General features: G+C 39.7%; 3 protein-coding genes across 10 annotated transcripts; all 3 read right to left on the minus strand.

Annotated features, from left to right (window-relative positions):
• Positions 1-34784: 34784 nt before the first annotated feature.
• LOC136101213 (coagulation factor XI-like) lies at positions 34785-56167 on the minus strand. 4 transcript variants are annotated; one of them, XM_071807588.1, is made up of 15 exons: positions 56116-56167; positions 55511-55569; positions 52492-52654; positions 51705-51811; positions 49994-50153; positions 49323-49432; positions 46502-46661; positions 45636-45745; positions 45388-45547; positions 45162-45277; positions 44715-44889; positions 42627-42802; positions 42224-42319; positions 40330-40469; positions 34785-37439 (listed from the first exon to the last, which is right to left on the minus strand). In XM_071807588.1, the coding sequence occupies exons 1-15, from the start codon at positions 56121-56123 to the stop codon at positions 37416-37418; spliced, it is 1764 nt and encodes a 587-aa protein (XP_071663689.1). In that variant the 5' UTR covers positions 56124-56167; the 3' UTR covers positions 34785-37415. The 4 variants fall into 4 exon arrangements, with proteins under 4 accessions (XP_071663689.1, XP_065693218.2, XP_071663688.1 ...); XM_065837146.2 differs by lacking the exon at positions 34785-37439 and adding an exon at positions 38566-38911; XM_071807587.1 differs by lacking the exons at positions 34785-37439; positions 42224-42319 and adding an exon at positions 38566-38911.
• A 4475-nt stretch (positions 56168-60642) lies between these two features.
• CYP4V2 (cytochrome P450 family 4 subfamily V member 2) lies at positions 60643-80692 on the minus strand. 2 transcript variants are annotated; one of them, XM_065837854.2, is made up of 11 exons: positions 80304-80692; positions 77355-77467; positions 76402-76487; positions 72005-72195; positions 71520-71589; positions 70532-70658; positions 68531-68722; positions 66063-66165; positions 65579-65716; positions 65228-65407; positions 60643-63589 (listed from the first exon to the last, which is right to left on the minus strand). In XM_065837854.2, the coding sequence occupies exons 1-11, from the start codon at positions 80518-80520 to the stop codon at positions 63414-63416; spliced, it is 1593 nt and encodes a 530-aa protein (XP_065693926.1). In that variant the 5' UTR covers positions 80521-80692; the 3' UTR covers positions 60643-63413. The 2 variants fall into 2 exon arrangements, with proteins under 2 accessions (XP_065693926.1, XP_065693927.1); XM_065837855.2 differs by having other exon boundaries at positions 80387-80500.
• Positions 80693-87681: 6989 nt separating this feature from the next.
• FAM149A (family with sequence similarity 149 member A) lies at positions 87682-105053 on the minus strand. Of its 4 annotated transcripts, none has more exons than XM_071807591.1 (14): positions 104898-105053; positions 102347-102457; positions 101222-101345; positions 99636-99778; positions 97237-97359; positions 96907-97083; positions 94900-95090; positions 93294-93448; positions 92011-92114; positions 91621-91848; positions 91195-91315; positions 90449-90577; positions 89971-90049; positions 87682-89094 (listed from the first exon to the last, which is right to left on the minus strand). In XM_071807591.1, exons 4-14 carry the CDS (start codon positions 99719-99721, stop codon positions 89021-89023), a joined length of 1467 nt encoding a protein of 488 aa, XP_071663692.1. In that variant the 5' UTR covers positions 99722-99778; positions 101222-101345; positions 102347-102457; positions 104898-105053; the 3' UTR covers positions 87682-89020. The 4 variants fall into 4 exon arrangements, with proteins under 4 accessions (XP_071663692.1, XP_071663691.1, XP_065693453.2 ...); XM_071807590.1 differs by having other exon boundaries at positions 90437-90577; XM_065837381.2 differs by having other exon boundaries at positions 90437-90577; positions 94900-95093.
• Positions 105054-121294: the final 16241 nt, after the last annotated feature.

The raw sequence follows: 121294 nt of genomic DNA on the forward strand, positions 1-121294 counted from the left end.
TTACACTGTATCACCCTATGTTGTGAGATTACATCTCACACATGAGGTCCCCTTCTAAGGTAAAAAATCAGCAGTATCATTCAGTTGAAGTCATGGATGTAGAATATTATGTAGAACAGTAGTTTCATTATCCTGACCATCTTAATTTACTTTACAAATGTACCACTGCATTTTTAATTTAACACATATAGCAACAATCCAGCCTTCAGACAATGAAAGCAGAGACAATATGAGCAGGAGTTAGCCTGAGGAACAGAAGCATCACCAAACGACTATATTTAATTTGGTCCAACATTAAAGATATCATAGTCTCACAGATGTTTGATTTCAGGGTATAGGAGACAGAGCTAATCACTCTAATAATCAGTTTCCGTTGTGCCTCACTCTGTACCCAGATTTTAAAAAATCTATAGTAACGATAGAACTCAGCTTCTAATACAGGACTTAGTTTTGCTTATTAGCCAGGAAATTCTGTTATGACACTAATTTAAAAAACCCTAAACATTGAAAATTTGAAGCTGATCAAGCTGTCTCTTTATATTGCAAAAATACTGACAAATAGTACCATCCCTATCTGTTTTGTTATTTTTTTTCACTAATAAATATTGTCAGAACACACCTGAAATGCAGTCAGTTTAAAAATGTCATGAATTTTATTAAAAAAAAAAAAATAAACAGATTGAGAAAGCAGTCTTGGAACATGCTTAAATTATTTTTCCTGCACCTGATTCTCAACCATGTGAAATATGTTTTTTTTTAAACTGAAGGTCATCCAGTGAACACCAGTGAACTGCTTTTCCCATAGAGCAATATGAGAAGTACTTCGTCCTTTCAGAAATGGAAGATGTTTAATTTATCACTTTTCCCCTTCTACGAATAAACCAGCTTGGCTCATTTACATCAGCATGTTAAGCCTTTGCCAGCAAGAAGAAAAACACTGATGTTCCAATTTAATAATGCTTGTTGCCACCTCATGTAGCTGAGAGTAACTAAGAAGTAGGACTGTGTTCTGGATATCGAAGGGCTCCTCAGAAGTTTAAAAAAACATCCACTAAGCACATTTTTCCAGGTATAAAAACATGTCACATACAGTAACAATCAGCTCTTGTACAATTTTGGCTTGCATTCCTGGAAATAAAGAGCTCAAAACAATAACAAAGTTCTGAGCCTTGTAGAAGTAGAAATATGGGAGTGACATAACATTGTGAACATGTGGATCTGTACAAGCATTCTTATCTCCTGTGAAATAATGATTGCCTTGGTTTAGAAAGAGAGGTCAGTTGCCAACTTTGTACAACTTCAAAACGACTGCCATAGTCTCTGGGGAAATTCCACAGATGCAGGACAAGTAAGGGCTGAGAGAACAGGGTGAAATCCTTCCATCTCAAGGCAAACCCACAGGGACAGGTTTGTGGAAGCCCATACATTCAACAGACTCTCACTAGAGGAATTTTAAGGCAATGGTTGGGGAAGTACTGGCAGATCTTCCAGAACTGCAGAATGAAATTGAAGGGGGGAAAGAATATGAAAGAATATGAAAGAATATGGAAAATAAAATCTATCAATATTCTAAGCTCCAGATCTCATCACCAGGTGTGCAACTACTACACTGTCCTTTTCCTGTCTGCCTTCACTCTCCTGCTCTGCAGGGATTTGCAGCCTATTCACCCGATCAACCCATTGCACGACTTTTGCTTTCATTTAAGAAGAGTGCAGCCCTCTTGCCTTGCATCCCTCTCAGCGCATCTCTGCTTTTCATCCCTGCCTTGGGCAGTCTACCAAAGCTGTAGGAAATCGTGTTATTCCCCTAGGGCATAGAGCTGACAAGTGACGCTTCCTGAGGGATGAAAGAGGGGGAGAGCCCGTTGGTGCAGTCAGGGCCCAGACTGAGCCTTCAGAACCCTAAAACTCATTGGCTGGCATCCTGTCTCCATTTCATGGTCTCACATAGGAATAACATCAGCAGTAAGTGGTACCTGACCTTGCTGGCAGTGCAAACCGTGGAGGTAGCAGCTGAAACACCTGTTGATTGGTCTGTTGAGGTAGACACAAAAGCTCCCTGGAAGAGGAAAATATACTTCAGTGTAAAACCATATTTCTGAGGTTAGTTGTGACGTTTCAGAAAACTCTTTCATGAAAACAAAGTGAAAAAAGGAAGATGTAGCATTATGCACAATTCACTCTGTGTCAACAGGGACAAAACTGCTATTGAAATCTGTCACAAGGGTGTTAGTAAGCTCTACCAAGTGGTAAGCACTTTTGTGTCAAATGCACAATTTGAAACTTTCAGGGTGAAATAGTGTCCTGGAAGATGTGCATAAAAAGGTCCCCAAAGCAAGGAGTAAACTAAATAGTCTCTGACCAGTTACTTGTCACATGGCTTGAACAGCTGCAACTACCTTGTTTCCTTAAGGGTTACCTTGAGAGTTTTTAGGTATCCTAGCTATAATGCTTAGCAGAACAGGATTTTATTTTCTTAGTGATTTTTTGTTGTTGTTGTTCAAAATATAGGCATAATCAGAGATTAAATAAGCATTTAAAGATGTTACAGAACGTTTCCCACCTTGTAAGCCAGAAATACATCATTTTCTTTTCAAGACACTCCATTCATATTTCTGAGTTCAGTTCATATGACACAAGGACAGCAAACCAAATACCATGGCTATATCCTTTGTTGTAAGGGTTTTTAAGGTTGCGTTAGAGGTGGTAAGAGACACGGTGAAGAAGAGAAATAAAATAGTCTGTGTTGTAAAATAAACTGAGAAGGGTCACAGAGCAATAAATGGCACAAAAAGCAATATATCAAAAGGAGGAGGTAAAAAGAAATGCCAACAGAAGCACACCTACACTAAATGTCCCCATAGCACAGAGAAAAAGCTGAACTTGGTAAGGCTGAAAATAAATTTGACAGCCTCGAAGAAGAAATGTAAGACAACCTTGGCTACATTGATTTGAGTAAGCTGGTGCAGACAGATGGTCAAAATAAAAAAATCTGTGTACTTTCAAGTATAAAATATTTCTGGGACGGTAGAGACAGTGTTGCCATTTGTGAATGAGGTCTGAAGAGTCAAACTAGATGTTGCAGTGTAATAAAATGCCAAATATTATCTTCAGAAAACAATTTAAGGTGTCTTAACACAAAAATACTTGTCACTGAGTAGAAGATATTCAACCATAATAACTGAAATTCAGAGAAAAGAAAAAGTAATAGAGCCATTGTAATTAAAATGCTTGGTTAACCTTTGTGCAATAGTAAAGAGGATATATTGAATGACAGTGGAAATTTTATCATATATTATCTTTTCTGCAATTAAATTAATGCAGAAATGTCACATAGTAGCATTTGAATTCATTTTATATTAATTTTTAATAAAAATATTTATTCTAAATAAAGCAGAATAATTGTCTGCAATTTACAGTGGAGGATGCCACTCCTGGAGCTGTGTTCTAGGTGTCCTCAGCTATGAGGTACAAAAAGTGTTTTGTCTAACCCCTCCACGAAATCTCCTTACACCCAGACTTGCAGCGATTTCACTGGGCAGTTTTCTTAAGCATCAACATAAGCCATGTTTTCTTCTGAAACAGAAGGTATATGGTTCTGTTTGTTCTATGTGTGTGTCTCTGCTACACCAGTAACAAACTCATCACCTAGTCTTTGGATTTTAGAGACCTCTGGTGACAAAGACTTTCATGTTCCTCAGGTTGTCAGCATATAGATCAGCCTCAAGACAAATAGGGGTACATCACATTGCCCAGAGGTACATAGACTTCAAACAAAATTGAAATCTTGACTTCTATTTTTCTCCTGTCTGGCAAGAACTGCAAAGGGCTCTCTGTGCTGGAGAAATATTTGATTTACAGCTTTCATTTATTAATTAGAAATCTGCAAAAATAAGAGGATCATTTTTGACATTTGGTTTGCTTAATTTTCCTCCATAGTAGTAAGCCCTCATGTTTAATTATTCATTACACTTCCCTCATTCAGAGTCTGTGGATGGTATGCCATTATAGTTAAGTTTTTTTCCTCAAGAGTGACTCGCATTACTAGCAATGTGCAAAAGAAAAAAAAAAAAACAAACATGTGGTGCTTGCTCTTTTGGAGAAAAGAACAGCAGAAGTTGCATACTGTGCAAGTATTTTAAACTTAATGAAAGCTCATCAGCATATCAGAAATAATTATGCTTTTTCTTTGATTAAAAAAAAAAAAAAACAAAAAAACAAAAAAACAGAATTTGGTTTGAGTCCCTATGAAGATAATTGAAGTACTTTTCAGCACTAGAGATAACTGACTTTTTAGGTCAACTCCCTTAGATTCACTTGTAAGGCAACATTGCATCATTGACATGTATCAAATGTATCATCAGTTTAAGCTCTTGGCTACTGTATTAGAGTTCTCTTGTTTTATTTGTTCAGTTCTGAATGAAAACTACTTCCAATATGTTTTCCATTTAAAAAGCTATTTGTAGTGGTCTACAGGAATTTTCAATTTTATTTTACATTATCATTATAAAACTATACTCTAATCTTAGATGAAATTACAATCGTCAACTATAGCTTTCTGCCTATGAGTGCTGAAATTCGGAGTGCTGTGAAAATCCATACCTGGCAGATGACTGAAAGAAAATAATTTATTCATATCTCAAACTGCTGAAGGGTTCTGGACAACCTTCTCCACACCTCTACCAGATGGTATGTTTCAGTTTCTATTAAAAAATAACTCCATCAAGCACATTAAAGCACCTGGATAGGGATTAAAAGAATGTATAATAGCAATGGTAAAATGGTAACTGGCCCATACTTTTCTAATAACTGATGAGGCTGTCGCAGAGGAACACATGCATGCCTGCATGAGCAAATGGTTTGGATAAGGGCAAGTTCAAACATGAACAAGAATGAGAAGTGCAGATAAATACCAATCACAGAGCCTATTCAAAAAATGAATTAAGTTAACAAAAAAAATCCCACAATTTGCTGTGGGTTTGACGTCTGACTCTGGCAGCAAGATGCATGGTGGTATAATATAACCATTCCGACCAGGGTTTCTGTCTCATTTTTATTTCCAGGAAGATGAGGAAGAGAGGAAAATGGAGGATGGGAGGGGAAGAGGAGGTGAGGAGGACGAGGAGGAGACAGCTACAATTTCAGCTCCATGTCTGGAACATTAAAGCATAAAGTACATTGTTGTGAACATAACATTTTCATTCTGAGAGGAAAAGTATCAGAGATAGAAGTCAGAAAACAGAATGCAACATATCCGTAAGTCATATTGGATTTTGCTATCCATAAATTATTAATATGTATCTTGTAAGTATGTTCAGAACAAAAAATAAAAATCATATGTTGTTCTGGCAAACTCTCTGCCTACTAAGAGCAAAGGCTGTGGCAGTTGGCAGATGGGTGTCCCTATAATTCTTAACAGAAAATATATAGATGTATATCTTAGGTCCAAGAGCTCTCTCCAAAACTCTATTTGCTATACATTTTACAAGTTTCTAAATGTGTCTGTATTACAAACGAAATATTCTAGCAATTATTTCAGTGTTTCTTTTTATTTGTACCATCCAGGGGCAGAATTTCCAAGTAAACCTACTCGTGCTTTGAATTCACAGATTAGAGTCTTGGTAATGCTCATTTTTAATCTCTGTTGCTATTAATGTATTTGAAATTGCTTCTGTTTTCCTACAGAGCAAAAGCCCAAAGAAATTTGCAAGTAAGTTATTTTGGCTGTAACAATCGCCTATTCAGCTGTCATTCTCACTCTCCTGTATTTTTGTCAGCAAACCGAGACCAAAATACATCCAACATTAGCAATTTCTCAAAACATGTAGCTGTTTCATAGTGGCATTTGAACATAAAAGTTGATTGCTGTAGCAAATGGTATGATAGTACAGTGAAACATCCAAATGGTCTGTGACTCACATTTCTGATGGCTGGGCCAATTTCCCTGTGTTGAGAGCTCTGAGCAGTTACTGTCTGTTACACATTTTCCCTTTAAGAGAAAAAAAATATTTTTCTTGTATTCCATAAACTAGATTTTGAAAGCACGAAACTTAACTTGGCCACACTTTGGTGTAAGGTCCGCTGTTAGACTTGGATATGTCAGATGGTTTGGTGTGGCTAGAAAATTTTTAAAAAATTAATAATAATTTTTTAAAAATCTGTGTTCCGGTTTCAACTGGGATGGAGTTATTTTCTTTCTAGTAGCTGTGTTTTGGATTTAGTGTGAGAAGAATATTGATACTATACTGATGTTTTGGTTATTGTCAGGTAGTCAAGTACTTTTTTGGCGTCCCATGCTCTACCAGGTGCACAAGAAGCTGGGAGGCAGCAAAGCCAGGACATCTGGCTGAAGCTGGCCAAATGTGTATTCCTTGTCATATGACGTCATGCTCAGTATATAAATTGGAGTTGACTGGGGAGCAAATACCACTGCTCAGGAACAAACGAGTTATTGGTTCCACAGACAGTGAGCAATTCCATTGTGCATTATTTGTTTTGTATATTCTATTATTATCATCAGCATCATCATCAACATTATTATCATCGTAATCATCGTGATTATTGTTGTTATTATTGTTTTCTCTTTCGTTGCTGTCTTCTTAAACTGTTCTTATCTCAACCCATGAGGTTGGGTGGGGTTTTTTCCCCATTCCCTCCCCCATCCCTTTTTTGGGGAAGTGAGTGAGTGGCTACATGGTCTTAGTTGCTGGCTGGTGTTAAACCATGGCAATCTGCTAAAAACAAATACTGTTAACTAATACGAGCCATTACTCTTCAGGGCATGCTCCAACCAAGTTGTTTTGAAAAGGAATACATTTTCACTATTGGGTTTCTGTTTCCTTCAGCTAAAAATCCAGATCCTGCTCTTTGCTCGAGACAGTGTCTCAAATGGAGACATCCCATGTAAAATACTTGACTCTTAAGCAAACTTATCTCTTTGCTTTATGTTAACTTCCTTTTAGCTCAGTTGATTAAAAGAATTCCAAAGTGTAATCAACTTGTGTAATTAATTTGTGTAATTATTTAAATTGTCACTTTTTTATTTAATTAATCTTTTCTGAGATTTTTTAATGAGAATAAAAAGACTAGAGTCACCTGATTTATCTTCTTTGTACAATCCATGCCTTTGTAACAATTCAGATCTAAATTAGAAAACTACAGCTATGCATTACTTTTTTACCTAATACATCAATGAAAAAAGTGAAAAATCATGTTTTTCTGCCCATGTTAATTCTGTTCTCTGTGCTACAGCCTGGAAGAGATAGTATACCTCATCTCCTTGCTCTCACGGGGCCACTTGTACCTAAATGAATCCTCCTTTGATCTGCTTGAGAGGAGAAATTGAACACTCCATGTAGTTAATAATATATAAATCTCCTAGATAAAATAATACAAAGCATTACATAAAAACATGCATAAAAATCCAAACAATACCTATATTTATTTACATATACCTGCATGTAGGCATGCCTCAAAACATGTTACATGAAGTTTTACAAATACTTAGGAAGCAATAAGGATTTGCTTATTGCTCAAAGTCAATTAATACTTTTTTCTTTAAAAGTCATAGTAAGCAAGTAAATGGTGCATGCCTTAAAACTGTATCCATTAAGAATATTCAGAATTTTGGGTTACAACTGCAGTAATTCCCACAATGTACAATATCTCCTCCAAAAGCACTCAAAAGGCTCTAATGACAGAATTGCCTGCCTAACAACTTTTTCAGATAGATACACAATGAAGCAAACCACCTTGTCATACTGGAAAATATGTGGCAATTAAGACCTATGCTAATCATGTGCAAGAAAACTGGCTGATTAACACTCACACAGAGCTCTTACATGGATATATATATATGCTGCTCTCCATAATTTTCACCTGAGGAAACAGAACTATTGAAAAGCTCCATTTTGTATTGGATATTTCCAACTCAAAATGGAGGGTTTGTGTGAGGAATTTTGTTGGCTCCATTGGCACCATTGGACACTTTGTAATCTCCTGTTTGTCAAGGTTTTGCTTATTTTGCAAACCTCTGAACTGATCCAAATATGACATTTACTTGAAATCTAAGTGACTCTTCAATGAGCCATTCTGCAATTGGCTTTGTTTCAGTCTCTCTAGGATAACCCAGTCCAACGTTCCAGAAGGGAAATGGAATAATCAACCGCATCTCCCAACATTATGATGTTGACTTTCATTGCACTTCCACACAAAGGTCTCACTCTGTGATTGCAACTCTGTTTTACTGAGTATTTACCCAGCATAATACACTAAAATGTAGTTCCTCTCACTTTTCTCGTAAGAAATTAGTCCTTTTTTTTCGTTGCAAAGCTATTTAATATTCAGTTGCCTTCAGCATTTAATGCAAAAACAAAGAGAAAATAAACAACACAGTGCTATCAAGGACTGAATTGTCTCCATCCACTCGGAAATACAGTGGATGTACTCTATAGTCATTCTTTGCCTTGCAAGACATAACTTCATTTATTCATTCAACATGATTAAAGATTATTAATCTCTTCTTTGTATTATCTGTATCTTACTGCATAAAAATATTACACTGCTCACAGAATGAAATTTTCCTTTTGTGGTCAGAGCTATGGAATTGTATATATGTAATGTCTAAATCCTTACAGTAATTTCTAATTCCCCAGAAAATATAACAGGAAAAACATCTCTAGCATTAGTATCTGTTATCCACCTTCAAAAAAATCCTCATAGGTTATGTCCATTCAAGCACTGACTGCAAATTGTAGTGAGTTTTATCTGTAAAAAACAAACAAACAAACAAACAAACAAAATCTCAACAGATATTTAAAGAAGTTTGAAGAAGTATTTTCTCTTGGAATCTTTTGCAAAGTACCTTTCTATTTCCAAATAACCACTTACAAAACTCACCCCACCCCCCATCTGTCTCCCTTCACTCTTTTTATATTAGTCTCTTCGTCTTCCCAGTCCTTTCGCTTTTGCTTTGTCTTCTCTCTTTCAGGATAAATTTCACTGATCAGGTTCTGCCCTGATTTAAACTTCGGGTGGCTCTGCCACTTTTTAATCAGGATGCAGAGCGTGAGTATCACAATTCCAGAAAACCTGCAGGGTGCAGCCTCCACTGCAAAGTGACTTGGACAGAATAAAATTAAGATGCTGTGGAAGAGGAGGGAGTGCAAAAATAGCCCCTTTTTTCTTCCTGCAGTAAAGGTTACTTCCTTAGATTCTACATTGAAGATCAGCATCAAATACCTCCATACGTCCTTTGGTCTGTATTCAGCAAATGTTTAGACAACTGATTAGCCTTAAGCACACTGTTATTCAATAGAGTGCTTTACTTAAATTGATTCCTCACTGTCCTAATCTTGAATAAATATTCTTAATTACTTGAGATGAATTGAAAGTGCACGTATCAGTACTGTCTGTGATTTACTGTTTTGGGAACTGTGATTTCTTATCAAAATAAATGTAATAGAAAATTACAAAATGAAACAACTTTTCATTTTACATTGTAGCTTATGAATTATTAAATTTTAATTACAGATGCTTTAGGTTTTTTAATCGTTCAAGTCAACACTTACTGTCTGAAGGGTTACATATATTTTGGTTATTTAATCTATCAATGGTTCAAATTAGCACTCAGACAAAGTCTTCCCTGGCATTTTATGAATTTTAGAGCACTCATACCAGAAATGACCTCAAGAGCTAAATTTCTCTTGTTAAATCCTTCGTGCACTGTGCTTATAACTGAGAAAGCAGCATGATGCTTCTTCATGGAGGAGGTTTCGGACAATTTTCACATAGGGAAAAGAGGTAGTAATGTAAAATTTTCCATTACTTTTCTCTGCAAAGCAGAGACAGAAAAAGTCCTGGCTAGAAAGTTATGCCTTCTGCCATCTTTTATCAAAGTTGGATTATATACTGAATATGCTTTGATCTTCACAGAAAAATGTCACCTTTGCTTTCTTCCCTACTATCCAGCAAGTAGCACTCTGGCCACCAGGGATCAAGCCAAGAAGCTTTTTTTTTTCCAGTGAAGTCAACTAAAGCTGGTTTTAGACCATGCAAAGCTTAAAAATAGTCAGATACAACTAGAATTTCAAAGCCTCAGGCTTAAGGTTTCACTTGATCGTGGCTTTGTGTCAGCTTTATCTGCTAGAGCCTGTCTATCTTTATTGCAAATGCTTCCATTTCCTTTGATCCTCGCTTGTCTCTACACAACTGGAAGTCAGAGGGTCACTTGACCTGGTGTTAGAGAGAGTGAGACACAACAGTGAACTCTTTTTCACCAAGTAATGTCCTGAGTCAAATTCTGGCTCCAGGAGAAGGTAGGATTTCACCTCTAGTATGACTGTCTTCTTCTTTGTCACAGAGGAAATTCTGTAAATATCAACAGTTTGGTATCTGTAAACCAATGAACTTCACAGCTTAAGTATTATACTTCCTAATACTTAAAACTGTGAACACAGATACTTCCTTTACTACTTTTTTCATAATATTATTTCCAGTCAGTGACCAGCAGTCCAGACACACCCAATATGCAGTTTTGCAATTTTCAAAATCCAGAGCCTTGGAGAGGACATGAGAAGGAGCATTTAATACAACAACGAAAAGTTCAGAGATCTTTGTGCTGAAGCTATGCTGTTTAAAATGGTCTAAGCTACATTCCATTTGAAACTCAACTGTGTGGTCAGTCCTGACAGCAACTGGACTAAAAAGTGTGAGATTAGTACAGACAATTTTACATTTGCTGCACTGAGCAACTGATAGTCTTAGAATCTGCTTTTTCTAAAATCTCCAGGCCATGGTTCCTCAAGGCTGCTAAAGCAAAAGTTCTGAGTTTCACTTTCTCCTTCTCTCATGCTCTGTTGCAAGAAAAAATAAAAGATACAATATGACACAGAATTGGGAACTCCATCTAAAATCCAAAAAAATGAGTCAATACAGGATTTTTACATTCACCCATCCTCCACAAAAAAAAATCTCAACCGTAAAACTAGTATTAAAAGCCTTTCCAGGCTGATTCTCAAAAATTGAGAATTATTATCTGAACTACTGCAGTTGCTTGAGAGAATGTGTTACTTTCTCAGTCTCAACACGAACAGTGCAAGTGGCAGCCACTTCACATCCCTGGTACAGCAGTTGAGACATGCTGAGCCAAATTGAATAAGATGGTAGCTCCTCTGGTCTTAACACTTCAGCTTTGCCTGTGAAGTATGAAATAGGTCTTAGGCTGTTTCACCAGACTATGAACTGAAACAGCATTTCCAGGATTAACAGGACATTAGATTTTTTTCCATAAAGCAAGTGAAAATTCTTATTACAAAATTCAATGCATTCTTTTTGTCCAAATATTAACCAAATACTTCACAAATCACAAAACTTGATATAACACTGAATGCATGATTACCAGGGAACTGAAATCAGTCATACAATAGATTTGAAGAAGATTACACTGTTTAAGCTGAATGCATCTATAACCATTACATGCTTGTGAAAAATAACACTGTACTTCTCTCACTTCAGGAAAAAATTGGGGCCGGGAAACAGTAGGGTGGGAAGTTTTCCTTGGTTTCAGTAGAAGAAACTACAAATTTCACAGATTTAGGGGCTTAAATGCTTGTAGAAATGCTTAAAACTATATTAAAACTGAATTAAAAAGTGAGCAGGAACAGCATAAGCCAAAAATGCCGTAAGAAAGAAAAACTCTTCTTCTAAGCTCCTCCCCTACTTACATTCAATATCTCTCTAAGCTTCATTCACTAGAATAGGATGCCTGCACAAAAGTCAATTGGGGATAATTATGTCACAAGATGTGAGTGCAGTGTTATTATCTATTCAAACTCAGAGATAAGAACATAAAAAACATAACAGGCCACGCCACAGTCAAGAGACTTACACAGGTTTTTTAACTCTTCCCCACAATGTTCTTATTTATGTCATGTAACATACGCCAGAGGTGCCAGAGACAGCCCTAGTCTGATGATGCTAAGTGATACGGGAGCCCTTCCAAGAAGGTCAGGTCTGTGCTATTCCCTGTTCTGTGAAAGCTCGGCAGCTTTCCTAAGTGACTTATTCCTTTGGATCCAACTGGCTTTTCTCCATATCTGGTTAAAAATGATAGCAAGAAAATGAAACATATTTGATTTTCCAAATAAACTTGATGAATTTGCACTGAAATATGACCCAAGTAATCTTTAAAGTTTGGTTCATCTGCCAAGGGATAAAACCAATTATTAATACAGCTTTACACAAAGGAGTTATGTTGTCACTACAATGCATTATTAACTTTCCAAACATAAAAAGAATATATTTCTCTCCTCAGTTCCAAAGTCCTGACATAACCCCCACATTTCATGAGAAACATGCACGTCGATGATTCCTGAGTGATTCCCAGGATAATAAATACATCTGTTTTACACAGTGGCTAGCTACTATAAATAGCAGAGAGTTTCAGACCAGTGAAGCAACCAAAGTAACAGCCAGATACCAGAAGAACAATCTTCAGACAATAATTGCACCGCCTCTGACCTCTCAGATCTCAGTTCCCAATTACACAAGCCTGAACCCACTCAGACACTCTTTTTTTTTCCCTCCGCCTCTGTTTTCTTGTTTTCATCTCAGCACTATCCTTTGGCACCACTCACAACACAGCCTCCATCACAGAGATGGGACTGTGCAACCAGAACAAGACTTCAAATCAGAGCCTCAGAACAGGACTTTCACAGATGTTTACCAGAATTTTTTAAAGGGAAGCCTCGGAGTAAAAATTTCTACCTAAAAAGCATGAGCTAGAAGGAAAACCATGTTTTATGCCCATGACATTTTCTACTAATCCACCCCATTCTCTCCTGATCCCAAGTTCTTCCTCCAATTTGGTTATAACCAGGACACTTTGACCTACTTAGCCTGGTATTTGGTCTCTCTGTATCAGATTTGACAACGGGCTTACTTATCTGGCAGTCTGTCCAGAGTTCTCAGGTACATCTGTTCATCCAAAAACATCTATCTGATCATCTTACAAATATTGTTTCTTTTCATAGAGTCATAGAATGGTTTGGGTTGGAAGGGACCTTAAAAAGATCCAACTCCCCTACTGTGTCCAGGGATACCTTATGTTAGACCAGGTTGCTCAATGCCCTGTCCAGCCTGGCCTTGAGCACTTCCAGGGATGGGGCATACACAGTTTCTCCAGGCAGCCTGTTCCAGTGTCTTACAGTAAAGAATTTCTTCCTAATATCTAATCTAAATCTACCCTCTTTCAGTTTAAAACTGCTACAGAATCACAGAATGTTAGGGGTTGGAAGGGACCTCGAATGATCATCTAGTCCAATCCTCCTGCCAGAGCAGGAACATCTAGATGAGGTTGCACAGGCAGGCATCCAGGTGGGTTTTGAGTGTCTCCAGAGAAGGAGACTCCACAACCTCCCTGGGTAGCCTGTTCCAGTGTTCTGTCACCCTCACTGTGAAGAAGTTTCTTCTCAGATTTAAGTGGAACCTCCTGTGTTGCAGTTTATACCCATTGCCCCTTGTCTTATCATTGGTTGTCACCAAGAAGAGCCTGGCTCCATCCTCATGACACTCACCCTTTACATATTTATAAACATTAGTGAGGTCACCCCTCAGTCTCCTCTTCTCCAAGCTAAAGAGACCTTCCCCTTTCCTCATAAGGGAAATGCTCCACTCCCTTAATCATCTTTGTGGCTCTGCACTGGACCCTCTCCAGCAGTTCCCTGTCCTTCTTGAACTGAGGGGCCCAGAACTGGACACAATATTCCAGATGCCATCTCACCAGAGCAGAGTAGAGGGGAAGGAGAACCTCTCTTGACCTACTCACCACTCCGCTTCTGATACACCCCAGGACGCCATTGGCCTTCTTGGCAACAAGGGCACAGTGCTGGCTCATGGCCATCCTGCTGTCCACCAGAACCCCCAGGTCCCTTTTCCCTACACTGCTTTCTAATAGGTCATTCCCCACATCATCATCCTGTTGTTACACTCCTTGATAAAGACTCTCTCCCCATCTTTCCTGTAGTCCTTTGAAACCTGCTGTAAGGTCTCTTCAGAGCCTTCTCTTCTCTAGGCTAAACAACATTAATTCTCTCAGCCTGTCCTCATAGGAGAGGTGCTCCAGCTCCCTGATCATCTTTGAGGCTCTCTGGACCCACTCAAGCAGGTCCATGCCTTTCTTGTGCTGGGAGGCCCCAGCACTTGACACAGTATTCCAGGTGCTTGTCATTATCTTGTCATTGTGTACGATGCATAAACAAGAGATAGGCAGCAGCCAAAAAATTCTTTCTGCCTCCCAACTGGGCTAGGGAGAGAAACTTCTCATCTCTTCTCCTTCATACTCTTAGCTTTGTAATGACCAGCTGCAATGAGGAGCTTTTGATACAAGTTCCTCATGCCAATGTGAGTCTTGGCTCATGGGCCTAGACTTTCTGTTAAACCTAATCCTAGCTGAAGGTTCCTCAGCTTCAATCAGGACAGAGAGTCTGTTTTTGCTTATTAAGACACTAATAAAGGGGAAATAGGTTACATCCATCCCCGTGTATGGATGTAATGGGCAGTATTCTTGTACATGCAAAGTCTCATGTTCTGAACTCCTCAGTGCAGTGTTAAATGAAAGAGAAAAATATTCTGTAAAGAATTTTACTGGTGCTCAGAATTTCAATTAATTGATAACAGTCTTTGCAACACATCGACCTCTTTCACAAACACTCCAGTGACATTTTTATTGTGCTAAACAATAGGGAAGTTTTGTTTCTCAGTGAACAATTGCAAAAAAATATATGTCTTTCCTATGCCTGTCATACTTTCAAGAAGCTATTTCTTGATCAGGGCAACAAAGGTGAATTGATTAAGGGGTTTAGATCAGTACCACTTAACTGAGACACTAAGTTCCAGCCAGAGAAATAAAATCCAACTGAATTCGAGACTGCAGAATCGGTGCTTGGCTTGTCAGGATCATTTATAGAAGTTGTAATCTTAATTTCGTCTAGATAGCTATCTATTAAGAAGTGCACAAGATGCATCCCACCACAATTGTGCTATACTATTGGCAGTTCTCAGAGCCTAAATCAGAGGTGTCTTAGTATTTAGTGTTCCTCTGAAAGGCCAAGTCCCGCTGTGAGAACTGCTTCCATAAAAACAATGCACAAGTACTGCCTAGCATTTACAGTTACTAGCTAATCATATAAGAATGAATATTAAAAAAAAAAAAAATGTGCAAACTAACAAAGTTTAAAATTAAGAAATCAATAGTATTTGGTTTGAAAACCAACCTCAGTATTTTGGTGTTATTTTTCTCTTGTGCTAAGAAATGAAGGGATTGTTTGACTTATTTTCAGCCTTCCCTAATCTGCTATTCTATAAGACTACAAAAAAGAACAGCACTTTAAGTGGTAGCCTTGAAAACTGTGCTTATCCAAGCTTAAATTTTCTGCCCTAGGTTCTAATAGTCAAGGACTTCCTATGTCCCCAAGAACCTCTTCAGGAAATTCAGTGCTTTCGAGCTAAAACAGGCTCCAGAAACATCAAAGAAATTGAAACAGACTGAAAAAGGCAGTTCTTCATATATTTGATTCCTATAATTGCCAATTCAGATTTGATTAAGAAAGGAATAAACAATTCTGATATTTTAAATTTTTAACTGTCTGTTTCCTCCACTACCAACAAAAGAAACCTGGGAACTGAGGGAGCGATAGTAAAAAAGAAAGTCTGTGTTTTCCTCTATGTATATGTAAATAGATAGCTGGATTAATACAACTACTCCTTTCTAAGTAAACATGCTCAATTGTAATTAAGATATTCATTAGTGAAAGGATAGCTTTTTCTGCTGTGTAGCTGGGGAAGATATAAATCAACTGATCGCACAGTCTGTAATTCCTGGGAATTTGTAAGGGAAACATACCTAAATAGTGAGCACTGAATTATCATTATCACACTAATAATTGCCATCTGGGTTCCCATCTCATGTAATGAGAAAGGCTTTGGGAAAAAAAAAAAAAAAGAAAGCAAGCAGGCTGCTTAAGTCATGGTTGACAGATGCAAGTCCTTTGACTTCATTTACAAAAACAAACACTCACATGAGCAAACACAAAACCAAAACCCCATATCCATGTAGAACGCCTTTTTCAGTACTTCTTATACTTGCTTTTTGTCCATGTGACAGCAACAGCCAGTATATACATACAATCCATTGCTTGGTCCGAAAAGCTCTAGGTTCAGATTTTATGTATTTTTTGGTACTGTACTGTTTTTGGCTAGGAGAGAGTTTTACTTTGCTTGCACGTGTGGCTTTTGCTTTACTTATTAAACTGTCTTTATCTCAGCTGGATTTAAACCATGACAGGTACATGCAGATTTGTGTAAAGATAATGAAGCAGACCGAATACATCTTTTGGATTGACTTTAATTTCCTGTACTGCCATCTAATAGCTTTTGTTTTAACATTCATATCTCTTATTATCATGTTGATGCTCGAGAAGGGAAGGTAACTCAGTGCTGACACTTCTGGCTCCTGTATTCCTGTCCAAATGTCACCAGGATGTCAAATACACTGCAAGCCACAAGATTGTGCAGAGAAGGAAGGAAAATCAGGAGAGAGAGGTGCCAATTTTCCCTCCCCCCCTCCTCCCCCCAATGTTCATGCGATTGTCTCTACATTCTTCTGGGACAGAAGGCAGTCAAAAGGATTTAATTTTTTTTTTTTTTTTTTTTTAGAGCTACAGCAACTGAGCTTTCTTAAAAAATAAAACTCTCTTTGGAAGACTGAGAAAAGATGGGGACTTTTTTTGACAAAAAGCACAAGTTTTGTTTAAAATGATGAAGTAATTTCCAAAGCTGAAATGTGCAGACAGAACTGGTTGGTTTCTGGAGAGGATGGGGGGGATAAATGAGACAGAGATGAGGATAAGTGATGTTAAGTGTGTGACTCTGATAAAAAAGAGGGGGAGAAGTACTTTCACTGAGAAAACTAGATATCTGTTAAGATGTAGCATACTTGAAGTTACGATTTGTAACATCACATCTGACATAACAGGTCTGTTGCTATATTTTCTCAAGTATGTACAATCATTTGCTGTGAAAAGTAATAAGGGTCCCCAAAAGCTTCAAAAAGCCTTTGAAAAACTCTCAAAAAGTAAACAGGCATAAATAAGCCATCCGAAATTTGTAGGTATTTAAAATTCAGTCTCATATTCATGTGTTTAAGAAAGGTCCCCTGATTCAAGTAGTTTAGAGACCAACAATTTATACTTCAGTTCTTTTTTACTGAAACTGTTATTTTCAAGCCATCTATTAAAAAAAAAAAGTAGACAAAAAAACATAAACAACAAAAAATTTTAAACAAGATATTACAGCTGTGTTACAAATGGTAGTAAAAATATAGTTTTAAAGAATACAGAATGAGAACACCTGTGTGTTGAGTTTTTTCAGACTGTCACTGTTGCAGAGAAGTTTAAAAAATAACCACCTGATAACTCACATAGTCTTGTAACCAAATAAATCTCCAGGATTCCTTTCTAATACTATCATTTCTGAATTTTCTTATTATCTTTAAGCATGCTTAGTGAAACAAATTCACCAAAAAACCCTTAAAAGCATCCATGTTTCACAATCTCATGTTCTAAAACTGATTTCAGTACTGCTAAATCTCATAAAATTATCATAAGTCGTGTGTTTTTTGTTTCTTTCTTTCTTTCTCTTTAGCACACTGTTGTAGTTTAACTCGAGCTAGCAATACAACCATGATAGCCACTCACTCACTCACTCCTTCACCCCCCAAATAGGGGAGAGAATCAAAAGGGAAGGGAGAAACTTGGACTGAGATAAACACAGTATGATAAAATAACAAAATCTAATACAATACTAGTAAAAATAAATATATATAATAGAAATATAATATTTAAAAAAAAAAAAAGTTACTTAATGCAATTCTTCATGAACGCCATCCACACTGAGCAGCCAGTCCCAGGAAGCAGGACCTGGTCCCCAATAGTCAACCTCAGAGAGAGAGGAAAGAAAAAAGGCACAAAGGCCCAGAGGCCTCTACAAAACAGCAGGATGGTGAAAGGCCAAACTAAAGAAAGTCCCACACAGAACTCCCCTGAACACGCCTCCACCCCAGCTCCAACTAAGAGAGAGAAGAAAACCAGAAGATTCTGACTCTCCTTAAATATGAAGCCTGACACTAATGGGATGGAATACTCTCATTGATCAGTCTGGATGTCAGTCAAGCTCTGACCCATCTATGCCCCCTTTTTACCAGCCAATTCAAACCTGTGGGCAAAGCTCAGAACCGTCATTGGGTCTCAGACCAGAGCAATTACAAACATTAACTCGGTCCTGCGGTGTTTTCTTCCTGTTCTCGTATTAAATTCAAATGACTGTGCTAGCTACAAAAAAAAAAAAAAAAAAAAAAAAAAGGCTTCTAACTGCATGAAGAAAATTGATTTGTTTTCAATCAAACCAGCACGCACATAAACTTCTTTTGGCATAAGAGTAGGTAAATGCTAAGCCTATGAAGTAAATACTACATCAGATCCAAGGGACCCAAAAGCACTTCCCACATTTAGGAAGTACAGTCCAGGTTCAATCTTTATCAGAGTGAAACCTGAGGAACAACCATTCCCCTCCCATCTACTCAAGACCTGGTCCTAGTCTCAAGTCCAAAGACTCTGCTTCTCTTATGCAATGTTTCTTCATGCTTTTGAGGATGAGTTAGTCTTGACATATGCATCATTACTTTCAAAGATGCATTAAACCTCAGAAAACTTTTTAACAGTCATCTCATGCACAAAGGAAAATCTCTAAAGTTAGGTTTTCAGAGAAAATGGCTGTCCTAGGTCAGATATATAAAATACCTTGGGAAGATGTGGAGACTTCGAGTTAATGCCCATTTGATAAAAGTTATACCATATATAGTGAAGTGTTTACTCTAGCACAGACTTTTAAAGCTTATTTTAGGATATTATTAATGTATCCTGGTGAAACAGAGCTAGCTCCTCTGTAGCCAGGTACTTGGCCATTGATATAAATTTCTTATTTTTCAAAGACAAGTTAGGCTATCAAAACCAGAAGATATTAAAAACGTGTATCTGAGGACATATGCTATATCACCCAGCAACAGATTTAATCCATGCCTTTCGGAATGCTTCAAAATGTTTCTTGCATTGAAATGTACTGTAACAGCTAACAAATGCTCATTCAGCTAAATGAACATCCAATATCCTCAGCCAACACAGACAAGGTCAGATGAAAGACAGAAGCTCTGCTGAATAATGATGAAAGTTCTTGTGTTGAAAAAGACAACAGATGACACCACTGAGGAAAACACAGTGGAGAGACACCAAGAACACCTCCTGGTTACTTATGTAGGCAGTGGGGAAGGTTCTGTATTGTAAGCATTCCCATATAATGCAATTTAGCATCGTGTATAAGTACTCAAGTCCTGAACAAGCACCAAAACAAAACAAAAAGAGCAAGAGCTCTTTTGCTTTAAGACTATTCTGGATCCAGACTAAATTAGCCTTGCTATTCAGCAGAGCTAAGTTACTCTGGAAGAGCACTAAATTGCTTCTGGACCCCACGGGGCCTTTGCAGTATGTTGGACAGGCCATGACACCACCTGGACATGGCAGCACACACAAACCTGGCTCAGGGATCACTTACAGGAACACAGCCCACAGCTCTCTCCTGTGATACAGCAGAGCTTTTACAAGTCATTTTGTTGACACTACTTTGCAGCTCTGAAGGTACAGCATAGAGATGATACAGGATAATATCCTGCAGAGAGAAGCTCTGGCCTTGCTAAAGAGAGAGGTAAACTACTCACCAACTTGAATAGGGCCAGAATTTACCTTTCCTTGTAATGAGTCCCAAGGTGTTCAACTCAGCATCAGCTGAGTCATAAATCATAAGCCTTTATCTCTGAGTTCACTCTGGCTGGAATTTTTTGCTGAATGTGTATTGATCATGTCAAACATGTCTGAAATGTTCTGACCCTCAGGGTCAAGAGACCACGACAGCCATTTCATTCTTGAAATATCTCAAGGCTGGTTTTCAGACAGGAAATAAAAGCCAAATTCTTCAGAAGAAACTGCAAGTAAAAGGTAGATGAAGAGAATGCAAATATTGCCCTGTCTAAAATATAGCTGGAGTGGTTCAAGTTGGCATGTGTATACTTCAGAAAAGTGCAAGAGTAATCGCAAATGCCAGTGCTCCTGATTGTGCTTCCTTGAACTTTGAACATCCATGAGCAAAGTATAATTTGTATCACCTCTCTTCCATTTTCTCTCTGTATTATATATTTATATATATTACCTTATAGTGCTGATGGAGAGAATCAGGTCTTTGTGTCTCCTCTCTTTTTAAAGTATTGCCTTTTCTCATGCTTATGGAATAGTTAAAAGCCCAAAAGTCAGCAGTACTTCGTTTTCTCGTCTTGCTTGCCTTATTATACGTTTGCATGCTTCAACCGCCAAAGTATATTTAGCTCTCCCAGGCTATCCCCATTCTTTTTTCTCATCAGTATATTTTTTGTGTGTGTGTGTAAGGTCTTTCATCAATCTTCCTTTGAGCCATGAATTTTAATCTTTTCTACACTTAAAAATTGCACTGCAAAGGCCAATCTTTGTACATGTACAGCTTAGCACCAACACGCCCTCCAGTTTATTCTAACACCTTCCCTGATGTCAGGTGCCACTGACCTTCCATTTCATCCTTAACAAATAATTCTTCCAGCAGATACTTATTTAATAATTTCACACAAAGATTTTTGCTATGCTGTTTACTGTCTCTGTAAACTCATACGGTGGGGAGAAAGCAACTTAGGCTTTTTGGTGAAAAGAACATTTCTGGTAACACAAAAAATGATCTTTGAGATGAAGGTGCTGGTACCAGGAGAAAATGTGGTGATAAATAAAAACACAGAAGATTGAAAGGCTATTTAATGTGGTTATCTAGGCTTGCGATCTTACATCTGCATGTGATATAGAGTGAAGGAGGAGTTTATCAGACACCACGATAGCTTAAGAATCCTATTTACCAGATTAAAACTATGTAGTGAAAGATGACACCTGACAGACACATTAAGAATCTGACTTTCCACACCCATCACCCAAGTGTGGTTTTTGTTTTTCCTTTTGCCAGAAGTCAGCTGTCAATAGCATCTACGCCATCCATGCCTCTGTTGAGAGTTGTTCTCAAGCAAGCTGAGATAATCCACCAGCAAGAACGAATTAATTAATTAATTCCTGTTTATTTTTACTGAGAATATTAGTACATGTAAAACTGCATTTAATCATGAGAGATGATTAAATGCCATCAAAATTGTCAAAAATAATTTAGTCAAAAAATATTATGTTTTTTTCAATGGTTTGATTTGTCCAGTGCCCTGAAAAAATTGAATCTTCTTAAAACAGAGTTCAAATATTAAGAAAACCAACTTCATTACCAAATGAACACTTTCCTAATATACTTCATGAAAATGTCATAATCTTCATTAGAAATGTTTGCAGTCAAAAAATAAAGGACATCCAAAAGTTCACTTTGTTTTATGTTTGTTTACTCTCTGCCTTAGTAGCATAACTGCATAACACAACAGCAAAACCTCTTACAATGCCCTATCTGGAAGAGTTATCAGGTACAATAATTTGTCTAACATCCATATGGGTACTTAGTCTTTACTTACAGATTTTTTTTCATCATGCTTCTCGTGTGCTTAGAAATCTAATAGGTAGTCTCTCAAAGCAAAATTGGTCCATAGCTGTTATAAAGCTGTCTGGGCTATGCATTCATACTAAAAAATGCCATAACCCCTTTTGCTGTCTCTATTATGCTTAGAAAAGACTTAAATTCATGAGGAATGTCTCATACGCTAAACATTAATTAAATGGAAAAGAATGATCGCAGTCAGTCAAAAATGTCTGTTGACTGTACATTACAAAGAAGATTGCACAAGCAACATTGAACAAAACAAGACCTGTTATTTACAAAACTAATCATAGCATCTGAAACACAAATCCACTATCCATCTCAGCGTTATACTTCAGTAAAGTGTCAGCATCTGATTTTAGTATTGATAGTTTACTGCAGATTCTTATTAAGAAAAAAAAAAGCAATAATTATTTTTCTGAAAAAGAAACCAACACGTGCACATGAAAAAGTTGTTCATTTATCCTCTACATTCATCACTTCCCTCTCATCTACATACAAATAATTTATTTCACTATAGAATCATCTATTTTATGATGATCTAGAAAATTTACTTGTTTCTTTTGTTCCCGCAATCTGTGTTAAGGAAATATAACTGCAACTCTATTTCAAACATCATTTTTACCTCATCAAAAGCCCTTCACTGCCCATCCAGCTAGTCGTAAAGCATTTTGCAATGCTGTAACTAGAGATGAACAAAACAATAATAAAAGTGATAAGAGTTAGTGAAATGAGCTCTACTCTACCTCACGGGGTACACAAGTCAGGTCCAGATACAGATTTCTTCAGCTATGGGGAATGTCCCCCATATGAGGTCAAGTCAGGCAGTTAAGCTTAGCCCATTCATAATGACTGGTTATCCTGCAACACTTAGTACTACGGAGAAGTTATATTCTTATTGGCATACTAAATCCTTTCCAATTAAGTTCATAGCGTAAAATCTAGATTTTCGGTGGAATAAATCAAACATTCTGTGTTAGATGTGTTATAAAGCAACCTTTTGCACTGCATCAAAACATACACCAAAAATTAGGTTGCTTGATGCCATATGAAACTGCAAGTGTTATAATAAGGTTCTGAAAGCAATTCATTGAAAAATAAATGTCTCACTTACCAGGCAGGCATGAGTCATTTTGCTGTGGGTATCCCTTGTGATTCAGATAATGCATTTAGGAAACATGAGTTATCTCTCTATAATCTTGTCTGCCCTAAAATGTTGTAGATGCTCATCAGAGCATTGTAAGTGCACCCCTGGAACATTGCAATTGGGAGTCTCTCCATCAATCAAAGCACAGAAACAGAAGCTGAAAATTTTGCTATACTTTCCTAATGATAAAACAGTATTATTATTTACTTTGGAGACTTCCCCTAGCCAGGCCAGATTAAAGACGTATAGGGAGGCATCAGAAGTTATAGTCTTCAAACAAAGAAAGAATAAGTGACACGCTGTAAATAATCATCTCTTTCAAATCCCAGTTTTAACTGCAAGATTACCCCACCCATCTCTTTTCCAAGTGTGCTTCTACAGGGCAATTTTATCTATGACTGTAAGTCTGAATAGTGTTGATACAGAGAGTTTGCTTCTGGAATGGAAAAGTAACACCAAGTCCTGGTGAATCATCTGTGACCTGTCTACCAAGGCTGCTCTCAGGTCTGGAGTATTTCAGCTGTGCACACTGACCCTTGAGGAACCAATGTTAGTGGCTGTAGACAAAAGGGAATGCAAGAAGTTCAGGTCAGATTTTGCTGAATTTAAGCTCTGGTGGAACATTTGGCCTACATTTTTAGTTCAGGAGGTTTACTCTTACTCTTGTCTGACGGTTTACGTAGTATTGTCAGTGCCACAAACGTGACAGCTGTGAGTGAGATCTCTGAAAATAATGACAAAAGCTTTAATACGAGGAGGATTTTTGTTCAGAAAAACTGATTACAAATACTAATGGTGGCTTATAAGCCTCTAGAATGGCCATAGCTGATGTTTTTCAGCTTTTTTCCCTGTAACCACAAGAGACAGAAATGTACTTTTAATTAATAAAGGTGACCTTCCTACCCAGTCCTATGATTCTAGCAGCTGCAGCTTTAAGAGGCATATCAAATACATGACATTCTGTAGAAACTTTAAAAATAATCAATACTAACTGTGTACAAAATCTTCATATGTCAATATCAAGAGCATTTATGAGGATGCTATGAGTTATTTATTTGCCAATGTTCCTTTTCATTACATAGCACCTGGAGGCTAACTTAGGTGAATTTCCATTGTATTATGCAGAGTAATTTAAAAATTCAGAAACAACAGAAGAAGTTACAAAAAATGTGATTTTCTTGTTTTTCACTCAATGGACAACAATATTCCAAACTTAAATTCTGGTGCTGCCTTGAGAGAGATTTCTAGTTTTCCTTCTGTGCTTCCATAACCCAAGGTAGATCTCCATTTATTTTGTGTCACACTGAAAAAGTCTTCTTGTGGGCAAAAGGGAATGCACCACACATGCACATTCAAAATGGATTGCCGGTATAGCTAATGTTTTAATAACTTAATAATCTGTGTTGTCCAATTAACACAGAAAAGCTTCATTAATGATACAGGAAAAATTGCTATAGAAAGAAAACTTTTCCTAGTGTGTACCCCTTGTCTCTGATGTGTGCTGCCCCTTCCCATGTCCCATGTGTCCCAAGGTAAATGATTTCAGGCTTCCTTGGGAGGCTTATGGCCAGGTGGGGAGGGTGGGGTGCAGGGCTGTTGTGTACACAGCAACCACCAGCATCCTCAGTCCTTCACTGGGAGGACTATGATGGTAATAGCAGGGATCCCAAAGATCAACTTGAAATTATCTTTTTACACTTTTTATCACAGTCCACCTCTCTCTCATTGCTTGCCAGTGGAAGTTTGAAAGATGACCTCCAAACCCTGTTACCCCCAGGGGGCTGTTGTTTGTTGCAGGTTGCTTTGCTGGGGCTCTGGAATTTACCACATACAGTTTCCCATTGTTCAAGCTATACCAGGTCAAGCAGCAGTCACTGGCCACTGCACAACTGTTAAACCAAGTTACAGCCAAGCTCAGGCTGAGGCACAGACAAGTGCATGGTCCCTTGACAGCTAAGTCGGTGCAGAGCCTGGTGCTTCCCCCTGGTAATGACAAAAATCACATTTACTGGGCTAGCACAACTCATGTCTTTATATGGGTCATGTTTAGGCCTACATTATTTCCCCATTTTTCTTTATTCCTTTTACTTTAATATATACTTTACTTTAATATATACTTTACTTTAATATATATTTAACATGATTTTAAATGAACTTTCTAAACAAACAAAATTTCAGGGCAGGAAAATAGGTCTACAATAAAAAATTTTGTTGTTTGCAGGAGAATGAAAGGACTGAACCAGCTAAAGAATGGGTAAGAAAAGCAAACAAATATTCTTCTGATGATAGTGCAAGAAAAAAGAAAATTATTCTGTATTTCTATTAGTGATTACAGGCAGCAGCTGGAAGGAAAATTGTCCAGTCCACCTCCTCGGTGCAAGGCAAGGCCAGTTACACTGTGGTGTAACCTCACCCTAAATGCTCCCAGTGATGGAAGTTCCACAATATCCTCAACTGCCCTCTATCCACTACTTCACTCTCTTTATCCAAGACAGCTCTTCTCAGCATTCTTCTTGCTGTAACTTAAGACCATTAGTTGCTCTTCAATCCACAAATACCTCTTTTGTTCACTGATGCACATAGAGAACTTCTCTCTCCTCCTGCCTTACTGGTGCAAGTTTTACTAAGGTCAATGACCACACTGACATGATAGAGTTGTAGTAGAACAGCAAGATATTATTTACCCTTCTGTTTCTCGAGACCTGTAGTACCTGGGATATTGTTCTGCATGATTCCCCTTCAATTGTGTCCAGAGCAAATACTGGAGACTGACAATTCAGATTTTAATCTCTGCCCAATCCTGAACAATTTATCTGTTTCAGAAAATCTCCCTATAGATTTTTCCAGCCATGAAAATCTGACAATGGGATTCTTAACAGCTAGATATATTTTTGGTGGTAAGAACCAGTCATACATTATTAAAGTACAGCCTCCATTTGCTCTAAGGTTATGTCCTGGTTTTGTTAAAAACAAGTTTCTTTTTTAGTGAATTTGCCTGTCAGCTAAAGCCTTCATGTTAGCTGCATTTTCCTGGAGAACCCAACACATGTTTTGCTTAAACCTAGCAATGGAATGCAAACTTATTGATAAGCACGGATGGACATCTCGCGAGAGGGGCAACGAGAAAACTGATGACCGAGAGACTGACCAACGGTGTATAACATTCCATTCATGTGAATACTTCATATAAAAGTGGGAGATCACGAGGATCTCGTCCCTTTGCCCTTTTCCCTTTTTTCCTCATGGCTGACATTAGGAGAGGACCTTGCTGGTCGTCCCTGTGAACTGAGGCCTAGCGAGAGACTGAATCCAGCTCCGGTTGGCTACAGAGTCTAATCCAGGACTTTGGGTGCTGGCTCTGCAGTTGCTGAGACTTACAAGATTGGTTTTGTATATTTTGTATTATTTTCTCTATTCTTATTAGTAGCATTAGTAAAACATCTTTAACTTTTCCAACTCTCTTCTCTCTGTCCTTCTTTCCCTCCCAATTGCCTGTCCTGAGTGGGAAGGGGGGAGAGGGAGGGGCAAAAGGGGGAAGTGGGGGGGAGAGGAGGTTAACAATACATCTGCCAGGGTTTAATTGTCACCCCGCAATCTTAACCCTCGACAGATAATTGGCGCCCAACGTGGGGCCAGAGAAAGGGGTAAATTTGGAGATTTTTGGCTTTTCTACTGCTCTGACGTACCTTTCAATTTTCTTGGCACGGTGCCAACTCATAGAGTTGTGATACTCGCGCGTCTGTTTGCTTCGGATATTATTTAGCGGTATTAAGGCAAAGTGAATTACATTGATTTAAAGATGTTATGGCAAAAGTTGTATCAGTTATTTTCTACATTGTGCTCGCTGATCCTATATCTGTGTTGGTGTTTCTTTCTGAATCGAAGTATTCATTATATAACAACAAGAAACTGGACAGCGGTCATGATGATTCTGTGTGGTATGGCACTGGTTTATTTCATTATACTGCAGCCGCTAATGAATTTCTACTCGCTTCTGCTTTACCTTGAAAAACCTCCAGGAGAGATTAAAGAGCAGAATGGCTCTATATTTGCTAATTGGTCAAGCGAATCTTTAGAAAGGCTGACTAACAATACTTTTGTGTTTTCGCTAGGACAGTTTGCAAATGTTTTAGAGAACTTTGAATATCCTTGGAGCTTTGATAGAACTGTGATGGTGTTATCTGGTTTGCTGAATGTGTGTCAGTTTGTGTTACTGTTAAGAGAAATGAGGTTCAATAGGAGGTTTGCGTCTCTTTTTAGTCCTGAGATTTGCGGTGCGTCTTCGGAAGCTTTAGCAAAAACCACTCCTAGCCGCTCGAGAAAAGGCAAAACAGCCAAAGCTGCTGCTGCAGCCACTGCCCCCTCAACCGCGGCTTCACAGGCTGAAGCTACAGCTCCTCTGCAGAGCTCCTCTGCCAAGGTCGCTGCAGATAACGTTACTTCCCCAGCCTCAAAGGCTAACAAGGCAGCCCCCCCGTCTTCACACACTGGGCACTGTTGCTGCTGTAACCACAGCAATCACTGTGACAGTCATTCAGACTCTGGAAATGAATCAAATGATGGTGAACCCATATCAGCATCAGTTGCTGGTTGTAAGAAAGTCACTAGAAAGACTACCCGTGCAGCAGGTGATGGCACAGGGCCAACATCAACCCAAGAGACATCATCAGGACAGGGTGGAGATGAAGTGACCACCACTCGGTCCTTTTCTCCAGGTGAGCTGAGAGATCTGCGAAAAGACTTTAGTCGTCGTGAAGGCGAGAATATTTTAACCTGGCTGCTGCGATGCTGGGACAATGGGGCAGAAACAATTGAATTGGAAGGTGGTGAAGCCAGGCAGCTGGGATCTCTGTCAAAAGATTCCAGCATTGATAGGGCAATTTCAAGAGAGTCTAATGCTGCTACTCTCTGGACCCGACTCCTGGCAGCTATGAAAGTCAGATTTCCCTACAAGGAAGATTGTATATCCACGTTAGGGAAATGGAATACTATGGAGAGAGGTATCCAGTTCCTGAGAGAATTAGCTGTGCGAGAGATCATCTATCTAGGACCAAACAGCCAAGAGGGGACAGACCCAGATAGAATCAATTGTACAAAATCTATGTGGCGCAGATTTGTACAAAGTGCACCACCTGCATATGCTAAGTCATTGGCAGGAATGGTCTGGTCGGCTAGAGGTGCACAAGAAATTAATGAAGTGATTGAGCAGCTCCGGTAATTTGAGGACAGCCTTGCTGGTTCTCTACGGGCTTGTGTCTCTGCTGTGGAGAAACTGTGTGAAAAATCTGATGACCGGTTTGAAAAGCTGTTGCAAGAAATCAAAGAGCTCAGAGAAGACTCGTACCGTTCACGACCTGCACAAACCTATGTTTCAGCTGTTAGGAGAAGGCGTTTCCAATCTCGAGAGAGAGGGCAGAGACAGCCCACAAAAAGAGGTTCACTGTGGTTCTTCCTACATGAGCAGGGAGAAAACATGAATAAGTGGCATGGAAGGCCTACCTCAGAACTTCAGGAACGAGTACGTGAGATAAAAGGAAAAACTCCTAGGAAGGTGGCTGCTCCAGTTTATAAAAGGAGCAGAAGAGATTCTGATGCTCTTGAAGGAACCTCTAATTCACACCCAGAGACTGTGCAAAACAGGAATTAGAGGTGCCCTGCCTCCAACCAGGTGGAGGAAAGGGATAACAGAGTCTATTGGACTGTACAAATACTATGGCCTGGTACAACACAACCCCAGGAGTACAAAGCTTTAGTGGACACTGGTGCTCAGTGCACAATAATTCCTTCTAATTATAAAGGAACGCAATCCATCAGTATTGTTGGAGTGACTGGGGGATCCCAGGAGCTGACTGTTGTAGAGGCTGAAATGAGCCTAACTGGAAAAAACTGGCAAAAGCATCCCATTGTGACTGGTCCAGATGCTCCGTGCATCCTTGGTATAGACTACCTCAGGAGAGGGTATTTTAAGGACCCAAAAGGGTATAGGTGGGCATTTGGTATAGCAGCTGTGGACACTGAGAAAATTGAACAGCTGTCTGATTTGCCTGGTCTTTCAGATGACCCTTCTGTTGTAGGACTGCTGATGGTTGATGATCAGCAGGTGCCAATTGCTACCACGACGGTGCATCGCCGGCAATATCGCACCAATCGAGACTCTTTGATTCCTATCCAGAAGCTGATCCGTCAATTGGAAAGCCAGGGTGTGATCAGTAAGACTCGCTCACCTTTTAACAGCCCAATCTGGCCAGTGCGTAAGTCTAGTGACGAGTGGAGACTAACTGTAGACTATCGTGGCCTGAATGAAGTTACACCACCACTCAGTGCTGCTGTGCCTGACATGCTAGAACTGCAATTTGAACTGGAGTCAAAGGCAGCCAAGTGGTATGCTACAATTGACATTGCTAATGCATTTTTCTCTATTCCTGTAGCAGCAGAGTGCAGGCCGCAGTTTGCTTTCACCTGGAGGGGCATCCAGTATACATGGAATTGCTTGCCCCAGGGGTGGAAACACAGTCCTACCATCTGTGGACTGATCCAGACCACGCTGGAGCAAGGTGAAGCTCCAGAGCACTTGCAATATATTGATGACATCATCGTATGGGGCGACACAGCAAAAGAAGTCTTCGAGAAAGGTGAGAGAATAATTCACATTCTTTTGGATGCTGGTTTTGCCATAAAACGAAGCAAGGTCAAGGGACCTGCACGAGAGATCCAGTTTTTAGGAATAAAATGGCAAGATGGCCGTCGTCAGATCCCAATGGATGTGATCAACAAAATTGCAGGAATGTCTCCACCTACTAATAAAAAGGAGACACAGACTTTCTTGGGCGTTGTAGGTTTTTGGAGAATGCATATTCCTGACTACAGCCACATTGTGAGCCCTCTCTATCGAGTGACTCGTAAAAAGAACCAATTTGAGTGGGGCCCTGAACAACGAGAAGCCTTTGAACAAATTACGCGTGAGATAACTCATGCGGTGGTCCTTGGACCCGTCCGAACTGGACTAGATGTTAAAAATGTGCTCTACACCGCAGCCGGAGATAATGGACTTACCTGGAGCCTCTGGCAGAAAGCACCAGGAGAAACCCGAGGTCAACCCTTAGGTTTTTGGAGTCGAGGATACAAAGGATCTGAGGCCAACTATACTCCAACTGAAAAGGAGATACTAGCAGCATATGAAGGAGTTCGAGCTGCTTCAGAAGTGATCGGCACTGAAGCACAGCTCCTCCTGGCACCTCGACTGCCGGTGCTGAGCTGGATGTTCAAAGGGACGGTTCCCTCTCCACATCATGCAACCGAAGTTACATGGAGTAAATGGATTGCACTGATCACGCAACGAGCTCGAATTGGAAGTCCCAACCGTCCAGGGATATTAGAAGTTATTACAGACTGGCCAGAAAGCAAAGACTGGGATGTCTCCAGATGAGGAGGAAGTAAAACATGCTGAAGAAGCACCACCATATAATACGCTTTCAGAGACTGATAAGCAGTATGCACTGTTCACAGATGGATCCTGTCGTCTTGTAGGAAAACATCGAAGGTGGAAAGCTGCTGTGTGGAGTCCCACACGACAAGTTACAGAAGCCACTGAAGGGCAAGGTGAATCCAGTCAGTTTGCAGAAGTGAAAGCCATCCAGCTGGCTTTGGACATTGCTGAACGAGAGAAGTGGCCAATACTTTATCTCTATACTGACTCATGGATGGTAGCAAATGCCTTGTGGGGGTGGCTACAGCAATGGAAGAAAAGCAACTGGCAGCGCAGAGGTAAACCCATTTGGGCTGCCACACTGTGGCAAGACATTGCTGCTCGGCTAGAGAGCCTGCCTGTGAAAGTTCGTCATGTAGATGCTCATGTGCCTAAAAGTCGAGCCACCGAGGAACATCTAAACAACCAACAAGCGGATCAAGCTGCTAAGATTAAAGTAGCTGAGGTGGGCTTGGACTGGCAACATAAAGGTGAACTTTTCCTAGCTCGGTGGCCCCATGATGCTTCAGGGCATCAAGGTAGAGATGCAACATACAAATGGGCTCGTGATCGAGGGGTGGATTTAACTATGGACATTATTTCACAGGTTATTCATGAATGTGAAACTTGCGCCGAAATCAAACAAGCAAAACGGTTAAAACCTGTATGGTATGGGGGGCGATGGTTAAAGTATAAGTATGGAGAAGCTTGGCAGATTGATTATATTACACTTCCACAAACACGTCAAGGTAAGCGTTATGTACTTACAATGGTGGAAGCAACCACTGGATGGTTGGAAACATATGCCGTACCTCACGCTACAGCCCGAAATACTATCTTGGGCCTTGAGAAGCAAGTCCTCTGGCGGCACGGTACGCCAGAAAGAATTGAATCAGACAATGGTACTCATTTCAAAAACAGTGATATAGACAATTGGGCCAAAGAACATGGTATTGAGTGGGTATATCATATTCCATATCATGCACCAGCCTCTGGGAAAATTGAAAGGTACAATGGTTTGTTAAAAACTACACTAAAGGCACTTGGTGGTGGAACCTTTAAAAACTGGGATTCACATTTAGCAAAAGCCACTTGGTTGGTCAACACTAGGGGATCAACCAATTGAGCCGGGCCTGCCCAATCAGAAATTCTACGGACTGTAGAAGGAGATAAAGTCCCTGTAGTACACATGAAAAATATCTTAGGAAAGGCAGTCTGGGTTACTCCTGCCTCAGGCAAAGGCAAACCTATTCATGGGATTGTTTTTGCCCAGGGACCTGGCAGCACCTGGTGGGTGATGCTTAAGGATGGAGAAGTTCGGTGTGTACCTCAAGGGGATTTGATTTTAGGTGAAAATACGCAATGCTGAACTGTATGATGTGAATTGCCGCACTAACAATGTTTAATAAGTGTCTTTCAGATCAAGACAATGGTGATGAAACTAGAGCTAGCTTCTTCGAGTGGCGCCTGACACCTTCTTCAAAGTTGGTGTCCTTAACCCACAAACAGTGGTCATGAGATGCACTTGTACCATTTTTCCTGCCCTGGGAGACTGTTGTGACAAAATGAACTTAATGAACTTTTCAAAGGATGGTCCACTGATTAATTACTCCTGTGTATATATGTACATATGTATATATATATATAGTAGTAGTGATTAATTAGATTGTATTGATAGATTGTATTGATAAGGTTTAAGTATTCAGTGAATGTCATATTATAAGGGGTGGAATGTCCTGGTTTTGTTAAAAACAAGTTTCTTTTTTAGTGAATTTGCCTGTCAGCTAAAGCCTTCATGTTAGCTGCATTTTCCTGGAGAACCCAACACATGTTTTGCTTAAACCTAGCAATGGAATGCAAACTTATTGATAAGCACGGATGGACATCTCGCGAGAGGGGCAACGAGAAAACTGATGACCGAGAGACTGACCAATGGTGTATAACATTCCATTCACGTGAATACTTCATATAAAAGTGGGAGATCACGAGGATCTCGTCCCTTTGCCCTTTTCCCTTTTTTCCTCATGGCTGACATTAGGAGAGGACCTTGCTGGTCGTCCCTGTGAACTGAGGCCTAGCGAGAGACTGAATCCAGCTCCGGTTGGCTACAGAGTCTAATCCAGGACTTTGGGTGCTGGCTCTACAGTTGCTGAGACTTACAAGATTGGTTTTGTATATTTTGTATTATTTTCTCTATTCTTATTAGTAGCATTAGTAAAACATCTTTAACTTTTCCAACTCTCTTCTCTCTGTCCTTCTTTCCCTCCCGATCGCCTGTCCTGAGTGGGAAGGGGGGAGAGGGAGGGGCAAAAGGGGGAAGTGGGGGGGGGAGGAGGTTAACAATACATCTGCCAGGGTTTGATTGTCACCCCGCAATCTTAACCCTCGACAGGTTATAACGTGTAGTAGTAGTGTGTGAAGGCCAGGCGCACACATAGCTCCCCAAGCTGAGGTTTCCTCCAACTCTATCTCCTCCAGCTCCCTGATTCAGGGCCAAACAACTGTGCTGTGCCCCAGCTGGCCTGGAGCCAAGGCCCCCAGGGTCAGCTGATGTGCTCGGGTCCTTGACTGTGGTTTTCAACAGTTTTCATGCCTGTTTATTGAAATGTGAAATACTATGAGGTTCCATAGAGAACAAATAGCATTTGCTTAGCTTTTGTAAACCTACCTGTCGTCTTGTCTCTTAATATCCTGGTGCCATGCAGAAAAGTGGAGCTAAACATATCCATTGTCTTTGAACTCTCAGAGTTCTACAAATGAATATGCTAATTTAATTATTTACTTTTATTTATCAGCTACAGGAACAAAAATATCCTTTTTAGATCTACTGATCATATTTATTAATCCAAGATATGCCAGAACAAGTTCGCCTTCTCACCATAGCTCCTAAACACAAGCCAAATTAAAGCAAAAGTGCCATCTAGTGACAAAACTACTGAAAGTTATTTTATAATAGAATACATGACAACACTTCTCTTTTTCCTTGAAATTTTATCTGAACATGTAATGAATGTTAAATAAATCAGAAGCTGAGAGTCATAAAAACCTTTCTGTAGCTAAGCAGAATACCTTTACTGGTAAAAAATATACAACCTCTTCATTCCATTTTTCATGTTTATAATTATTTTAATGCTCTTACCAGGCCATTCTGCACATCTTAAATTTTGAACTCTTTGAAGTCCTAAGTTTTGGATTATGTGGCTTCATCAAACATGAATCATACAAATGTTTCACTAACTCTTCACCACAAGTTCTTCCAACAAAAGAGTTCAGAGAATTAACGCATTCAGTTAAGTTTATGGCACCAATTCATCTGTCAAAACAGTGAAATACAGGAAGCCCAGAAGAGACAATCAGCTCTAAAGCTGACATACCTGTGCCTTTCCCCTCCTACACCTGCCCCAATCCCTCATGAGATGTGACTGCTCCTCTCTCTTTCCCCAGTCATACTGGGTGATCTGTTGAGTACATCTTGTTCCCAACTCAATGTGTTGGGCACAAGTTCAAAACCAAAATGCTTATCCTTAGAGCTCTCAAATGGTAAGCCATGCGTGAGAATCACTCACAGCACAGAAACACAGAGGATTCAGTAGCACTATAGATGGTGTTTCCATAAGTAGCACTTTTCCATCAGCAGCACTCAGCCAACAGAAATGACTGAAAAAGTAATACTGTACTATGGACATATAATGCAATAAACCTCAGGGAAACTACATTACCCATTAGTACCCCAGGATAGTGATTTATCCAGATTTCCTATGATTAAAATCATAGCATTCTTCACATCACTGTACATGACCTTTGGGGGCAAAAATGAGGTTGACAATTTGGACTGCTCCATCCATGCAGAGAAGTAAATCATGGCAGAGGTGTGTGGTAAGAAGCTCAGGTCTGAGCACAGCACAGTCATGTTAGGGCAACACTGCACTTCAGACAAGTCTACAACTTCCTAACATATAAAGAGCCAATAAGTCCATTTCTGCACTATACGTCATTAACCTTCAGGTCTTGGGGTATGGTTACACAGACCTGGAAGGGATGTCTATGTGCTCCATCATGTTTTCAGTTTCAGATGCCCGGGTGAGTACCTACTATTTGGGCAGGACTTCCTTTAACTTGCACTAATTCTTGTTTTATTTGTTCCAACTCCTCTCTCAATAACTTCAGCTTTAGTTCTTATCAGCTCTTTTTAATGTCTTCTTGCATACCCTGTGCATATAGGCGTATTCCTTCAGTGTCATCATCCATCTTTCCTGGTCTTTACAAACAAACCACATAGCAAACAAACAAACACCAAACAAACACACACACACAAAAACAAAACAAAACAAAACAAAACAAAAACACAAAACACCACCTTCCCCTCTCTCCATTTGCACATTTGCATGACACATAGCACAAGAAGTCCTGAAACATAACTGCAGCAAAGCTTATTTTATTCAGTGACAAGGAAAAACTAGTGCACTTATCTCTGAAGACTGTCTCCAGATCTCTTTTCTAGGACCTTATCAAAACAAACAAACATTGAGATGCAAAACAACTGTTTTACACCTCCATTGAATGACCCAGGAAAAAAAAAAAATTATTGTAACAACAACACTCCATAGTAACTCTAATACATCTATAAATATCTATAACATGATTTACAACACAAAGACCACAGGAAAAAACAATTAATTTACTATTCCAGGAAATGTTGGACTATAAATATGTACAATTTCATAACAGTTATTATTGTTCAAAGAGGCAAATTAATGTTACCCTTTATTTGAAGTGGAAATGCATTTTATAATATATTATAGTGCAGATATCTCATAAACAAAATGAGCTACCAATAGCTTTCCAAATAATCCTCCATAGATACTGGAAATCAGACAGAGAACAAGAATCCACATTTTAACCGAGTTCTCCTGCTGCGAAGACTACAACCATCAATTATTTTTATTCCATCCAGTTTCATATTTTTCAGCATCTGAGATGCATTTTTGATCACAGCAGAATAATAATTTTTCACAGAACAGATAAAACGTATACTGAAAGCTTATCCAATTTATTCACTTCCCCTCTTCATGACAAGCAGAGGAAATGGGCATACTTGGTGATCTCTTCACATTTTCACTCTAAGAATTTTTAATTCTCCCAGGCAGAAGAAATAAGAGGCCTTGTGTCATCTGATTTCCAGCTCAGGTCACTTTCAAGAAGACATACTTCAGTCTCAGACATTAGGCAAAGCATCAGCAGTGATAGAAAATGCAATGCAAAAGTGGTTTAATGGGAAGCTGGTTTTGTTTGGTTTGTGATTCTATTAGAATGACTACAGAGAAGACTATTAGAAGTTGAAGAGTCCACTTGAACAGCAGCACAGTATGCCTTACTTTATGACAAACTAATTGTTCTTCAGACTATCACAGCACACATAAAGTGTTTCATCTCTGCCTAAACAGCACTGTAAATTTCTGGGATCAGGGACCTTAATCTGTATGAAAACTCAGGGCAGCCTAATGTTGCCATTCAAAATATCGACAGCGGTGTTTGCCCCTTGCAAGATTTCTGTTCATCCAGTATAAGTAAAATTAGGAGCTTTATTGATTTTCAGTGTAACTAAAGAGCTGAATATAAGACACTGCCAAAGACACTTGCCATTAATCAAAAAAACAACTAAAGCACCGGTGATTATGCTCTGTACAAACATAAATAGAGGCAGATTTAAAGTCCAGGCTTTTATTTAATGAGATTGAGATAAGTTTTGTGGTTGTTAGTTTGGGAGATAGAGGTGAAAGGAGAATAAATAAAGGTCATAAACTGCCTCTCATTTAGTGCAAGCTACATATTGACACCAGAAAGCCTAAGCAACATAGCACTTGAGAACACCAATGCGTTTCTATCTGTGAGTCTAAAAGTCTCAATGAATTACATATTATGCTGATACATTTCACAGAAGGTCAGATGTCCCTCATGTAGTTGTTCTTAAACGAAATCATCAGGACTTTGTATAGCTACCCGAAACTCCTGCGTTCTCCACATAATATCTATCCCTCTTACTCACTTTTTAGCTATCAGGAATTTGTTATCGATGAATAGACAACCAGTGCAAAACTTCACTGAAAAATATCTGCTCCAGGTGAAAATACATTGAAATAAGTTCTTTTATCTAGTCAACACCTGCTGATGAAAAATGTTTGCAGTCACCAAAATCCCTTATGCTTTCCACAGGAACGACTAAGTTTCCTTAGGCATATTGCTGTCACCAGAAACAAAACATGAAGCTTCAGAGGTCTACTGAGCTGTCATTCCTCTTCATTACACCAATAGACACAACCCAGAGAGTCTCATAGCAAAGAACAAAACAAAAAATAAAGCATAGCCATACATTTTGTGTCCATTTGAAAAAGAAGCTGATGACAACACTATTATGAGGAAGCATTACGGTTACCACTTCAACATTGCATGTGCTCCTTAGCAAATACACAGTTTCAGTATTGGCAGATGAGTATTTCAAATGGTCTCTTGACGATTCTTCAGAGAGTTTCAGTCTCTGTTTTCGTATTGAAGTAATTCCTTTGTTTCTTCAGCAGCTCTTTTCCAGCTGTCTTCATTCCTGCCCCATGGGGACAGAACCACATTTGAATGCCAGTAATCTTTTTTTTTTTTTTTCCCTGCTGTTTTTTGCTACTCTTCTCAGTCTCTTATTTAAGTCTCTAGGTTTTTGATGGCAGGTTTGCTGATGAGGTTTGCTGATATTTTAAACCAGTTGTGGATCAAAGCAAGCATGAAAGGGACATCAGCCTCCACCTTTATCTCCTATTCTGCTTCTGCAGTGTTGATAAAAAGTCCCAGTACAGTGATATGCCTTCCCTCTCCCCCTTGATCCAGTTCCCTCAACCACATGCCAGACTTTGCCTGTTGGCTCTCTGAACATCTGCAACCTCCATGGGGATTCCCAAAGCTGGAGACCTTCAATTCTGTGCACCACCTGCAATGCAATGCCCTGTGCCCCAGAGCCCACTGCAGGTGGGAGGGCAGGCAGCAGCCTTCTTTCCCAAGATGTGACTGCAGCAGCACCATTTCCTCTTCCCTCCTGTTATATTTGGACTGTTTTCAGCATTGCTTGAGATTTTGGTTCTTTAAGAAACAAACAAACAAAACAAAACCCCTCAGCCCTTGAATACGGCTTTGGACTTTCAGATTCATTAACTGCAGTCAGCACCGCATACCATGAGAAACACCCTGACCCCAGGAGCTCTTTGGACACTCAGGCACAGATACAACACTTTGTAAACTTGTGGTTGTGGATTTACATTTTTCCTGAGTGTTAGCTGCAAATAAGGCATCAAAAAATTAAATACAAAAATTATTTTCAGTTTTCTTCCATTAATTTGATGTGTTTAATTTCTGATCTTCACGACCTCATTTATTTGTGAAGCTACTCCTGCTGTTTGCCTCCACAAGATATACAGTGTGGGTGTGCGGCAATTATGAGTAGCACTCTAGAACATCTTTTCAGTAATTAATGTTGATGATTAGGAAACAAGCTTATGAAGTCTGGCAAAGACAAATGTTAAGTCCTGTGCCTTCCTTTCTGATTCAGTGTGAAATGCTTCCTCTTACTACGGGAAAATAATAAATTTTTTACTGCTGTTTCTTATAAACATATGTGTTAATTTTGGCCAAAAAACGTATTTGCCTCCTGACACAAAATAAGGAGAAAGCATAAAAGGAAAGAAGGAGAAAAAAGAAAATGAGAAATCTTTAATGAAGAGAGGCCAGAGATCTAGTTAATAAAACTATATTGTGCTGAAGACCAATGACATATGATGTCTCTAAAGGGGATTATTCTTCAATTGACTTTCTGGATATTCTGTTTCAAGGGAAGTAGATCCACAGAAATTAGAATAATGTAAGTGAAAGACAGCACTGGTACCATACTTGCAAAACTGTTACCTCAGAACTTTGCCAAGGCCTCTGTTTTTGTTTTCTCTGCTAGTGCTGGCTGTCACTTTTTTTTCTCTCTGCCTCAGTTTCCCTTACCCAAGCTCCTTAGTAAGTTTGTAACTGGTCGGCCCATTTCAAGCCAATTGGACAAGGGAGTGAAATCTCCATTGCTGTGTCCAAACTTCAGAAGTCAGGAGCAGCTCCCACCTCCATACATGCCCTGTAACCTCATCACTCTTATTTTATGCTAGCAAGGACAGAAGAAATCAATGGTTCAGACATATTCTTTTTTTCTGCCGAATCAGTGACCACAGACTTCATTTTTATTACTGTTTTTTATTTAGTAATGGTAAAGTTCATTCATTCCTGCTTTTCTGCTTTCTTAATCACCTTTTACATTCCAAGCTAACAAGAAACACCATTTAAAAATGCTAATGCACTTTATCACATTGTTCCTAGGGTTATTATTTCATGACATCGCTTTGAATCATTAGGTAAGTCTCATGCTACGTAGTTTTTTCTATAATCCAGTCTGAATACTCGGCAACTTTTGTGTAGACACCCGGCTGCCTGGGGCGAGCACACCCTTCGCCCCAGCTGGTGATGCCCACCAGGTACCAAACCTCCTCATGCTTGCAGGAGAGAGGCCCTCCTGAATCCCCCTGTGTCACAACAGAAAAAGACAGAGCACGCAAGGAACAGCTCATGTCAGTATTTCTCTCTCAAAGAAAATCTTGATTAAAAGCAGCATCACGCAATGTTAACATCAGCATAACTGCCTAGATTTCAATTACTTTCGCCTAAGGCTAATTAACAGGATACTGAAGCAGGTTTTCTGTTTTTCTAGTAAATCGACTTCTAAATACTTTCCAGTCATTGCAAAAAAATTCCACTTTGCATTAAGGTTCAAAACTATTATGTTTTAGTTTGGTTGTTTGTTTTGTTTTGTTAATTTATCTACATACACTGATTTAAAATCCAGTGAAGACTACATGTGGTGGCGAGAAAAATAGGAAAAATGCCAGCATTTTCTCTTATGACCTTGGTTTTAGTACACAAACCTCAGTTGTCTATATGGCTTATCTTGTTTGAGTGATTCTGTCCTCGTCAGGATAAAACACCTCTCTGTTTTCTTTTCCTATTCCTAACTTATCTTTCTGAACATAGGGTTCTATAGTGTAGCTGTTCTGAGTTGGTGAGACAATAACAAGCGTGTTATTTTTATAGAACAGCATCTCCATGTTCTGGTACACTGTATCAGATAAAGAAAGCATAATTGGCATAGATGAAAACTTCCCACCTCTGGGTATTTTTATTCCTAATTACTCAATTCTGATCATAATAACAGTAACATTTTAATATAAAAATGTTAACTGTTAAATGCTTGAAGTGAGAATATTGTATTTGGTAGAAATTTAATCATACTGATCAGACTATTTTCTTCTTGCGTAAATTAACTCAGAATATTTAAGTTAATGGAAGTGCATGAGTTTACGGTTGAACAGAGAATTTGGATCACTGAACTCATGTTGTTGCGACATTTTCAGTTCTAATAAGGAACAAACCAATCTGCTCAGCTTGTTTTTAGCCTTCCTTTCCCCACGCATTTTAATGGCATTGCTAGCACCTTCCCTTCTGGTTTGTACACAGTGGATGCTTTAAAATAAGCTTTCATGTACTGTATTTCACGTCAAGAAATAAAAACATCACATAGGAAATCTGCTCCTGTTGGAGAAATGCTTTAAGATGCTATGCTTGCTCTCTTTGGATTTCTGATGCTCCAAAGGAGTACTGTTTTATTCCCTAAATGGATGAGATAGACATATATATACATATATATTTCACACACTCAGAGTTTCTTATCGTTGGAATCTATCCCTAATGATTTCAATGTCACATAAGAAATATTTTGCATATACTTTGATTTTTAGTGCTTCTGACATGCAAAAGCAACAAGCTAATCAACAGCTCTATTGGTAATCATATTTTTCTAATGGCAATTAAAATTACTTACTGTATTCAATTATATGTTAGAACAAATGGTTGGAATATATGATGACATACTACTTCATTTCATTACCTTACAAGCATCCCTTCCACCTTCATCATAGCCAGCACAGATCACTTTGTCACCTATTCTGCGCTTCCGGTACCTTGCCTGGCATTCCTCTCTTGACATGAGGGGCACCGTAGCCTTCTGAAGAATGTCCTCTACACGGCCTGTGTAACAGATGGTATGAACAGAGAGACATTTGGTCCTGGCAAAATAAAAGCTAAAACTCTAGAAATCCACATACAGTAAAATCACAAAGTTGGAGGCCTCTGCTTTTAGATGTTCATTACAGTGTTCTTCCTTTTTTTTGTATTAGTAAACCATGTAGTTTGCCTGCTAATTTGAACGTTTTTATAGTGACACTTTTTGTCTCATGCCTGGGCAAGTTCCAAAATTCCCCTGTGATTTGCAATGAATCCTTGTATGAGTACAGCTTTCAGGACATTGGCATTTGGAACCTGTCTTCCTGCTGAGACCATTGCTTTGTATTATTAACAATTATTTCTTAATAATGTGTTTTGATAGAATTGGAACATCTCAACCACCAAATCTGTGCTGCTCCACACCCTAGTCGATTACAGAGAGTAAATACGAGTAATTGAGAAGCAGGCTTTTCTTCAAAATTAACAGCAAAAATTAGCCTATACAATATCTGCCTTCAAATAGAAAGGTGTATAAAGTAAAGTACATTGTTTAAGTAAGGTTTTTAAATATACATAAAATATATATATATGTATATATTATACATAAATAAATGTAAAACCAGACCCAGCTAATTGACAGCTACTTGGCCTATTTTCATATAAAATCAAAGGAGTTCAAATACCATCTACTATCAAAACACAAAGGTCATTGGCACTGTTTATAATCAGCCTTCAGAATCGTAAAAGCAACATTCTTCAATGTCTAATTTCTGAAGTCGTATGAACATAATCACATTAAAAAAAAAAAAAAAAAAAAAGGCATGTGTTATTCAAAACCCCACAGAGTTCAGTGATAAGTCTGTTGGCTTTTTTTCAGCTGGGAGCACAGAGAGGAGTGTGCGTCCAGATATACACTATTTTTTGTCCGCTTATTGAGCTGGAATCTAAGGAAATGTATTTGAGTATTGTATAGCATATATTTAAGGTTACATTCTTATATATTTCAAAGTGCTGATTCAAACAATTCATTAATATTTGTTAGGATCTGTTTCAATTTTTGTGTTGGAGCACAGAGTTATTTAGTGGTAATTCTATATATATTTCATATATGTTTTAAGATGTCTTAATAGAAGAAGATTATAATTAACAATTATATTACATTGTTGGCTGAATAAAAATAATCGTAGCCAAGCGCATAGTAGAATTTTCTTAAAAAACCCCACAGCAAAACAAAACCTGGCCTAACTGTAATCAAATGTTCATCAGTATAATGCAGGAAAATGACTAATGAAACCAAACAAGTTATGCAATTACTACCGGAATAACTGACATCAAGAGTCACACATTCAGATCATCAGCTCAGGCCTTTTTTGGCAACTTCTGTTCAGATCATGAGCTCAGACCTTTTTTTGGCAACTTCTTCTTTGCCTTAGAAATTTTTGGTACTTTATTTAACCTGCAACTCAATGTTTCTTAGTAAAAATGAAAAAGTAATAATGAAGTATTTTCCTTGCACACATATTATAAGCTGAAATCAAAAGGTCTTGCTGTATCTGATATCCTTAAATTTCCTCAGTTAAGACACTCCGTCTCTCTCTTTACTCTGTCATGGTACCTGAGCTGCATTAAGTCACTGGACTAACTTAAGAACTCCCAAAAGTGATCAACATTTGTAAAAGATCAGACTACACATTTGTACTAAAGAACATTAATAAGATCTGGAATAGGTAATCTACAGCTTCACAGCTTCTCATCATTGTTTAAATATTTATCTGTACCTTTTTCTTTCCTGTAACCCCATCCAATTACCCAACAGTCAGTATAAAGTATGTTAGCATCTTCTTTTGATGGCAGGCAAATAGGCAGTTGAAGATCTAAAATATGATTAAAAATATTAGTTTGACTGGCAGAAACAACTGCAACATTAAGGTTTTGTGGGTACCTACATGACCCTTGATGACAGTCTCTGTGTTATGCTTTGTCCCTTACACAATATATCATTCCAGTTGCATGAATAAAAGCCACCCATTTTCTTTTCAAAGCAAACAGAATGAGATTCTCCTCAAGCCCCAGTAACTGCATGTCAAAGGAAGCCAGCCCAGGTGTCCTGTACTGCCATACCAATACCAGCCCTGTGTCATCCTGCACATATTCAGAATTCCTCTGAAATACATTACCTACCAGTGAAATTCATGGGCTTATCAAGTTTCATTAAAGCAATGTCATATCCAGTCTGGGCATATTTATACTGAGGGTGAACAATAATCTCTTCCACTTTGAAGAAGGGCGTATCCTCATTTATTTCTGATTGTTTTAAAATACCAGCATAAACATGCCAAATGTTGGGATTCGCAAGACTGAGGAAAAAAGACAAACAGTCATTCTATGGCAAAATATTTGCTCTGATTTAGAGTTTGTATGCAGATGTCAGCATCTTCCATTAGTCCTGAGTGTACAGTGAAGAGCATTGAGGTCATTCTTTCCATTTTTTATTTTCACACTTTCAGAACTAAAAAACATTTCATTTTGTCCATTCTCTCCACTTCTGCTTCTTTCTGTTCCTCTCTCTATTCATGTATTCATCCCCACATCAGTTTTCTCTCTATGCTCAGACTCTCATTGTCCTGATCCTTCTTCATCCTCTTTCGCTGCCTTTTAAAATTTTCTATTCTCCTATTTAAATATATATATATATATATTTTTTTTTTTTTTTTCAGGGGTCTAATGCAAACACTGAAGCCCTGAAGTAGTAAATGAGATTCTTTCCATTCATTCCAACACAGCAGATTTTCTCACAATAAAAAAGGGTTGGGAATAGAAATTCAAGTATATTGTGACATTTGTTTTTTAGGAAAATGACACTGGCCATGTAAATATAGATTAGAAAGTGTAATATCATAGATACATATTAAATGTTCCAGTTAATCTTTATGATTTCAACTTTCAGTAAGTTTAAGGGACATTTCATTGTGGCATTCTACTGTTATGGCAACCTAGAAATTTTGGTATATGCAATAAAAAAAGATGCAAAATTCTCTTAAAAATATATGTATATTTTTAAGATTTTATATAAGAATTCATAAATGCCAGTTAGGCTTAATAATTTCCAGTTAACATATTCTATTTTTTTATTTATTTTGAGGGCATATCTTCTCCCTTTGTCTTTTATTATATTGGTAACTTCTACACTGGATAGAAGGTAGAGAATGATACTTTTTATATAGGGTTTTTTTAGAGAGTTTGACTGTTTTTATAATGCTTGCCACTAGAGGCAAAATATTGGCAATACTATTGCACGTGAAAACAATAATGCGTAACATAATACACTGCATAAGTAAAAATGTCTGATTTTGGACCACGTTGCTAGGTCAACACATTTTCTTTGAAGCACTTTATCTGTTACCTGTCCTTTTCCTGCCAGACTGCATTATAGTCTTATGCTTTCCACTCTCTAAATGACAGGATAACCTGGTTTACAGGTGGACAGGTAATTTAATGACCCAAATCTGATGGTAATTTGATTAACACTACAGACTGTATGCATCAATATGAATTAACAATGGCTTGGATATTGCTCACTTTAATTTTTATTCTTACAACTGAAATCTGCATTAAAAATAGGGAATTAATTGACCGACAGAGAGAATTAAAAAAAAAAAAAAAAAAAAACCTAAACAAAAAAAAAAAAACTGTTGAAGGAAAACCAGGACAACTGCGATGTGGATTTTTCATATAAGGCAGAGATAGGTAGCTCAGGTATGAGAAGCAGCCTAATAGGACTCCCACAGAGATCAAATAAGTTAACTAGCTGAGCTATCTGCTGCTGAAGCTATCAGATAGCATCACCTTCCTAAGTGCCATGCAGAAATCTCTGAGATAAGTAATTCAAAGTTTATAAAATATAATAACCTAACAACAGATTTTCCTTGATAAATGAAATGATGTTACTGTAAGAAAAAGCTAATATCGCATGAGAATATCTAAGTTTCTGTAGGTATCTGGTGTCTGCTTTAGAATTTAATCTTCTAGATGCATTAAAATAATTCCACATCAGTAGCACAATACTATGTTACAAAGGGACAAAGTATGGACTTCTAGTTATGTTAAGAATATGAATTTTCTACCTTAGAAGTTCACCTTTTGGTTACATTAGATCAGTTTATTTTATTCTAGTTCTCATTTTTATTTTTCTGAAAGGTGGGTCTCAACTTATCTCACACTTCAGACGAAATTTTTGGTTCTATTTGTACATTTACATCTAGGCCTCACCTCATGACGCAGTGAGCAGCTGTAAGAATCCACTGGTTGCTGATGATGGAGCCCCCGCAGACATGTCTCCGACGAGACAACTTGACGTGCAAGCTGACCTGCCATGGCCACTCACCAGGGGCAGAGTCTGTCCCTCCAACGATCCTAATAGTTCTTGCAGAATGCTGCATACACACTACAGAAACAATTCAAACCTGTGCTTAAAGATAATTTACACTCACCGGTGAAAAACGAAGATGGAGACCACTGCTGATCCCTGAATAGGGACCAATCTATTGCAAAGAAGGTGATACATGATACATGATACATTCTAATCCCATTAAGATTTATGATCATAAAATCTGTTCAAACCAAGTTCACAGTGCTACTCTTGGTGTTTACAATGTGAAAACCTGGCCTGAAATCAGTTAAACCCTGTCTCTTTTACACAAAAGAAGTTTTACTCACCAGTGCTGGCTTTTTTTTTACATAATCTTAGTGAGTATCCAGAGATCCTTCCTGGCCCATGTACTATTTTCACTGGAGATCCATTCGAGGACATTCTTAGGTGACACTCACACTTCCTGCCAATGAATTAATGCAAAGATTATTATGATAATATATATCATCCTCCCATCAAGCCTGCAGAATGATTATTTTGGCAATCTTTGAACATTTAAAAAAGATATCTCACCCTTCCTCATTGCATGAATCTTGGAGGGAAAAGTAGGTAAAAAACTGGCAGCGGATCACCTCTGTGCAAACCTGCTGACAGGCTCTGTGTCCTTTAGTATAAGTGACATTCAGTTCATCTCCCAGAAAATTCATATGCATGTAAGTGCGAGAATTGCAGGCTGTAAGAATGAGCGCATTCCAAGCATCAAGAATTCTATCAATTTGATTAATTCAAAGTTACTGTTTTAATTGTAATTTATTGTTTACCAGGAAAGGATCTTCTGCAATTTAGGAGACCAAAGCCTGATACAGCATTTTCTCGTGATGTAAGTGCCTCTGGTATCCCACTTGTGGATGTCTTGAGAAGGCATAGATTTCTAAAATGAACAATTTTTTACAATTACTGAAGTTGTTCTGACATCCTAAAATTGATTGTTTGGGTAGTGGAAAGAGAAGGTTCTTTCTTAAATATGTTTTTTCTTTCAAGTTTCTATCTGTAAACGTATTTCATATGAAAATGCATTCACTGAGTTCACGAGTTCACACTAAACTTCTGTAATTTTGTGAAATGTCATATGACTGTATTACTAAAGGTGGTATAGTATGTATATATATGTACAAAGGGTGACTTTAGATGACACATGCCCTCTCAGCTTTGTTTCTCCCTGAAATTCTTTGAAACTTTGTTCTTAAGTTCCATATGGAATATAAATTTTTAACCATTCTCACTAATAAGTGTGAAAGATCAATAGAAACATTTTTTAACCTGGTAACTTTATTGAAGATCTTTTCAAGTAAATAACTTAATACTGCTAGGAAACCGGATGACTCTTTTGATAATTTCATAAAATTCAGCTTTAAGTCATTAAACCAATCTGGAAACTTGCTGTCTCTTTGATGTGTATAACTCTTTTCTGTGAAACAAAACCCCTGATCACACTGGAGAACAGAAGAAATGCCCACAGGGAATTATAAACTTATGAATATAGAACATTAAAAGCTGTGCTTCACTGAGAATATCCTTTTAACAAAAATTTTCATAAGTATAAGAAAATAGTTGTTAAAAAATACTGTGTGTTTTAAAAAAAAAAAAAAAATCTACTTAGAGAATTAAAGTTAGTTGTCATATTCACCTTTGGGATTCTATTTGCCATTCCCTGGTAAAGAATGTGAAGAACAAGCACTTCGGAAAATATGTACAAATAGTTTGGCAGACAGAGATATCAGGAGTGAAAAAACTTGTAATATTAATTCCTGAAAATTCTTGATCTTCAAAAATGTCCATTTGACAATCTGTATAAAACAAGAAGAGAATATAAAAAATGTCATTAGAATAGTAAGGTTTACATATTATAGGTTTCTATCCCTATTCACATTTTCCTTCTTTTGTTACTGATAAGCTGGAAAGATAAAACCACATTTTAACCAAAAACTATTTCTTCAACAACATTTTTGAGTGTGCAAACTCATGGAGAGGACTAGTGAGAACAGATAAGGTTCATATAGAGAAAAAGAGAAATTACATGTTAGAATACAGATTTGCTAATCTAATAGGAAAGTCTTTCAATTAGGAACAGTGGAGATCAATGTACAAATCCACAGTTAGGAATAAATCATGGTAATCTAGGCAAAGGCTAAAATAATTAAGGTAATCAGTATGTCTAAGAGGATCATGGGAAGACTAGAAGAAAAATAATGAGATAATCCTCTTAACACTTTATTAAATGCTATTTACAAAGTAGGCAGGATAAGCAGGAGTAATGTACAGTCTGCCCTCTGACATGATCAAAATAACATAACAGAGGCTCAGCAGGATAATTCACACAACCAGACTACAGATATAAGAGTTACAGGAAGTGCCAACATGTTTAGAAAGAGAAGAATGAGTTCCAATCTCCAAAGATATACTTGAAGACCTAGTTAAAATCCCAGTGCAACAATAAAAAGGAGGAAAAAAGGAAGTACCATATGGAGGATGTTTATTGAAACTATCAAGCTGTAAAGACAGTAAAAACAGGGAAATGATCCAGAACATAAGATGTAGTGGCAGCAGAGAACTTCAGCTGTTGAGAAAGTACAACAGCCAAGTCAACACTACTCAATGATTTATGGAAACATACTGGGAACGCCTTACTACAGAAAGGGAAAAGCACTAAGAGAAGTAGAACTTCATGTGGCTCCTGTTAATTTGATACAGTTGATGACAATAATACCGAACAGAAATTACACAATAAGAATGGGGGGGAGCAGTGAGGGGAACACAGGAGACTAAGAAATAAGGGTCAATTAATTCTGACAATTAGTAGGTAAGATGACATGTTAAGGGGAAATAGAGTTCAGGACAATTGATAGTTTCTAAGGAAAATTATATTTAAAGCACAAATGTGGATCTGGAACTCCAGGGAAGCTAACCCATGACCTCGATGATCATGTTCAGTGGTCATTCATTCAATAGTCAATGGCCTCAAGGAAGTTACTTTGCAAAGGGCAGAAATACAGACAAATTACTGTGGATGTGTAATAGCATAAGGACAAAATCAGAAAGGCAAAGGCACAAAATGAAAGGCCAAATAAGAAAGAGCAAACTCTTGAAAGAAAAATACGCAGTACTATTCAATTAGCATTAAGAAAGCAGCTCAGGTTCTGCTCAGAGGAGCAGGAAAGCTAATGGCAAAGGACACAACAAAGGCTGAAGAACTATGTGGGTTGGTTTTTTTTCCTCTCTTCTTCATGAAGACAAACTGCAGTTAGATGATCAACAACATTAGCATTACTGAGCAGAGGGAAGAGGGGATGGCAGAATAGGAAGTAGAGAAATCCCACAATATTTATTATTACAGTGGTCTTAGAATCTGACTGAACAATTTAGCTTTTTGATGTTCATAGAGGTTTGCTGTGATTCCAAAAGCTTTGAAGGGAAACATCTATTTTTGAAATTATGATCGTAGCTGCCATGTCATAACTATCACAACCATGAATATGTGTCTTTCTAGTGTATCTTAATGCTAGAGTTTGGAAAAAAATATCTTCCCTCCATTCTCTCCCATTCAGATAGTGAAGGAACAGCTAAATTGTTTTCTTCTCTTTACAAAATTTTTTCTTCGTTTTTCTTCCTCATAAAATTCTTCACACTTGATTTTTAAGTGGCTTCATTTTTAAGATCTGAACAGAACTACTTTTTTAATGGTTTCTGAAGATTATTCCTACAGTAGCACTAGCAGAGGCTGAAGAAAACATATCAATACAGAAAAAAAGATGCAGAGCCTCTACAAAATGTGATTTCTACAGGAGCACCAGTTGTGAGCTAAAATAAGGGTATGTGGAAGCAGAAGAACATCACCATCATTAAGAAGGGAAAATACCACACAATAAGTCAAGGTGGAGGTAGACTGAAAAAAAAAAAAAAAGAAAAAAAAATTTAAAGATGTTTCAGTTGAGAATAAGACACACTGCACTCCCGAGTTTTGCCTGAGCAATGATGACAGGAGCAAGTACAGACACTGCTTTCAACACAAATCACCCACAAGACACAGAATACATCCCTTCATCTTAGCCAGTTTTATTAGAAAGCAACAGGTCTTCATTAAAAGTTTCTAAATGTATAGACACTATACAAACAGAATTTAGAAAGCTTTATATTCTTCCTGATCTTTGATTTTGATGGGATTTTATCTTTCATTTTTGTATTCACAGTACAGTGATAACATGCAATTTCATTAAGCTAATCTTATGATCTTCAAAACAGGTAACTGTTTTTGTAAGAAGAATGTAAAACCAGAAAATTTTAAAAGATCTGAATCTCCTTTTTGCCTGAGAGTACTAACTATATTGGTAAAATAAGTTTATATTAAAATTATATTACATAATGAAACATTTCTACATGTCAGAGATAGACTGCACCTCATCATCCACAGCCCTTAAAACCAAACTGAATCAGAGATTTTAAATAGTTACCCATTTCAGAAAGCTGGCATGTCTTCAAAGAGAATCCAGACACAACCTCATCAAGCATCTTTATGCTGGTTGGAGTTCCTACACTGGCTTGTTTCAAGAGGCATTTTTTACTGAGTGACAAAGAATAAAGAAAGTAGTAAGACAAAAGACCATCTTTCTTGGTCTATGCCATCCACCTGACCCCATAATTCCTACCATGGTGCATGTTCTGGCCATGGGCGAGAGCAATCTCCAAATAAGTAACAAAGCTAGCTGAACAATGCTTAACTTGTAAAATTGAGTAGATTAGCAGCTCAAAAATAGGCCTGATAAAAATGAAAGAATTTCCCTGGCTGCTCTGATGATGCTGTTTTCAGAGCAATAAGCAAAGCAAGATTTAACAAAGCAATAATGCTGCACACCTACCAATATAATTTGCATTTCAATATCTCCAGAGGATTTAAATTTTTTTCAGTGCTATGATAATCAAGTTTGGTTTTCTCATTGATGAGCAAATGGAAGCTAATTTACCACAGACATTTTCCTATCTGTGACTTTGAATAAACATTGCAAGGATGACAAGTCAAGGAAAAATTATTTCCTTGAATAAATTCTCACACCCTAGGCTGCTCTGAGATTTACTCTACTAAAGCACAGCACTGTCCAATGAGAGGGATCAAACCTGTATTTACCGAAAGCTTGCATTGTGAAATGTTTCTGAGGCATATGTAAAAAAATGACAACGATTGTCATTGGTACATCTTTTTTGACATTGTTGATAGCTGTCAGCCACAGTATCATCATAAATTTTCCCTTCCATATCCAGTCCTATGTGGACATCTGGACTGCAAGCTGCGAAAAAAAAAGAGACCAAGTTCTGAAATTGTGCTTTTATTCTTTTCCACACCCTGCACCCCAAAGTGTCCAAAAGATAGCAGCTTATATGACACAGCCCTCATAATCCAGATGCCACATCCCATGCTCACTTCAGTTACATCGTACTTCACATATAATTCTAGTAACAAAATGAGAAGTGTAGGTACAATATAGGGCTGCACAGCAGAGGAAAAATCTAGCAGACTTTGGGAGTGCTGCTGCCTCCATGAGAGTGGAGCTCTAATAGCTACAGCTGAGACCTTGATGACATTAATCAAATCCAGAAGTCAGGATTAATTCTGAAACATTCTTTCCCATTTCCAAACTAATAGAGCAGTTTAAAAGGTAAATTCTGTCCTCATAAGAAACAGCCTTCTCCCCTTTGAGTCAGAAGAATCCATTTACACTCCACAGAGGGAGAATTGGGACTGTGGGGTTTGAAATAGCTTTTCCCCACACACACAGTGCAGGTTTTGCCTCATGATCAGTGGGGTCTCTTCACAGAACATGAGTCAGCCAATCCTTGCTAGGGGCTTTAAGCATATATGGGTAGATTTTCATTTTAGTGATATTAGTTTGATTCTAGAGTAACTCCAGTTATATTAATTAGTCTATATAGCATAAAGAATTACATCCCACTGAAATCTATTTTGCTGGGCCAAAGCTACTCAGAAATACAAACGTGACAGGATGTTGGCAGGGAAGGTCTTCTGGAAGTCCTGACTGCGCTGAAAGGCAAGTGGCAAGCAAAAGCAAGCACAACTGTTTGTCAATAGCTGAAATGGAGAACTTGTGTAAATATCCATTTAACACTGGCTTATTGAGGTGCCATACCAATAAAACTACAGAATTAACCTGAAATACACAAGACACTAGTTTGCCTCGAGGTCAGGAAGTGAATAAATACATTCTTCCTTATGTTGTTTTTCTGCAGTGCCATGGTATGCTTAGAGCTGTTATACTCTCAATGAAATCATTATGATGATACAAGTTTAAAACATATTTAAAACAACACATTTAATAGACTTGAAATATGCCTGCTGATAACTCCCAGGTATGGCATGTTGACACTAAGACTCTGTGCATAGCACGCATATACTAAAAGATGGAGCAACATCACTGTGAATATGCACTTCTGTTTTGATGGGTATCTACTCTATAAAAGTTACAAAGCAGGGTGACACACGCCTTGTGAACAGCTTGCCGGAGGGGAATTGTAGTAGCAAACGAACCTTTAGAACTGCAGCTATCAGTTAAAGCATGTGCTCCTGTTTGCCCTTAGCAAATGAAATAGTGACTGCAGGAGCATAATTTCCACGTTACCTTCTCTAGGGAGCCTTGGTCGTGGATAGTTGGAGCTGAAGTGGAAGATTTTGCACACTGTATGAAAGAAATCTGGCAAAGAATATACCAATCACTGCTTGGCTGCTTCCCTAATTGTATTCCTGGTTTTGAAATGCTAATTTTCTAACATCTGCTACATGATATAGAGCATAAAATTCATACATGTCAATAACCGTATCTTACCACTAATTTGGATGTTACACTGTTTTAAGGAATGTCCAGAGATAGCTCCTTCCATATCCACTTTTGGCAGCATTTCTGTATCACTGTCTTTTAAGTAGCAGGAAAACCTGTGTTTTAAAATGTAGCAGTTTACAGCTTTTACAGCACAGTCCTTCCTAACGGTTTCTCAGGTGAAATGCAGGCTGCCCAATATCCCTGACCATTAAAATTTAGACAACAAGTGCAATTTGGAGAAAGACATGGTAGAGCTCCATCTGCTTTGTTGGCAATGGCATATTTGGTGACAGATGAGAATATACGGTGTTTGTAGGAGCTCCAAAAGGTCTCATTAAAGTGAGAAGCACAGCCCAGGGTCTAGAGGACAGAAATGTACTGGACATAGAGAGGGAGGACAGCCTCATCCTCTCATGCTGCTGATGTCCTTAATTGTGAGAAAAATATGCTAAAGAGAGGGTTGAGGAGTGCAGTAGAGGGGACCATTGGAGATGTGAAATTGCTCACATTGTCCCTCAGCAATAAATACGTGGTATGGAGGAAGGAGTGCACAGTCAGTTCTGTTCTCTTGGAAGGGTGGGTATTTGACCATGAAAGACTGGGCATTTCCAAATTTAATCTTTCAAATTTAAGTAAACACTCTTTTGGAAAACCAGTTTTAAAGATAGATGACATTGTTTTCCACTACAACCCTGAAGTCTCCCCGGTGTGCCTGTGTTCTGTCAAAACATTACTGAGTTCCTAAAATTACCCCAGGAGATAAGCAAAAGCCACATGAACACGAACATTTTACCTTTTTGCAGGATCTTTAGTCCATGTCGCAGGCAAATAGGTGAAGAGCAGACAGGTGGGATGGTAAGTACACACTACTTGGCAGTAATTGGCACTTGGTGTAAAAACCGTGGTGAGGTCACCTCCCTGGAAGTATGTGTTTTCATAGGTCTGAGTCACACATTCTGATATGGAATAATAAAATGCATAAATTATTAGAGATGCACACAGTTCACCAGGACAGGGTGAAACCACTGCTTCTCTTTGTCATTAATCTTGCTTTTTAGAGAGTCCTTGGGCAAGAGAAGAGGGTGAGGGAGGTGAGTAGCACAGTTCCTCTAAGAGTCTTGCCTTTGCTCTCCAGTAGAAATAAAACTCTCTACGGTGTGTCCCCCATTCCCTGCCTTGTCCCCAACGCTGGAGAAAGGCAGTTTGAGCTGAGAGAGAAGCTCGAGCAGCAGAATGGGCCACAAGGCAGATCTGCACAGCAGAGAGGGAAGGGACCTTCTCATGCTGATCTCAGGAGCTGCAAAAGCATCTTCTGAAAGAGACCAGTACAGGGCACCATTAAGAGGAAAACCAGAAGGACGTCCAGAGACCAAATAGAGTTAGTTGTACAGGAAGACAGTCCTATTTTGTTTAGGGATGCTCAGAGGCCAGAGTCACAGACGGTGCCACAGTGCACAGCTTCAGTTGCTCCCAGCATTTTATAAAACCTCTGCTCTCCACACTCCACCTTGAACCGCCTCTGCTTTACAATGAAGAAAATACTGTCACAGGAGTAGTGTCTCAGGAGCCATCCAGAATAAAAATGAGCTCAACTGTGGCCTCACATCTGCAAGCATTCATCACCAATCCCATCTTGAACTCTGTAATTAAACCCACTCACACTGCAATGAAGATACCCAAGCAGCATGAATCTGTTTCCATCTTTCAAAATGAAGAAGCCTGTAAGATCTCTTTGTTAAAACACACAAGAGGGGTAGCTTTGCAGAGGAACTTGCTCTCCCCTTGTATTTTGCTCTCTAAATGTGTAGCAAATCGGCAAATGTGCTGATTTTTATTCCTGTACAAAAGTGCTCTTTCTTAGCTAAAAGATAAAGATAAAATACTGTATTTTTATAGAATGGGAGGAAATCGAACTGAAAACATCTTATGTAGCTGGTTAATCTGTTATAACAGAGCTATCATACTGTATCAAAAGCTGTTTAAAATGAAAACAAATGGAAATATCATATTGAATTTTATAGTTTTAAAAGGTTATAAGTCAATTTCAATTTGTTAATGTGATTATCAACTATACTTAGGTAACTCTGTTTTCTACACAGGGGTAAGATAGATAATTTACACACACAATCCCCCCCTCCCCCCCCCAAAAAAAATATAAATTATTAGATATATGTGACGTATGTGCAAGATATGCTAATATCTTTTAAAGGTTAATTACTTGTTAACACTAAATTTGTACCTTATAAACATCCACATTTTCTGGTATATATGCTTTCAATATCTTTCTCTAAAAATCAGTATTTATTATTCTCAGTAGGGGTTCTTCACACAGATTTGTCATTAATCGAAAAGCATTTTATTTTCTATTAGAACACTGTACATGAATTCTAAAGTCAAAAGAAAAAAATATTGCAATTATATGCTGTATCAGTCATTTTGGATCTTATTTACCTTCTACTGTACAAATAAGACACAAAAAAAAAAATTATGCTGTAAAACTATGAAACTCTGAGTTCTGAACATTTTAATAAAAATGTTTCCTAGGTCTCAGAAATGTTTCAAGATTTTAGTTTTGCTGAGATTTCAATCCATGTAAAAATAAGTCCTTAAATAATACTACCTCTGTCAAACGGATTTTTCTAAAATCTGAGTTACCTAATTGTGTTCTGAGAAAACAGTTGATGCATTACTGACGATAAACCTGTGTTAGGTCTTAGTTGTAACTTATCAGAACAGGGAACTTCAGGGAAATGCAGTGCAATTTTTGTAGTTTGACTTTTGTTAACTGAACAAGGTAAATCATTAACACAGATTGACATTGAAAAAAATACACAATCACTAATTTTCCAGCATATCAAGAGAATTCTAAAAAATAATTTACAATAAAACAAGTGGTTCTGGAGTTATTCACACTTATTACAATAGTCTTTCAAGCATGAAGGTGTCACACAGACAATTTTTAAATCCATAATTTCATGCAAAGGCAATGTGTGAATAGGACCAAAGGTCAGTGAGGTTTGTTTCTTTAAAAAAAAATGGAAAAGGATGTTGGCTCTGAAGCTCAGTTGTTGTGCCCCAGTGAAGCTGCTGGGCTGAGTGGCTCCTGCACTGTGGCTGAATTAAAACACTGATTTATTAATAGACATGTTTTCTCATAACCAGATGCTCCTTGTTTGGCAGAATGCCCTGTTGACATTGAAGACCCCACTAACCTGTCCTAGTAGGAACTTACTACATTTTAGACTCCAGCTCTGTAGTTTAGAGAAGACTTTAATGCTGGCTCCAAGGACAGTGTCTGGGAAAGGGCTGCGGCTCCTCTGCAGCCAGGAAGAGGCGCCAGCTCACCTCAGCACCCATTACTGCAAACTTTAGAGACCTAGAATTTATTCGGGGGTGGGAACCAGGTTAGAGCACAGCCAGCTGAGAAGCACAGGGCTCCACTCAACCTCCTGGAACCCCAATTGACTCTTCCTAAGCTGCTGCTATAGCTGCTAACCTTGCTGTTGGGTGTAGTACACTGAGCATCACAGCAATATGCCAGATACAAGTTGGATGCAGCCTCGGTCCGACAGATAAAACTGCCCGTAGCATTGTCCCGTGTGCGCTGTGGGAGGTGACAGCATAGAAGGGTGGCAGGACCATGTCAGTAAAGCCCCATGTGAGTTATGTGAGTTACCCAAACTTAACCGAGAGCAACCCAGCAGGAATGAAGACAACTCTCTCGGGAACAGACTGCAGTTACTAACCATCTCCCCTACTAGAAGAGTTGTGTTACTCTGTGTGCCTATCTTAGAAATTATATATTCACTTACCACTGTAAACGGAAGCAAGTAAGAAAATGAAATAAAAAGTCTGATAAATCCAAATCATCCTAAAAAAAAAACGCAAAATCATTCTTTAGGATATGTTTATTAAAGGTGTATAATTAGTTTTGTAAAGTATCGCAAGGTACATCACCAATTTAGACTTGTACTGTTACACCATTAATTCAAAATGGCATTGAGAATTACAAATTACAGCTGTGATACGCAGTTATGGTATATATAAAGTAGCATATGAGAGCAACAAAGGTTTGTCCTTTACTTACGGTTGCAAGAAGCAACAAAGCTTACAACCACTCAGAGAATTTGTGCTTTGTTTTACAGTAGAATATTTATTCTTGCTTAGACTGGGAACAATATTCCATCAAAATGTTATTATTAATCCTGACTGTCCTGGTAGCTAAGTGGATAATACTATCAAGGGAGCAAACAAATGACTTGCACTTACTACTTTCGGTATATGTTATATGAATTTAAATCTTTTTTTTTTCCCCACATGCTATGACTTAAGCTGTGAAAGAAGCAATTAAATTAGCCACCAACACAATCCATAAATAGATCAACTTACACTGGCTTGTTATGAAATGATCACATACCTGAACATACAGCAGATCTGGATAAATGGATAAGGTCTACGCTCTGCTAAAAAAAAAAAAAAAAAAAAAGTCAACAGTTTGTGTTAAATATTACTGCGCCTGCAATGCTAACTTATGTTAATATTTACTTTGAACAGGTACTCTTTCTGTCAATGTTGTTACTGACCTTAGGTCACATTTTCAGAGCCTACATCATTCAGACTTTACTGAAATTAATGCCTGGGTTTTACAGCAGCTGAGCATCTGCATCTTGATGATATTTTAAAATAAAAGGTGAATCCCTGGTTCAGAACAGCCAGAGTATTTGGTACTAACAGAAGAACCTGTATAAACCGGGAATGAGATTCATCTCAAGAGTAAATTCTGAGCTGTGGCAGGGGGAAATCCACACAGTCAGTAAGGCTAGTGACTCAGACCCAAGCAAATGACACCATGATGAAACTACTGTAACTGAGGACAGAATCACCACCTATGGTTTTTTACTATTACACCATTTTCTTGAGGCATTCCCTTGGCAGATAGAGACAGATTTACTCTTCAACTATGTATTCTGTGCTCTGTTTTCTTTAGCATCAGTTCAAATTCTTATTCCTCCTTTTCAATACTCCGCAGAAATTATCTTGTCTTCATCTTCCAAGTAGTTTCACTGTGGTCCTTTCTACAATCCTGTTTCATTCTTAGATTAAATTAAGACCATCTTTAGTTTGCTGGAAGCCATTAAAAACAAAGCAAAACAAAAACCTGCTCACCGATATAAAATCTTGCAACAACAATAAGTCCAACTTAGTTTATAGCTGATCTGAATCACTTGTTTTTATTTCTACAACTCTTTTTAACATGAATAACCAAAGCAAAATCAATTGCAAACAAAATATTCTTCCAAATGTTAAAAAGGTATTTTGTTTCATAGTGAAGTTGCCAAAGGGACAACTCTTCCCTCCTTCTCACTCTTTTTCCTCTTTTCCTTTAGACTGAATATGCTGAAAAAACTGATAAATATGCTGTACTCAAAAAATATCTAGATCAAAAGATTTCACCCAACTGTGACCCTTTCAAGCATCCTGATGATTGAAATGACTTCTCCATGACTTATGGGCCAGCAAGGTTTCCAGTGCTTTCGTACAGAGGACGAACTGTCTCAAAGAAGGTCTTCATAGTCTCCTGTGTATCAATGTGCTTTACCCTGACATGCTTGTAGAAGGGGACTAAAATGTTCTCAGTTTCACAGCTTCCATTTTTATGTGCTCTCTTTTGTTTTAAGTGTGCAACAGTGACAAGGGAGAGCACAAGAAGGCTTTATTGCAAAATACAATGATAGTTCATCCCTGTAACATGAAGTGTTTTGAGACTAAGATGCCCGTGCAGCTCTGACCTTCAGCTCAGAAGATGAGATTTTCGATCAGCAATGGAGTATCATGGGAGTACAGCTCTGGGAAAGTATACCATGCCAGCTCCAGCCAACACCACTGAAGCCTTTCTCTACAACCACAGGTATGTCACTTAGTCTCTCTTTTCTCATCTCTAAAATAACGATAATCTTCCACACATCTGGAAAAATTATTACCTTTAAATTATAGAATTTTCATAATCCTGAAAGCAATCACAACACCTACCATCTATCTGAAAATTTATACACAAAACAAACTGAACTCACAAGTTTTTGCGCTGCTTGACCTGCACTAGTATTCAATTAAAAATTTATAATTTAAAAGTTTACACCACTGCACTGTTGCTCAAATCAGAGTTGTACTCCTCTACAGTGAAAATAATGTGTTATGAACTCTATGTTCTTGAATAAATAATTTCTTATTACATTATAGGACCTATTTATTGGAGGATAAATTATACACTATGCTGAGACATTCTCAGCTAGTATCAGTTTACTGAGTGTCACTGAAATCCAAGGAGATTACATTATTTAAATTAGAAGAGCTAGAAATTCAAAGTGCATAGAACATCAAAACCATCTAACACTCCTTATGTTCAAAAAGGCTCCACACATAAGGTTGCTGTTGTCTGAATTTCCTCTTATTCATTCAGTTATCAATAATATTCTGGCAACTAAATCAGGATATTATAGTTAAGATCTAGTAATCCACATGGAAGGGTTAAAAAAAGAGCTCATCAAAACATTTTGATAAAATGGAAACATTTTTTGATGATTCAAGTACAAAATTTAGATGAATCATCTGGAAAAAAAAGTGCGTTTTTGCTTCTGTTTTGACAGTTTCATTTTGACTTGATATTTAGAAAAATATAAAACCTATTCAGCCTAAGCCATCAGCAAGTTCTTTCTCCTTAGAGGTGTGATTGTCTAGTAGTTTGATCCTACTTTCTGTTGACTTCTACTGTGATTTATGCGAAATCTCATTCATCTGCAATGGTGTCAGGAATTACTGAATTGTTTCACCCTCGGAAATGAATGACTTTAGTCATTCACTTACTTTAGTCTAATTTAGGTCTAATTCTGCCTGACAAAACAAAATCCCACATTTCTTATGGCAATTGTATTCAAAAAGCAGGCTCAACATGGCAGAGGATTTACTCTTTGTGATGAGACACCCACCAGTCATGACATAGAAACAAAAGGAAGAATATCTCAGAGGGAAGGAGAAAAGGAAGGTAGCAGTAAGACAGGAACAACATAGGTTCTCATTTCAATATGGCTTTGTTGACCTCCTTCCATTTGAATGAAGATGCTATAACAAAATTATGAACCTGACTCTGAATGTTCCAGTAGGAAAAAAAGAAAAAAAAAAATCTGAATTATTCTCTTGTGTATCTTCAATTCTGCATGGTTTTCATTTGATAGATGACAGAGTGAAATACGAAATGTGGCTAAAACAAGTTCTGAAAATCAAATCTTGATCTTCCCTTCTTCCAGTGAACAATCTGGAGCCTTTTCATCTGAGTTCAGATGACATTACTCGAGTGAAAAGTCCACTCTCTCACTAGGCAAAAGTCTTCTCGTGTTTGACTTGATTCCACCTAAAATAGTCGCCAAAAAATGGCTAGCATAACTCATTTGCTGATTTGTGGAAAGTGCTGGGTTGCATACTGTAGCAAAATACAAGCAGTATCGGAGTTCAATATCCTGCAATTACATGTCGACAGTAGCCTTCCTAGAAATACAGCCCAGAAATAACCGCACATCAGATGTTAAATAAGAAATCAATGCAGACAAAATTGAGGATCTAGGAAAAAAAATAAGATAGTCACAAATATTAAACAACAAATCACTACTGAGTTTATTATGTAAGAGGGCTTCTTCGATTTTTATTTCTTATCAATAGATGTGATTTTTGTTATAAATGGAGAATCACATCATTGCCCAAGGTCTTGCTTCTTGCAGCTAAAACACCTGATGCTTGTTATTGTTAGACGTTAGAGAAGACAGAGAATTTCAATGTACTGAAGGGTTCCAGTGTCTTGACCAGGCCCTGTAAATGGTGAAACCGTAACTCTTTACCAAGTTATGTGTGTCCCTGAATTACTAGCCTGGAGTGAGGTCTGGAGATTTGGCCATACCATTTTTTGCTGACTGCCTCTCTTTGCTCAAAATAATTTGCTTTTTCAACGAACACTTCCCATCTCCACAAGCTACACTCCTTGGATCAGAAAAGCCCATTTGTTGAGCTAAAGACTGAGCGGAGAACTCCCATTTTCCAAAGAACCTCAGATTTTTTTGTTTTGTTTGGGTTTTTGTTTGGGTTTTTGTTTGTTTGTGGTTGGTTGGGTTTGTTTTTGTTTGGTTTGGGTTTGTTGGGGTTTTGGGGTTGGTTTTTTGTTTGTTTGTTTGGGGGTTGTGGGTTTTTTTAGAAAGTGAGTTCATTTAGTTTTTAATCCCTGCAAACTATGAAGATCATCTTTTAAATATGGTAGGATTCACCAAAGGCTCTTTGAGTCTTTCACCTGCTGAAGAGGAGTATCAGTGAAATGGCAGGTTGCATCACACATGGCAAGAGGATCTGTAGGCAGAAGTGTTCTAACATCTCTACATGACTGTTTGTCCTTTGCAGTATGAATATTACATTCAGGAAGCCAGGCAGATGTCTAGTAAGCACCACTAGTACACCTCCTGCATGTGTCCCAAACATGCAGCTTTCTGAGCCCAAAAAGCAGTTTGTTATCAAGGTGGTTGGAAACTTCTAGTTCTCCTGAGGCAGTCCTGGATGCACTTTCAAGCAGCACCACCCAAGAGATCACACAGAGGGTTTGTTGTCCGTTTTCTTCATAACAGCTGTAAAGCATGATCCATAAACATTCACACGCTCTATTTCTGTCATCCCAGTAGAAAATTGTGTCCTTTCTGTCACCATACAAAAGAGATCTTTATATGATAAAAGGATATCAACTTCTCACAGCAAGATGGTCATATTTCACAGATCCAGCTCCACCCCACAACTAGCATAATTGGTATTACCCTATATGAACCATTATTCAGAAGTAATATTTGGGTTTATTGTTCAGCCACCACCTTCATACTATCAGCAGATACCTACCCATTAGGACAAAAATCACAAACAGTTACTATGCACATGTAGTTTTTATTAAACAGTATTTTACTGTCCCATTACTTTATCAGGAAACCATTCCTAAGTCCTACAGAGTTAAAAACAAAAAATAAACAAAACAAACAAAAAACCCTAAAGGGTTGTTGTGGACTACAACTGACTGACTACACACACCACTTGACTCAGGTTAATAAAAGCACACACTCTACACAATACAAGGTATCTAACATCTGCTCTACAGGCAGAAAGTTCCTGTTCTTTCAGTATTGATTTCCTAAATATTTATTTCCTTAGTGGCCTCAGATTGCTTCAGAACCAGTTTTTGCAACAAAAGACAAAGGTGACCGCCTTTTCGGAACAGCTCTGAACACAAAGACTACAGGATTACATCAAAGCTTACTTGGCAAAGATACTATGTGCATCACTAAACAGGGGTTTTCCACTTTGGTAACCTTGTGCCAGTATTTGAGGTAATGCACTTTTAATAATGAGTTTCTTATTACAGTTTTATCCAGTTGTTGTCTCAATTATTTTTCTCATTCCCATCAGAGATGACAAAGAAACCACAATTTGAGATCCTATTAAATGAGAAGTCCATGGTACAAAAACAAAGCACAAGCAAAAGTATTAGTCCTTGTAGACAGATGTCACAAAAATTATCTCCTTATGGAGAGAATTTTTATAGTTTGGTCAGTTTTTAAAACCATTCCCACAACACAGATCCCACAGAAGAAAAATCATTAATATTAGTTTTCATTTGTTTTGAAAGTCCTCAGTTTAAGGACATACCTTAACAAAACACATGAGGTATGTCTCCAGGTTTCAACTACATACCGAATGCCCTGAGAAAAGATTCTGGGTCCAAAACCTGTATACCTGCAGAGTTCACATTACCAAGTACTCAAAAGTGTTAAACAATTCCTTAACTTAGAGTCTCTTTGGAAGACATTCCCTTTGTTTTATGTCTACTAATGTAGGAAGGTAGGCTCATTATAAAGAAATTAATGTTTATAATCACCCCTGTAAACTTCAATTCTTGTTATTATCTAGCAATGAAACTTGTCTTTGAAAATGAAGGCTGAAGAATGTAGCCATATTATTGTTACATTACTTTTGTTTTCTTAACAGCAAAAGAAATGTAGGAACTTCAAATAACTGTCAAGGTCTATGATTTCATTCATGTAAACTAAGCAGTTAAATCTTTTTTTTTTTTTTTTTTTTTTTAAAAAGAAGATCCTCAGAAAATGGTAAAAGCTAGATTTATCAACATGCAAAGAATTTTGCAAGTTCAAGGAAAACACAGGAATTCTTTTCTCTTTTTTCTGATGTTCTACGAAGCACAGCAGGATCTCGGGTATTAAGCCACTAAGTTGTTAATCGGGCAAAAGGAAAACAACAACATAAAATAATCTGTAAAGGTCAACAAAACCAATAAAGACAGATTACTCCTCTCTTACTGTGCAACACATTAATCATTACAGGTGAACCAGTCCGTATTAGCTGTACCAGCTCTGACTTTCAGTTTCTCATCCAATTCCCCTCTGTAGGTACCCACAGCCTCAGAACAACCTAAAGGTGATACACACCTAAAAGCCCCACCCTCCACCATGGTGGAAAGAGCAACTGCTGCTCCAGCAGGTAAAGACAGGGGTGTGGTTACTGGTGTGCACCCTTCTTTGTACAATGCCAGGGGTCACACTGGGGTAACACACACCAGCTGAAAGATGTGCCAAAGCACAGGGCAGACCAGTTAGAGGACCTCAGCTTGGTCTAGCACCGGCTTTTCTTCTGTGCTTCCAAAAGCCATGAAGCATTCGTTCTCCAGCTTTGTGGCTTGTTAAAGATTTTGACCTGTTCTGAAGATACAGTCAGAAACTTTCACTTTAATTCTTCTTTAACAGCAATTAGCAAGAAATTACCTACATTGCCTTCAGGACCCTGTAAGGAAAGAGCAGACTGGCTCATTGTTTCAGCTTTGACTAACACAATAAAATCTGGTCAACTGATCACTCCAGAGGAACTGATGGTAAATAAGTACCCATCAGTAATCTACCTGCACCTAGGCATGTAATTTTTACAGATATAATTTCATTCCATATTGAAGTACAGTAGAAATTTATTCTCAAAACTTTTAATAATGAAATCCATTATGAAATCCTGTGTGTAATTTGCACACAATCTAGTTCATGGTAAAATTATACAGATTAATGCTTATGGTACACTTTGCTAATAATTCAGAGCACTCACTACTTAAGAACTACTGTACATTCTTACAAAGGAAGTGAAATTAGAGATTTTTGCTTTGTCTTCATAGATGTAGTCATCAGCAAAACAGAAAAAAATTACAAAATCAAACTGTGCCAAGTGGAAGAACTGATCACTTGTACCTTTCAGAACCAAAGAAACCTAAAACCCATACAAAGATTTGAGACTGTAATTTACCTCCCAAATGCTATGGTATATAACCAGATCACTCCATCACAGGCATTACTGTTGTTCCTCCCATTTTTTTTTTTTGTTTGCACTGTTGCAATAGAATAGTTTAATCCATGGCACTAAAATTTGATGTTTGAAAACTTGCACTTCAGAGATTAACACGAAGTTCATATGCACTAGAAAAGTAGAGCAATTTAGGATTGTTACAGCATCTTCTTTGATGAAACAATCAGTAATTACTTTAGTTGCAACAAATCACTGTGCTGTCATCAAAATATCTGATTTAAAAACACACCACAGCCTAAATAGCTTGGAAGTTTTCTGAAAAATAAAATCTTGAATTTCCTTTCATACTGATCGAGTGTTTGGCCTTCGCTTCAGCTTAATCCAGATGCCATTATTCGGACGAAGAATCAGTTCTCCAGTTATACCAAGGTCTTCTGGTTTTTGACATGAGTCCACCCAAAAGCGCCGCAGGATAAGGGCTAGAAGAGCTTTCTCCTCCATTTGTGCAAAGCGCTGACCTAGGAGTTACAGGGCAGAAAAAAAAAAATGTTACTGTCAGGCTGCATCATCAGTTGCTGCATTTGCATGCTCACAGTGATAGCCCTATCACACACAAGACAGCAAGGTCTGTCCATCTGCCTTGAGAACAGAACAGTCTTTAGGCCAAAATCAAGGTCAGGGGGACACCACTGGAACCAGCACTTCTCTCAGCATGACAACTCCGGCCTTTCTGGGACAATCCACAGCATGTCCTCCTTCCCATAGCACACAGAACTCAAACAGCAAAGAGGAAACAGTCAACACTTCACACAGAACCAATACAAAACACAGCCTTTTCATGTCTCTTGGGTGGACTAGGCAGGAGGGAATGGTTGACAGACCAGAGCAGGAGAAGGTGCAGCACAGGGACTGTGAGGAGATGAATCCCACTCTTCCCTATATGCAGAGAGAAGGCAAAGGAGGTACAACTGCAAGAGAACTACAGGTAGACGTTCCTTCAATGAACACTAGGCATCACACACACTGATGATTTGCTAGCACAGAGTGTAAAGTTCAATTTACATCTCAGAGGAAGGTGAAGGAGGAAAGGGAAGAACAGAGATATACGAGGGAAACCAAACCAACTGTTACAATCCACACATTTCACTCAAACTAAATGAAAAATGGGAATAGAACACAAAATCCAGTGCTCAAAACTTCTTCTTTTCTCCCCTCTATATAATATGCACAGATGGATGTTTGCACACACGTGCACAGTGATGCATTCCTGCAATGATATTGATGAGCCAACTCTCCTGCACATGTTCCTGTACACTCAGGAACTAGCTAGACATATAACATTAAATCAGATTCCAATTTGGAACACGGAAAGACCCACTCTGCTGTTTTTATGGGAAGGGCACCTATTCCCCATGAAACAAATTAAAACCAAACAAAAAACCAACCCCCAAAAGAAAACAAACAAAATGAAAAACCCAGAAGTTGTATTTTCTGTTCTTGTAAATGGCATAATTGCTGAATTTTCAACATCTGCACCTAAGATCAGCGCAGGGAACAGTCTTTTTATGTGTTCTACAATATAAACAACAATGCCTCTACTTTGAGCAAAGATAAATGCCAAATGTCTCAGCAGCCCCTGAAGAGTTAACAAGTTCTGGGACTACAGTGAAAACACCAGAGCAAAAATTATGTCAGAAAGAGGGAAAGAATACATCAGTTGCAGACTGTATGTTTGGGACACCTAGCTGAGATCATGAGACGGAGAGATGAGATGTTTCCAGAGTAAAACAAGCACAGGACATTTGCCTTTTCTCGCTGTCTTGTTGACACTGCGGATCAGAAATTTGGAAACAATCTTGTCCTAGCACGGGAGCCCATTAACATGCTCCCAGGCTGCACAGGCAGTGAGAAGGAAACAGCAGTATGACAGACATTGGACCCTGGGAAGAAAGAAAACCCTTGGGAAGAAATAAAATGTGGCAGCTGAAGCACCAGGCTTGCAGGGGAGACAGTGTCCAGAATTTGGGAGCTTGGAGGACAGGACACAACTGGCAGGCACATCAAGACTTAAATTTCTGTTATGCTCGCTGCTGCCACAATTACCACACCAGGAGCAACACTGTCACACTACAAGGGCTTCCTCTTCAGCTACGTACCAATGCAGTTCCTGGGACCGGCAGAGAAGGGCACGTAAGCATACGGATGCCTTCCCTTGCAATTTTCAGGGAAGAATCGCTCAGGTTTGAATTCCTCCGGGTCTGGGAAGATCTCAGGATCTCTATGCAGGGCATAAGTTACGACAACAACATTTGTGCCTTTTGGTACCTGATATCCTCCTAAAAAGAAAAGGGAACGGGAGAAGACAGGTCAAAATAACAGCAAATAAGTGACTTCCTATACACAACAGCACAGCGAAAAACAGAACAAGACTGTCCTTTACTTGGGAAACACCCCCACCGAGGAGATGTTAGCAGCATAGGAAGTGCCAAACACAGGACACTGCTTACTAATACAGCAATCCTCTCTCAAGGTCCGGGCAAACAGTGGGACTGAAGGGAAGATCCGAAGGGCTTCTTTCAGAACACACTCAAGGTATCGAAGATTCTTCAAATCATCCATTGTAACAGGACGTTCAGTGTTGCCTCCTGTCCAAAACCAAATAGGGGGATTAGCAAGACCAAAACTCCCCATTTTTGGTTAAACAAATTCATCCCAGCTCCCTCCAGAAACTCTCATCATGCATTAAGACCACACAGGAGAAAGTGCTACATATACATTGAACAGGTATGCCTTGCCCCAAAGAAATAAGGTTGGCTATACTCTCCTACAGACCTTCCAGTACCTGGAAGTACCTAGCTCTTGAAAGCTCCAAAAGGGCCATAAGGCATGTTCCTACCTCCTCTTCTACATGTAGGTTTATAATGTACCACATCCCTACTCACAAATGTAGCCACCACCACAACCCCAATGAAGGAGGGAATGGAAACGTACCAAATACCTCATCCAGTTCTCTGTGAACCTTCTTCTGGGCTTCAGGATTGTGTCCAAGTAAGTATAGGGCCCAGTTCATAGCAGCTGCTGTTGTATCATGGCCCTAGAGGTCCAGATTTACAAAGACATTAACTTCAACCCTATTCCTGTGCACAAGTAGGCTTTGTAAATACAGGCTGTTCCAAAAGGATGGACCTGATTTCAAAGCAGTAGTGATTTCAAATTGGGTCCATCTTTTTGAAACACTCAGTCCTTAGGTGTGCACGTGGTATGGAAAGTGAGACTTATTAGTCCCATGACCACAAGAAAAACAAAAATCAACAGTGAACTCTACCCAACACACTGATTACCAGGATATAAGATGACACATGATTCTGTCAGATGCCTGAAAAGTGACCAAGATGGAAATTGCTGAAATAACCCACACAATCATCCCTTCCTCTCTGCCTCCCAGAAGCTGCATGAAGTATCAGTATCTATATAATGTAACAGTTGAATATTCATCTTTTTGGTTACTGTCAACAACTTAACATCTGGGATGCCAACGACTACCACACGAGAGATACAATGGACACAATCTGTAACCTTTACAAAACTATCCAGAAAAGTTCTGATGAGGCATAGTACAGTGGCGAGAGAGGGAAAGGGAGAGGGAGAAGGGAGAAAAAGAGGAAGAAGGAACAAGGGAGAAGGCGAGGGAGAAAAAAAAAGGTGGGAAAAGAAAACGGAAAATCTGACGATTAAAGGATTTTGGTACTAAAAAGGTGTACTTGTTGTGAAGTTCGGGATGCTGCATCTCTTCCAAATCCAGCTATGGAGTAGTACAGGCATGGTGTGATGGGAAGAGTTTCTCTAGGTTATAACAACAGTAACAGGACTCTGAATTAAGCTCTTCTGAGGTAGAATTGTGTGGAAAACTTGTGAAAGTCTTGTTTAGCTCCTTCATTGGAGAGGAAACCAAACATAAGACGACAGTACACCAAGGCAGAGTTGACAACAGAAACAAGAGGTTACAGCTAATGTGGCAAGGGACAAACCACAAGGAGAGCTGGCAAAATGAAAGGCAGAACACTGAAATGGTTTAGAATCATAGAATCATAGATCATTTCAGTTGGAAGAGACCCTCAGGATCACCGAGTCCAACCATAACCTTACCTAACTCTAGCACTAAACCATGTCCCTAAGAACCTTGTCTAAACGCCTTTTAAACACATTCACCACTTCCCTGGGCAGCCTGTTCCAATGCCTGATAACCCTTTTCGTGAGGAATTTTTTCCTAATATCCAATCTAAACCTCCCGCGGTGCAACTTGAGGCCATTTCCTCTTGTCCTGTCACTTGCTACTTGGGAGAAGAGACCAATACCCTCCATGCTACAACCTCCTTTCAAGTAGTCATAGAGAGCAATAAGGTCTCCCCTCAGCCTCCTTTTCTCAAGGTTAAACAACCCCAGATCCCTAAGCCACTCTTCATAAGACTTGTGCTCCAGGCCCCTCACCAGCTTTGTCATCCTCCTCTGCACTTTCTCCAGCACCTCAATATCTTTCTTATGATGAAGTGCCCAAAGCTGAACACAGTATTCAAGACGGAACCTCACCAGTGCCAAGTACAGTGGCACAATCACTTCTCTAGTCCTGCTGGCCACATTATTTCTGATACGAGCCAGAATGCTGTTGGTCTTTTTGGCTACCTGAGCACACTGCTGGCTCATATTCAGCCAGCTGTCAATCAACACCTCCAGATCCCTCTCTCCCAGACAGCTTTCCAGCCACTCTTCCCCGAGCCTGGGGTTGTTATGACCCAAGTGCAGGACCTGGCACTTGGCCTTGTTGAACCTCATACAACTGGCCTCAGCTCAATGATCCAGCCACTCCAGATACCTCTGTATGGCCTTCCTACCCTCCAGCAGGTCAACACTCCCACCCAATTTGGTGTCATCTGCAAACTCACTAAGGGTGCACTCAATCCTCTCATCCAGATCATTGATAAACAGATTAAACAGAAGTGGCTCCAATACTGAGCCCTGGGGAACACCACTAGTGACTGGCTGCCAAATGGATTTGGCTCCGTTCACCACACCACTTTGGGCCCGGTCCTCCAGTCAGTAGAGGGTTTAGAGCCCCCTTTAGCATTAACGAGATTTGCAACAGGAGCTGAGAGCCCATGGCCCACATCAACCATAAAGCTCTTATTACTCACCTGCTTTCATGAGTAGAGCCTGTTCACATAGGCAGGGCCTGACACATGTACTGCCCAACATTTTGACAGGGCACACAATTCTAGATCAAATGATTCTATCCTTCAGTAGTTTCCATCCTACAGATATTTCTTCTTAGGCTTCCAGAGCTAAAACAACTTCATACTAAAAGCAGACTCCTGAACTAAGACAAGGAAGAGTCACTACCTGTAAATGATGAATCTCAGGTTCTGGGAAAACAAACACACACACCTAACAGGTTCTTGGGGTACCTCAAACATGAAAGTATCCACTTCTTCACGAATGTCCCTGTAGCTCAATTTGTTCCCTTCATCATCTGTTGCACTCAGCAGCATATCAAGGAAAGCTTTTCTCTTTTTGGATCCACTTTCTTCACAGCTGGTATCATTATCACATCTCATTTTCTTGGTGTTTTCAAGTTCTGCAGCTTTTTCTGCAATGACCTGAGATTAGAAGCATTACACAAGATGTGATGCACACAGCACACGTGCATGGTCTACATTAAACAGGTTTGTCCCATCTTATTGAAACAACATCCATCTGTAGCAGTCTACAAGCACTAGTTAGCATAGCTGTCAGCATTAGCTCATGAACTTTAATGATTTTTTGTGTTAGTAGGTGAAATATGAACAATCCCTCTTGTCTCAAGCAATAAAATGAACCATGAATACCCTTTGTGCGATCAAGAATATAGATAGTCAAACTATGCAAACTATTTGTTGATCAGGAAGTGTAAACATATCCAGATTATCTGGAACAAGCCAACTGTGCATGCCAACAACAGCAACAGCAAATCAAAAAACATCACCACAATTTGAAGAGACTGATCACCAAGAAGATATTCTCTACCCTATCCAATAACTAAGGAAACGATCACACCTCGAACCTCTGCGGAACCCAGGGGACTGAAGAGAAACAAGGGCACCCCACAGCCCTATATCAGGACTACATATAGCACAGCTGGAACCACTACACTAAAGCTTCACAGATATTCTTCAGTATGAGAACAATGGTTGAACTTCCCTTTTTTAGGTCAAATCACAGCCCCAGTGACAGACAGAAATTTCTTGTGGTCACCACCATTGTTGTAACAGCAAAACAGAACCCCACAATAAAGTAGTTTTGCTCTCAGTAACAACAGAATAGTTTAAAAGGCTATAAAGTATAAAATTCTGTTCAGAGGAAGCACTGAATGGGGGAAAAATACAGTTATATACACACATACAGTTCCCCTCACTGAACATATAAAGACACCTATTGAACCACTTTTTGTCTCAGTGTTTTCTGTCACTAGGTGATATTGTTATTTACTGTTCCTTTGTCATCTTCTAAGATTTGGCTTCTTATATTCAGTGCATCAGCCCAGCATGGGAAGAGAGCATTACCTTAGGTCCCTTTATGAGCCTTTCTCATACTTCACTGCTGAAATTCCCAATAAAAGGAAGCAAACCATGAACTACCTAAACAATACAGAGTCGGTTTGGCTCATTATATGTAGTGAAAGCTCAGAGGTTATTTCCTTTGTTGTGGGCATTGATACAATGACATCATGGTGTACATACATCAGTTTCAGGAATAGTAGCCTCTCTGGCAGCATCCTAAGAGTAGATTTGAAAGGGCAACCACTGGCAAGAATAGTGTTGGAACTATTTGGTGAGAGAAATGGGTGTTAATCGCACAGACTAACATGGTGAGACAACACTGCATTTTATGCGAAGTCAGTGACATACGTTTAATGGTTTTTGTGTCAGTGTCTTACTGCTTATGTGAGGACTTGCATGTGTTTGCTCATCTCCTCAGTTATGCTCTGAATAGGGGAAAACGAATGAAGTCTGCCATTTCTGAGGGCTGGTCCAAGTGGCATTGCTAAGCAGAGCCCTGTGCTTACTGCTACAAACTTGGTAGTGAGCTGTTGCAGGTGATTCAGATATGTAGCAACTCGGGCAGAACAAGAGTTCAATGATTTTCTGTTGTTTGTTTCAGTTGTCAAGGTCCTCTAAGTTCTGTTACTGCCTCGGAGTAGTATATTTTCTTGCTGAAATACAACAGAGATCCTGACAGAAGAAGTCAGCTGTTGTCTTCTTTTCAGGGAACTCCTTGGCATGACAACAGAGAGATAGTTCTCCTCTTAATATATGCATATCAAGGGGGCTCAACCTCACCCCCATTTGGAAGCTCTCTACTGAGTGCAAGACTTTGCACCAATAACTAACATGTGCCACTAAAAAATAAATTTAAAAAATAATCTATACCGTATCAGTAAAATTGTGAAGGATTTTGAGGTTCCTCTCATGCTCTCTCCCTTCTTTGAACAGAATGTATACAAGATCAGGCCAAAGCCAAGGGCTCTTCTGTCGTTCTTGGATTAGATCGCTCATCCTAGGGGCATAACAATTACATCATGTAACATTCTTGACCAAAAAAAAAAAAAAAATTTACAGATCACTCTCAAAGAACCAAATAAAAAGTTCTACCTCCCTCATATTGTATGAGTTTAAACCCATTCATCTGAAGGGAAGGCTGTTTATTTCCCAGTTTTAAACTACCTCAAAATTTCTGTCATGTGTCCCAGCATCACCATGATTTATATCTCTAAGCACTGATCTCTGAGAAGAGACCATATTCTCATTTAGATGGAATACTCTTGAAAGAGACATTATTACACTTAGGCCAACTTAGGGCCCACTTGCAGTACAGTTTGAAACCCTTTATCTCCACTCCTTTTTTTGTAACACACCTGTCTCAACAAGCTCCATCGAAGGCTATGGCTGAGATCCCACAAGCTACATCTGATCTAGGCTGACACACCAGTGTGGTAGGAATATAGACCATGCTTTTCCTAATCCACTGGACAGTCACATACGATTTGAATGGTGTAAACACTGCTGTAAACTGCAGAGCAGCATTGCCTCAGCTTTAACATGCTGTCTAAACCAGCACCCTCCCAATCCTGCCAGTCATGTTGATAGGAAATGTTGCAGTCCCTTTTTTTTAACCTCCTGTACCAATGAGTTAACTGAATGGCAACCAACACCTCTTCAAAGACTCAGGCTCCCATTGCATATATTCAAACCAGAAAATGCATCAAAATCTGCAGGAGTTTTTCCTGTTTTCTTGAATTTCTGCCTCCACCTGTGACCTCCCAGCCCTCCCTCCTGGCTCACAGCAGATGAACTCCTAACATCAATCACCATCAATTCCAGCCCAGCTACAAAGCAGTCAAGGAAAATGTCCATTTACCTGTAGATAGCGCGAACATACTCAGAATCCTTATTCTCCTGAGCACCCACATTCTTGCCCATTGCTGTTTCTAGTAGGAGGAAATCATCAACAGTTCATGAGTGCAAAGTGAAATGCAGAGTCCATGTACACAATAAGTTACTACTGTTGCCAACTTCCAACTGTCACCACACCATCCCATCAACAGGTGAACTTACACATCCCCTTTCAGGGGATGAGCTTGCTTTACATTTCCATGCCCAGAAACCCCACTCCTCAACACAACCTCACTTCAGACTGCTACCTCTGCCCTGTCTTCTGACAACCTCACCTCCTCAGACACACACAAGACATGCTAGAAGAATGGCTTTGGGAGGAAGGAAATGCATTCACACAACATACAGGGACATTCCTCTCCAACCATCTCCTCATACAATGTGGCACAGCTGTACTCATGAGCCTCAGCATCATTCACAGCCCCACCACAATAACTGAAGAGGACTTACCACAGATTATATCAAGGGCACACAGAGTGATGTCCAGAAAGACATTAAATGGTTCCTTGTCAACATGCTTTTCAAGTTTCTCCAATAAAATACATCCTTGTTCATTCATAACCTCTAGAAAGTCAGTTAAGATTGAGAAGTGGAATGTGGGAGTTATCATCTTCCTCCGTGACCGCCACTTATCTCCAGTGCTGCAAAATGAACAGGGAGAAGGAAGGGTTAAAAACTCCAAGTCAAAAAAAACCCAAACTTTCACCATCACAGGAAGTACACAGTAAAAACTGCAGCCTGGAATACCTTCACAGATGGACACTCTGTAGATGACTCTTCAAGCTCTCCATAGCACCCCCAGAAGGAGTAAAATGGAAATATTTATTGCTCCAGTTGTCTCTGAAGCACAAGCCATGATTTCTATAGCTGCTCTCAACAAAAGTAGATGCCAACAAACCTTCAGGCAATACAGCCTCATGGTTGCTCAGTGCATGGACTCACAGGGACTGAGCAAAAGCCACCTATAGGACAAACCAGCTATGCAGCATCAAGGCCTCACCTCATCACATTATTTCTGTGAATCATCACCCAAGCTAGTAAATTAGGATTGCAGAGAACTAGGGTCCATGGACATCATGCAAATGACTGTCTCAAGATCTGGCTACGAAGTACATCCTTGAAGATGGCCAACCACCTCCCATATGTCAGTGAAAGAGCATGGAGCCACAGTGGGCAAACTTTTTCTGAATCACATGCCCACAGGCACACATCTGGCAGCTCTGCTTACAGGGTAAACCATCACACCACTTCTCCTGTTAACCTGCTAGTGGGGCACTCCTCAAGTGGGCTTATCTTTATTATGCTCCATTATGTTTTTGCAAGCACAAGTAAAAATACCTCTAAAAGTCTACTGGAGACAAAACAACCAGTAAGGAAGAAGACTAACAGCAAGGATACACCATGCCTGATGCCCATGGACCTCAACTATTTGCACTTTGCTGCTGATTACTGCCTTCTTAATGGCCTTGAAGGAAACTCAAAATAAAAGGCATTCCACATCCTCTCACATAAACTTGTGCCTCCCATATCATGTGAGCTCGCTTTTATGACACCATGGTCCCATCACAAGGCACATGGAGTTCACCTCTGAGGGTTCCAAGCAGGCAAAGCTCCATTGCTAACAGGGGGACCTTGACCTTCCCAAAAAACCACAGAAGAGGCACAAAGGCACCAGAGCTACTCAACACTCACCTTACTCTGACTCTTGAATATCTGCATCAACCAGACCAAACCTTCCTTGACCCCTCTGTGTGGCAGCTGCACATCCCCCTGAGATCTGGAGCCTTCAATGGGGCAGCTGATGGTTCTTTTAGCACCTTTTGTGCCCCACTGTGCCTGTCCCCATGTACACACCTAGGGGGGTACCAAGGTGTTGACAGTCACACCCTCCCCTACCCTGGGGCAGGGTGATTTCACTGCTACCAGCTGGTGGGGCAGGAGGGATGGGACCCTCGGTCAATTGACCGGGTCCTTAATGGGACCCTGAGTCAATTGACAGGGTCGTTAGCAGAGGAGGTGTCCAGAGCAGCTGCAAAGCTTCTGGACCATGTTGTAATGCTCAGAGCCAGATCTCACCAGACTATAAAACAGGGTTCCTGCCAAAGGCCCCCTTTGGAGTGGTCTTCTCAGAGCAGCGGGTCTGTGAACTGGAGCCCTCTCCTTAGACTGAGATGCCATCTAAGGAGGCTTCCCAGGATTGAGAGAGCCTCACCTCCTCATTTGGGTGAGAGGCAATTTATTGGATATATCCTTGAATGAATCCTTGCCTAACCAGGCAAGCATGAGTCCTTGCCTAATCAGTAAGCATGAGTCCTTGCCTAACCCAGGTGAGTGATTATTTCTTGTGAGTACCCTGGAGTCAGAGGGCTCTGGTTTTGTTTCTTGTGAGTGTGTTCATGCACACCGTGGTTCCTCATTATTCTTATTTTGTTATACCCCAATACTCTCTTCAACTGATATCCGAACCCGTATTTTATGTTGTTGGAGTGCTAGCTAATTGTATAAACCCTGTTTCTAGTCACTTTATTGGCTGCACTTTTCCAGCTAGAATAAAGACTGTTTTGGAACTTATTGTGTGCCTAAAACTGACTTCGTGGTGCCTTCATGACACTCTCCCAAGACCAAAGGACACTAAACCCTGACATCATTGATCCTCCCTTTCTCCACTCCTGACATGCACTCTTACTCATGTCTTATGAGCCTCTACTTCATGAGGGAAACAAAGGACAGTCACTATCCCTGGAGGTGTTTAAAAGGCGTTTAGATGAGGTTCTTAGAGACATCACAGTATCACAGTATGTTTGGGATTGGAAGGGACCTCAAAAGATCATCTAGTCCAATCCCCCTGCTCGAGCAGGAATGCCTAGGTGAGGTTGCACAGGAACATGTCCAGGCGGGTTTTGAATGTCTCCAGAGTAGGAGACTCACAACCCCCCTGGGCAGCCTGTTCCAGTGCTCTGTCACCCCCACTGAGAAGAAGTTTTTTCTCATATTTAAGTGGAACCTCTTGTGTTCCAGCTTGATCCCATTACCCCTATCATTGTTTGCCACCAAGAAGAGCCTGGCTCCATCCTCATGGCACTCACCCTTTATATATTTATAAACATTAATAAGGTCATCCCTCAGTCTCATCTTCTCCAAACTAAAGAGACACAGCTTCCTCAGCCTTTCTTCATAAGGGAGGTGCTCCACTCCCTTAATCATCTTTGTTGCCCTATGCTGGACCCTCTCCAGCTGCTCCCTGTCCTTCTTGAACTGAGGGGCCCAGAACTGGACACAATATTCTAGATGGGGTCTCACCAGGGTGGAGTAGAGGGGAAGGAAGACCTCTCTCGATCTACTAACCACCACCCTTGTAATACACCCGAGGATGCCATTGGCCTTCCTGGCCACAAGGGCACAGTGCTGGCTCATGGTCATTCTGTTGTCCACCAGGACCCACAGGTCCCTTTCCCCTACACTGCTCTCTAATATGTAATTTCCCAACCTATACTGGAACCTGGGGTTGTTCCTGCCCAGATGCAGGACTCTACACTTTCCCTTGTTAAATTTCATCAGGTTATCCCCCGCCCAACTCTCCAGCCTGTCCAGGTCCCGCTGGATGGCAGCACAGCCTTCTGGTGTGTCAGCCACTCCTCCCAGCTTAGTGTCGTCAGCAAACTTGCTGATAATACACTCAATTCCCTCGTCTAAATCGTTAATGATTATATTCAATAATATTGGCCCCAGTACTGACCCCTGAGGCACTCCACTAGACACTGGCTTCCAACTGGACTCCGCACCATTGACTGCCACTCTCTGGCTTCTCTCCTTAAGCCAGTTTGCAACCCACCTCACTGCTCTATTGTCTAGACCACACCTCCTCAACTTAGCTGTGAGGATGCTGTGGGAGACTGTGTCAAAGGCTTTACTGAAGTCAAGGTAGACCACATCCACCGCTCTGCCATCATCCATCCACCTTGTTACATTCTCATAAAAGGCTATGAGGTTGGTCAAGCATGACTTACCCTTGGTAAAGCCATGCTGACTACCCCTAATAACCCTCTTATCCTTGATATGCCTTGAGATGGCATCAAGGATAAGCTGTTCCATTACTTTCCCAGGGACAGAGGTGAGGCTGACCGGTCTATAATTACCCGGGTCCTCCCTCCTGCCCTTTTTGAAGACTGGAGTGACATTTGCTTTCCTCCAATCCTCAGGCACCTCTCCCATTTCCCAAGACTTGGCAAAGACGATGGAGAGCGGTCCAGCAATGACTTCAGCCAGCTCCCTCAGCACCCACAGATGCATCCCATCTGGACCCATGGATTTATGGATGTCCAGACTATTTAATTGATAGGTTATGATTGGAAACTATGATCTTAAGGATCTCTTCCAACTGAAAAAATTCTATGATTCTATGACAGGGTGTAGATACTCTCTCATCCTATTTCAAAGCATCACCAATGTCAGGCCCATCATACTGCTTTGCAGTGACACTAGTTGAGATAAGCAATGCACGCAGTGACAGTTCTGCCACATTTCAACCACGTTACACACACCACAACATTTGAAGCATCCAGAATGTAGCATTGCAGACTACAAGTCACCACTTGCCACAGGATACAACTTCCCAAAACTCACATTAATTTCAAACCTCTGGGTAAAAAAGTAACAATGGGCAAAATTGTCAATCTGACATGAGCTGCTAAAGAGCAACCAAGACCATCACAAGGAATGAAACTTTTACAGCTATCATCTACATCTCTGTCCAGAGATACACATAGCATTCCTGCCACCAAGCCCTCTTCCTATCACATACACTGCAAATTTCAAGATGACAGCAATGCACCTGCATTTCACTGTACCTTGTCAGAAGTCCAGTGCCCAGCCACGGCTGCATGAATTTGTACAGGTATGATTTTTCGATATGTTTTGAACTGCTCAGAATAGCCTGTCAGAAAAATGAAAGCAGAGGGGAAAAAAAATCACTTTTTAGATGGAAAGAGATTGCTTCACCTGAAATTACTTCACACAACCTCAGTTCCTCTACAAAAATACCCCGACCCTCAGTAAAATGCACAATATTTTGGTACAAGCTCATACACAAAGAAAGTATTGAGTTCATATCCTCAAGTCTTTCAGTAAATATCCCAATCCCAAGAAACAATAAAATACTCAAAAAAGTACTACTCTCACTCCTCTTACCTTCCTGAAAAAAAAAAAATCTGTGTTACAAAGTCACAGAGAGAGCTCAGAGAAAACCTATAATTTCCAGCCTTAATCAAACTCACAAGAAGTACCCTCTCTTCAATCAACACTCCAACAAATAAACAACTCTGTCTCTCAGTTCAGGGACAATCATTATCAGTAGCAAAACTAATAACTACATTTCATGGTATCAAGACAGAGCCACCAAGTTCTAACGGAGAAGTCAGTCAGGCACAAGCATTGCAACCTGCATTTCATAAAGTTCTATCCCTATTTCAGTGGCCTCATCTTCCCTGCCATCTGCTTGTCCATTCTGATCTTGGGAGCAGAAGTTTTCACAGATGTGAAAACAAAGCTAAAAGAGATGCTTTTTTGTATAAAACATACTAAGTCAGTGCTTTCATTTGCTGGTCATCTTCGGTATTTTTTTTTTCAAGACTAAGATTTTTATATTCTTCCACTTTCAGCTTTTCTTCAGCACTGGGTCAAAGAGCAGTCTCAAGTAAAATCAGTCCAAGCCCTTTTTTGCAAAAATTACACTGGACGAATAGAAACTACCAAGTCGGATACTGCTTTGCATGACAGTAAGACATGAGGCAAACACACTCACCTCTACACTGTCAGGGTGAAACAAAACCATGACAGGCAGTGGTCCTACCCAAAGTTTAAGCATCGGCCAGCTCCTGAACTCTTCAATGCGAGTTTGTAGCTGTTTAAAAAAACCTGGAACGAAAAAAAAAAAAACAGATTAGAATTTTTTAAAAAGGGGGTTTTGCTGAATAAGCAAGACTTCTGTAATGAGTTCTTCTTCACCAGATGTCCTCTAGCTATGTTTTCTTAGTTTTATCTTGCAACTATGAGTAAGCAGCATACTTTGCATATAGCTGTATTACAGAAGCATTTCTTTACGGCTGCACTCTTGAAGGAGATAAGGCAGTTTGATTTAATCAGTCTCAAAGCACTGCAGCATGGGCCCTCTGTATTTGCAATGTTCTTTGTAACAATTATAGACAAACTAAACTTTATCAGGTCTATGCTTACATTTTGGCTTAACTGACACTAGCCAAAATGCTACATCAAGCTGCTTCTTCACTGTTCAAGTAAAGTATCAAGCCTTTTCCCATCTGAGACCTCACTGACAGGCACTACTTTTGTGATGCACACCCAAGTGAAGCCATGCACGGTAATGACTGAGCACTGCACAGGAACCAGTATCACTTGAAATATTTAGTTTCTGATAGGTGGACTCCTGACGAAAATCTTTGGAGCCCTTACATCATTATCATTTGTCTGCAAACAAATTATTTCTTATTCCAACATGCTCAAATCCTCTCACTCTCTTGCAGCCCTAAATATCAGTGACGGTTTGCAATTCTACCAGCGGTTTTTGACAGCTAGCTGCTCCGGGATTAAACTCCACTCTTGTGCTTTTAGAAGCCTTATTGCAGGGTGACTGATTATGGGGTCAGTGTGGATTTGACAATTCAGATGTCCCCATCTCTAAAGGCACAAAGACTCATAGCATCATTTATGCTACAGACTACCTGAGAGATAGCACTATTGTCCAGTTGCCAGTTGGACTTCACACGAGCAATCCAGCCAGTTCCCCACCCATATTATCCACTTACATAGTCTACATCTTGTCAGTTTAGTGATAAAGTGTGGGAGATGGTATCAAAGACCTTGCTGAATCAAATCAAGCACTACCTCCTGCTCTTTCCCTGCTCGCAGATCCAGTTATCTCATCACAGAGGGCACTCAGATTCATTCTGCAATTCTAGAGGAGGTAGCTGTTATCAGAATGTTCAAGGATTAAACAGGCCTTTGCCCTTTCTGAAACCAGATTAAATAAATTGCTCCCTCCAAGGCATCTGCAGAGTCTGAAATTCAGAGATCCTCAAGTCAAAAGAAGAACAGGGAAAAAACCTAGTTTCCTAATAAATACCCAAATAGAGCATTCCCTAGTCTTATGCAAAGTTCTAATGACACCCCATCCAAAAGGCTTAAGAATGTCGGGTTACTTCCCGGTTTTTAAAATATTATTCTTTCTAACATGACTGCAATTAAAATATTGCAATTTTCCAGTACTTGTCTAGCGATACCAATAAAATCACCATCAGCTGAAAAGTAATTTTTCTTTCTGCTATAAAACCTTATGCTTTTTTTCTAAAAACTACTTTTTAAACTGTCACATTTTTAATGAAAAATATTATAAACCACCAACTTCACTCATTTTTACATAAATAAACAAGAACAATGATGGATGGTCATGTACTTAACTATGTGACGCCTGCTAACAAAAGAAATTAGATACTCCATAGAACACAGCAGCCTTCATCAAATTGCTTTCTGGAGAGAGAAGGAATTTTCTTTTTTTGTTTTGTTTTTTTAAGATTTCAAAAGAAGAAAAAAAATATTTGTCTCTTCGTCGGGCCATACACACATCCTGACTATAATCCTGTTACTGCTTCCCCTAAGTTAACTTCAGTGGAAGCTGCTTGTCCTCGCTTCCACCAAAGACAGACCTCCCATATTTGTATTTTGATATGGGGTTGGATCTAGAGGAAAGATGCAAACAGAGGCACCATGTTTCTGCATGTGTCAGCACTGGGCAATGTGCACGCCCATACTGTACTTGTCCTTGGCTTCCTCACATACCATGACCCAGTTGTTCTCTCTTCTGACATCACACCTGGCAGAGCAGCCAGCGTCACATGTGCACAGAGCAGACTGCCATACACAGGCAGCACAAACACACCCAAAAGAGTCTGCTGGTCCACTGACAGCACAGCTGAAGCCACTTTCACACCCCAGACTCCTCAAGAAATACATTCCTGTGCCAAACTGAGTAGCAAATAGAAAGGGAACATGTAGCACATTAACGGCCTCTCAAATACCTGGCAAAAGAAGGTAGCATTGATCAGTGTGAGAACAGAAAGGTTTGCTATTGAGGGTGGTACTGGAAATACTCAGCAAGTTCTTTTGCATCTAATGCATAAATCTAAGGCATGGCTAATTCTGAAAATGACCCAGCAGCTCAGCCTGCTAAAGTCCCCTGCACATGCTCACTTTGGGGAAGATAATTGTTTACAGAAGTATTTTTCCTTCGTCAGCTAAAAGCTTTGTCTGGGTCGCAGCTAACAGTCACGAGGACACAGTGCTCCATACTGCGAAACAGGACTTCCTGTGAGAGCACCCAGTACACCTCCCTGACCCAAAAACAACATTCCACAGTGTTCATGCTCCACCTCACCAACAACTGGAAACAGATCCGACTCCAGCATCAGCATCTGGAAGCCACTGTCACATTGAAACTCCAGCTAATCTTTGACTGATAATAACCCCACAATTATGCAGTTCCTCTCCTTTCCCCTTTACTGCCCACTTCTCACACAGTTCCCCTCTTCAGGTTGCCCACAGACCCAGACAGACCTAAAGGTGTTCACCTTCCCCAGCCAGCCACCACTCAAGCACGCTCCTGACAAGCGTTGGCCGCTCCAGTAAAGCCCCAAGCAGTGCACGGACCTCAGAGCTCGGCTACGGCATGAGCTGCCCTTACCTTCTCCCCCCCGCTCCAAAAGTAGAGCATTTCCCAGCAGCGGATAGCAGGGGCTGACACCGGGGACCGGCTTCAACACCCACCATTGCCTCCAGTAATCCATCAGGGCGGGCAGGGAGCACACGGCCACAATCGTAAACAGCAGAGCCGTGACCCCAGCCCCCAGGTGCAACAGCTGGGGTCCCCCTGCAGCTCCCTGCATGACCTCCATTTCCATCTTCTAGCCTCCTCCTCCGAGCTTGATCCCAACTGGCAACCGGCGCTGCCTGTACTGGCTGCTCTGGTTGTGCCGCCCCCGCTGCCGCACGCCGGGTGCGCCGGGTCCGGGCACGGAGAGGCGGAGCTGTCACACGGCCCCGAGGCGCAGCTTCCTGCCAGGAAAACAAACAGACAAAAAACCACAGGGGCAGAGAAGCTGGCTTGAAGCACTTCATGACATCAGAGCAGCCACAGGGACCGGTGCAATTTCCTTTCCCTCACTTGGCTTCTCTGACTCCAGTGAAGAGCAAGGAAGTTCTTCGCAGGCTCGTGCGATACCTCAGAAGGAAAAAACACAAACCACTGTTGAGATAAAAAACACCTTTTTGCTGATTTGGAGAGGGTGGGTTTTCTTAAGACTGCCTTTCTCCATCTGTTTTCAGGTGCCCATGAAATACTGGTTTGCCATACAGAACTGCTCCAGCGCTCTTCAACATGATGCCTGAAGGTTTCAAGTGCTTCAGATGGGGAACATTTTTCTTAAGCTGGGTTAATGGTTCAGAGAGGTTACGCAAACCAGAGTCCATACTGACCCATGATCAAGAGCAGCACTGAAAAGCACACTGATGCTTCTCTGCTCAAATGTCCTTTACTCATCTCAGTGTTGAATGCTCAATCACAGGCTAACAGGTGCAAGTAACACTACTGGCAGCACCAGCACCTGTGTCACAACTTGCGGAGTGCTTGGGCAGAAGTGGTGCCATACCCACCACAAACCCCACTGCCTTTCCTGCCTCAGGAGGACCCAGGGTTTCTTCTCACCTGCTCCTCAAAGCATCCAGTGCTCAGAAATCTTGTGGTCTGGTGAAAAGACAGCACAGCTCACACCCAATCTGCAAAACTTCACTCCTTGAAGATACCACAAAAGCTTCATGTAGCCATGGTCATGTTTTTCCTCTTTGTTTTGTACCAAAATTGACTGCACCAGCATTTTTAGTAGACCAACAAACAGCATAAACAAAGCACCTGTGATAAGAAATGCAAATAGAGAAAGCTCAGAATATCAGAAGCTAAGGTAGGGCTGATGACCCTTGGCAGCAGAAGGAAGTTAAGTTTTGGCACTTGGTTCCTGCAGTCTCCCAGCAAACACTGTATCATAAATGTTGACCATTGTATTTTCTGCATGGTAAACACCTGGAAATGAACTTTGCTACTCTTGCTGTTATTTGTAATAATTTGTGACAGAAAGCAGCAGATATGTACTTGTTGAGGGTTTAGATTGCGGGGTGACAATCAAACCCTGGCAGATGTATTGTTGACCTCCTCTTCCCCCCCTTTTCCCTTTTATCCCTCCCTCTCCCCCCTTCCCACTAAGGACAGGCGATCGGGAGGGAAAGAAGGACAGAGAGAAGAGAGTTGGAAAAGTTAAAGATGTTTTACTAATGCTACTAATAAGAATAGAGAAAATAATACAAAATATACAAAACCAATCTTGAAAGCCTCAGCAACTGCAGAGCCCACACCCAAAGTCCTGGATTGAACTCTGCAGCCAACCAGAGCTGGATTCAGTCTGTCACTAGGCCTCCGTTCGCAGGGACAACCAGCAAGGTCCTCTCCTAATGTCGGCCATAAGCAAAAGCAACAGGGACGAGATCCTCATGATCTCCCACTTTTATATGAAGTATTCACTTGAATGGAATGTTATACACAGTTGGTCAGTTTCTTGGTCACCTGTTTCTCGTTGCCCCTCTCCGAGATGTAAATCTGTCCTTATCAATAAGTTTGCATTCCATTGCTATGTTTACCAAAACATGTATCTGGTTCTCCAGGAAATGCAGCTAATATGAAGGCTTTAGCTGACAGGCAAATCCGCTAAAAGAGAAACTTGTTTTTTAACAAAACCAGGAGAGTACTCTGTCTTGTAAACACATAAGGCAAGCTACATTGTCATCAGTCCCATCTTTGTTCAGGTGACATCCCAGGAAGGACGTAAGCATGCAGTATTAAAAAGTTCACCTTTTGTCTTTGTAACATGAATATCAGCGTAGTAATTATAGTCTCTTTATAAAAAACCTTGCAGTTTGTTGCCTTTATGGAGCTGATAATTAGATAAAGCAGCTAATTGTGATTCAGAGTCAAAATCTGCATTTCTAACTGCTTATAACTCTTTCTGCAGGAAACAAAAACAAAACCAAAAATCTAACAAACAAACAGACCAAAAACACACACACACACACAAAACAGCGAAACAGGAGGGACAGGGTGAAATGCCACAAGGAAAGCAGTATGGAACACGACAGAACTACCATTACAAAATCCTGCCAGCAGCTGGCAATGCTGCTCATAATGGAAGGCAGCAGCTATACTGCAAGATACGCAAGATATACCCAGGAAAGTAGAAATGAAAAATCTGGCATCTCTGAGACCTAGTTATGTAATTGAGTTTTGCAATCATTACAAACTTTTACTATAAGTTTCAAAAGAGGATATCCTGTAGGAGAGGCCCACATCTATTAATAGAATCTGGAAACACACAAAATCATTATTACCAGAAAGAAAAACAAAAACCCAAAGCAAAGCTAAAATGGATCCAGTCCAACAGAAGGACAAAAAAGCACACAACACATTCTGAAAAACTGTGGTGTGCTCTTTACATCAGTCCTTTTCTCCAGCCATACTTGACCTTTTTGGCATCTCTTAGAAAGCACACAGCATCCACAGTAAACAAGACTAACCAATTGCTAACTTAGCAATCACTACAATTCATTTGCAGTTACGAAAGGCTTGTCTTAGGAAGACTTTCCCTCTTCCTCAACACAGACAATTACAACATGATTAAACTTAGTGCAGAAAGTTACTTGCACTGAAAAAAAAAAAAAAAGGAAATTTGTAGTCACAACTATCACCTGCACAAATAAAAGATACTACAGCATGTTTCTATTTGAAACGACAGTATCAGTTCTGAACAGCTCAGAACATCTCACCCATCCACAAACCCCAGGCTTTAAAGCCCAGAGCTTGACAAAAACTTCAGCTTCAAATCCTTCTGTGGATTATCTTTCCTCACACAGATAAAGGAGATTAATAACATTTGAGACAGAGACCACAGCTAGGTTTTTCAGAGACAGACTGATTGCTGTGATGCTCACCTTAGTCAACCATACTTTACAATGTTTCCTGAAGCCTGGTGTTCACCATACACCAACAACTGCTCTGTTCTGTAGCCATCATTTGGGACTGCTTCACAACATGAAATTTTGTATTAATTAATTGCCTCCTCTCTAAGAAACCCAAATCGTCCATGCCAGGTAGATGCATACCAGAGTAATAACATCTTTCGCAACAAAGCAGGTTGAAACTTGGGCCATCATCATTCCCCAGAGCACAGCCTGTTCTTGTAAAGCAATTGTAATAATGTACCAGTTGTCATAACTAATAGACATCATTACTAAGTAGCTACCTAAGCATCATACCTATGTTTATTCATCTGTGTGTTAAAAGCATACTCTTGAGTTAGATGGCCACAGCTCACCCCAAGATCACGGGTAGAGATTCTGCCTACTCCTCTGTGGTTTGACTAGATCCTACAGGGCCTCCTCCTTGCTAAACTCTAGTAAGTTTCAAGAAAGCATTTAGCAGTGTGCTATCCATTCAATGAAACAAACCAGAGGTCACAGAGCATAAATAAAAAGGTCAGTTCAAGATGTGGAATAACTTGTGATGGTAGGTCACAAAAATAGATAAGACTGCAAATTTGCCCACCGACACTCTTGCAACACGGAATATCTGGTGTCTGACATTTGCTCTATGAAATTTACTGTCACAGTGAATCCATTTGATACACATGTGTATACACAGTGATAGATGAACCATCTGTTAGAAGCTGTGGTGGGTTACCCTTGGTCAGTAGCCAGCCACCCACCCATTCACTCATTCACTCACCTTTCTCAATAGGACACGGAGGGAGAACAGGATGAAAAAGTTCATCGGTCAAGATAAAGACTGGGAGATTGCTTACTAGTTAACATCATGGTCAAAACAGACTCAACTGGGGGAAATTTGATATATTGTCAATTAAAAATAGAGTTGGGAAGTGAGAAATAAAGACAAAAAAGTTCCTCTTCACCACTTCCTCTTCTTCACACTTTTCTCCTGCTCCAGCATGGGTCCCCTCCATGTGCTGCAGCTTTTGAGGGTAAACCTGCTCCAGCATGGTTTCTCCGTGGGCTGCTGGGGAACCTCCACTCTGGTGCCTGGAGCACCAACTCCTCCTCCTCCACTGACCCTGGTGTCTGTACTGATGTTGCACTCTTTTTCCCACCTCCTCTGTCTGTCTAGCATTCTTGTACCCTTTCTTAAATACATTTTCACAGAAGTGCCACCAGCTTGGATTCTGGGCTCAGCTGCGTCCTGTAGTGGGCCCACTAAGTAGCCAGCAGGCATCAATTGTGTTCTCTTCTCTGGCCTTTTCTCACAAAGGCCACCCCAGCAGCACCCCTGCTGCCAACACCCCAACACCTACACCCAGCTAAAAAGCCTACCATGAAATCATTGCAAGATTGAAGAGGAAAAAAACAGGGGTGAAATTCCCTCTGCATTGTCCCCTAGTGAGACCAGAGATGTCAGCTACTAAGTGATAGATACATCAAACTGTCAGCAATGTTAAATATCTGGACAGCATCACAGGTGCCTTCCCTTACAATTTTCAGGGAAGAATTGGTCAGGCTGAACTTGTCTGGGTTGAGGAAGATCTTGGGGTCTCTGTGCAGGGCATAAGTTATGGCAAGAATATTTCTGCCTTTTGGTACTTAATATCCTCCTGAAGAGATAAGGCAATGGGAGAAGGGTCAAAACAACAGCAAATGAGTGACTTTTCATAAACTGCTTCACAGTGAAAAAGAGAGAAACCCTGCCCTTTACTTGGGAACCCTGAGTACTCTCTCCTGAAGACCCTCCAGCACCCATCCCAACCACCTCTAGGTATTTAAAGCTCCATAACAGCCACAAGAATCATTCTTACGTCCACTTCTTCAACCTTGATAAAGGATGAATGGAAAACACACCAAATACCTTGTCCATGTCTCTGCGAACCTCCCTCTGTGCCTCAGAATTACGTGCAAGTAAGTACAGGGCCCAATTCGTAGCAGCTGCTGTTGTATCATGTCCATAGAGGTCCAGATTTACAAAGACATTCACTTCAATACCAATCCTGTGCACAAGTAGGCTTCTTAAATACTTGGGTGTGCAAGTAGTATGGAAAGTGAGACTTATTAGTCCCATGACCATGAGAAAAACAAAGATCAAGAGTGTTGAACTCCACCCAACACGCTGGTTATCAGGATGTAAGATGATCCATGATTCTGTCAGGTGTCCGAAAACTGACCAAAAGAGAAAAGTGTTAAAACACATTTGGTAGCCAGCAAATATCCCTCCTCTTCCCTCTCCTCTGCCACCTGATAGTGTTCCATTGCTGCTCTAGTAAATAACAGATTTTTCCTTTCTTTTTAAGCTGCATAAGCAGATGCTTGTTTCTCTGCTCTTCCCTGCATTCAGAAATCCAGTGACTGAGCCCAATTGTTTTGCAGAGGTCAGCAATCTTCTCTCTTTTACAAAGTGCCAGATGATGAACGATTCTTCACTATGTGGTTTCCACTTCTGCCATTATAGAACCAAACTGGTGGGTATTTATATTTTCATTTAGTCCACAACATAAGAGCTAGGTTGACATGAAGTGCTACAAGATGGCAAGGGACACATTTTGCCATCTTACATTCTTGTCAATGTCTATATAGCACAGGAGGGAGCACTCACAAGAGCAGAAGTATATTTTGGACACATGTTGTGTATTGATAAGGATCATGGCTGAAAACATTGTGGCGAAACTAGTGCATCCAGCCACAGATGACACATTCAGTATAGGGTGGACCATGATCAACAACATGCTAACAACATCAACAACAAGCTAACGAGCCACAGACTGGAGGTGGCGGATGAGCTGGAGGGCACATTGCCCCATCTTCTGATATGCCCAGCCTGGCACACAAAGAGGAAAGGCTGAGACCCTTCAACATGGCCCGAGACTTGTCGATCTTTTGCAATCACCCCTTTCCCCTGGACTTCTGCATGGCACAAAGGGGAAAAGCTGAGACTCTTCAACATGGCCTGGGACTCGTTGAGACTTGTCAATCTTTTGCAACCACCCCTTACCCCCAGACTTTCCTCCACTCTGAGAGCTATAAAAAAGCTCACCAAAACCAGCACTGACAGGGAACCCAACACCCTCAGGACCTTCAGCCCACCGGCCTCGCCGCAGGAACTACATCAGACATCAGAGGACACTGCACTCCTGAACTACAAACCCCAGCATCCTCGCCACAGGACACCGAGGCCGTACATCAACATACAAGTCCTGTCATCCATGCTGCAGAGTCATAAGAGTGGCTGGATCGCTCACCTTTTTCTTCCTTCCTTTCTCTCTGCTCTTTCCTTCTTTCCTTTTTTTCTATATCCCTATTTCTTTGTCTCTCCTTCTGTGATGTATTAGCCTCTTTCTCTCTCTCTCTTTTATACCTTAGTTTTCCTACCCTTTTTACCACTCTCTCTCTTTTCCTTTTGAACATATAAGAGTAACATCATCTTAAGCTCTGCTGTTGGATTCTTGCTAAAATTTCTTCTCAGAGCTACTAATGGTTGCCAATACATTGCTTGTAGAAGGACTCTTGCTGTTAATGTATTGATGAGTTCTGTGATATCATAAAACACTTTTGCCAAGCCACTATTCACTGTAACTAGTATTCCAACATGTACTTTTAGTAAAACTCATAATTGAATTGCACCCCTGCAGTGATTGTCTGTCCTTCACTTCACATAACCATGCAGAATTAACCCAGAGTTAATTCAAACCTGGTCTCATCTGTTGAGTCAGGATGCACGTCGTGTTCAGAGTTAACTCATCCCTCATCCCATCTGTGGGGACGGGACAATATACTGCTGAAGAAGACTTAAATGTGAATTATTTTGAATGTTGTAACATCTTTGACCTGAGATTTCTGAAGAAACTGCATAAAATCCACCTGCAACTCCAAAGCAAAAGTGTTCTGCTTTCTCAAATACTGCACCATAATATCATTGGTGAGTAAACTTAGCATAGCCAAAGAAGAAAAATACTAAGCCAGGAAAGTAATTTAAAAATGCTTTAATTTACTCAAAATAATGCAGTTCTTGATGACCATTTACAAAAAAAAAAAAAACAGAAATCTGATTAACAGTACAGATATAAAATATACATTACAAATGCTTTGCCTTGGATTACGAATCCTTGAACATTCATAAAAAGTGAGAACTGGTATTAGTTCCCAAGTAGAAGAAACTGATTATATTCTTAAGTGCACAATTTGGGCAAATAAGTTTTTCTCCTCTTCCTTTTCCCCTTCAACAGCTCTTCAACCACATATACCTAAACTGCTGGCTCTCTGCTGGAAGAAGGAATCCCTGTCTGTGAATGCACACAGTGCTTATGGCCAGGGACCTGATCAGGGCTGTGATCTCTGGGCAGAACACAATCCCAGTCTCCTCTTTGATCCTCCTATTTGGCTCTACACGAAGAGGTACAAAATAATGCTTTCATTCATTAAGTACATATTTTCATGTTGAAACTTTGAAGGCTCAGGTATTTCAAGCTATGATTAATTTGTAAAATAACAGGCGATCTCAAGAAGTGGGAACAGTCTTATCAACTTGTCAGCATACAGGTTCAACTGCTCAGCATCTATAGACATGTTTGGCCTGACAGGAAAAACATTGCTTCCTGTAAACAAAGTTTATCCCAGCAGTTCCCATAGTTACTGAAGATTACGAAGACTTAAGTAGAGGCAATGAATGAATTCTATCTCAAAGAATTAAAGGAAAAAGAAAAAGTAGGGACAGACAATATTTATAAGAGAGCAACTGCAATAAGCAGACTGAAAAATGAAAAAAAAAAAATCTTAGAACAACAGTTAAAGAGGAGATACTACGAACTCCTGTTTAGAAGTATAAATTTTATATACAACTGATATTTGGATAGACTAGAAAAATCTTTAACACTGAAGAAACACAAAAAAATGGGAACTGGACTTCATGGTCTAAACATTTGCTTCTATAGGTAGAATAACAGTTCCCTAAGGAAAGGCAGAAAAAAAAGAGGAATGCCCAAGAAGAAAGTGCAGCAGCAGCAGCATCTGGACTCTGCAAACAGAGCAGATATCTCAACCATGTATTAAATTTTTCTCTAATTTTTAATCTAGCCTCTGGTCAGACAACTTTAAAAGAAAGCAATGCAGGCATCCTGAAGATTGCAAGGTTCAGCAGAAACCAGCATACTGCACATGTTCTTTGTTACACAAGATACTAACTGTCAAATTAGAATCATAGAATCATTCAGGTTAGAAAGGACCCTTAAGATCACAGAGCCCAACCGTAAATTTAGTGCTTCAGTCTTCCATTCAGTGCAGGGGGTTTCTGCTTCTTCCTAAGCTGGGTTAAGAAGCAATCTGAAATCTTTTCCTTGAAGTTGGAACATTTCTCTGCAAGGATCTGTAGTAATGCTGTGAGCCTAGAAAAGATAAAACCTTGTTCGTTAGTTGTGGTAGAATCTGGAAGACACTCCAAGATTATGTATTAATTGCTTCCATCAGCCTGCTCAGGGCAATGTTGGCTAACCCGCCCTTATTCTTACATCACCTTTTATATTTTAATGCCAATTATGTAATTATTTAAACTCAAGGAACTTCCAAACAAATAAAGGTTACGTACAAGCACTCAAATACTTCAAGAAATAGCAAGTCAGCTTTACTGTAACCATGGAACTAAATAAGCCATGTGGAGCTTATAAATGAAAGACACAGTTGAAAATCAATATTGATTTTTTTTTTTTTTAATTCAATAAAGCTCTAGACTTATGTTTAAATGCCCATTTTCCATATTATTTTTCCCCACATAAAAAGTTTACTGATTTGGTGAATTTATATGGGAACTAAAAATAAAATTTACATCATGACACAGTTCACAAACTTGTATTTGTGTTGCTACTCTAGCAGCTGCAGAACATCTAGTCTGTACACCACATACTCTTGCCATAATTTTAAACACGCTAAAGTCTAAAAATACCCACAAACAAAAACAAAAAAACAACCACCAAACCACAACCCACCACATACACACAAAAACACCACAACACATAACGAGGGAGAATCCTTTTCCTTCCATGTCATAGCAATGAAAGAAGCTTTGTAGGGTTCCTCAAAGTTAGGGCTATCTCAGACCAAGTGAGAAGAAACTTAAAAACCAAACTTAGAAGATCCAGCCAAACACAGCTGTTCTTCTTCCATGTTAAGCACAGCTCTTCCTGAGCACTTTACTTCTCAGTTGTACTGTGGGTTAATAGGTTTTGTTGGCCTTTTGCCTTCCAAGTGATTCTTGCTTTGCCTACCTGTTAAAAATGCTTGACCTGTTCCTCGGTGGTTAGCAAAATCCATGGGAGTCAGTGATGTCCTCTGAGGCGTGCCTGTCTGTAGAAAGGAAAGACATACTATAAGCCAGTATGGTAAGCTTATCTACTGAGATAGTTTGATTACAGATTTCACATTCTAGTCCAGCAGAATGAGTTCTACCAAGCTGCAAAAATCCAAGTAGTATCAAAACCGCACACTTCTAATGCATAGACACCCTCAAAGGAACTGCTTGATACATTAGACTTGAAAAAAATCCCTTCCTCATACATTAGTCCTACTTTTCAAGGTCCCTCACTCTCCCAAAGCCTTATAATATCCTCCTCTCTACAGGTGGCAGGAATCCCTCTACATCAGAAATCAGGAGAAAGCCAGTAAATAAGATTTTCTGTAGACCAACAGCGGGCATGAATGGACGCTTCTTCACTTTTCCATGTCTCTACTTACATTGTAACATACCCTGAATGTATGAGTTGTGTTGGGCCTTGAAAACTGATCAATAATAACAGTTCTTTCTCTGAGGGGCCGTTGCTCTGTACTGCCAGCCACTGCACTTGAGACTCTGCTATGAGCATATTGTCCTCGATGCTGAGAGAATTAAAAGAAGCATTATGAGAATGCAGCAATCGAATTGGTTTAAAAAACAAAAAAACCAAAACAAACAACAATTAAAAAAAACCAAACACAACACCACACACAAAAAAAAAACAAACCACACACCAAACTTTTTCTGTTGCCATACAAAAAACACACAGAAGGAGAAAAGAAAAAATATGTTTTCACTAACCAAAAGCACCAATTTAAGGTAATTTAAGATTACTCATGTTTTTCAGACAGATTTCAGAATGCATTAATTAGTGAATAAAACAATGAAAAGAGCTATTTAAACCCAGAAGCATGTAAGTGCAAGGTCACTATCTGGTTGGTTGTTTTTCTCTTTGTGTTTTTTAAAACAGATTTTTCTGTTGTCAGAGAAAAGTCTGACATGAAAGTCACCAAGATCTGTTTGTGACCTGAGTTTTTAAACAGGATTCTCTTGCATTCTAAAGGTAGCCCAATGTAACACACATCAGCATGTTAGGACCACGTATTAAATACAAACCAATACAAACTGCAAAATGGCTCGTTTCAACCACTGACACAGAGCAATTTATTTCCAAACAGCTTGAAGTTCTTCACTAGTACAAAAAATGAACACAACTTACAGAGCTCTGTTGCTGTCGAGGTGCTGAAAGATATTGTTCAACAGCCTTTGAGTTTATTGGTGGCAACTTGTTCTGGGTTCTAGATGCACGAGCAGAAGATAAACGATCCGAGCTGGCACCCCTACAGAATTTTAAGAGTTCCTCTTTTAGGAAAAATTAAAGACTTCTTCTCTGAAATAATATGACATTATTGAGCAGTACATTTCTTTATAGAGCTCAGCTACAGAAAGTAACAGCACCTAATGTAACAACAGAAAAATAAAATAAATGCCTCTCCTCAAAAAACGTAGTTCTGCTTGCTTTTTCTCTCCAAATTCTAGTATCAATAATAAATCTTGGGTTAGTTCTCAGATATTTTGCAAAAACCTTCACTGGTGAAATTTCAGCAAAGTTGAGGAAAGCAAAGAATAAAATGAAGAAACTCACAATTTAGTCTCCCTAAGGATTTCACCATCGTACATATTAGGAGCTTTTGAGGACAGTTGGTCAGAAGTGAGAGAAGGCAACCTACAATGGCTTGGTAGCTTCCTAGAAGATGCCAGCAGTACCCGAGATGATGAAAGAACACTGTTATCAGCAATTCTCCCCAACCTAGTGTGCAGTGAATTTGGAGCACTGGAGGCAATGCTATGCTGTTTGTCTTCTTGCTCATTCCTAGGGAAAAAAGGAAGGAGAATGAGATAGGGAATAAGGATTTAAAAAAAAAAAAAAAGTAAAAAGGATGCCTTTTCATAATTTTTATCATTGCGAGACATCTTTTATATAATATGAATTATGCTGCACTTGCATTTTGAAAATATCAATGTTGACACCTACTGCATTTTTTCTGCTGTGGCAATATGCCTCTGTTGGAGTGGCTTTGCTTGAATTGTCATCACACCATTCAAATCACTACAGAAGTTGCTGGAGAAACGGTGAACCTAGTAAAAACAACAAATACGCATTAACCTTTACTCTTTTAGAAGGAAGACCTCGAGAAGCCCATAGTTAGGAGATATTTTACTTGCTTCTCAGAAAAGTTTCTGTTAGGTTAGTTCAGTAGAATTCCCAGTAGTAGATGGGATATGTTGTTTTGTTTATTTTAAACAGATTCTTACAAACAGACCTTGAGTAATTTAGTTACTCAATTTGCATTATAAGTTTCAGTGGAAGATGGAGTTTGATTCTCTCAAGTTTCCATGTTCCCACAGCACAGTCCAGCCCAAGGACACAGAGTCTGGGTGTTACTTATTTAAGCATTTTACTTCATCTGACAACTGGGACCACTACAGAGGCAAGTGTGCCAGCAGGGAGCACCAAGACTGCTGTGCTCTCTTCCCTGTTTCTTACCTACCTAGCAAGCATGGGAAAAGAACAGACAAAGCAGAACAAAGCTGTTTGAACTGAATAGAGAGATGGGGTAGGAAAAACAAAACAAAGACACCAAAACACACAAAACACAGAAGTAGTGGCTGGCAAAGAAAAAAAAAAAAAACAAACATGCAAAACAGGAGGTGGGGACAGACAGAGAAGGCATCAAGTGGGACAAAAAAGGGCATTTTATCAATACAAACACAAGCTTCCACAAAGACAGTAAAGGTCTCATGCCAGTGCATGGGTGGACGTACAGCTGAGTCCCCTTTTGCAAGAGGCAAAGGACATGAAAATGAGAGTCTGAAAGTCACAGGGTTGTGAGTAAAGCACTTTAAGTTGCAACTTCACATCCCTACAGTCCAGAGAAGCGCCTCATTTGTTTTCTTAATTTTAACAAGAGAAAATGAGTGGGCCACAACAAAAGCAGCATTATTTTCTAAGGATTAAATACAGTCTAACAAGTGGGTTTTTTTTGTAAACCAACTTCAGCAATATCTTAGTGGTAAATGGCACCTTTAAGAACCACCAAAAAACAAATGATAGTAAACAAGAAATGCACATTTAATGAACCTTCATTTTAAATGCGATTACTTAAGTATATCTAATTGCTTTTAAAAAAAAAAAAAAGAAAAACCAAAAAAATTTTAAAAAGGAAGAAAAACAAAAAAAACCCTTTTCTAGTTTCAACCAGGACTGTCTGAAGTTAACAGAAAAACAAACACCATTTGACAGAAAGTTATTTTTACCTGCGAGGAAACAGAATGAGACCCAAAAGATACACTTCGTGCTTCAGAACCTCTGGAAAGAGGAACAATCCCAGCATCTGCCTTAATACGAATGACTGGTAAATGTGGCAGCTTTGCTGTAACAGCTTTCAGTTTCTCAACCTGTTTGTCATCCTCTGCACAATAGGAAAAAAAAAAGTTCAGGAAATAACTTGCTTTTTGTACATTTACCAGGCATCTTTTGAGATTCAAAAAATATTACACAGCATAGTAAATAAAGACTTTCATATAGTTTTAAGGTTACATGGCATTTAAAAATCTACCATAAATTATGGTTTTCTGAAAGCATTTCCCATTTGTTTCTGCTTTCTCTGACACTGATGAACAAGGCAGTCTATACAAGTTAAGGTGGAGGGGGTGTAAACAAATCCTGCTAAGACTTTCTGAATGTTACCTGAAATTTCCCAGAGTTTCTTTTGAAGCAGGGGAAAGAAAACAAACAAACAAAAAACAACAACAAAACAACAAATGGAAAAAACCCACCCCACGCACAGATGAAGAGAAAAAAAGAGTCTGTTGGCTCTATCCTTGGCTGACAGCAGCTACACACTGTTTCATTTTGGGTATATACTACAATCTTATGTCTATCAGAAACACAAATTCTTTTGCATTCCTAGTCAAAATACTTTGGTTAACTATCTGTCATAAGCTGATGACCTTCACAAAGATAAAAGAGTGTGCCTATCACAAAACTGCTAAGCTATCCTCCCTAAACTATAATGTTGACCACCTGTGCTGTGAAAAAAGCCCTATTTCATTAACACCTGATGTGTTAAGTTCTGATGCTGCAAGTATTTTGAGAAATTTTGCCATTTCTTACTTTGTTGTAGACTTATATTTGAGGTTGGCTGTACCTTAAATTTTGGTAGTTTCTAAAACTGGACCCCAAGTATTCTTCTGTTACTGTCCTTTCAAAATACATTAAAAGAACAACTGAAATTTCCCTCTGCCTCCAAAGAAAATACATGCATACTAAAGAGAATTTCACTTCTAGTTAATTTTCCCAGCTTTTCCTTTTGCTCACTGTAGTCTGTCAGAATACCAAAATATAAAATAAAACTGCAGGCATCACCATTTCTTCATCCTATATTAAACTCATGAACTCCTGCACTGTCAGCAAGGCTCTTTATCTCACTTTAACGATTTGACTGCCTAAGGGTTGTTTTAATTAACAAAGCTCAGACAATGAGAACTAGGAGACTCTGATGCCTAGGTTGCAGATTCAGATCACGTCAGTGATCCCCTGCTAACAGCATCAATTTTTTGCATCCCAAGCCAGTGAATAATATTTTTTTAAAATGCTCTCCTGCAATTAAGTTCTTCCTTTCTTACTTTTTTTTTTTCTCCCTGAAAAATAATAGGAATGTTCCTAGTTTAGGTGCAGGGGGTTGTATGTGCGCATGGCAAGGCATTACATATCTGGATATCTACTACCATGGCTATCTTTAAAATGACCAGATTTCCCAAGGTACAAAGAAAAAAAAAAAATAGGCAAAAAACCAAACACACACGCACAAACCTTTCCTAAGTTAGATTCAATAAATACCATATCAAAAATACCAAATACCTGTGATATTAGTTTCCCAATTTTTTTTAATCAGTTCCTCCAATACTCCAATTACATTGCTCCAGATACAATCAAATACTTCAGAGGCCACAGCATCTTTGATACAGGCATTGGGAGAAACAGGGGGAATGCCACGCTTACTCCTCTTCTCAGCGAGATGCCTCTTCTTTTGTTCCCAACTCTCATCATCACTACTAAAGGAAGCAAATTCAAATTAATTCCCACGGCTTTTGATTTTTTTTTTCCCTTCTAACACGTCAAATAAATAGAAACATACATATGGAAGAAAAGTAAGATGTAGATCACAAAAAAATTCAAATTGGAACACATGGAGTACCTATGGGAACAGAACCTATCGAATACATATAATCATTTTTTTTTCTTCTGCTTACTGGTAAAAAGTTAAATGTCCAGTCAGGGCATTCTACCAGAAGGATCTGCAGCTCTAGAAGGAAAAACTTTATACAAGACACTTAGTCATTTGAGACTAAATCCTATGCTTTGCTTTTTACTGTAACATAAATATTTTCTGTTGCATTTGGCAGGACGACTATCACACAGAACATTTCTTTTAAATCATGTCCTGTTTACCTGCATACATCTGCAAAACTTCACCACTGATCAAAGACAACTTTAAAGGATTTCTGCAGCCTGACAAGAATAGCAGTCTTATGCTCACCTCCTTCTCTTCCACTGCTGTGTGGACAGTTACTTTTCCCTGCCCCCCCATCCTCCCTTCCTAACTAGGGAAGCACAGTGTGGCAACATTTCCTAATTTGGAATTCTAAAACACTTGTTAAAAAGAAAGATTTAACCCCTCACTCTTCTTTTCTTTTTTTTTTTTTCTAATGTCAGGATATTTCCGTCTAAGGAAACAAAATTTTTTTAAGATTTCAAGCATGATCCCAAATTCTTACTGGTTTCTACTATCTCCCCTTTCTCTTCTTTCACTTCTTCCTCAAAGCGAACTGCAAACTTCTTAACTGTAACTGAGACTTGGTTGAATGGTATAACTCACAAAACAACCAATGTTTTTTCATATCAAGCTTTGTAACTCCTAATGTTTCACTTATCAAGAGTAAGATATTTCAGAATCAAATCCTGAGAAGGAAATAAGAAACAACATATCAAGGAGGCACAAAGGGGAGCACCTTCAGTTAAGTCCTCCAAAATGAAGTTTGCTTACTTAGCAAAATAAAATGATAATTCACTCCTAAAAGGATTCTTAATCCTGAAATCCTTTCTCAAATGGCAGGCACCTAGGCCCCCTCTTTCAAAAACAGGACTGAAAGGGTCTACCTGGGTCTCAGTCAGGTTTCTCAGTTTTTCAGAACAACCCTGCCTTTTTCCTGTAAGGACATCGAGCTTTAGCACAAAAAGTCATGCTTTGTGACCTACAAAACTTTCCCCCTTGTAGAGGTCTTTTAGCAAACACCACATTATGGTCTTTATTCTACTTAGTTGCCCAGTTGCTGAAACATTCAACTGGACCATGGGAAACCTAGGTTGCATTTTCTGGAAGACCACTGCATTACTGCTGTTACTCATGAGAGTGCAGGTTGTATCCTGCACCTCTCGTCACAAAGCTGCTATACACCACAGAAAAAGTATTTAAGATTTATTAGGACAGCCAGTGAGCGCACATACAGTGTAATGGTCCTGAACAACCTTGTTGCCAAGGCACTCACCTGGGAAGAAGGGATTCCTTCATCCCACTCCCTGTCTCAAAATTAAATATTCTATTGAATGTCCATGCATAAAACACCTCAAAACAACTAGTGGTTAAGACACATTCCTCTGACATGGGAGATGTGAGTTCTGAACCACTAGAAAGACAACATACCCAATCTTCCACATGCCCAGTGAGCACTCTGACCACTGTGCTACTGAATACAGGGACAGAAGAAACTCTATTTTACAGAAAAGAAAAACAGTCTGTGCACACTGACTGGGCTCACTGATATTTTTTCATTATTTTCTTCAAAAATACACATATCTGTTATTTACAGCTCCTTGTTGTCAAAGGCAAGATATTCTTCTATTTTTCCATCCACATCATAGATTTCTTCTTCCAGGAATGAATACGTGGATAAGCCAGGGGCAGAAATCCTAGGGGAACTTGAATCTAGTGATTTATGCATTGGAGATGCTGTTGGGATCAGCTTAGAGCCTGAAATGCAGAGCCTGAAAAAAACAAACAGAATGAGAACTAAATATTCAAAGAAAGAAGAAAGTGCATATTTAATTATACTGAAATGATTCAGTAACAGAAAAGTAATATTTGCACATATTTCTGAAGAGGAAGACCAAAAAGAAAGCTTAAAAAATATAACGTACTCTTTTATATTACTAGTACATTCATGGAGGCCAGGTAAGCACTTAGTATCCACAGAATCACTTCTGCTCTGAAAATGCTGAAAGCCTTCATCCTTTGGCAACAGGAGCTGCTTCCCTAGAACCCTGAAGAAAAAGGAGAGAGTGAGCGAGATCTTAGATGGAAATCTACTCTGTATGCAAATATCAAGAATATAAATACCTGCAAACAGTAGGTGATGCAAAAGCACACGTTACATTTGCTTTGAAAATGCAATTTATGGAGGGGCCAGGGCCTTGCGTAATGCATTAACATTGCCTGGTATGTAAGTCATTAAAGCCAATTTATGTAAGATGAGATTCTAGCTTATAATTTTTAGGAGCAAACGGTCAAACTCGTTAGATTATTCTAAAGGCAGGTAAACACACTTCCTTTCCTATCAAAACTCAGTAAGAATGTTTAAAAATGGATGCAGAAGACAAATATCATCTGCTATGACTTCACTTATCCAGCCCCAGTATCTATCAATGTGAGCAGAAGTCCTAAGTCAAAATGTTTAAAAGAATAGTTGAGACGAGAATTAAAGTTCAGAAAAATGCACAAAATCCAACATGCATAACGCTCAGAGGCAGAGAGAAGAGGTAAAATCAACTTTATTTAAATGCACACAAAATTACTCAATAAAATAATTGCAAAGCACAGTACAGGTAAATAATAATCACTAACTGAACTGTGTTTCACAGGCATTCACAAGGAATCTTGAATTTGTCCATTGTGGCTGTAATGCAAGCAGCAACATTCACATTCACCTCAACACATTTTCTTGAGACTACCTTTCACAAAACAGCACTTCATGCCACATGAAACTCTAAGCAACAGCCTTTCTTACTTTTATTCTGTAAGCCAAGAAAAAAAATCTCTTTAAATAGATCTGATCTTTCTCTTATTGATGACAGTTCTCAAGTGTATTTATTCCCACATGCCGATCTAAGTATTCGTATATTGACATAGCTGGTTTACAAATTAAAAAGGACAGTGAGCTCTTTGAAGCACAACTCTCAGAAATAAATCTCTTATCCCAGAAGCTATTATTTTGAGTAACTAGTCAATACAAACTGAGTTTCAAGGTTTAAGCTTAATAATGAAAATAGCTTTTATTTTTTTTCTTTCTAAACCACAGGATGTAGCACATCCCTTTGTGCCAAATGACACCACGCTCCCAGATTTCGTCACTTCATTTTCAACCTCCTGGGCTTGGTTGGTATTGTCAGCACTAGATTTGAATTAAAAAAAAAAAAAAAAATCATAAGTACAGGGAATCACTTACTTTAAAAAAGAAAAAATCCAGCTAGTGAAAGTATTCTGAAAATATAGTGAAATGATTTAATATTTTGAATGAATTACACAGCACAAAAACCTGCCTCCATTTTATGTATGTTCTATTAACTGTTGTAGGATTTTAAAAGGGCAAAGTATGGTTTAATGTTAATGAAAATCATCTCATTTATTCAATAATTCTCTCTTGTTCCAGAGAAAGCACGACAAGCATTGTTAGTTGATTTTATCTTATATTTACTACTAACAAGCCTGTGCAAATTATCTAAAAGCACTAAAAGCATACCACAGTTATTGACAGTGTTCATTTTAACGGTGTTACCAAACAACTGACTAGAAAATAAGACACATGTGGATCTATGTTCAGAATAGCTTATTAGAGTCCCTGCATCTCACTAAGAATGACATGCCATCATTCACGAAGGCAGGACAGCACAGTGCAGTGCAATGCCAACTACTGTCCCCTTCCTTATAAGAAGCAGTTATCAGGCTGGCTAGATGTTTCGCACATCTATGCAAAACAATTCTGATTAATCATGCATGCATCCTCCTATCTGTTCACCTAGTTATTGCCATATTAGTATCCCACATCATTTTACATTGGTGTACACAGCCTATGAAGACTGTGCAATGTATGTGAAGCATGTGGTTGCCTTCTTTTTTTTATTGATTTTCCTAAAAAGAAACAACAGAGTTAACACCAAATTTCTTGGAATTTCACAGTATGGCTTCACTTGCAGTAAAACAAACAAACAAAAGAAAAAAACACCAACTATTTCTTAAAAGCTGTATTCTTTATTTAGAAGAAGTCATTATGAAAACGGCACATTATTATATTGTCAATACATTCTGCCAAAATATCTTCGTCTCCACTCATCGTATTAAGCAAAATAAAAAGCATTAGCTGCTAGTACAGCACCACCCAGACTTACTGCACAACTACGGCATAACTCACTCCTGGGGATCCAGATTTGAATGGAAGTGTTAGTGATACCACGTATCAAGAGCACTTCACACAAGGGTACCTCAAAAAATCAAATTAGAGTGATAACTGGTTAAAACTAGTACCAGCAAGACATTTCCTTACCTTAGATGAGGAAATTGTTCAACCCAGTCTGCACATTCTGCCTGCAGGCTCTGAGTTTGAGGGGTCACTTTTCCTTCAAACAGCATTTCATCAATCTCCCAAAATAACTGGCGCACTCTCTGTGTGTTGGCTTCATCAAATTCCTATATATTATAAAAATAATAGTCATTAGCAAATATGCATATACATTTATAACAAAACCCATAATATTTAAAGAACAGGACAACTTGGATAGATTAGGCTGATGATCTCAGAATGGATCTTCAAACAACCTTCTTTGGAGATGCAAATTTTACGCTGCAGTGCAAAATCAAAAACCCAGGTAGCTGGCCTCAGCAGGGTGATTTAGCAAAAAGGAACTAGCTGCCTAGGACCAGTCGAGAGACAACACCAGTTATAAAGTGTCTGGACTCCTGGCTCCACCCCTGCTCCAACATGGAGCGAAGCACACACGCTGCACCTCTGGGACTCACAGCACAAAAGTCCCCTGCTTTTTTTGAGCAGCATTTTTCGTTCTTGAGTAAAATGGCTAAGGCGGCAAAGAGGCACCTTTCCTTCAGCATGACAAGCTGGTGGTTAGGAAACAGCTGTCGGTGTGAGAAATGGCCTTCCATATCTCTCCACTGAAGGTACAACCCAGAGCTACCAGAAACAGGCAAGTGCAGGAACATGGTAGCAGGGAAGAGCCTGACTTCATCCAGTGGTGTGGAAACAAGCACATGGCTGAGGGTTTCTCGGCTGGGGCACCGTTCATAGTGACATTTGGCCACTTATATTAGATACCGAAACACAGAAAAAATTAACAGTACTCAAAGCTCAGATCATATCTGTTCACTTCCAGCCAAGTGCCCCAACCACTTCAGGCTGTGAAAGGAATCTCACTGAAAAGGAACAGGAAAATAACCAGGTTTTTCCAAGATCCAGGGTCAGGCTTTCTCCTGGAGAGCTGGAAATAACAGATAGGGTCAGTACCCTGAAGATGAGGATATTATGCAAAAGGTATGGTAGAACTACCATCATGGGTGGCTTTTTTTAAATGAAAGTGGCAGTGACCACAATGCTTTTGGATTTATTCAACGCTGCCAGCCTGCAGCAGGTGTCCCTCCAAGGTCAGCCTTCATAACATCTGCATCATCTACAAAACAGAACTGAGCTAAGGTAAGAGCTAAACATTTACTCAGACTGGGACATTTACATGCATGCTCATGAATGTACTTTATGGTTCAAAACACTGAGAATAGTTCAATTTAGACACTGCCTGCATCATGCAGTATTTGAAAACACGTATTTTATCACTCTCTTGGACTCAGAAACTTAAGCCTACCCTATTTGGTAAACAGGTTTGTTTTCCTCAGATTTATTCTTTTCATATTTTTATTTCATTTTTTTTGTTACACATCAGTTGCACCAACTTGCAAACAGAACTATTTTTTAAATATTTAGTTAATATACCTAATCATTAGGTTATAATGAATGAAGTGGTTAACTTCCCCTACAGAACATACGCTGCATGTGCATTTTATGTAAAAATTAATCTATTTTACAATATTTAGATAAAATGTACGATAAAAGTTCCTGTGACATACATCATCCCTCCAGGAGTCAACTGAACTTCTCTCAGTAGACAAACCAGTAGTATAGCTGTTTATTCCAGACCAAGAATTATTCAACTCTGTTGGTGTTGTATGACCACTAGATGAAAGCGTTTCACTGTGAAGACAAAATTAAGAACAGAATGGTGTTCTGTATAAACATTTTTTAAAATAATGCAACTGATCACATAAATGGACAGTGATACATATTCCTGTCAGATGCAAGATTTTCAGAACATGCTGTTACAGTCTGTGTGAAGAGCTGCAAGTGTATGTTTTTAGGTAGAGCACAATGAGTGCATGCTACTTTTTGTACTATTTATTGACTTATAAGGCAATTGTTTTTATGGCATTACACTTCTATATGTATGTATGTGTGTCATTGCAACTGTAAGGGCACTCTAGAATATGCATATATATTCAAATACATATCCACACCTATATACACACAGACGTACCAAGCATTTTCACCTAAAATAATTTTGTTTTCTCCAGTTCAGCTAATGGACACATCAAAACCATACACTGAAGATAAAATAATCCTTCTTTAAGTCTATTAGAAGCTATCACAAGAAAATTATGCAAAACTGAGCACAACATCTCCACAAATGTTTTAAATAGCAATGAGTTACATATCCGTACACAATGTCTTTTATGCTGTTAGACTTGGTGCACTTTAAACCTTCCAGCTCTCAGAAAGCTTTAGCTGGTCCCTGCCAGCTACCACTCACCCTGGGATGCAGTGAAAGCAGGGACAGTCAAGTGGGCAGGCCAGGCAAATCCTAACCAGCACCAATTGGAATGGAACTTCTTGAAAATTAACATAGCTGCAACGCTAGTGAGCATTATTTGCATTTAACCACAAAGTCTGACTTCCCTTTCAGACTCAATCACTGCCCTTCACTATACTTTAAAAATACAGAAATCCATACAACAAACCAGGAGTAAAGTTCAAACCCTCTAAACATTGGGTTAGTTTCATTTATATCCTGCATTATATCCTGAAATAGTTGTCATCCATGAAAATTACCAGAAGCATGAAAATAAATACCAATCTTGAAATACCTACTTAAGCCAAAAGCTCATTAATGCAGTACTATTTCAGAAATAAATGCATACCAAGTATAATTGTTGATGGCTTCCTGCACGTTTCTCTCAAAAAGTACTGGAAGAGACTCTCCACTTTTTCCTGAGAGACACTGATTTGTAGAACCTCTGGACAGTCCCCTCCTGATAACACAGAAACACATCATTTCGTAATATTAAATAAGGTTAACTCACACCTCCACTTGAGAAGAAAAAAAAACAAAAGCAACTCTGTTGAATTTTCCAATCCTATCCACTAACACAAACATTTGCTTGAAACAAACTACCTTGTTTCAACATAGTTTTTATTTGCAGAAGCATTTTTCAGATAAATGTGCATTTAAGTTGAGACTTATTTTACTCCAGAGGCATTCTCATTCAATTTTGCACTTTGAAATTTGCATGAAGTCCACAAATGCAGCAGCACTTCACTATTGGAGGAGCAGAGCAAAGACACAGACCACTAATTGTCCACACAGTAGTTATGTGTTTCTGTTCAATCATTAACATAGAGCCCATTTTCTCAGACATGTCTCCACATAAAAAGAAGTTGCAGACATGGTGCCAAACAAACAGTGGCCTCTACTAAAACCATGAACTCTCAATTTGGTTGCTTTAACTGAACAGAGATATTAGTACATCAAGAATCACGGGCATATTCTCAACACATTTACAGGCCACAAAGCATTCGTTCCTTCAGCACCAAAGACTCCTTAACACTGTATCAAAAACCAGGCCACAAACTTTCCAGCACATGAGATGCTAGAACTTTTTTTTTTAGTTCTCCAAATACCTGAACACATGCTCAAACTTTAAAGCCATGTCTTACAAACCACGTGGATGAATATTAAAACAGAGTAAAGCAGAAGAATGCCTGCACTTTTACTGCTAGCCTTAAGATAATACCTTTTAATGATGGAAGAATTATTGTTGGTTTGGTTTTTTTTTAAACTGAAACTGTTTATAACCATGTATTTTCATAATCTCACTAAATTCTGTCATTAATATGTTAAACCCAGCCCTTCAGAATATATTCAAATGTGTCAAAGTGTTCCTCAGAAACACCTTTAGTGCAATAGGTTATTTAATCTGTGGAAGTTCCTGTTTTCCTCTCATAAAATCCTCAGGTCATAACCATGAATAATATCAAAGTACATTTGTCAATTATTAACTGTAAGGAAACAGCTGAGAATTCAAGCATTTCCTGGATTTCTTTAGCTAAGAACTGTAGATTGGCCTTGCAACAGTTAGGATTCAGATATGTCTTGCCCTTACACAGATTACAAAAACGAACATGTAAAGCCTAACTCCCCACTCAAACAGACCACATCACGCGTGCTACTCCTATGCCTTGGCTAAAAAGTCACCAAACCCACAATTTTAAACTTCTCATCAAAAACTGAATGAATTCTCATTCAATTTGCCTTGAATGGCAAATTCTTGGAGTCTGGGACAACAGCACTGGAAAGCATCTTTGTGTGTTTGCCCTAAACTTCCTCCCTCTTCCCTAGGCACCTGCTTTTGGCCACTGTCAGAACCAAGAGGTCCTGTGAAATAAGACAGTCCTTCATTTTGTCATGACACCAAGACCTATCTTCCAAGCAACAGCAGTGAGCTCACAGTCCGTCTTCTACATGGAAAATCAGTTCCTTCTGTTCATGTGCATGCCTCTCTGCCATTCCATTTGCCCTGTTAGTGCTCAGGCAATCTTATAACATCTTTGGTATTTTTTTCATAGCTGTCCTTTGCCTTTGGTATTGTTACACAGCTTAATGTCACCACTTCTCACTTCACTGCTCACCCCTTTACCTGGTCAACTTGCTTGAACTGCTCGAGACAGAACTCTATGAGTCACCACTGGAGGAAGAAACCATTTACTGCTACCCTCTGTTTCCCATTGCAGTGATTTCCCTGTGCAAGAAACCTTTGCTTTTAGATTCCAGCTGTTCCATTGACTTGACAGACTTCTGGCAATCTGAGCTGACTACACCAATTGCATCCCCTGTATCTATAAGGTTTTCCAATTTCTTAGAAAACTCCAGATAGGGGGTTTTTTTGGTGGCTTTGAGGGAAACCTGAACCTATAAACATGAGAAAATCTGAAATACCACCAATAAAATTTCACACTGTCTGTGCAACAGACCATATCCATCATACTTAATGGTGTGAGACGTAGCAAAAAAGACTTTGTGCCACATCATTCCACTGCATGCCGTGGTCTGACTCTTCCTTGCTTTTCGGACCACATGCCCTTAGAAGATGAGCCAGAAAACGACTGCGATAAAACAAAACGGAAGGAAAATCCCCTCCTAGCACATCTTCCCAGCGCTGGCAAGCGAACGCCAGGGACTGCAGCAGCCAGCTCCCGGCTGCTCTCCAGCCCTAACCGAAGTCTCTGCAATCGCAAGCACAAAATTGATGACGGTACAAAATAATAACGCTGTCTGCCTACTCCCGCCAGCGCTTCAGCCGCCCGGGAGGGTTTAGCAGGCCGGCCCCGGCCACCCCCGGGCCGCACGCTGCAGCCCCTCACAACCAGATATGAACCGGGGTGCAGCCCCCCGGCCCTGCCGCCCGCACTCACCCCACGACGAGGAGCTCCCGGCCGCCGCAGCTGCCGCCTGCCGGGCCGGCGCCCCGCGCATAGGAGGGCGGCGTGAAGGGGCGGGAGCGGCGCGGCCGGAGCCCCCGGGCGGCCCGTGGCCCGGGCCCGGGCCGCTGCAGGGTGGCGAGGAGGAGGTGGCCCCGCTGCGCCGGCTCCGCAGCGCCCGCCCCGCAGCGCCGCGCCTCGATCCCCCCGCCCCGCAGCGCCGCGCCTCGATCCCCCCGCCCCGCAGCGCCGCGCCTCGATCCCCCCGCCCCGCGGGTGGGCAGCGCCGGGGTGGTTCCGCAGTGGGTCTCCCCGCCACGCCCCAGGGCAAACGCTGGGCTCCCGGCCCAAACGGGTGCCCGCGAAATAAAGCGGCCCTACATCCGCAGCCTGAATGGGAGAGCTGCGCATCTCTCTGGCCTCTCGCCTCCGAACACGCAGCCCAAAAAGGCTCAATTTAGGGCCTTTCTGCCCAGAGGGGTTCTCCATTGCCTTTATAGATGTGTTGTGCTCTACAACTGAATAAGACTTTTCCATGTTAATTGAGTTTGCCTCTGAACTATCCCTGTGCAAATCATTGATCTCGTGGAGCACAGGTGACAGGGCAGAGTCTAGGCTGTCAACTGCAGATTTATACTAGACATACATTTTCCATAAGCAAAAAGAAAATAAGTATTCTTACTGGGAAAGAATAAGAAGGGCAACATTAAAATGCTGAAAATTAAGACTGAAAAAGTATGGCATATGAAACCTCTCATTACAGGAAAACAAACAGCAGCATTTGTATGATATTTCAAGTTTCACAACCAAACAAAATACAAAGAACTTTTGCCAAACACAGCTTTAAAAATATATATATATTTTTTTTTTCTGATCCAGTAAAATATTATGAAAGATTTTACTTTCAGGTTGTAACAACTCTCCTTGTCCTTAGCAATCATTCTTCTGTAAGAGTAGGTTTGTCAAAACCTCCAACACACACATTAAAAAACATAGTTCTTTGTCAAGCTACATGTATCCAACAAGCAGATGAAGATCTAAAATAGCCAAGTTATGTTCGGGTTTAGAAAACGCAGTTTTAACTTTAAATCACTCCACATACATATGTTTGTGGAATGCAACTTTTATGAACAGAATACTGTAAGTCCCCAAGAACTACAACTGCGCTTCCAAGAATATTTAGAACATGAAGCAAAATATTTCTTGAACCCTGTCAAATATTTTCTACGTTTTATTTCAACTAGATATAATGAAACTCTGTTTTGAGCGAAGGGAACTAAACACTGTAGGACTATGCAGGCTCTAAAGAGATTTCGCCGTCATCTAGCTTTTGGTCACTTCTGTCCTAAAGAACTACCCACACATGTATATAAGTACTCTTTAAGAGTATTTTACTGTTTTTTTTCCTATCTTCTAATCTGCTAGAACAAATTAGAAGAAAGGCAACACACTGTGTAACAAAAGGCCAAGACCACATGCCCCTGCATAAAGTCAAAGCAGGCAAGCTTTGCAGCAGAGATTTACACCATCAGTCCAGGGACAACATGTATTTGCATACTTCTCTTGTTCACATATACAAGCAGCAGAGAATGGCAAGCAAAAATGCAGACACAAAGTTATCAATCACTTTTTTTTTTTAAATCTTTGTGTTGAGGGTAACAATTATGGATGTCATATAACTGATTATCCTACAAAATCACTACCACAAGGAAGACTGACATCCACAGTAACTGCCCATGCCCCAGCTGATTGTTGTTGTCACCTCAGCTTCCACCCACTTCAACATGCCTTACAACTTAAAAATGGTAAAAGAAAAAATTAAAAACAAACAAACAAAAACAAAATACAAAACCAAACAATCAAAAACCCACACAAAAACAAACAAACAAACAAACAAAAAAAACCCCAACACATTTCCACAGCAGCAGAACTCCAGAAGCACAAAATTTTGAATGCACCACTGACTGCTACTTCATCACCACAAAAGATATCAGAGGGAAACATGTTAGCACAAACACAGTAGTGGGATGGCTTTCTCTAGCTGAAAAAAATAAAAAGCACATCCAGAGTGCAGACAACCAAAGGCAAAAAATAAGAAAGAAACCCTGTGATCTTCTCCCTAAATCCCCAGAGCTTGTAGGCCAGCTATTTCCAATAACAGTTTATTCATAAATAGACATATAACATAACAATGAAGTGTGTTTAAATTGTGTTTAAACCGGTTTTACTGTTTGTAACATTTCCTTTAAAAACAACATTCACAGCACAGAGCCAATGCCCAAAATAATCCTATGCTAGGCTGAATTAACCATAAACTGTTGGCTGTGTTTATTTCAGACTGCTCTAAGTCTTTTACATTTGCTACCACAAGACAAAATAATAGTCTCAAACAAAACTGTGTCAAAACAAAGGGAAATATAAGGCTGCTCATGAGTTTGAACGGTGGGAAAAAAAGGATCTTGACTGAAATAGAACAAAATAAGAACAAAAAATACGAAGAGAAGGCCCGAGTAAATGAAGCAGCTTGTGTCTTCAGTCACATTTTAAGATCTTTGTTTTGTGTTTGTCTGTTTGTTTTGTAAAGTGGCATGGGGGGGGGGGGGGGCGGGCAGTAGAGTCTTATTGGGAGTAAAACAGTTTTAAATTTGGTACATCTAACATTTCCATGTTAATGGCAAGAGGTGCAAGAAACATTTTATTTTTCTCCTCTCTTTTCTGAAGTAACACACAAAATATGTCTAGTTGCTTAGATCAGAAAAGGATAAATATCGTAAGGCAGCTAAGCACATAAGTTTCACAGTTACATTTAAGGTTCAAACTGTGCTACAGAATTGTTTATACCATCAACCTCAGAATGCTGAACAGAGGTAAGAGAGCCCTTCATTCTACATTAAGAAGAGGAGAATGTCAGGTAAGAGGAGAAGGAGACTAAACAAGAAGAAAAAGTGAATCTATATGGTCAAAAAGCTTAAAGTGTGGTGGTTTGTTTTTTGTTTGTTTGTTTGTTTTTTGTTTTGTTTTGTTTTTTGGGGTTTTTTTAATATGATGTATTAGAGCTTCAGGTTTCCTTTCCAATTACAAGTCAGAAAAACCATATTCCAGCACACATGAAGGGCTTGATATGAAGGCATAAAGGCAATTTAAGAAAGAAATTCCAGGCTTAGGAGAACACAAAGTCAATAAAAATGGTGAATATGGAAGGATAAATGTTTTGAGATTAATTAGAAAAAAAAAAGGATGAGGATATGGTGAAAGAGGAGACCTGATGTAAGATGCACAAGCTATTGCCTTGTATTTGATTTTAAACACAAAGATCTTGAAGGTGGTTCGTGAGGTCAGAGTTCTGAAGAGATATAGCACGTGTGATGTCATCACTAGCAGATTAGTTTCACAGCTAATTTGAAATGTATTTAAAGAGGATGAAAATCAGAAATGCTAATAGAAAGGTGTCCTCCAAAGTGAGGAAGCTGAAATGGAAATGAACAGCAGACTTTGAAAACCCTCACATTTCCTCCCCAGAAAAAACTCCAGAAGTCCTGCAGTGTGGCATCCTTCAAGTGTTGTGCGCAACTCACCTTTAAAAAGAAGAGGCTGTAAAACATCTCATCGCATTTTACAGATTTTGGCCTTGGAACACAAATTTTAGCCTTGGTAGCTCATTCCACCACCCCTGTGTATTCACACGCTCATACGAAGCCTTCTATTTTGGTTACTCCTAGCTGTAGTTGTTGCCTAAGTAATGCAGGAACATAAGAAATGTCCTATTGGATCATAATGATAGTCCATTTACTCCAATGTTTTCTGTGATAGCAGCAACAGGACATACTGTTTAGCAGAAGCGCATAAATCTCGCCATCATCTATAGTGTGTTTCCTCCTTCTCCAGCAGTATGTACTACAGTGGGTTAATAGATGTGAAGCAAGTGAATCCCCACCCCAATATTTCGCATCCATTCAGGACTTCTTGTCCTGCATTTTCTGGAAAACCTTTCTATACCTGCTGATACTATTTGCCTCTATAACCTCCTGTTGCAACAAATTCCAGAAGTTACTGCCCACTCTGCTGAAGAAGAAGAAGGGGGGAAAAAAAAAAAAAGTGTTTATTGTCTTTTCCCCTAAATTGTTCACACTAATCTACCCATTTTCCATGCATGCCCTCTAATTCTAGTATTGCAGCATCTCATGGATAACAGGTTCCCATCCTGGCTGTCCATTACACTACAGCCAGAGTTCTGTAAGCATCACATCTGTAGCAATGACAACCTGAGCCTCCTCCTCTCAAAACTGGCAAGTTAGTCTTCACAATCTCTCTTCTGAAGGCAGGTAGCTATTCCCCACTAACACATCCCAGCTGCCTTTCTTGAGATGTGAAACCAGAACCACAGTCAGCACACAAGATGTATTGTGCTGCGGTGAAATGGTGCTTTCCACTCTGTGCCTGATGAGGAACAAGTTTTTATTGCTTTTTCTGGTTACCACCACACCCAGCCGCAGTCATCCACAGAGCTGTCAAAGACACTGCCAAGATCTCATTTCTGAGTCATAACTGCCAGTTTTGAGGTCAGTATTATGTAAGGTAGGTTGTGATTGTTATTCTCCTAAATACATTATTTTCCTTTTTTCACTCTCATCTCCTGCCTTTTCCTACATTCACTCAGCATAAGGACCAAAACCAAGAGTTAGATTTTGTGTAATGTTTTTGCTTTTTGGAAGGCTTGTTTGTCCTTGCAACTGCAAGAAAAAGTCACTGGTCACCCCTCACACCCAACTACCAAATTGTACAAAAAACGTTAATAGGAAAAAGCGCAATAGCAACTGCATTACTCTAAACCAAGCCCTTTCTTCCTCCTTTCCCACCAAGGCAATGATAATTTGATGGATAATTAATTGAGGAGTTTATTATTACTACTACCACCACCCTAATTTGGAACTAGAGTGTGTTATAAAAGGAGATGCCAAAAGGCATTCAACCAGAGGAGTTTAGAAAAGTAATTGAACATGTAAAAATATTAACTTTACTAACTATCATACATGCACATGAGAGCCCTCTAACAGATGGGTCAAAGTCTATTTTGTAGCCACAGCCTCTGATAAAAATATTTATTACACATTGCTCCATTGTCAACAATGTATAATATCCTCATCTCTGATAAAGCTGCTGCCTTATTGTCCGAGAGAGCTAATTTTCTCAGCTCTCCCATCTTCTTTATGTATTATTTTCTATTTTGGAAACATGAATTGTAACAAATGTAAATATACTAAATACATCATACTTTCATAACATGACATGCTTTATTTTACAACCTAACAGTATTAATTTCATTCATATTCTCACTTTCTGCTGGTTGTTCCATCCCACACTTACGTTTGTAAAACCGTGAGATAACTATGATTTGTATGACAGATTTATAGAAAACTTCGATATGAGACTAAAAAAAAAAAAAAATCAATATGCAAGCTCTCGTTAGCACAAATACATATATCTGTGGGAAGAAACCAATTTTGAAATGACTTCATCCTTTTTTACACTGGTTTGGGACAATTACCATGGGAGCCTATTTCTTATTATTCTTTGAAGTGATATAATGCACAAAACTTGTTACTCCACAAATCCAGCACACTTAATATTCTTCTGTAAAGGGTTACTGCCAACACAGCACTCACCTTGCAGGAGCAGTTTGATGGAAGTGAACAGACCACTCCTGGTCACTATCTCATTCACAGAGCAGAACATAAAAACCTTATCACAAAAGACACCAAGTTATTGTCACTGCTCAAAAGGGCCCTTCCACATATACCCCCGCTGCTTTCTGCATCAGTGATGAACAATATTCCAGGTATGCAATGCAGCATCGCAGTTGAACATTTATACACCAGAAAGTACAAAGCTCATAGGAAATGCACACACCCTCTTCCCGCCATGGGAGGTGGTGACCTCTCCAACTTGGTTGGGTTTGACTATGGTACACTCCCCTGGTATTGTTTGACAAGACTGCTGTTTATTGACTTTTTGTTGTTTGTTTGTTTTCCAAACAGACTCAGAGGACCTTTAAGAGATAAGAGCACTTTCACCCTTTTGTAACAACTACAATGACCACAGACCGCCAAGTATGACAGACGGTACTGCACATCATTGGCAGACCCTAGAGGAGGTGCATCTGAAGACTCTGCTGTACCAAAAGTGCTCAGGGCTGAGCACACTTACACATGGTTAATACCACAGCACCAAATTCTTCCTTCAGCAGCCTAGTCATTTCATGAGACTGATCCAGTGACTTTTACAACTGTTGAAAGCACTCAGTTTGGCTCGGCCTTTAATCACTTATTGCAACAATACAAAGGAAATCAAGGAAGACGACGACAATGCATGTTCCTGCTTACAATCCCTATTCTTCAGCTTTCTTGGTGTTAAGACAATTGTGATGTATCTTGAAAAGTCCAGCAGGTGCACAGTAAATGAAGCAGAATCATAACTTTCCACAGAAAATTATTTTAAGACAGGTATAGAAAGGTTTTCAAGCCAAAAAAAATAATAGCACATGTGCTTGTTGATGAGTGTCACTTCAGACAAAAGATTATTTTCATTTTGCTATCTCATCTATTAATGAGCATTGGCGAAAGTGTTTCAGTGCTTTCAGTCATCTTGCTCATTGTTCAACCAAGTATTGACTTTATCTGAAGCTTGAAAATATGAATCTTTATCAGTTTGTCTACTGTTAGCATTCAGTCATACCATCTGATTGGGCCCTTCATTTTTCAGAAATGGCCCTTACTGTCTTTGAATCTATATATAGGTTACTGATGCTTTGATGATTAGACTACCCTAGGAGTATTCAAATAGTTGAAATGTCAGTGAGTTTTCAGGGCACAGTCTTCGTGATCTGATCAAATTAATATAATTTGCCATAATGTAAGGTTCTTCATATGTAGGGAAAAATATTTTCCTAAATAATCTTAGAAACTACACTAGGTTCTAAAAGAAGACAGCTTTGTAATACACTGCCTTCAGCTCCAGAGAGGAGGTAATCTTGAAAGACTTTGCCAAAGGACTATCATCCCTCATCAGTGCAACACAGCTGATCAATATACTTCCTCATTATCTCATAGTAACACTGCAATTACTATGGTCTAGATAGGCAGATTGTGGCGGATGCACTCGATACCCCCCAGCCAAACCAGCAGCAGTTTGGTCCAGGCTCCAGGGGAGGTGAGGGCCTGAGCTGTAGCCAGGCCAAGAACTCCGTCCAGGAGACCCACAGGGAAGCAGAGTGGCACACTGAACACTGGTGGCTTGTGGGCACAGGGAATCTCGTGCATACTTTTCCTACTGTATGCAACTTGACTACAAGTCAACCACTTCATTCTATAAATACAACAGCCTGGATGAGCCCACTTTGAGGTCTCCCTGCTAAATAAGTGAGCTGTATGGCAATGGTTTTACTACTCAGAGTATAGCAGATGAGCCCAATTCAAGTTTAATATTAATCATTTAGCCTAAGTAGATGCACACCAAATAAAATGGATTATTTAGAGATACAAGTTTGTATGATTGTTAATATACTCTGTGATTCACATTACTTGGTAGACTAGATTTGCTAAAATGTTAAGCTCTTATTTACCGATAACAACTGCAGACTACACTAAATGCTTGCAAGATAAAGTCTAGCTTGCATTTTGCTGGGAAAAATGGAACTGACTGGGAAAACCACGATCCAAGGCTAATGCAGAGACATTACAGATATCTGCAAAGTGGGGCCTATTTTGCACTTTGCTGAGAAGAAAGGATTTATCCAGACAAAATGATACCTTCAAGGATATGGACCAAAACCAATGTCTACAACTGAACAAAACAGAGGCCCACGTGAAGTCAGAGAAAAAGGGTGCAATGGGGACCAAAGGACCTGGTGGTGAAATATTGCTACTGGACGGAATCAAAGTGTGAATGGTCTGTAAAGATATAAAAGTTTGCAGTTTTCCATGCTTGGGCGGACCTCTGCACAGGTACCCAGCTTGAGCAAGCCCTCCTGCTCCTCTACTCCATTATATTTCTATTTTTCTAAGAATTTTGTCCCCTTAAAGTCTGCTCTGCATATGGTTGTCGGGTCTCACCTGAAAGTTTGCTACTGGAGTTCTAAAATACAGACTCCAAAGCAAACGGTTATCAGGGAGAGAAGAATCCTCACAGTTTGCACCACAACGGGTACAGGCCTCGCCTGAAAGTTTGTCTCTGAAGCCCCAAGACACAGACTCTGGAGTGAACGGTTATCAGGGAGGGAAGACACCTGAAGGTTTGCTTCGTGAAGAGGTATCAGGTTCCTGGAGAAAAGGTAAGCAGCATTTGGCTTGGCATATTTTCCCCATGCAGTAAATAAGAGAGTGAACCAATCACTGAACTCTTAAGTTGCGCTTCTCTCTAAGAAACCTAAACATTGTTCTGCAGCAAGCAGAACCCTAAACCCTCATGACACAGATGGCCTCCAAGAAGGCTATGATTTGTTCTTATATCTCATTTTAGGGGAAAAAATTGCACAATGGCTAAATTTAATATATATATATATATAGGCCTGCAGTATGCTAATAAGAGGGCCCACTGCAGCTCAGAACCACAAACACTCTTTGCTTCCAGGTAGCAGCAGGTTCTCTCAGAACTGGCATCCCAAAGCACAGAGGTTCCACGGTGCTTCCCCACATCACCCTCTGCAGTTTGTTAGTCCTCTGTGGCAGCCTTCAGCACACAGCGTTCACTACCTTCACTCAAAATCACCTCTTTTGCCCAAGACCTGCTTCTCCTTGGGGTTAAAGTCTTCACTTGTTATTGCATCTGAAGAAAAACAAGAAATAAGTAAACATAATATTTGTTTTAAATCACTGGCAACACATAGAGCAGCACACATGTAGTACCCTTATGTGTCTTCAGGGCTACTCCTAAAGACGTGGAATAAGGGAAAAAACAGGCCATCATTTTTAATACAACAATAATACATTTACATACAACACAACATCTTATGTGGCTATCTGTATTACATACACATAAGTGAAATGCCTACTATTAGGCACTTTCATACTGACTCCTGAAATACATTTCAGGCTTTTGCAACCATGATCTATCTTGAGTTCTGCTCCTGTCTTTACGAAATAAAGTAGCAATAAACCACTTTAATTTTAAAGGTAGGCTTATTTGTATATAGTAATTTTATTCTTCTACAATTATTTTAACACATTTCAAAATTCTAAAGCCTTTAAGTTGGGATGAGCTTGTTGAGTACTTTAAAAAAAACCCTATTTCAAATCTTGGCTTGATGTGAAAATGTACATACAAGGATAACACTTGGTTCTAGGAAATATAAACAATTTTGCAGAGTAAGATATGCATATTAAGTACCTCTTCTATTTAGAGAAGTAAATCTGACTTTTTAATATAAATTATGAATCAACCTTAAGAAAAATACTATCATCTTAATTAACTGCAATAATAAAGAATGCTAATTAGTGTTTTAGAGAAGGTGTTTTATTTCTTTGGATCTGATAGGAGGCTTTTACTGCTGCAGGATCAAGTGTCTGTGAACAGACAGGGAGGGAGTAGCAGCCTAACAAACACTTGGAAGTGGTCCACAAGACTTTCCCTGTGTATTCTTGTTACTGTTGTACATTTGGAAATTCAGTTAGTACCTTTTCGTAACAGACTTCTTTCATCAGTATAACATCAAAGAGATCAGAACATTTTTTTTCCATTCTGTTCATTAATCTCTGAGGAAAATTTGACATATAAAACTCACTCGAAATGAAAGAGAGCTTATTTTGAAGACTATTAGTAGTTCATCACACCTAGTCAGGAGGGAGAAGAATAAGGATGCAAAAACTGTCACTCATTCAGAGAGTGTTGTGAAAGACTTTAGAGGAAGATTTTAGAGGAATTCACAATCACAGTTAAGCATAACAAGATCAGCCCAGGGCTATTCCTCTTCTCCTTTCATGGCTAATGCTAGTGATCCTGCTCAGTGGATCAGAAATAAAATGCCTGGTTGTAAACATAGCACTTCAGTTTCCTATAAACAACACAGATTAATAAGGGTACACAAGAATAACTTCTTAGCATCTGAAAGCAACAAAAGCACTTTGAGGAAAATTTGGATTCTTTGGTGTTAGCTTTTTTTTTTTTTGACATTTATTCTCTAGCGGATTGGGTACTTGCTGTAAACTTCGTAAGACTTCACCAAAAACCTTATGTTCCATATAAAATGGTAGTAATTATTTTTAGTTCCATCTATCTAGAGAAATATTGACCTTCCTAGTACCATGTAAAATTAAAATTTAGCTCTAAGTACTTTTACACTTATCTGCAATGGAAAAAATAGACTATGACAAACCACCACATTACCTCATTTACTCTTTTACATCAATATAATGCAAATGAGCAGCTAAGTAACTGTAATGCTCTAACTAGGCTAGTATGTATTACAGCATGAAAGAGATCTATTGCTTTTAGTGGTTAAAACAGCAGACAGGGAACCCGAGTTTCCATCCTCTTCTGCAGCTCATCAAGTTACTTATACCCACATTTTCAAAGTTAATCATTTTGAATGCCAAAACTGGAGCTACTGAGAAATGAAAGCTAGCAGGAGACAGTGAGATTTTCACATGGCAGATAAAGCTACCCTTCTCATTCCAAGTTCACAAACACATTTTCCAGGTGTTAGAACTATGCAGAATATGGGGAGCAGTGCAATTAATTTCTACAAAATATTACCCACTTCTAAACAACATAACTTAAGCCTGCCCAATTTACCTTTAGATCACCTAAGGGCTATTATCTCCTCTAGTTACTGAAACATGTTAGGTCAGCAAAACTAATGTTGCTTAAAAAGTGGATTCTGTGCATCTGGTTGTCATCACCATATTTTAGTAAGTGTAGCATAAGGCAAAGAATTTCACTATCTCATATAGTAGGATAATTTTTTTCAAACAGCAATAGAAGTGGATTTTTTTTTCCATTTAAAGAAAGAGAGATTTATTCATTACCACTCCTTTAATTTTATTAGAAGGATATGAAGTCACTATGCAAATAAACACTAAATGTAAAATCCTACAAAGTACTGCTATAGTTTAGCCCTATATGGTATTAGGACAAGTTGTTGGTAGTTGTGGAGCTCAGAAAATTCGGTGTACCTGCCAAAGACAGGAAGATATTAGTTCCGGATTTTCACTGTTTTGCACTCTCAGTGTATTTTGATTGCTATCAACTTGTCAGCACCTAAGAAAAAAAGCAGTAAGACATAAAATGGATCTTTTCATTTATTAACCAATTACTTCATTTGGGTAGGCAAAAGCATCCTATCAATAACATAATATTATGTTCTGTAACTCAGAAATTCAAATCTGAACTCTAGGCAAGGAATACTGAAGTTTTTAATATTTAATTACAATGCTGCTTCTAAAAGCTTGGGTGAAACCATCTAATTAAAAAATGCTAATGTGAAGGTATAGACTTTCCTTGTCAAACTGATGTATCTTATTCCTCCTTCTACATCTTTCTGTTTTGTTTTGCTTTTAAGACAGACAATAGCTTATCAGAATAAGCTTGACTGCTATGAATAAAATATTTGAAATGCCACTATGCATACAAAAGTATAACAGTTAGGGGATAATTAGGGGATATCAGTTAGAAGTGTTTCAATCGCAAGCCAAAATATGCACTTTGCTGCACACAAGCAGTTTTAATGTAATAGGGTTTCCTCTTCATCCCAATACAACTGGTTAGTTTGTCATAAGAGTGAATTTCATCCCTTTATTCTTTTAATTATAAAAGTCATCAGGCCTGCAACAGGAATAACGTCTCAGAACATTATACTTGGATTTAGTTTTGGTATTCAAAAAAGAAACAACTAGTGGGAAATTATAGGCAAACAACACTGATTTAGTTCTGTTATTGTTTATATAAAGCATCATATACCTTCTAAACAGAACTCTGTCGATACCCTTCAAACCAGATTCACCTCCCTATTCTGGGAAGGCTACTGTTCTACATGAATGCAGAAAAAGTTTAAACCTGAAAGCACTTACAATTTATTCCGAAACAAAAACCAAATGCATTAGATGGGAGTAGTAGAAAATAAAATACAAACATCAGGGAGGGTTTGTGTTCCTACTTGTATTATTTTCACACTGTTACATAGCTTACTTATCTGGCAATTGTAATATTTCAATTCATTTACTATTTGCTAAGATAAGTTTATAAATATCTAGATAAAAGTATTTATTCACAAATATGTATTGTCAATGGTTATCCTGGAAAAAACAACCTAAAGCACCTTTACATCAGGACTGGCACTTACAGTTCAGCAAGCAATCCTGGAGTCATCAGGGAATCTGTACAGTGACAACCGAAGCCACCACCAAAACTGTCGAACATCACAGTATCACAGTATCACAGTATGTTTGGGATTGGAAGGGACCTCAAAAGATCATCTAGTCCAATCCCCCTGCTGGAGCAGGAATGCCTAGGTGAGGTCGCACAGGAATGTGTCCAGGCGGGCTTTGAATGTCTCCAGAGTAGGAGACTCCACAACCTCCCTGGGCAGCCTGTTCCAGTGCTCTGTTACCCTCACTGAGAAGAAGTTCTGTTACCGTCACTGAGAAGAAGTTCTTTCTCAAATTTAAGTAGAACCTCTTGTGTTCCAGCTTGATCCCATTGCCCCTTGTCCTATCATTGTTTGCCACTGAGAAGAGCCTGACTCCATCCTTGTGGCACTCACCCTTTATATATTTATAAACATTAATAAGGTCACCCCTCAGTCTCCTCTTCTCCAAACTAAAGAGACCCAGCTCCCTCAGCCTTTCTTCATAAGGGAGGTGCTCCACTCCCTTAATCATCTTTGTTGCCCTACGCTGGACCCTCTCTGGCAGTTCCCTGTCCTTCTTGAACTGAGGGGCCCAGAACTGGACACAATATTCCAGATGGGGTCTCACCAGGGCGGAGTAGAGGAGAAGGAGGACCCCTCTCGATCTACTGACCACCCCCCTTGTAATACACCCAAGGATGCCGTTGGCCTTCCTGGCCACAAGGGCACAGTGCTGGCTCATGGTCATCCTGTTGTCCGCCAGGACCCCCAGGTCCCTTTCCCCTGCACTGCTCTCTAATAGGTCATGCCCCAACCTATACTGGAACCTGGGGTTGTTCCTGCCCAGATGCAGGACTCTACACTTTCCCTTGTTAAATTCCATCAGGTTATCCCCCGCCCAACTCTCCAGCCTGTCCAGGTCCCGCGGGATGGCAGCACAGCCTTCTGGTGTGTCAGCCACTCCTCCCAGCTTAGTGTCATCAGCAAACTTGCTGATAGTACACTCAATTCCCTCGTCTAAATCGTTAATGAATATATTGAATAATATTGGCCCCAGTACTGACCCCTGAGGCACTCCACTAGATATTGGCCTCCAACTGGACTCCGCACCATTGACCACCACTCTCTGGCTTCTCTCTTTAAGCCAGTTTGCAACCCACCTCACTACTCTATTGTCTAGACCACACCTCCTCAATTTAGCTGTGAGGATGCTGTGAGGGACTGTGTCAAAGGCTTTACTGAAGTCAAGGTAGACCACATCCACCGCTCTGCCATCATCCATCCACCTTGTTACATTCTCATAAAAGGCTATGAGGTTGGTCAAGCATGACTTACCCTTGGTAAAGCCATGCTGACTGCCCCTAATGACCCTCTTATCCCTGATGTGCCTTGAGATGGCACCAAGGATAAGCTGTTCCATTACTTTCCCAGGGACAGAGGTGAGGCTGACCGGTCTATAATTACCCGGGTCCTCCTTCTTGCCCTTTTTGAAGACTGGAGTGACATTTGCTTTCCTCCAATCCTCGGGCACCTCTCCCATTTCCCAAGACTTGGCAAAAATGATGGAGAGCGGTCTAGCAATGACCTCAGCCAGCTCCCTCAGCACCCACGGATGCATCCCATCTGGACCCATGGATTTATGGACGTCCAGACTATTTAATTGTTCCCTAACCCAGTCCTCATCGACTAAAGCAAACTCCTCCATTAACCTGGCTTCATCCGGGGTCTCAGGGGTACAGGGCTCCCCAGGACAGCCTCCAGCGGAGTAGACAGAGACAAAGAAGGCATTCAGCAATTCTGCCTTCTCTGTGTCTTCTGCCACCAGGGCACCCACCTCATTCATCAGTGGGCCTACATTGCCTCTGGTATTAGTTTTATCTGCTATGTATTTGAAAAAGTTCTTCTTGCTGTCCTTGACCCCTCTCGCCAGCTGTAATTCTAAGGAGGCCTTGGCTACCCTAGCTGCCTTCCTGCATCCTCTAACAGCAGCCTTATATTCCTCCCAAGTGGCCAGTCCCTGCTTCCATGACCTGTAAACTCGCCTCTTCTGCTTGAGCATACCCAACAGATCCCTATTCAACCACGCAGGCCTTCTGGCTCCCTTCCTCGACTTCCTACGTGTGGGGATGCTCTGATCCTGAGCATGAAAGAAGCAATCTCTGAATGCAATCCAGCTCTCTTGGGCCCCTTTTCCTTCAAGCAGTCTTGCCCATGGGATTTCCCCCAGCAATTGCTTGAAAAGGCCGAAATTAGCCCTGCCAAAGTCCAGGGTTGCAATTCTACTTGCTATTCTGTTCCTGCCACATGAGATGCTGAACTCCACCATCTTGTGGTCACTGCAACCTAGGCAGCCCTCGACCTTTACTGCTTCGACCAGACCCTCTTTGTTAGTGAGGATGAGATCCAGCAGTGCACCTCTCCTAGTCCGCTCCTCCACCATCTGCATGAGGAAGTTATCACCAATGCACTGGAGGAACCTCCTGGACTGTGGCTGGCTGGCTGAATGGTCCTTCCAGCAAACATCAGGGAAGTTAAAATCACCCACAACAACCAGGGCCTGTGACTGTGAGGCCACTCTCAGCTGCCCATAGAAGGCCTCATCAACTTCCTCAGCCTGATCTGGTGGCCTGTAACAGACACCTACAACAGTATCACCCCTGCCAGCCTGCCCCTTGATCCTGACCCATACACTCTCAACTCGTTCCTCATCCACTCCTGGGCAGAATTTAGTACATTGCAGTTGCTCTCTCACATAGAGAGCAACTCCGCCACCACGCCTGGCTGGCCTGTCTTTCCTGAAAAGGGCGTAGCCATCCATGACCACATTCCAGTCATGTGAACTGTCCCACCACATTTCTGTAATTGCCACCAGATCATAATCTCCCGACCGAACATAGGATTCTAACTCCTCCTGCTTATTCCCCATGCTGCGCGCATTGGTGTACAGGCATTTCAGGGAGCGAGCAGAGCACACCAGTTTCTCCCTAGGGGCACAGGAGGCCACCCAGTCCTCATCTGTTTTAGAATGCTGCCCCACTGGGGCAAGCCCAACTACAACCCCATCCCCCTTCAAGCCTAGTTTAAAGGTCTCCAAATGAGGCCAGCTAATTCCTGCCCCAGCATCCTTTTGCCTCTGCGAGATAAGCCTTTTCCGCATAACACTGTCTGGACTGGAGTCTTATAAAACCAGCCATTATCAAAAAAACCAAAGCCCTGCCTGTAGCACCAGTCTTGGAGCCAACCATTTAGAGATTGAATTTTCCCATTCCACCCCACATCGTCACTTGAAGAGGGAAGGAGTGAAGAGAAGATCACTTGAGCCCCTGAATCTTTCACCATCCTTCCCAAGACCTTGAAGTCATTCTTCATTCCCCTCAGACTACGGGAAGCAACTTCCTCCCCATCTGTCTGGAAGACCAGCAGCGGGTAGTAGTCTGTCGGGTGCACCAGTCTGGGGAGCTCTCTAGCAATATCCTTGATCCGGGCTCCAGGTAGACTACAGACTTCCCTAAGATGAGGGTCAACCCTGCATACTGGGCCCTCTGTTCCTTTCAGAACGGAATTTCCTATTACAATCACCCTTCTATCTTTCTTATCAGAGGTAGTCTTCAGTTGTGTAGTCAACCGCCTCTTCCTATGTGATCCTGTAGGCAGGCTTGGCACCACCTCGTCAGAATGGATATCGAGACCAAAATGGAAAGCATTACTTTGTCACTTTGTAAAACCTTATTGCATCCACAAACAGAAGACTACATGTAGTTCTTGTCCCTGCATCTCAAGAAAGACATACTGGAGTAAGAGAAGGGCTATGAACAAAAGGGAATAGAGCCACATTCAGCAAGAAAGCTAAAAAAGTCTAGAACCCTTGGAGAAGGCTAAGATGATGTGCTCAAAGTGCACAAAATCATAGAAGATAATTAGAAGATGAATGAATGATTACTATACTTTACAACACAAGAATTAGAGACACTCCCTGAAATCAGTTTAAAACACTTTTTTGTTTGTTTGTTTTTTTTTTTCAAAACAGAGCAGGCAGTGACTTTCAATACACTGT

The sequence above is a fragment of the Patagioenas fasciata genome, chromosome 4, assembly GCF_037038585.1.
Source record: "Patagioenas fasciata isolate bPatFas1 chromosome 4, bPatFas1.hap1, whole genome shotgun sequence".
Lineage (NCBI taxonomy): Eukaryota > Metazoa > Chordata > Aves > Columbiformes > Columbidae > Patagioenas > Patagioenas fasciata.

Excerpts from the sequence above, each read along its gene's own strand:
- LOC136101213 (XM_065837146.2), bottom strand. Across the intron at positions 49,433-49,993 it reads TTTCACAATGCAAGCTTTCG|TAAAAAATGCCTCTTGAAAC; the intron begins GTAAATACAGGT and ends TTTGTCACTCAG. Across the intron at positions 42,320-42,626 it reads TAAGCCCATGAATTTCACTG|ATCTTCAACTGCCTATTTGC; the intron begins GTAGGTAATGTA and ends ATCATATTTTAG.
- CYP4V2 (XM_065837854.2), bottom strand. The coding sequence starts at position 80,520 with ATGGAAATGGAGGTCATGCAGGGAGCTGCAGGGGGACCCCAGCTGTTG. Across the intron at positions 65,717-66,062 it reads AGAACTGGATGAGGTATTTG|GAGGCAACACTGAACGTCCT; the intron begins GTACGTTTCCAT and ends GGTTTTGGACAG. Across the intron at positions 65,408-65,578 it reads GAGAGAGGATTGCTGTATTA|GAGGATATCAGGTACCAAAA; the intron begins GTAAGCAGTGTC and ends TTTTCTTTTTAG.
- FAM149A (XM_065837381.2), bottom strand. The coding sequence starts at position 99,721 with ATGCTGTTTGAAGGAAAAGTGACCCCTCAAACTCAGAGCCTGCAGGCA. Across the intron at positions 91,849-92,010 it reads GCCACAGCAGAAAAAATGCA|GAATGAGCAAGAAGACAAAC; the intron begins GTAGGTGTCAAC and ends TTTTTTCCCTAG. Across the intron at positions 90,050-90,436 it reads CATTCAGGGTATGTTACAAT|ACAGGCACGCCTCAGAGGAC; the intron begins GTAAGTAGAGAC and ends TCCTTTCTACAG.